The sequence below is a fragment of the Dendrobates tinctorius genome, unplaced genomic scaffold, assembly GCF_039654945.1.
Source record: "Dendrobates tinctorius isolate UK_male_01 unplaced genomic scaffold, ASM3965494v1 ptg000209l, whole genome shotgun sequence".
Taxonomy (NCBI): domain Eukaryota; kingdom Metazoa; phylum Chordata; class Amphibia; order Anura; family Dendrobatidae; genus Dendrobates; species Dendrobates tinctorius.
In genome coordinates this window covers 10,553,783-10,697,961 of record NW_027361876.1, presented here as the reverse complement: position 1 = coordinate 10,697,961, position 144,179 = coordinate 10,553,783, and the positions used below count along the sequence as shown (strand labels likewise).

General features: G+C 45.8%; 1 long non-coding RNA gene across 1 annotated transcript; it reads left to right on the top strand.

Moving 5' to 3' along the window:
• Positions 1-21,108: 21,108 nt before the first annotated feature.
• Positions 21,109-22,144, top strand: LOC141058077 (uncharacterized). Its single transcript, XR_012222092.1, has 2 exons — positions 21,109-21,321; positions 21,484-22,144. It is a non-coding gene; the product is annotated as an uncharacterized lncRNA (long non-coding RNA).
• Positions 22,145-144,179: the final 122,035 nt, after the last annotated feature.

Here is a 144,179-nt window from a genome sequence, read left to right as displayed (position 1 = left end):
CTGGGCCTAACACCGTCTGAGCCTGCCTCATGCTGTATAGACATATATTTTGAATGTGTACGCTATCCATACATGTTATCCAGGGATATGGTACCCTTTCTAACCTTTGTGCAATCACGTGCAATCCATACTGGGCCTAACACCGTCTGAGCCTGCCTCATGCTGTATAGACATATATTTTGAATGTGTACGCTATCCATACATGTTATCCAGGGATACGGTACCCTTTCTAACCTTTGTGCAATCACGTGCAATCCATACTGGGCCTAACACCGTCTGAGCCTGCCTCCTGAGACATATATTTTGAATGTGTACGCTATCCATACATGTTATCCGGGGATACGGTACCCTTTCTAACCTTTGTGCAATCACGTGCAATCCATACTGTGCCTGACACCGTCTGAGCCTGCCTCCTGAGACATATATTTTGAATGTGTACGCTATCCATACATGTTATCCAGGGATACGGTACCCTTTCTAACCTTTGTGCAATCACGTGCAATCCATACTGGGCGTGAGAACGGCTGGCGAGCTGTTAAGCAAGCTACAGCACCTGTCCAAACAAGTACAGGGATTCCCTAGCGAGGAGACTTATTTGATTGTTTTCAATGTTGGGACAGCAATTTTTGGGGAGCGCTATACTCTGGAGAATGATAGATGGGGCCCACCATACACTGGAACATTCCAAAGGTGGACATCAGACACTGGAGCAGCATTTACAGGGCCCATTATACACTAGAGCATTAGAAATGGGGCCCATTATGTTTGGAGCATTATTTGGGCCCATAAGACAGTGGAGCTTCATCCATGTGGACCAACATATACTGTAGCATTATGTGGAGCTCATCATATACTGTTTCAAACATTATATGGGACCAATGATTCTGTATGGAGAAATAGATGGGCCTCGTCATGAGATGTAAAAAGTGAGGTATTTTTCATTGTACTATACCGCTATTTATCTGCCGTATCGGAGCATGATGAGTTGTGGTATGTGTTAAAGGGGCGCTCTTTCGCCCAGGGCACATGAAAACCTGCAGCCAGCCCTCCCCCCCACAACTTTAGCCAAATAACCCCCATTTTTCAGTGCGTAACTTGTATTATGAAGTTAATTAAGGTTGACAAGCTTAAGTAAGAAGAATTGATGCTTTTGGCATTCAAATGGGCACTGTAGGTGTGTTTCCTGTCCTCCTCTCACTGCCGACTTTTATTCCCCATTGACTTACATTGGGTTTCGTGTTTCGGGACGACCCCGACTTTTCCCTATAATCGGACGATCTTGCTCGACCCGACTTTTGGAAAAGTCGGGTTTCACGAAACGAAACGCGACCCTAAAAAAACAAAAGTCGCTCAACTCTACTTATAACTTTTATAGATAAGTACTACAGGAATGCCTGTCACCATAAGAAAATGAAGAAAAAGAAGAATAGGAAGAAGATGAAGAAATAGCATATGAAAATTAATAATAGCTGTATAAGAAGAATATGAAGAATGGAAAAAAAAAATAATAGGAAGAAGGTGAAGAAGAAGAAGATGAATAAGGTGAAGAAAAAGTTGATAAAAAAAATGCTACTGCTGCGGATCATGAAGGAGAAAGTGTGGGAGAAGTACAAAAGAAGGTGAAGAGCATGGAAGTTGTGAAACATACATATCTGACAAAATATAAAAAAGTTAACATAGTCAATATATTTTTAACTCCGAACGTCTTGAAAAAAAAATTGTAATTAATGCTATGTCATGTGATTTGAATAAACCACTATGCCTTTAATGTCTCCTCCACCTCCCACAATACATTCTACATGATCCTTATTTGTTTTCAATTATGTAGAATTAGCCAACAAGGAAATAAAGGGCTTTTTTTAATTCCGATACCGGAAGTCCCATTGACTTGAATGGGACTTCCGGTATCGGAATCGGCGATACCCGATATTTTTTTCGTATCGGGCGATACCATCCGATACGATATTTTTGGGTATCGAACGGTATCGCTCAACACTATTAATAAATATGTTGAAGAGAATAGGTCCCAACACCGACCCCTGCGGTACCCCACTGGTCACAGCGACCCAGTTAGAGAATATACCATTTATAACTACCCTCTGCTTTCCATCACTAAGCCAGTTACTTACCCATTTACACACATTTTCCCCCAGACCCAGCATTCTCATTTTGTGTACCAACCTCTTGTGTGGCACGGTATCAAACGCTTTGGAAAAATCAAGATATACCACATCCAATGACTCACCTTGGTCCAGTCTATAGCTTACCTCTTCATAAAAACTGATTAGATTGGTTTGACAGGAGCGATTCCTCATAAACCCATGCTGATATGGCGTTAAACAGTTATTCTCATTGAGATAATCCAGAATAACATCCCTTAGAAACCCTTCAAATATTTTACCAACAATAGAGGTTAGACTTACTGGCCTATAATTTCCAGGTTGACTTTTAGAGCCTTTTTTGAATATTGGTACCACACTTGCTATGCGCCAGTCCTGTGGAACAGACCCCGTTGCTATAGAGTCTCTAAATATAAGAAATAATGGTTTGTCTATTACATTACTTAGTTCTCTTAGTACTCGTGGGTGTATGCCATCCGGACCCGGAGATTTATCTATTTTAATATTATTTAGCTTTATTTGCACCTGTTCTTGGGTTAGATTGGTGACCCTTAATATAGGGTTTTCTTTGTCTCTCGGCATTTCACCTAGCATTTCATTTTCCACTGTGAATATCGTGGAGAAGAAGGTGTTTAAAATATTAGCTTTTTCCTCATCATCTACAACCATACTTTCCTCACAATTTTTTAATTGGCCTACACTTTCACTTTTGATTCTTTTACTATTGTTATAGTTGAACAGCTTGGGATTAGTTTTACTCTCCTTAGCAATGTGCTTCTCTGTTTCCTTTTTGGCAGCTTTAATTACTTTTTTAGATAAATAATTTTTCTCCTCATAGATTTTTAGAGCTTCAACGGTGCCATCCTGCTTTAGTAGTTTAAATGTTTTCTTTTTACTGTTAATTGCCCCTCTTACTTTTTTGTTTAGCCACATTGGGTTTTTCCTATTTCTTGTCCTTTTATTCCCACAAGGTATAAACCGCTTACAGTGCCTATTAAGGATGTTCTTAAACATTTCCCATTTATTTTCTGTATTCTTATTTCTGAGGACATTGTCCCAGTCAATCAGATTAAGGGCATCTCTAAGCTGGTCAAACTTTGCCTTCCTAAAGTTCAGTGTTTTTGTGACTCCCTGACAAGTCCCCCTCGCGAAAGACAAGTGAAACTGTACAATTTTGTGGTCGCTATTTCCTAGATGCCCAACAACCTGCAGATTTGTTATTCTGTCAGGTCTGTTAGATAGTATTAGGTCTAAAAGTGCTGCTCCTTGTGTCTTATACAATTTTTGACACCATTTTCCTGACAAAAAATATTTAGCTACAGGGCATATATTTTACACTGGGTTTTGTCCGCCAAACAGATCGCATATCATTGCGCTCAAAATTTTGCCATTTCAGACCTCCATATAATTTTTTTTTGTGTCTTAGCCTACATATTAACACAATTTTGCTGACCCCCCCCCCCAAAAAAAAAAATACAGGGCAGATATTTAAAAGCGGGGTATCTCCATCAGATGCCTCATCTATTTGTGGGCTACAAATTGTGGTATTTCATGCCTACATTCACCTTTCTTCCTGTGTCTTACCCTAGTTCTTTAGACTATTTTGGGGTAAAAAATAAAAAAATACAGGCCACATATTGAACAATGTGGCATCTCTGTCAGAAGCCTGATCTATCTGTGGCCTACAAATTGTGGCATTTCAGGCCTCTATTCCACTGAATTTGCTGTCTGTTATCCTAGTTCTAAACACTATTTTAGTGTAAAAAATAAAAAAATACAGGCCACATATTGAACAGTGTGATATCTCCGTCAGACACCTGATCTATCTGTGGGCTTCAAATTATGGCATTTCAGGCATTTCAGGCCTATATTCACCTTTTTTGCTGTATCTTTCCCTAGTTCTATAGACTATTTTGGGGTAAAAAATAAAAAAATACAAGCCACATACACTGTGTTAAAAAGGTTTTGTCCCTCAGACAATTTTGAGTGTTCCTGATAGATTTTTTTCATGCTGATTTCAGAAATGACTTCTGATTTTTCCTATCACATAAGGTTTTTGAGAAATGATACAAAACATTATAATATTCTGTTATAATTCTAAAAACTGCCCATCTATGTACAAGAATGTAACTACTATAATACTGCCCCTATGTACAAGAATATAACTACTATTATAATACTACTCCTCTGTACAAGAATATAACTACTATAATACTGTCCCCTATGTACAAGAATATGACTACCATAATCCTCTCCTATATGTACAAGAACATAACTACTATAAAACTGTCCCATAAGTTCTAGAATATAGCTCCTATAATACTACCTCCTATGTACAAGAATATACTTCTTATAATACTGCACCTAAGTATAAGAATATAACTACTATTATACCACCTCCTATGTACAAGAATATAACTAATATAATACTGCACCCTATATACAAGAATATAACAATTATAATACTACTCCCTATGTAGAATAACATAACTATTATAATACTGTCCTCATGTACAATAATACAACTAATATAATACTGTCCCTATGTAGAATAATATAGCTAGTATAATACTGCCCAAAAGTACAAAAATATTACTCCTCAAATTCTGCCTCCTATACAGTATGTGAGAATATAACTACCATAATACTGCCTCCAATTTGCGATAATATAGCTACTATAATACTGACTCTATGTACAATAATATAACTACTATAAATGATTAAAATAAAATAAATAAATACTATAACACTGACCATATATACATGAATATAACTGCTATAATATGGCCTCTGTCATGCCCGCCATGTCTGTTATGCCGCATGAACCCTGGAGCAGTGTGAACGCGAGCTGAACTATCATGCCCGCCATGTCTGTTATGTCGCATGACCACTGGAGCAGTGTGCACGTGCACCGAACTATTATGCCCGCCATGTCTGGTCTGCCGCATGACTCCTGGAGCAGTGTGCACGTGCACTGAACTATCATGCCCGTTATGTCTTATGCTGCAAGATCCCTGGAAGCAGTGTGCACACGCACCTCATGACTGTTGTGCTGCAAGATGCCTGGAGCAGTGTGCACGCGCGCCTCATCTCATGGCTGCCTGCCATTGCCAGTGCGCATGTGTGTTTACCTCTTTGCTACACGCCATTGCTGTGTGACCTCCCATCTCTGCTCTGCCTGCAGCGATCCTCTCTATGATCCTGGAGACCCTGATCATGTGATCTTTCCTATGTTCCAGCACTGTCTGATCCAGCTATCCTATCTGTGATCCTGGAGACCCTGATCATGTGATCTTTCCTATGCTCCAACGCAGTCTGATCCAGCAATCCTCTCTATGGTCTTGGAGGACTCAACCATGTGACCCTCTCTATGATCCTGGAGGATTTGAACCAGAAGTCCTCTCCTGGTCCTGACCCGGAAGTGAAGGTGCTAATGCCCTATATCAGACCGCCCCTTCCTATGGTCGGGGCCTGAGTATCGTGTTGCTTCCCTGCATGGCTGCTTGGTCTGCTCAGTCGCTCCCTGTATTCTGTGCCCATGCACTCTGCCCTGTAGTGCTTCTCTGCACACGCTCTGTGCTTGTATTCTGCCTCTCGTCTCGTGCCTTGTCTTGTGTTGTCTCTCGTGCTGTGTTTGTCCTTGTTATTCTTAGACTTGTAGTCCTTCCTATGTTCTTTGCCTTTGCCTCTTTTCGCCATGTCTTGTCCTTGCCATGCTTTGCCTTGTAGTACTTCCTACATTCTCTCCCTTTGCTTGTTTTAGCCATGTTGTGTCCTTGCTATGCTTTGCCTTGTAGTACTTCCTATGTTCTCTGCCTTGCCTGTTTCGCCATGTCTGGTCTTTGCTCTTCTGAGCCTTGTAGTACTTCTCATGTTCCCTGTCTTTGCCTGGTTCTCCTTACTCTGTGTTCTGATGCTCGCTAGCACATTCCATGTTTAGTCTCAAGGTTCTGCCTTGACCCGGCTCTGGGCTTCGGCCTACGCTCCGCTGCTAGACTCTGTCCTGTGGTGCTCTCTAGCACATTTCCTGGCTAGTCTCAAGGTTCTCCCTTGACCCGGCTCTGGGCTTCGACCTACGCTCCGCTGCTAGCCCTATTCTCTTTCTGACCCGGCTCTGTGCTTCTGCTTATGTTCCGCTCCTTGTTCTGTACTTTGCCTAGCCTTGCCTTGCCTTGTTTCTTGCCTTGCCTTATTTCTTCATGTGCCCTTTGCATGCGCCTAGCCTTCCCTAGCCTCCTGTTTGTGCCTCTGCCGTGCTCGTCGGCCAGTGACAGCTGTGTCGCTTGTTATGTCTCAACCGGGTTCACCTCAGTCTTGCCTATCTGTTTGTGCCTCAGCCCGACCAGCTAGCCAGTGCCTCAGCTGTGCTCTCTGTGCTTCCTTGCACCCACGCTGTCTCTGCACTGTACATTGCCATAGCCTGCTCTTTGGCATACTTCCCCGTGCTTCTGTAAAAGTACGCGCAGGTCTTGCCATGTACCCTGTCATGCCCTCTAACACGCACAGGCCCTAGTCTATACCCTGTCATGCCCTCTTGCACCCACAGGCCCTAGTCTGTACCCTGTCGTGCCCTCTTGTACGCGCAGGCCCTTGCCTTAGCCTGAACCCTGGCGTGTCTCCTAGTATGCGCAGGCCCCTGACTTGAACCTGACCCTGGCGTGCCCCTCTGCATGCGCAGGACAATGCCTTGTACCCTGACCCTGGCATGTCCCTCGGCACGTGCAGGATCTTGCCTTGGATCTTCAACCCTGGCGTGTCCCTACACACGCACCATGTCTCGTACATTGAACTTTGAACCCTGGCGTGTCTCCTACACACGCACCGTGTCTCGTACTTTGAACCCTGGCGTGTCCCCTACACACGCACCTTGCGTTGCACCTTGCCCCGGACCCTGGTGTGCCCCTAGCACGCACCCTGCCTGGAACTTTGCCTTGGACCTTGGCATGTTCCCTAACACGCACCATGTCTGGAGTTCTGTCGTGCCTCCTTGCCTGAACCCTGGTTTGTCTGCCGGATGCCTGGAACCTGCCGATCGCTGCCAGAGATCGTAAGCCTGACGACTGCGGCCTGATGTCCAGAGCTGATGTCCGCAGCCTGATGCCCTGATCATGTCAATCGTTGCCAGCTGTCTGGAGTCCGATGCCATTGAGCCCTTGCCTGTACCCAGGCGTGCCACCTGGCACGCACCATGCTATGGACCTTAGCTTGCCATGCACGCACCTTGCTGTGTTTTCCTGTTATCACGTTTTGCACCTGTTGTTACCCTGAGTTCGCCTTAATGAAGATACCTTGAACCTACGCCTTGTCTTGTCTTGTTTCCTGCATGTCCCTTGTCATCAGACACTCGTGTCTTCCTTGAGCCAGCCGTCTGGTTCCAGCAGTCATGGTGGCTCACCCCCTTGGTCTTGCCCCTGACACTCCCTGTTTAGGGGGTGGTTCCTCACAAAGTCAGCTCGCCCTCGGTAGGTGGGTGCCACGACCCAGAGGGTCCACTCTAGAAGATGACTTAGCGATAGCTGACTCCGTCACAGAATACTCAGGCCATGGACTCCGCTGGTACCTCGGCCACTGTTCTGATGAAGAATCAGACCCGGCCCATGTCCTCTGAACTCGCTTGGAAAATTGTGGCAGCCAGAGAAAGAAGACTTCCTTGTCTACTCGCAGTCCTCCCCACTGGATCCCCGCGTCTTTGTCTGCGGCATCTGTATCTTGAACGATGCAGGTATCTGTTTCAAGATGGCGGATCAACGTTGTTAAGAGTGGCTTGTACTAAAACTCTGGATTCTGCCAAAGAATTTTTTTTCCAGCTGTATTGCCAAGTTTTTAGCACTAAAGTTCGGATACGGCTTTAATGAAGGCTACTACTTGCGATATAACGCAATTTTATTTGAAGGTACAAAATTAAAGGAATGGTATGATTAGATAGTATGATTGCGTACACAAAGGTTAATCCTTTCCAGTAATCAAGATTAAACATACTGTTTCAACAAGCATTGTCTTTTAGTATACTCAACACTAAGGCTGCATTTCAATAGCCATTGCGGGTCTGACCACATGAACCCTGGTTTCCAAGAACTGGATATGGGGCCTTCAAATGCTGACATTACAGTTTAATTTCAATATGGAATAATCAATATATTACAATATGTAGGCTATAAGATATCCATATTTTTATTAGCACCACAATCCACCCTTGGATATCTTAAAGCCACACATTATTTATCCAACAACAAACCAATGCATGAATAATACAAATTACTCCTTAAAGCTATCCTAGAGCTAACACCTGACCCACTAGTTATATTAGTTGGAATATAACGAAAAGTGATATTTCCCAAGGAAAACATCCCACCTCTAGGCAATCTTACATGTTCTGTAAATGATGGAGAGATCACTATTGCCCACCCTCATAACTGGAGAGACATATGATAGCCCTTTCCCCATGCCCAGTCTGATTCATCATATATTTAAATGTTTATCACAAGTCCACCGACAGCATGGATCAGCTGGCATAATTCTTGGAATCCTTCTGTTAATCATTTCTCCCATTAGACATTTTCTTCAGTACAGTTCACACTTTGGGTCATATCTTCTTGGTCTTTGCCCTTCAAAAATGGCTAGTGTTCATCACTGAGCCAAGTAAATCCATAGATCCTGTTTGGTTTTCAGAAATCCACATTTTCCATAGTTGGCATCTGTCTGAAGATTGCTTGGCTCTTGAAAGCAGTCGCACAAGATGAAAGCAATAATACAACACTTACAGATCAGATTTTGATCTAAAGGGAAAACAAAAACATTATTATCTGAGATCACATTGACTGCTACTTGAGAAATGACTTGAGCAGATTCAGGACACCAAATTGATTCAACCAAATTTTAGAAATCCACTGACTGAGCTATTCTAGCTTCTCTCTGTATTATTGACATGTCACTTTACTCAATATTCATATATTTCTGCTGGAAAATCTGATCTATCACATTACCGCCATTCATTGAAATATCAAACATCACTGTTCCAAGATGCAACTTACAAACCTATTATGTTCCTAATTGAAAATAAAGATTAAAAACATACATAAAACTAAACCACAACTTTTAGCTAAATACAGTCCAATTCATCACAATGGGATGATTACTTATTTAATTGTTTGCAAACAATTATTTTAACCTTTACCTTTGAGCTCATTAGTCTACCCCCTTGTCTTATATATAGCTAAATACATTGAGTCTGATTCCTCTAAAAACATGTTTGTCCAGTCTGAAAATAACACATAAGAAAAGGTTATAATATGTACAAGTCAAATACTGCACTTTGTCTTTATCCTATCTGGACAAAAACAAACAAACAACCTCACTGGATTGTCTTAAAAAATAACACAGGAATGATGACTGGTGACCCAGGTAAAATGATCCAGTCCCATAGACAGAACACAGGAATAGTAGCACTGTCTTTTTGGGGTCTACAATATGACATATTCTGCGATTTCCCAGTCTTACTCTTATCCACCGTTGGGATCTGCATTTCTTGCGACTTTTGTGCAGTTGTAGCAAAGTTGGCTTTTTTACATGAGTCTGTAAATTTAGTATCTTACATGGCAAGTTCTTCCTTATTCTCAATACTATCAATATTCTGGTGCAATGAATGGCTCTCTGGTTTGGTATTACAATAACGTTTAATGTGGCCCATCTTCCTACATTTAAAGCAATACCTAGACCTGTAAACAGCAGACACATTCTCTGATACTTCATCCTGCTCTTTGGACTCAAGACACCACTCATTTAATAGTTTTACAAATCTTTCATATGATCTGGTATTTCTTAGAGACACTCATGTGGCATAATCTACTTTACAATGATTTGCCATTGAAAATAGAAAACTAGGATCATTCTGAGACATATCTGGATGATTGCAAACATTTCTGTACAATGCCAAATAATTACTACAGAACAACATGGGATCATCAGATCGCCTGAATCTGAACATTGCCAGGGTCTTGCCACCCCTAGTATTTCTTCGACTTAAGGTAGATTGCAACTCAGATCTATTAGACACACTGCAATCTTCTACCTCATTCTGGTTTGGCTTCCCTGTAGCTGTCTCTACAACCTGGGTCTGGCAAATACGATGAGCTTTTAATGGGTTAAGAAGAGGATCCATTTCCATCTCCCCATTAAAATGATCATCCCCCTGTTCTGGGTTGGTGACAGTTTCGGAGTCAGTTGACTGCTGTGCATCACCATCCCACTGATCTGGGTTCCTCATCTCTGCTCTGGCCATGGCCAAAGTTTTCTTCTTGTTCACCTTCCCCCTCTTCTTTCTGCACTTATACTGTTTTACACATGCAGCAGCCTGTTCTGCATCATGCGGAGTTCCAACACATTTGTCCATTACTAACTTATTCTGACCCTGTGCTACCACCAATGCATGCATTCTGGGCCTCACATGGCTGTATTTCCAATTCCTGCACTTTAGTTAACATTCTTTGCAGGATCCAGCCACACTTACCTAGAGCACAAAATTCTTTCCGTTTTTCTACTTTTACTTTCTGCAAGCATTCTGCTATCTCAGCAGGCTCTGCATCTTGCCCATATTTGTCCCAATGTTCACTTGAACCAACACTGTGCGACCACATAGTCGCCAACATATCATATGGGGTTTGGGTTTCCTCCCACCCTGGAGTCTCAATAGACTCACTTACAACCTCTTTTTGTTACATTTCTGTCAACTTTTTTTGCATATGGGTGTTTTGCTCATGCATATCTCGGTATGCACTGAGTGAAATCCACATACCCCGTCCTAAAGACACTACATCACCTGCCTTAGCAGGGACACTCCTGAGTACATCAACAACATCAGTGGGTGCTGACCCTTTGAGCACATTCTCCCAGGGTTCGGCCAATCCACAACAACGCATTTCCTACGCTATAATATTGTATGGAGCTCTGGTCCAGCCAGGGATCTCCAGACAGCCATCCTCTTTCTTTTTCCCTTTCTTAAACATTTTGTTTTTCTGACTTTGTGCCAAAAACCCAAACATTTTGGCCTAGTGCCAACAAATTATTCTCTTACTCTAAATAAAATAAGTTAGGACATGAGGATTATTTCTTATCCCAACAAAGAAAAAAAACTTCTGAGCCTTCTGCGTATCCTGCCGACTACGCCAATTATGTATTGCCAAGTTTTTAGCGCTAAGGTTTGGATACGGCTTTAAAGAAGGCTACTGCTTGCGATATAACGCAATTTTATTTGAAGGTACAAAATTAAAGGAATGGTATGATTAGATAGTATGATTGCTTACACAAAGGTTAATCCTTTCCAGTAATTAAGATTAAACATACTGTTTCAACAAGCATTGTCTTTTAGCATACTCAACACTAAGGCTACTTTCACACATCCGTTTTTTTTAATCCGGCACGATGCGGCGAAAATTGTGAAAACCGGATCCGGAATTGGATCCGTTTTTTTCACATAGAATATAATGATCACCGCATCGTGCCGGATGGACATGCGGCGCCTCCGGGTTTTGCCGGATACGGCAAACATGCGCCATCCGGCCTCTGCAGAAAACCTTCTCGTCTACGTTTTTTTGCAGTGCCGGAACGGCTTTTCAAACAGTGCTTGCCCGGGCACTGTGAGTTTTAACCCCACAAGTACCCGGCGCGCATCTCTCTCTCTCTCTCCCCCTCCCCTCTCTCTCTCCCCCTCTCTCTCGTTCTCCCCCTCTCTCTCTCTCCATACGCTCCATACATTTCTTTGGCTGGCTCTGTCATCCCCTGCTCAGTCTGGCTGCTCTCTCGTCCCCCGCTCTCTCTCTGGCTGCTCTCTCGTCCCCCGCTCTCTCTCCGGCTGCTCTCTCGTCCCCCACTCTCTCTCCGGCTGCTCTCTTGTCCTCCGCTCTCTCTCCGGCTGCTCTGAACAATGCTGTTACTGGGAAAGTCCACCTAACCACAGATAAGTGCTTGTGGGCAGGGACGCTACGTCTTGCTGACAGCACACTGAATAACATGGAAGCCGAGACCCAGTCGGACCTTGGGATGGAACACGTCCTCCCGACGCTGAGGATTAAGGGCCCTACATCAATCAGTGTTGCCCCCATAGTCTAAAGCTCCTGCACCTCATCCTTCTCCTCCTCTTGAGCCTCTATCTCCAAAATGAGCACATCAGTCACAAGTTGGAAGCACTGCAGCACTGCCTCAGCCAAGCATCAACATGCTGTACTGAAGCTAATATGCTTAGGTGACAAACCGCACAATGCTGAAGAGTTATGAACAGCTGTGAAATAGCAGGCAGATGTGTGGCTGACACCGCTGAACCTACAGCCAGGCATGGTCAGGTGTGACAATGGCCAGAATCTCGTGGTGGCTCTGAGGCGAGGTCACACACGTATCATGCCTGGCCCATGTGCTTAACCTCGTAGTTCAAAGGTTTCTCAAAAGCTACCCGGATCTGCTTGTCAAAGTACGCTGCCTGTGTGGCCATTTTAGAAACTTTCATAAGCTATAGACAGTTCTCCAAGCACAACTGTCATGCCGTCTGTTCAGTGTGGATGGCCTGAAGACAAGGAGGAGGAGGATGAGGTGGAGGACTAGAGCTTGGTCAGTCATCCTTTTGGTGAGGACACGGAAGTCTTGCCTGTTAGCAGTCTGCCACAAATGATTGACTTTATGTTGCGCTGCCTTTCCCGTGACCCTCGCATTGTCAAAATTGTGGCTGACAGTCATTACTGGTTTGTGACATTTCTAGACCCACGCCAAAAGGAGAGCTTTCAATCTCTTCTTCCAGAGGCAGGCAGGTGTACTAAAATGTTGCAGTACCAGAAGGCCTTTGTTGCGGAATTATTAAAAAAATTCCCATCTGAAAACGCTGGCGGAAGAAGTCACAGATCGTTGGACAACCAAGGAGTCCAGGTGAAAGAGACACAACTCCAATCTAGCAGAGGCAGGGGAACACTGTCAAAGTTCTGGGAGAGTTTTATCAGACCCTCCAATCGCAGTCGACCTGAGGCACGACGTACTCTCACAAGGAGTGCAAAGTTTTAGAAGATGGTGTGGGAGTATCTTGCTGATCGTACCAACATTCTCCAAGATTCCTCTGTGCCTTTTAATTATTGGGTCTCAAAGCTGGATACTGGCTCTCTATGCCATGGAGATCCTGTCCTGTCCTGCAGCTAGCATTTTGTCAGAGCCTGTCTTTAGTGTCGCTGGTGGAATTATAACTGATAAGCGCATCTGACTGTCAACTGAAAATGCTAAAAGGCTGACTGTTATAAAGATGAACTTCTGTACACCACCGCATGATAACAGTTAAACCTAACCTCAAATCCAGTGTCTTTTTTGGGAGGTATATTCCCAGGCACCTCTTCACACCCACACATGGGTATATGCTTCCTGATTTTGTCTATTTGTTGTCACCCTCCTCCTTCTCCTCAATGTGTACCAAATGAATAATGTGAAGTGGGTTTTCCTGTGGCCATCCAGTACATGGGTTTAAAGCCTTATTGGGGTGCATGTAACTTTGGTGCAGGGCAGGCCTTGCATTCAATGCATAGGCAAACAGTATGCCAGTACCAAATAAATAAGAATTGGAACTTTGGCTAAATGTGGCTGTCCAGTACATTGCTTCAAAGGCTTATTGGAGTGTATGTAACTTTGGTGCAGGGTAGGCCTTGCATTCAATGCATAAGCAAACAGTATCAGAGTACCAAATGAATAATGTGAACTTGGTTTTCATGTAGCCATCTAGTACGTGGGTTCAAAGGCTTATTAGTGTGTGTGTATTCACTTCATGGGCAAACTGTATGGGAGTAAAAAAAATTAAGCATAATGGGAACTTTGGTTTCATGTGGCCATCCAGGATGTCTGTGTTTTTGGATTATTGTGTTGCGTCCAAATTTGGAGCAGGCCTTGCATACACTTCATGGGAGTACCAAATTCATAGTAATGGGAACTTTGATTTCATGTAGACATCCAGTATGTCGGTTCAAAGGGTAAGTGGGGTGTGTGTAACTTTGTGGCAGGGCAGGCCTTGCATGCAATGCATAAGCTAACAGTATGGCAGTGCCAAATAAAAAAAATGGCCACTTTGGTTTCATGTTTCCATCCAGGACATCTGTTACAAGTGTTATTGGGGTGCGTATAACTTTGGAGAAAGTCAGGCCTTGCATTCACTTCATGGGCAAACTTTATGGGAGTACAAAAATAATAATAATGGAAACGTTGGTTTCATGTGACCATCCAATACGTCAGTTCAAAGGGTTATTGGGGTGCGTGTAACTTTAGGGCAAGGCAGGCCTTGCATTCAATTCATAGTCTAACAGTATGGCAGTACCAAATGGAAAAAAATGGCAACTTTGGTTTCATGTGGCCATCCAGGACGTCTGTTCCAAGTGTTATTGGGGTGCGTGTAACTTTGGGGCAAGGCAGGCCTTGCATTTAATGCATAGGCAAACACTATAAGAGACCCATTTTCTTAGAGTAGGAACATTTTTTCATGAGCTCCTCCTGTACGTCTCGTCAAAGAGGTATTAGGGTGCGTCCTAATTTGTGGCAGCCCAGCCACTCACTGCATAGGCAATAACAGTGTAGAAGACCCACTGTTTAATAATGGAACAACAAAGCATAGCCGGCTGATGGCCCTTTAAGAATATTAATGCGGCCTGATACCCCTATAAAAACAGGCTTTGTGAATTGCAGAGTCCTTCCTTCATAAATGATTCAGAATGTGTCTGATGATGTTACACACCACATGGCCAGCTTAGGTTGTTAAATGTTAAAATGCACTTGTATTGGTTGAAAGCAATGGTAAAGTTGAAAAACGCATCAAAAATGCTACTTGTGAACATAGCCCAAGTGGTGGAGGTACATTCTTTTGGGGGGTTATTTCTTTTGCCTTACATACAAATTATTACCCTGAAAAGGATGTTCCTTAAGATATTTCCCAGGAAAATCCATTTTGGTTTCGTTTTTATATGTTTTATTGTGCGCCTGTAAAAGTGGCGTAACACTCTGACAACATTGTTCACAGTAGTGACCTAGGAGTCAGAAAGGCTGTATTCCCCATGATGTTCCCGTGTCATTTGAGCACTGTTCCCATCGATTTCAGATGTTTTTGGATCCTAAAAGGACCCCCGGGGGGATCACAGCAAAAATGCTCCATTTTTCCATAGACATACATTGGGCTCGTTGCTTGGGTTGTGCACCCGAGCATTCCAGTTTGCTCGACCCGAGCATTTTAATGCTCACTCATCACTACTAATAAACCATGCAACCAATAAGGCGTGCTGCACAGACTATGTAAATGCACCCCACAGAGACAGCCATCATAGGTGTTAGGAATCTGTGTCCTGCCATACATATGCAGAGATTCAGATCCTCACATTTGTCTCCAGAGGCTAAGTCCTTTTGGCCAGCTTCTGAGAATGCTCGTGGAATGAGTTCCTATTGGAGTTCAGGAGTCAGGTGCTCAGGTCCTGCTCCTGATTCCATTGGTTCAGCTCAGGGCTCTGGAGATTTCCGGCAGGTCCCGTACGCTATAAAAAGTGCGCATGGCCGTTCCGCCATGCGCTAGTATTCTCATTCTTGCTGCTGTGTGTTTGGTATGAATGCTTGGACTGGTGGATGAGTTATTATGAAACCCCTTCCCTTTGATATGATTGTGTGAGTGATTGGGCAGCCGCCAGTAGCAGCGCTAGCGCCAGCGAGCTCCAGCTATACCTTTTCAGCAGCTTAGCGTCTGCATTGCGCCAGCAGTTTGCAGCGTCTTGCCTGCGACCCTCGCAGCGCTGCAGTTGCAGCCTATACTCACGTCCACAGTTGCGACGCCTCGTGTCTTAACTAACGGTAGGTCTAGAGGGAGTAGTCCTGCTGCCGAAGGCTACTTCTGTGATTGTAAATACCGTGACACTTTCGCTGAGACTCTGTGAGTCTAAAAACAGACTCAGCGTTATTACACATGTATGTATGCTTGCAGCTCTGTGAGTAAAACGGAGCTCGCTCCAGCATTACTTTATATGTCTTTATGCTTGCAGCTCTGTGTGTTCAACAGAGCTTGCTTTCTGCATCTGGGTCTCGTCCAAACCCTGTGCACTTCACCGCCTGATAGCTCTGCAACCTTCTAGCAGCGGTTTTACCAACTACCGCACGGTAAACGCACTTTATTTATAATTTTACTTAGTGCGTTCCACCGCTCATAACAATAGGTTGCAAGGCCACCATTGTTGGATTTGACTGCATCCTGCATAAAAATGTGCATTAAATTATTAATAATATGCATGAGGTTTTGGTCAATATTTTGGCCAAAAAAATACAACCTTGCAACCCAATCAAAAGCAAAAACAGCAAAAGAATATAACAAATTCCAAAAACATCAGAGAAAAAAGGCAGCTGAATTTACCAACACAGCTTAGAAAAGTAATTCACTTACAGGGTGCAGCAGTCATCCCATCGTGGATTGCTAGCTTGCATATTTTGGCCAAAATATCAACCAATACCTCATGCATATTAATTATATTTTACTGCATATTTTACATTTGAATCTAGGAAGCAGCCATGACCATCAATGGTGGCCTTGTAAACTAGGGTGCCTATCACTGTTGAATGCACTTACAGGTGCTTCTCATAAAATTACATATCATCAAAAAGTTAATTTATTTCAGTTCTTCAATACAAAAAATGAAACTCATACTGTATATTATACTAGATGGAGGCCCGATGCTACCGCATCGGGAGGGCGGTAATGTAAAGATGGGGGCAGGCTTTGCAGGGTTGAGAATCTCTCCCCCCATTGTGCTCAATCACCTATCCACTCTCTCTTTCCCCATGTGATGACTTTTCCCATCTGTGCTCTCTTCTTTGACCTGTCTACCCCATGTGCTATCCCCCTTGTCTGCTGTCTCTCTCCTTCCTGTGCTGTGTTCTCCCCTCATGTGCTGTCCCGTTTAAGCTGTCTTCCCCTTGTGCTCTGTTTCTCTCACCCCTGTGTCTGACCATGTACAGCTCCTGGGCAGGGGAGGAAGCAAAAGACAATACTGACATCACAGCAGGAGATCGCAGAGAATACATTTTGTGAGGTAAAATATTGTTTAAAAACAGTCAGTGAAATATTTTACCTCACAAAATGAATCCTCTGTGATCCCCTGCTGTAATGTCAGTATTGTCTTTGGCTTCCTCCTCTGCCCAGGAGATGTGGTATGCTCTGTACACAGTCAGACGCAGACAATTTTTAAAATGAACTTTCATTCGTGGGAAAACCCCTTTAATGTGACCGGCTTCCTCTGCCTGTAGACACGTTACACATCTGCCGCCCGGATCAGCTGAATGATTCACTGCGCAGGCGCAGTGCGACGTTGTTCCACTGGTGGTACCCTGCAAGAGGCTGCGTGAGTGTGAGTATGTCATTGTGTGAGTGTGTGTGGTGTGTACGGCATATAGAGTGTGTGTGGTGCGACGATGTTCTGCTGGTGGTACCGCGCAATAGGTTGGTACCAGCAGCAGTTTCCATATTGAGACACCCATCATTTGGGTGTCCCAATATGGCGGTCAGTGAACTTCCTCCGCTTGGAATTCTGGGATATGGTGACATCTGGACAGAACAGGAAATGAAAACATTACAAGGCAATTATATAAATAGATAGAGTCATTACAAACAGAGTGCTCTATTGCAACTGTTTATTTCTGTTAATTTTGATGATTATTGCTTACAGACAATGAAAACCCAAAATTCATTATCTCAATAAATTAGAATACTTAATAACACTAGCTTGAAAAAAGATTTTAAAATCCGAAATATTTGCCTACTGAAATATATGTTCAGTAGTGATGAGCGAGCATACTCAGTATTGCTCGGTGCTCACCCGAGCATCGCGGTACTCACAGTACTCGGCGAGCAGTGAGCATTTCCGGGATTGTTCAGTGGAGCTCGGGTCCCCACCCTGCATGTTTGGCGCTCTTTAGCGTGCCAATCAACATGCATGGATTGTCTGCCATGCACTGTAATGCCGCAGCCATGTTGTTTGTGGCACTACAGTGATTGGATTGAAATCCGGACTATTTGCAGACCATGACATTGACCTTATGTGTCTTTTTTCAAGGAATGTTTGCACAGATTTTGCTCTATGGCAGGATGCATTATCATCTTGAAAAATGATTCCATCATCCCCAAACATCCTTTCAATTGATGACAGCAATCTCCCCAGTGCCTTTACCTGACATGCAGTACCATATAATCAATGACTGTGGAAATTTGCATGTTCTCTTCAGGCAGTCATCTTTATAAATCTCATTGGAATGGCACGAAAACAAAAGTTCCAGCATCATCACCTTTCATCCAGTCATCCACAGTGCACAATTGCTTTTCTTTAGCCCATTGTAACCTTGTTTTCTTTCTGTTTAGGTGTTAATGATGGCTTTCGTTAAGCTTTTCTGTATGTAAATCCCATTTCCTTTTGGCGGTTTCTTACAGTTCGGTCACAGACGTTGATTCCAGTTTCCTACCATTCGTTCCTCATTTGTTTGTTGTGCATTTTCTGTTTTGGAGACATATTGCTTTAAGTTTCCAGTATTGATGCTTTGATGTCTTCCTTGGTCTACCAGTATGTCTGCCTTTAACTATCTTCCCATGTTGTTTGTATTTGATCCAAACACAGCTGACTGTGAACAACCAACATCTTTTGCAACATTGTGTGATGATTTACCCTCTTTTAAGAGTTTGATAATCCTCTTTGTTTCAATTGACATGTCTCGTGTTGGAGCCATGATCCATGTGAGTCCACTTGGTGCAACAGCTCTCCAAGGTGTGCTCACTCCTTTTTAGATGCAGACTAACGAGCAGATCTAATTTTATGCAGGTGTTAGTTTTGGGAATGAAAATTTACCAGGTGATTCCATAATTTTTTCCCTCAGAATTGAGTGATTCCATAATTTTTCCCTTATGTTTGGTTTAAAAAAGTAACCATTACTGACTACCACATTTTTTGTTCTTGATTTCTTTTAGTGTTTCTTAAAGCCAGAAAGTTGCCATTTGAATTGATTTTAGTTTTGTGCCATGTCTGTGATCTGCTTTTTTCTACAAAAAAAACCTTCCCGACATTTGATGCCATGTAGGTGTCATGAAAAATCGTGCCAATATGACCAATGACGCCTATGTGGCCTCCTGAATAGATTGCCCCCCCGTGGGTCAGGTGACCGGGGTCACTGAAAAGTCACCCGTCCCACACACAGAGGACCCATTATAGTTAACCCCAGGGGGTGTGGCTTAGCCCCCACATGCCTACTATCTCTCTGATTGGCTGTTAAAAGTAAAACAGCCAATCAAAGCGATTTGTAATATTTCACCAATGAAATTTGGTGAAATATTACATTCCAGCCATGGCCGATGCTGCAATAGCATCTGCCATGGCTGGAGACTGAGACCCGACCCCCCCACACTGACTGACGGGCGTCATCGGCCCCCAACACCGAGAGACCGTGGCTATCTGCCACTGCCATTAACATCAGCTCCCCTCCCCTTCCCTCTGCTCCTCCCCACCTTCCGATCCCTCCTCACCCCCCACGGTACCTACAAAGTTCCTCTGGCCGTTCTGGTGCCCCGCCATCTCGGATCATGGGCGCCGCCATCTTGGAAAATGGCGGGCGCATGCACAGTGCGCCTGCCGGAATTTGCCAGCTGCAGATTCATTTTTTCATTTTGATAACTGTGATAAACTCTCACAGTGATAAAAATAAAAAAGTAAATACACCCACCCTTTATCACCCCCATAGGTAGGCACAAATAAGAAAATAAAAAAATATTTTTATTTTTCCATTAGGGTTAGGTTTAGGGTTAGGGTTGGAATTAGGGTTAGAGATACGGTTAGGGTTAGAGATAGGGTTAGGGTTGGAATTAGGGTTAGGGTTGGAATTTTAGGGTTAGGGTTGGAATTAGGTTTAGTGGTGGAATTAGGGTTAGGGGTGGAATTAGGTTTAGTGGTGGAATTAGGGTTAGGGGTGGAATTAGGGTTAGGGTTGGGATTAGCGTTAGGGTGGAGATTAGGGTTAGGGTTGTAATTAGGGTTAAGATTAGGGTTAGGAGTGTGTTGGGCTTAGGGTTGTGGTTAGGGTTATGATTAGGGTTGGGATTAGGGTTAGGGGTGTGTTGGGGTTAGAGTTGGAGTTAGAATTGAGGGGTTTCCACTGTTTAGGCATATCACAGGGTCTCCAAACGCGACATGGCCCCACCAATAATTCCAGCCAATTTTGCGTTCAAAAAGTCAAACAGTGCTCCCTCCCTTCCAAGCCCCGACATGTGCCCAAACAGTGGTTTACCCCCACATATGGGGTATCAGCGTACTCAGGAAAAATTGCACAACAATTTTGGGGGTCTAACTTCTCCTGTTACCCTTGGGAAAATAAAAAATTGGGGGCTAAAAAAATTATTTTTGTGGAAAAAAAATTATTTTTTATTTTCACGGCTCTGCGTTATAAACTTCTGTGAAGCACTTGGGGGTTCAAAGTGCTCACCACACATCTAGATATGTTCCTTGGGTGGTCTAGTTTCCAAAATGAGGTCACTTGTGGGGGATTTCCACTGTTTAGGCACATCAGAGGCTCTGCAAATGAAACATGACGCCCGCAGAACATTGCATCAAGATGGTATTTCAAAACGTCACTACTTCCCTTCCGAGCCCAATGTGTACTATTTTGGCCAAAGCAGATAGGCTCGCAATCCAGCGTCAAGGGTCCCCAAATTTTGCGAGTCCCTAACACTAAATCTGAACAGCCCACATAAGGAAAAAATTCCCAAAACGTTGACATTGGGTTGCGAGCCTATCTGCTTTGGCCAAAATACTAACTAATACCCCACATCTTTTTATCTTTTTGCACTTTTTATCATTTTTGCAGGATGCAGCTAGACCTCTTTATGATGGCTTGTTTTTTTCTGTGTGATGCATATATATATATATAGTGTTGAGCAGCCTGCCTGCTAATACTATGGGCGTCATTAACCCTCCGTCAGGCGCAATAGATCTGACAGGCACACAGTAATTAGTTTCACTTCTCTCTCCTTGCCCACTTATCAGAAAACCCCACCCCTCCTAGTTATCTCCTGACTCTACAGGCTCTGTGAAACCTGATATCACAGTGACTCAGCAGACCTTCTAGTGAGCAGATATCAACACTTTGGCTTCTCAGGCACATTGCGCCTGATTTCAACACAAATTGAAAGGTTAGTATTTTCTTTTTTTATTCATCACGATTGTGTATTTAGCTTGTTTTATGAAGGATTAATGCTAAGTTAGTGTACATAAGTACTGTTTTCTTAGACAAAAGGAGGGTGGCTTCTAAGGCACATTGCGCCCTAACACATACTCTTTCTCTCTTGCTTCAGATTTTCTGCTGCAATGGCCAGAAAACAGTATGATTCATCTAAACCCCTTCATTTAGAAGAAATGAAGATTTTTTTGTTAGAAGATGATGACGAAGAGCCAGCAGTAACTGAGGATTTAGAGGAATCTAGTGACATTTCATCTGAAGATGAGGTAGCAGAATGTAACACTGATTCTGGAACAGAGCAGGATGGTGATGACACTGATACAGAGGAAACAGACACAGATCTAGCTTATTATTTGGGCAAAGATAAAAATACAAAGGACGTCCCAAGGACGTTCCAGAACAAACACCGACTCTACCACCTTCTAAAAGACGCAGTTGTACTACCTGCTCATTTGTATCTGGTTTCAGAAGGCTTTCTAAATATGACTGCAAAATATGTAAAGAATCAATCTGCCTTTCCCATGCAACTTTCGTCTGCCAGCCTTGCTTTTCTAAGTGCACCTGTGCTGCTTCTGCTGCAATTGAAACCACTGAAGATGAGTAGAAAATAATTAAGTAACATCTAAGTGCAATATCCTTTAAGTTTTTTTCCATAATTTTATATTTAAGCAATAGTTAAGTAAAGATAACTGGAACCTATTTGGCGGTACTACCGAAAAGTGGTACTTTTAGTTTTAATAAGTTTATGGTTAATAAATGTTTTTTTTTGCATCTGATTTGGTGTAATCTTTTAATACATTCCTATGAAGGTCACTGACTACTTCTATAGTCCTGAAATTGAAATATGTAGCTACTATAGGTGGTTTTCTGACCTGTGCTTGTCAGGCACATTGCGCATGAACTGAGGAGAATCTATATTGCGCCTGACGGAGGGTTAATAGGCTGTTCAGACACTTTGCACCACACCTATCTGTGTGACTGATGTCCTATGCAAGCCCTATTTGTGTGCATTTTTTCCACTAGGCAGCTAGACCCTCTTGGTTTACTGGCTGTTTTCATCAGTGGTTTGCACCTGTGTTGCCCCAGCCTTTATCAATGGAGGTCTGCTGCATCCTACTAGTGCATTAGTCAGGGTTTTGGTGAGTCAACCTTTCAAATGTGTTTTTTTTAATTTTTGGGAATTTTTTTCCTTATGTGCGCTCTCCCATGCGGGCTAAAAAAATCATTTTTTGAGGAAAAAAAATATTCTTTATTTTCACTGCTCTGCGTATAAACTTCTGTGAAGCACTTGGGGGTTCAAAGTGTTCACCACACATCTAAATAAGTTCCATGGGGGGTCTAGTTTCCAGAATGGGGTCACTTGTGGGGGAGCTCCACTGTTTAGGTACACAGGGTCTCTCCAAACGTGACATGGTGTCCGCTAACGATTGGAGCTAATTTTCCATTCAAAAAGTCAAATGGTGCTCCCTTCCTTCCGGGCCCTGCCATGCGCCCAAACAGTGGTTTATGACCACATATGAGGTATCGGTGTACTCACGAGAAATTACCCAACAAATTTTAGGATCCATTTTATCCTGTTGCCCATGTGAAAATGAAAAAACTGAGGCTAAAAGAAAATTTTTGTGAAAAAAAAGTCCTTTTTTTTACCGATCAATTTGTGAAGCACCTGGGGGTTCAAAGTGCTCACTATGCATCTAGATAAGTTCCTTGGAGGGTCCAGTTTCCAAAATGGGGTCACTTGTGGGGGAGCTCCAATGCTTAGGCACACAGAGACTCTCCAAACGCAACATGGCAACCGCTAAATATATCAGCATGTTCTCCATTCAAAAAGTCAAATGGCGCTCCTTCTGAGCACTGTCGTGTGCCCAAACAGTGGTTTATGATCACATCTGAGGTATCGGTGTACTCAGGAGAAATTGCCCAACAAATTTTAGGATCCACTTTATCCTTTTACCCATGGGAAAATGAAAAAATTGATGCTAAAAGAAAATTTTTGTTGGAAAAATTAAAATGTCCATTTTTTCCTTCCACGTTGCTTTAGTTTCTGTGAAGCACCTGAAGGGTTAATAATCTTCTTGAGTGTAGTTTTGAGTAGCTTGAGGGGTGCAGTTTTTAGAAAGGTGTCACTTTTGGGTATTTTCTGCCATATAGACCCCTCAAAGTGACTTCAAATGGGAGGTGGTCCCTAAAAAAATGGTCTTGTAAATTTTGTTTTAAAAATGAGAAATCGCTGGTCAACTTTTAACCGTTATAACTTCCTAACAAAAAAAAATGTTATTTCCAAAATTGTGCTGATGTAAAGTAGACATGTGGGAAATGTTATTTAATATCTATTTTGTGTCACATAACTCTCTGGTTTAACAGAGTAAAAATTCAAAATTTGAAAACTGCTAAATTTTCTAAATTTTTGCCAAATTTTCATTTTTTTCACAAATAAATGCAAAAATTAACGACCTAAATTTACCACTAACATGAAGCCCAATATGTCTTGAAAAAGCAATCTCAGAATCGCTAGGATGCATTGAAGCATTCCTGAGTTATCTAATATATAAAGCTCAAGTGAGTGTATGTATGTATGTATGTGTGTATGTCCGAGATTGGCATCCGCACCGTCGCAGTTACAGCCACAAAATTTGGCACAGTCAAACGTCTGGACCCCGAGAGTGTCCTAGGCTATTTTGTGAGGTGAAATTTTAACCCCGTACATTCCAATTCACCAAACAATTTTGCCCCTATCTACATAATGGGGAAAAAGTGTGTGTGTATCAAGCCCCGCCCCTCATTATGATGTCATAATGGTTGCCATGGCGACACTGATGTCATCATAGGTTGCAAGCCCCGCCGCTCATTATGATGTCATAATGGGTGACTATGGGATGGATGATGTGTGATGGGTATATGGGCACTGGACTATGGGATGGAGGATATGTATGACGGGTATATGGGCACGGGACTATGGGATGGAGGATGTGTGATGGGTATATGGGCACTGGACTATGGGATGGAGGATATGTATGACGGGTATATGGGCATGGGACTATGGGATGGCGGATATGTATGATGGGTATATGGGCACGGGACTATGGGATTGAGGATATGTATGATGGGTATATGGGCATGGGACTATGAGATGAAGGATGTGTGATGGGTACATGGGCACTCAACTATGGGATGGCAAATATGTATGATGGGTATATGGGCATGGGACTATGGGATGGAGAATATGTATGATGGGTATATGAGCATGGGACTATGGGATGGAGGATGTGTGATGGATATATGGGCACTCGACTATGGAATGGAGGATATGTATGATGGGTACCTGGGCACGGGCCTATGGGATCGTGGATATGTATGATGGGTATATGGGCACGGGACTATGGGATGGAGGATATTTATAATTTGTTATAACTAACCACAGTTAGTTACTATGCCCGGGCAGCGCCGGGCTCTTCAGCTAGTTACCTCATAAAGGGACTCTGGTCAGAATTGCAAATAATGGCCAGGTCATTAAGGTCAAAATAGGCTGGGTCATGAAGGGGTTAAACAACTGATTGAACATCCTCTAAGGCCAGTGATTCCATCATTTTTGCCAGGGGTTGTACATATCAGTGCTAGTCAGGCAGGCATTGTATGTGGTATACTTCATTTCATGCATCAAGAGGGGCCATTCTACTACTGTCTGCTGCTGCCTATTACATATATTGACCATATATACATAGCCCCGGGTATCAGTGGCTAGGAATATTTGTTTTTGCATCTTAATCCTGATTATTTTGTTCAAAAGCAATCCAGAGCACACTTTTTTTTTCTCCAATTGCTTGTTGACACTGCAGAATACATCCATATCCTTTTCATAGTACAGAGTGAAAATCCAACTGTTTTAAATGGGTTTACATCTGAGTGCGCAGAAAATTCTGCCATTTTTTTGGCACTGTAAAATTTTTTGGCGTGTCTTATGCAATTTCTTGACACCATTTTGCTGCCAAAAAATATTTAGCTGCCAAAAAAAAATATTTAGCTGCAGGGCAGATATTTTCCACGGGGTTTTGTCCGCCACACGGATGGCATATCATTGCGGTCAAAATTTTGCCATTTCAGGCCTCCACAGAATTGTTTTGTTGTGTCTTAGGGCACCGTCACACATAGCGACTCACCAGTGATCCCAACAACGATATCAACTTGTCAGGATCGCTGGTGTATCGCTACATGATCGCTGGTGAGCTGTCAAACAGGCAGGTTCACCATCGATCAGCACCAGAGACGCCGAGCGCGCGGCATCGCTGTGTACGTTAGTTACCAGCGCGCTGATGCAGGGAGCTGGTAACTAAGGTACACATCGGGTTTCTAAGCGTCACGCATCACTTAGAAACCCTATGTGTACCTTGGTTACCAGCTCCCTGCATCAGCGCGCTGTAACTAAGGTACACATTGGGTTTCTAAGCACCGCGCGCTGCTTAAAACCCTGTGTTTACCTTAGTAACCAGCGTGCTGATCGCTGATCCCGCCTGTCACACGCAGTGATGCCTGCTGGCCAATGGGAGACCGGCGATCAAAATAATGTCCTGGCTATTCCAGGACGATCAGCGATACTCGGCAGGGGGGCCTGTTGCTCGTCAGTGTCACACACAGCGATCTCACTGGTGAGATCGCTGTTGCGTCACAAAACTTGTGACTCAGCAGCGACCTCGCTAGCGAGATCGCTATGTGTGATGGGGGCTTTAGCCTACTTATTGACACAATATTACTGGCCAAAAAATAATGGCATTTGAGGCCTCCATTCAACTGTTTTTGCTGTGTGTTACTCCAATTATTAACACTATTTTGCTGTAAAAAAAGAAAATACAGGCCACATATTTTACAGTGTGATATCTCTGTCACATGCCTCATCTATCTGTGGGCTACAAATTGTGGCATTTGAGGCCTCCATTTAACTGTTTTTGCTGTGTAATACCAAAGTTCTTGACACTATTTTCCTGTAAAAAAATAAAAATACAGGCCACATATTTTACAGTTTCGTTTCTCAGTCACACGCCTCATCAACCTATGAGCTAAAAATTGTGGCATTTCAGGCCTTCATTCAACTGTTTTTCAGGTGACTTAGCCTAGGTATTGAAACCAGTTTGCTGAAAAAAAATTATTAGCTAAAGGCCAGATATTTTAAACTGTTTAAAAGGTTTTCCTGCACATGGATCACATATAAGTTCGCTCCAAATTCAGCCATTTGTAGTGAAGGTGGAAAATATTGTAGTTTATTTAAAATGGGCAAGGTGCAAGGCAAGGGACAGGGAAGTGGACGTGTTGGTGTTGGTGCATGCAGAGGCGGAGGCCAATTCTGTGGGCAATCTGAAAATGTACCACAACAAACACACACATCTTCTCGCCCGACCATCCTGTTGGAATTACTAGGTGATCCCAGAATACCACTATTGAACACAGAGCAGTGTCAAAAGGTTGTTGGTTGGATAGCCGGTAATCAGTCACTTTGCAACCACCACCACCCTGTCTTCCACATGGTCAAGTCTGAGTAGCCGTGAGTCTGGACCGCATATTCCTCACCCTGATCCTGTTCTCTCCCACCAGGCCACTCTGAAGAGCTGTTCACTTTTCCATTTATAGATTCAGGCCTCTCGCCCAGTCCACTTGAAGTGGGGCAAGATAAGATCACACGTACCCAAATATAAGAGCAGCCAAGGTCACACGAAGGCAACGGTGGGAACATGTCACAAGAGGTGGACGATGATGAAAATTACCAGAAAGTCATGAGGAGGACTGGGGTGCGGAAGTGGAAGATGAGGTGGTGGATGATATAGTAATTGACCCAACATGGCAGAAGGACATGCAGAGCGGGAACAGCAGTACACAAGGGGAGGGAGGCGTAGCACCCCAACAGGCAGGAAGAATCAGTGTGGTGGCCGCAGTCAGAAGGTGGGCAACTGTTCCTCGCATCACTAACACGATGGAAGTTGGCAGTACAACTGCTAAGTCTTCCCGAGACTGGTTGTTTTTTAAAGACTCTGCCGATAACCCCAAACAGGCCATTTACACCACCTGCTTTGCGCACAGCAGCAGGGGTAGCAAATCTACCAGCCTGACCACCACCAGCATGATCAGGCACATGGCAGCAAAGCACCTGACTTTGTTGGCCGAACCCCAGGCTCCAGGAACAGTGTCTGCAGGGGACACCACTGCTTGTTCCACTGTTGTGCGTGCAAGCCAATCCCCTGTCAAAGGTGCATGCAAAAGATGCCTCCTGCCCTGCACCTGTCATTGCCCACACTCAACTAGCACTATCATCAAAAACATCCACATCTTTTTCCCTGCGCAGCCTTCATTTGTCCATACCCCAGTCATTTGAACGTAAGCATAAATACCCAGCCAACGCCCCACAGACCACAGTACTAAATTCACACATTTCTCATCTGCTTGCGCTCGAAATGTTGCCTTTTAGGCTCGAGGAGACGAAAGCTTTCTGTAACCTGATGGTGGCGGTCAAACCAAGGTACTCGGTTTTCAGCCGCCACTATTTCTCCCGGTGTGTCGTCCCGGAATTACACAAGTACATGTCCCACAACATTGCCCATGCCCTGAACAATGCTGTTACTGGGAAAGTCCCCCTAATCACGGACATAATAAACAAAAGAAAACTGCGATCAAAAATTCCAATGCTGCATAAATTATGCAAAAATCAAATATTTTATTGAATACAAAGGTAATAGGAGGGGAAGGGGTCCAACAAAAAGAACATGTTGAAAAAAGGAAGTTCACATGGACATCATGATAATCATCCTATTAATATATGCATACATGTATCAATTCTCAAAGGAACACAAGTGGGATTGAATCTCAAACAATATTCATCAAATAAAAAAATATTACACATCTCCCACATGGCCTAAAAGGAAATAAGAGCGCATATAATGCCCGCATAGATAATTAATCACCCTGATATAACATTACCAGATTCGTGAGTGGGAGCATGTCCAGGAGCGTCCACCCCCTAATCACGGACATGTGGACAAGTGCTTGTGGGCAGGGACGGTACATCTCGCTGACATAGAGGAAGCCAGGACCCAGTCGGACCTTGGGATGGAACATGTCGTCCCAACGCCAAGGATTGTGGGCCCTACGTCAATCAGAGTTGCCCCCCAAACCTACAGCTCCTGCACCTCCTCCTCCTCCTCTTCAGCCTCCATCTCTGAAATGACCACATCAGTCACAAGCTGAAAGCACTGCAGCACTGCCTCAGCCAAGCAACAACAGGCTGTGCTGAAGCTAATATGCTTAGGTGACAAACTGCACAATGCTGAAGAGTTGTGGACAGCTCTGAAAGAGCAGGCAGATCTGTGACTGACACCACTGAACCTACAGCCAAACATGGTCATGTGTGATAATGGCTGGAACCTGGTGGAGGTTCTGAGCTCACACACGTACCATGCCTTGCCCATGTGCTTAATCTCGTTATTCAACGGTTTCTCAAAAGCTACCGGGAGCCGCTGGATCTGCATGTGAAAGTACGCCGCCTGTGTGCCCATTTTAGAAAGTCAGCTACAGCTTCCGCCTCCCTTGCTGTGCTTCAGCAGTATTTGCAGCTTCCGGATTACTGACTTGTGTATGATGTCTCCATGCATTGGAACTCTACACTGCATATGTTGGAAAGGATTTGTGAGCAGAAGAGGGCAATTTTTGACTACCAGCATCAACAAGGCCATCAGTATTCAGTTAAGACTCCACACGTAAGACCTCAGGAGTGGACATGGATGTCAGACATATGTACCATCCTACAAAACTTTGAGGAGTCCACCAAGATGGTGAACTGAGACCCCCCCTTCACTGTATTCTGAAAAGCCCTCTGCTCACAATGAAAGAGGATGCATTGCAAGTTTTGTTAGAAGCTGAGGGAGTACCTTGCTGACCATACCAACGTCCTCTGTGACTCCACTGTGCCTTTGAATTATTGGGTATCCAAGCTGGACACGTGGCATGAATTGGCTCTCTATGCCTTGGAGGCCCTGGCCTGCCCTGCCGCTAGTGTTTTATCAGAGCGTATTTTTAGTGCCGTTGGTGGAATTATAACTGATAAGCAGATCCGCCTGTCAACTGAAAATGCTAACAGGCTGATTCTTATAAAAATGAACAAGGGCTGGATTGGGCCAGACTTCCCTACACCACTGAATGATAAGAGCGAAACATAACCTCAAATCCAGTGTCATTTTTTGGGATTTATATTCCCTTGCACCTCTTCACACCCACACATGGTTATACGCTTCATGATTTTGCCTATTTGCTGTTATCCTTCTCCTCATCAGCAAGCACCACTAGATCCCCATGGTGACAGTGGTCTGTGATGCAACAGCCACGTTGTTGCGTTAAAGGGTGTTTTTGATGAACGTAAAAAATTTTTTTACACATTATGTTGAGGGGTACCCCTCCAGGGGGAAATGTTTGTCAACAACTTAGAGTATGGGCATTACATTTTTCGGAGCACATCCTCCACATTTATTCCAAGGGGGATTGAGGTGACTGCAAATTTAGGGCAGGCCTTGCATTCACTTCAAGGGCAAACTTTATGGGAGTACCAAAAGACTAATAATGGGAACTTTGGTTTCATTTTTCCATCCAGTACGTCAGTTCAAAGGCTTATTGGGGTGCGTGTAACTTTGGGGCAGGGCAGGCATTGCATTCTGTATTAATAAGGACATGATTGCTGCGGCGTATTTGAACCTCTATAAGGCAAGTCTAATGGACAATTTGCGCGCTATTTTTCATACTGCAGGATAGATTTCATAATTCTCCTGATGAGTCAATTCACGATGAAACGCGTTGGGAGACACTATTCGAGATAGAGGCCACTCAGCAAGGCAAAGGCGCCATGGATCATTCTGAGGTTGGGACCCGCCTATAAGAAATTGACTGCAGGCATCGATGTTCAGATTCACGATCCTCTAGATGGGTATAACATTTCTATTTTGAACTCACCATGAGAGCTATGTTAATGTTGGCCCTTGTTTATAAAATACTAACAACCAGGACCTAAAGTCTCCATAGGTGAGGTATTTGCTAGACATTAATGATCAGGACTAGAGTCGAGCGACTTTTGGTTTTTTTAGGGTCGCGTTTCGTTTCGTGAAACCCAACTTTTCCAAAAGTCGGGTCGAGCAAGATCGTCCGATTATAGGGAAAAGTCGGGGTCGTCCCGAAACACGAAACCCAATGTAAGTCAATGGGGAATAAAAGTCGGCAGTGAGAGGAGGACAGGAAACACACCTACAGTGCCCATTTGAATGCCAAAAGCATCAATTCTTCTTACTTAAGCTTGTCAACCTTAATTAACTTCATAATACAAGTTACGCACTGAAAAATGGGGTTATTTGGCTAAAGTTGTGGGGGGGAGGGCTGGCTGCAGGTTTTCATGTGCCCTGGGCGAAAGAGCGCCCCTTTAACACATACCACAACTCATCATGCTCCGATACGGCAGAGAAATAGCGGTATAGTACAATGAAAAATACCTCACTTTTTACATCTCATGACGAGGCCCATCTATTTCTCCATACAAAATCATTGGTCCCATATAATGTTTGAAACAGTATATGATGAGCTCCACATAATGCTACAGTATATGTTGGTCCCCATGGATGAAGCTCCACTGTCTTATGCGCCCAAATAATGCTCCAAACATAATGGGCCCCATTTCTAATGCTCTAGTGTATAATGGGCCCTGCAAATGCTGCTCCAGTGTCTGATGTCCACCTTTGGAATGTTCCAGTGTATGGTGGGCCCCATCTATCATTCTCCAGAGTATAGTGCTCCCCAAAAATTGCTGTCCCAACATTGAAAACAATCAAATAAGTCTCCTCGCTAGGGAATCCCTGTACTTGTCTGGACTCCTCGTCGTCCCCATCTTCCATCTCACTGCACAGTATTTCAACTTTGCAAGTGCTGTGATCTTGAGCAAGCAGGGGGGGCCCACTCGTTGGCGACGGCACTGGCACAGGGCCCCTGATAGTACGGTGGTGTGTCTGATGGCGGGTGGGCCGAACCTGCACTTTCATCTGCAGCTTCCTCTTTGTCACCGTGTAAGATGGAACTGTATATGGGAAGGGTAACCTGAGTTTCATCAGGGTCAGATTCAGGTCGTGTAGCGTGCGAGGGGAATGTAGTGGTCTGGGTCAATGTACCAGCAGATTCATCGAGCAGTGGCTGGGCATCAGTGCACTTGTGTCGCCCCCAGGAGTACGGTCGCCACAGTGGCATTACCTTCTTCCTAGGGAGTGTGATGTCATGCTTGGGAGCAACGAACGATCTCTCTAGCAGGTTAACTGATTGGGCGGCGTTATTCCCACGAGTCATGACCCTCCAAACAGCATTCATGAAGGCAAAGTGTTTGTTTTACGTGGGCAGTATGGTTGCAAAGCTGAACCTTAAAGGAATGTCCAGAAGGGCACCACCAGGAGTGGAGCCTACGGTTAAATTCGACTCCACCTGGGAAACCTCAACCATGCCAGCTACAGAACAGATACACACATTGCAAGCTTAATTCCGTTAACGAACGAGACTCCGTCATGCCCCGCGGTCCGAGTCCGGCTTACTAGAGGGACACGTGAGGCTCAGGCACATGAGATTGGCCAATAACTGGTGTGTCATGCCCTTACATGTCCGTGGCTGCATGTGCGCTACACTGAAAAGGCCAGCGTTTGTCGCTTACAGGTGCAGATAACCCGCTGAACAACGTTAGTGATGGGGATCACTGATTACAATTATTACCCACGAACAATGATTTCCCAGTAAGTGCAGGTCAACCGCAGTTCCGGAATTAGGCCTAACCGTCATTCCTGAAAAAATGAAAAACTTACGTGTGCAAACCACAGGTGCTGTAGCTTGCTTAACAGCTCGCCAGCCGTTCTCATGCCCAGTATGGATTACACGTGATTGCACAAAGGTGAGAAAGGGTACCGTATCCCCAGATGACATGTATGGATAGCGTACACATTCAAAATATATGTCTATACATCAGGAGGCAGGCTCAGACGGTGTTAGGCCCAGTATGGATTGCATGTGATTGCACAAAGGTTAGAAAGGGTACCGTATCCCCGGATAACATGTATGGATAGCGTACACATTCAAAATATATGTCTATACATCAGGAGGAAGGCTCAGACGGTGTAAGGCACAGTATTGCTTGCAAGTGATTGCACAAAGGTTAGAAAGGGTACCGTATCCCCAGATAACATGTATGGATAGCGTACACATTCAAAATATATGTCTATACATCAGGAGGCAGTCTCAGACGGTGTTAGGCCCAGTATGGATTGCACGTGATTGCACAAAGGTTAGAAAGGGTACCGTTTCCCCGGATAACATGTATGGATAGCGTACACATTCAAAATATATGTCTATACATCAGGAGGCAGGCTCAGACGGTGTTAGGCCCAGTATGGATTGCACGTGATTGCACAAAGGTTAGAAAGGGTACCGTTTCCCCGGATAACATGTATGGATAGCGTACACATTCAAAATATATGTCTATACATCAGGAGGCAGGCTCAGACGGTGTTAGGCCCAGTATGGATTGCACGTGATTGCACAAAGGTTAGAAAGGGTACCGTATCCCCAGATAACATGTATGGATAGCGTACACATTCAAAATATATGTCTATACATCAGGAGGCAGGCCCAGACGGTGTCAGGCACAGTATGGATTTGACGGCCCAGACTACACAGCGGAGGAGAAGGGGGAGGTAAAGATTGCAAATGCTGGGGCCCTGCCCAAGCAAGGGGGGCCCACTCGTGGGCGTCGGTACTGGCACTGGGCCCCTCATAGTACGGCGGTGTGTCTGACGGCGGGTGTGCAGCACCACCGTCAGAGACACTTGATTGCACTATGAAGGACCCTGTGCCAGTGCCCGCGCCCAAGAGTCGGCCTACCCACCTGTCCAGGGCAACGGCACTCGCACGGTGTCGTGCGCTAGGTGGTGACCCCGGCCATGGGGGGGGAGGCAGCACAGTTAGGGAGTTTTAGAACGTGGCATATGTTGATGTTGGACATTCAGCTGATGCAAAAGGTGAAATAGGTCAAGTCCCAGGAAGAGGTGGACCAAAGCAAGCCATTTTTCTGTCACCCTATGTGTCATCAGGGGAAGGTGGGACAAAATCCTTGGAAACCCATGCGTGGTTCATTTTAATGAAGGTTAGATCATCCACATTTTGGGTTGACAGACGGGTCCTTTTTTCTGTCAGGATTGATCCAGCTGCACTGAAGACTCTTTCCGATAGCACACTTGCAGCTGGGCAAGCGAGCTCCTGTAAGGCATATTGTGCCAATTCAGGCCAGGTGTCCAGTTTAGCGGCCCAATAGTCAAAGGGGAATGACCTGTGTGGGAGAACATCGATATGGGAGGAAAAGTAGTTTGTAACCATAGTTGACAACTGCTGTCTCCTGTCACTTTCCATCGATGCAGTATTACCAGTTGTGTGAGCGGTACTTGAAAAATCAGTCCACAACATTGTCATGAAACCCCTGTCTCCAACGCCACTTCTGCTGTGTGCACCACGAACACCTCTGCCAAGCTGCCCCCGGCCCGTACGGCTCGTGTGAGAACCATCACCGCTGCTGTGTGCTGGGAATGCCTCAAGCAACCGATTTACCAGAGTTGCTTGTTTATTAGCCAATATTAGGTCAAGGTTCTCCTGTGGCATGATGTTTTGTAATTTGCCTTTATAGCGTGGATCCAGGATGCTGGCCAACCAGTAGTCGTCATCGTTCATCATTTTGGCAATGCGTGGGTCCCTTTTTAGGATCTGCAAGGCATAATCTGACATGTGGGCCAATGTTCCCGGTGTCAATGATGCACTGCGAGTGCTGGTTGGAGGAGCACTTTCTGGCAAATCCACATCCCTCCAGTCACGCACAAACCCTATACCAGACCTTGCCACGCCAACATTTTTACTTGCCCCACGAGATGCATCCTCCTCCCCTAAGTAATCATCCCCATCATCCTCCTCCTCCTCCTCCTCTTCTTCCTCCACCTCGTCCAGGAGAGGTCCCTGAGCAGACAATGGCTGAATGTCATCAAGGATTCCCTCCTCCTCTTCCTCCTCATCAACATTGGCTGCAGACGCCTGCTCCTTAAGGTGCGTCAAAGTTTGCATGAGCAGACGCATAAGTGGGATGCTCATGCTTAGGATGGCGTCGTCTGCGCTTACCAGCTGTGTGCATTCCTCAAAACACTGAAGGACTTTACAGAGGTCTTTCAGCTTCGACCACTGCACACCTGTCAACTCCATGTCTGCTCTCAAAGTGCCTGGCCGTGTATCCTCCCACAAATGCATTATGGCCTGCCTCTGCTCGCACAGCCGCTCCACCATGTGCAGGGTGGAGTTCCACCTTGTTGCAATGTCGATAATGAGGCGGTGGTTGGGAAGGTGGAGCAATCGCTGCAGCTTCTGCATACGAACGGAGTGTACAGGCGACCGGCGGATGTGCGCGCACAGTCTTCGCACCTTCTGGAGCAGGGCTGTTAACTCCGGATAATTTTTGAGGAATCACTGCACCACCAGGTTCAAGGTGTGAGCCAAGCAAGGTATATGGCTGAGTTTTGAAAGGGCTATGGCTGCCACAAAATTACGGCCGTTATCACTAACTACCTTGCCTGCCTCAAGATGTACACTGTCCAGCCATGACTCAGTTTGTCGCTTCAAGTACTCGGCCAGCACCTCGGCGGTGTGTCTGTTGACCAAACACATCATCTGCAACACAGCCTGCTGACGCTTTCCACTAGCTGCTCGATAGGGGGACACATCGTGTGCAACAGTGGCAGCTGCAGATGGAGTGCTCGTACAACTGCGCTCTGTGGACGAGCTTTCGCTTCTGGAGGAGGAGGAGGAGGAGGGTCGAACGCCTACAGCCAACTGTTTCCTATACCGTGGGCTAGGCAGCACTGTCCCACCACCGCTGTCCCCTGTGGACCCTGCATCCACCACATTAACCTAGTGCGCAGTGATGGACACGTAACGGCCCTGGCCATGCCGACTGGACCATGCATCAGTTGTGAGGTGCACCTTTCCGCTCACTGACTGCTTGAGTGCATGGACAATGCGGTCTTTCACATGATGGTGGAGGGCTGGGATGGCTTTGCGAGAGAAGAAGTGGCGACTGGGTAGGTCATAGCGTGGTACTGCATAGGCCATGAGTTCGCGGAAAGCTGTGCTTTCCACCAACCGAAAGGGCATCATCTCAAACGAGATTAGTTTGGCAATGTGGGCGTTCAAACCCAGTGTACGCGGATGAGAGACCGAGTACTTTCTTGACCTACTCATAGTGTCTGGGAGGGTGAGCTGGACTTGAGAGCTGCATATGGTGGAAATAGCGGTGGACAGGGCGGACTGAGAGAGGGTTGATGATGGTGATGGAGTTGGTGTTCTTTCTGATGGCCTAGAATCAGTCTTTCGTTGATATAACAGTGGGATTCCCTGACTGCTGTGGCCTTGCAACGACACCTCAACATTTGCTGCTGTGCTAACCGGTGGGCTTACAGTGGGGGAAACAATGTAGCGTTGCTGACTACCTTCGTTGTGATCAGTTGCACATGTGGCACTTGAGGTTTGGTGTTGTGTCCACGCTTGCAAGTGCATGCTGGTTAAATGTCTAAGCATGCAACTGGTATTCAAATTTTTCAGATTTTTCCCTCGGCTAAAGGTCTTTGCACACTTCTTACAGATAACCTTGGCCTGATCATGAGGATTTTGTTCAAAAAAGTGCCACACTGCACTCTTCCTATTTTGGCAGACATTTTGCGGCCTAGCACGCTGTGATCTTTTGACCCTCTGGACAAGCTGTCCAGCAACTCTTTTGATGTTTGGAACCTGTCTTTTGAGTGCTCCGGGCCTGCCAGATAACAGCTGTTGCGATGTCGATGTCTGCTGTGGATGCTCCTCATCTGAGCTATTGGAAGCAGCACCCTCTTCCCCCAATGGATGCCAATCTGGGTCAACAACTGGGTCATCCATCACCTCCTCTTCTATGTCATGTGCACCTTCCTCTGTGTCACCGTGTATGGTGGTATAGTGTGCGGGAAGGGGCACCTGAGTCTCATCAGGGTCAGAATCTGGCTCTGTACACTGCGAGGACAATGTAGTGCTCTGAGTGAATGTACCAGCAGAATCATCCATCAGCGGCTGTGCATCAGTGCACTCCATGTCAGATTCATCTTGGCCTGGGTAATTCACCATTTGACTTGATAATCCAGGCATGGTATGTGAAAACAGCTCCATGGAGTAATCAGTAGTATGGCCTGCGTCATCCTTCAATCTTGGTTGGGGTGAAGGACACAAGGAAAGGTGTGGTTCATGAACATGAGCCTCCAATGACGACTCAGTGCTTTTACTTTTTACAACTGAAGAAGAGGAGGCGATAGAGCTGGAGGCTGAGTCAGCAATGTAAGACAAAACTTTTTCCTGATGCTCTGGCTTTAAAAGCGGTTTGCCAACTCCTAGAAAACTAAGCGTTCGAGGCCTTATGTAGCCAGACGATGACGCAGGCTCAACACCTCCTGCATTCGGTCCTATTTTGCTCTTGCCACTACCATCAGATCCACCACCAACACCATCATTACCAGCTGCCAACCTACGCCCAATTCCACGGCCTCTTCCACCAGCCTTCCTCATTTTTGGTAGAAATGTAGACAAAATCCAACAAACTATATAGTAATGTAAAACAAGGTACAAGGTGTCTATAGGACAGGGGAGATTTTGAATTTCTGCAGACACTTGTGGACACTGGACACTTTTGGATTGTGTGAGGCCCACTGATATCTGAGCGCTATGTCACAGGCTCGATGGCACAGCTGTGACAAAAGTGACGAGAGGATAAGGGAGATTTTGAATTTCTGCAGACACTTGTGGACACTGGACACTTTTGGATTGTGTGAGGCCCACTGATATCTGAGCGCTATGTCACAGGCTCGATGGCACAGCTGTGACAAAAGTGACGAGAGGATAAGGGAGATTTTGAATTTCTGCAGACACTTGTGGACACTGGACACTTTTGGATTGTGTGAGGGCCACTGATATCTGAGCGCTATGTCACAGGCTCGATGGCACAGCTGTGACAAAAGTGACGAGAGGATAAGGGAGATTTTGAATTTCTGCAGACACTTGTGGACACTGGACACTTTTGGATTGTGTGAGGCCCACTGATATCTGAGCGCTATGTCACAGGCGCGATGGCACAGCTGTGACAAAAGTGACGAGAGGATAAGGGAGATTTTGAATTTCTGCAGACACTTGTGGACACTGGACACTTTTGGATTGTGTGAGGCCCACTGATATCTGAGCGCTATGTCACAGGCTCGATGGCACAGCTGTGACAAAAGTGACGAGAGGATAAGGGAGATTTTTGAATTTCTGCAGACACTTGTGGACACTGGACACTTTTGGATTGTGTGAGGCCCACTGATATCTGAGCGCTATGTCACAGGCTCGATGGCACAGCTGTGACAAAAGTGACGAGAGGATAAGGGAGATTTTGAATTTCTGCAGACACTTGTGGACACTGGACACTTTTGGATTGTGTGAGGGCCACTGATATCTGAGCGCTATGTCACAGGCTCAATGGCACAGCTGTGACAAAAGTGACGAGAGGATAAGGGAGATTTTGAATTTCTGCAGACACTTGTGGACACTGGACACTTTTGGATTGTGTGAGGCCCACTGATATCTGAGCGCTATGTCACAGGCGCGATGGCACAGCTGTGACAAAAGTGACGAGAGGATAAGGGAGATTTTGAATTTCTGCAGACACTTGTGGACACTGGACACTTTTGGATTGTGTGAGGCCCACTGATATCTGAGCGCTATATCACAGGCTCGATGGCACAGCTGTGACAAAAGTGACGAGAGGATAAGGGAGATTTTGAATTTCTGCAGACACTTGTGGACACTGGACACTTTTGGATTGTGTGAGGGCCACTGATATCTGAGCGCTATGTCACAGGCTTGATGGCACAGCTGTGACAAAAGTGACGAGAGGATAAGGGAGATTTTGAATTTCTGCAGACACTTGTGGACACTGGACACTTTTGGATTGTGTGAGGCTGTAAAATAAGGCTTATCCTGTAAAATACTCAGGACTAGTTACCAGATAAAAATATAGTGGTTTATTTGGATTCTTCCATCAAAGAAAGGTTATTACAGAAAAACAGGTGAATAAAAATAGGTGAAAGATTGTCCATCAGTTCATAGCAAAGCAACGTGTATTCTTCTTTCTCTCCGGGATCTCACATGGCAAATGGCGTCTGTCTCTCAGTTCGGCTTCTTCGTAGTAAAGTAACATACCAGCTGTTATGTCATGTCATGGCCCAGAACAGATGACATCTTCGTGTCTGTCTCTCATGATGGTGAGGGAAGAAGAGCGACCTCTACAGTTAGCCATGAATTATATACGTCTCCTAAAGCACGTGGTCTCTACATATATGGAGCTGTCTTTCTACCATGAGCCAAGCTTAAAAATAGCCTATGTCGTGTAAGCTAAAGCAATGTACAGAACTGAGTCTTATAAGAAATTAACGGATTATTAATATTTAACAATTCCCCCTTTTGAGGGAGACAGACCTTAATTGGAACCCTCAAAATATAACAAGATCTTCTTTCTTCTTTTCTTCTTCTTTGACAAAATAATTTAATATCAATAATAATAATAATAATAATAATAATAATAATATCAGATTACCGTTATAAGTACTCAATGACATAATTGATGTGAATTCATGTTATGGTAAGCCGTGAACAATATTCATATAAAATATGTATAATTATACTTCCCTAAGTCTAAATTGAAGCATCTCAGGTCCAGTCATCATCATCTGATGTCATCTGGTCTTCATTTTGATGTCTTCTGTCTTCTTCTTGGTTCTTTTAAAACCACAGTTTTTCTCAAGCATATAGATGTTGTAGAAATTGTGTTGTGTGTCAAATCAAAGTCCATAATTTCAAATGTTAATACGAAAACAAAGTTTATAGATGCAGCTTTAATATCTGTGCAGTGTCACCTTTAAAAAACCTGGGCTTACATTGGCTCGCCTTGGATATTCTGGAATCCTCCATCGGCACTGGTCTTTGAACAGGTGTGACGTCTTTGGTCAGCAAAGCAAGGGTTAAAATGACTCTTCCTTGCTAAACATAGCACCATAACCAGTCCTTGTCCTAATGCACAGGACATATGTCAGGGTTAATTACCTTCATTGTTCACCAGCTTTCATCGAAGCTTTTCAGGTGATTGAAAACCTCTGGAACTTGATAAGAACGTGATAACACAGTTCATCTCAGCATCATAGGATCATCGTCCTCTGGTTGTCAGGTTAGACACTTTAATTGTGACTGACAGTGGTGGATACTGCACTTGTGACTGTCAGTGGTGAATACTGCATTTATAATTAACACAGTCTATACTCAGAAATCATAGTTTTGTTACCTTCTGGGACTTCTGGATCGCGGCATTCTTCTTCTTGCAACTGATAAGAATCAATGAAGTTTAGAAATGTGAAAAGTCTTTATTAACATAATTTCAGTATCTTGCTTGAAGTCTTCATTCCCTAGTCTATACCAAATCTGGTAATTTTCCTATCCTATAATGTCACAGCGTACCATAGCAATCAGTAATATCCATATAATTATTATCAGAATTTGTACCATATATAGATTTCAATATTTGAAATAATAAACCAATAATAAGTGATAATACATTATTATCCATATTTTTTCATGTGATAGAACATTTTTATGTCATAGGTGTAATTACCTTTTTCAACCCATAGGTGTCACTGTGTTTTATGTAACCAGTGTTGTCATCTTTATTAATAAGGAATATATTTATTATACTAATAATATGTAGGAATGTAAAGCCATGAACCAAAATAAGAATATGAGTGAGCGAATGAATGAATAAAAGAATTGTTGCATATAACTCAGAAGTGAAACATTTTCCTTAGTAATAGAACCATATAATTGCTATATTTAATGAAGCAATATTCTCAGTAGACATTACCCCACTAAATATTGATGAAAGAATTAAAAATAATGAAAAATAAGAATAAAAATAAAAATAAGAATAAGGCCTTTATGTTGATGCAGAGTAGTTATGTCTTCAGTAACATATACCCTTAATATTTCCATGATCTGGATTATTTCATAATTGTCATAAACTTGTGTTATCAAAATATTCAAATCATGCAACTTTGCATATAATATTCCTCTTACTGTAAAGAAATGACTCTTTATAATACTTGTTATTATACCCAATACTTATACCATTGTACCTTATTAATATTTTTTCCTATTAAAATGTGTGAAGAAGAGGTATTAATCAAATGTGATGATGTAGTCAAGATAAAAAACATATTTTCCCCCTTAATACCAAAAAATATTGTTCTATGAAATAATTCATTTATCAAAACCAAAATTAAAAATAATTAATGTATAAATTATGTGAATTTATACTTGCTTATACCATTATTTGTCTGAAGATGTGTAACCATCAAAATTAATTTGAATATCATAAAATTATCCTTTGGAAAAATTAATTTAAATGTAGTTTAAGATTAACACACTTGGACAGAGAAGGAAGGTCCACTATTCCCAGATGCAGCTGGTGAATACCAGGCTCTGTGCTGGTGCCTGTTTAAAAGAGCTAAAGCTGATAAGGAAAGAATAGATTTTCTTCATAAACTATTTTCTATTTTGTTGTGCGATTGCACTTATCCACAATTAACTAAATCAAGAAATAATTACTATAGAAATACAGAAATATATGTTGTATAGATAATATTTCATTATATATCCTAATATTCTAATAATTTAACTGATCTGCATATTTCTCCTAAAGATAAAAGCTTTGGGGTTTTTTTTTTTTTTTTTTCCTCATTCAGAATCCTGAGGCCTCCTACAAACGTATCACATCACTCGCTCAGCAGCTGCTCATACACTCAGTCACTGTCACTCAGACTGTGTCACATATTAAGTTTAAACCAAATACCTCACATACGAAGGTGTGATGAATAGTGTTGAGCATTCCGATACCGCAAGTATCGGGTATCGGCCGATATCAGCGGTATCGGAATTCCGATACTTAATTCCGATACTTTTTTCATATCGGATTCCGGGATCGGAATCGGAATAGGAAGTTCCCATCATGCTATGAGCCTGCTTGCTTTGATTAAGCCAATGGGAATCCTCCGAAGTGTGGGCACATCCTGTTAGGCATGTAGGCATGTTAACTATTGGCATGGCTGTGATTGGCTGCCGAAATGATGTCATGATGCACTATAAAAGCCACCGCAGCCGCCATTTCTGGTCACTCTGCTGTGAATTCAGTTAGGGACAGGCTGCTGTAGAAGACTGTGAGGGACAGTTAGAAATAGCGATTCTAAAAACAATATTGTGCTTTATCCAGGCTACATAAACCACCACTGTAGCTTGCTTTTCCCTAGCAGCGCTGTTTTCACAGCTGTCTGCAAGGGCTGTGTGAGTGCAGCTCACGCTGTGGAGTGGGTCCTGCAGCCACGTCAGGCTGTAGGCCACCCAGTGTGATCACTGCTGCCTCATACATCTTTTATTTTTTGAGCTGCATTTTTTAAATAATTTCAATCTAGTGTGCTTCCATCCGTATCCATATACGTTGGTTGCAAACACTAGTAGTAGACAGCGGAGCCTTTCTGCAGCCTTTCAGTGCTAGTGTCCACTTTGCTGCACTGTTCACGGCTGTCTGAGAGGTCTCTGACTGTGTGTGAGTGCAGCTCACGCTGAGTAGTGTGTCCTGCAGCTACGTCTGGCTGTAGGACGCTCAGCGTGCGTCACTGCCTCACACATATTTTTATTTGAGTGCAGCTCATTTTTTCTTCTATTAGTGTGCATCCATCCGTCTCCATCTACGGTGGTTGCAAACACTATATAGGAGTACACAGCGGAGCCTTTCTGCAGCCTGTCAGTGCCAGTGCCCACTTAGCTGCACTGTTGACGGCTGTCTGAGAGGTCTCTGACTGTGTGTGAGTGCAGCTCACGCTGAGTAGAGTGTCCTGCAGCTACGTCTGGTTGTAGGACGCTCAACGTGCGTCACTGCCTCACACATATTTGTCTCTGAGTGCAGCTCATTTTTTCTTCTCCTATTAGTGTGCATCCATCCGTATCCATCAACATTGGTTGGTTGCAAACACTATATAGGAGTAGATAGAGGAGCCTTTTTTCTGGCTTGTGCCCTGCCGGCGCAGCCAGATTAGTATTACCCAATTTTTTTGGAGCCTCATCTTTTGCATTGTAGGTTACCTGCCTGCATTGTAATAGCTCCAAAAAGTTGGTGATACTATCAGTTTCAATTCTTTGTTCTCATACTTTGAGTTTGTTTCAAACAAAGAAACCACATAAAAAGTTCACCAAACACTACATTTTGAACTTGTGTAGGCCACATCAGCTCCTATTAAAGTCTAGTCCACACACACACACTTCATAAAATTAGTGTTTCTTGTACCTGTAACCAGCTGTTCAGGAATAAGCACACTAAGGCCCCCCTTTGTCCTTTTTTGCCTATCTTAAGCAGTCTTGCAAGATGAAGAAGGCAGGGAGTAAGGCGCGGGGGCGTGGGCGTGGGCGTGGAGTTTCAGCAGGGAGAGGACGTGGGGATTCTGCAGGGAGAGGACGTGGGGATTCTACAGGTAGAGGACGTGGGGATTCTGGGCCTGCTGCGGGCACCAGTGGATCAGCATCCCCCAGTTTTAGCAGGCAACAGTCCTTTATGCGCAGCTTTGTAGGACCTCAACGTACCCCACTGCTGCGGGAGGAACAAATTGAAGCCGTTGTCGGATGGATGGCAGCTAACGCATCGACTTCAATTACTTCCGCATCCTCTCAGGGTCAGAGCACCGAAGAGCAACCATCTGTCTCTTCACCACCTGCCAAAGTGCCCAGGCAGTCAGAGAGACATGGACAGGAGCCATCACAATCTCTACTTCTGTTCTCGGAATCTGTTGGCTTGGAAAGAGGGGGCCAGCCAAGCAGCATTCCTGAATGTGAAGAAGAGGGAGTATGCAGTGATGCGCAACTTCTTTGTCCCTCTGAATCTGAAGAGGCGAGTGGGCCAGTGCCTATGGTCAGCACACCTCAGTACGCATCAGATGATGACGAGACTCAGTTGCCACTTTCTGGTGCGTACGGTGCTGGCGAGACAACCCCGGAGAAGCAGCTGTTTGAAGAGGGGAGGGAAGATGATGAGGTCCTTGACCCATCATGGCGTGAGCAACAGGAAGGTGGTGGGAGCAGCTCGGAGGAAGAGATTCCCCTACCGGCCAAAACAGGAGGCAGAGGGAGGGGGAAGACTTGGTTGCCTGTACCCTCCACTTCGGCACCCGTTAGGAGCATTCCTCCTTCCAAAGGCAAACCGGGCGCTCACAAGAGTTGCAGTGCGTGGTCCTTTTTTGACACAGTTGCAGATGACATTTGCTTTGTCAAATGCAAGCTGTGTCATCAGAGAGTCAAAAGAGGGAGAAATGTCAGCAACCTCAATACCACAAATATGTGGAAACATGTGCGCACCAAGCACGAGTTGGAGTTGCAGAGACACCCTCAAGACGTAGGCCAACGTACAGCACCACCTACCACCTCTTCAGTTCGTGTTGGGCCCTCTTCCTCCAGCTCACACACTGCTGGTTCGGCTTCCTCACAGGATCGCCAAGGAAGAACCTCTGCCACTGTTGTCCGGAGACCCTGTCAGATTCCACCCATAACAGCACGTTCCCATCCATCACAGCCATCGGTAGCACAGGCATGGGATAAAAGGCGCCCTTACTCGGCAAACCATCCCCGAGCACAGTCTCTGAATGCTGGCATTGCCAAACTTCTGGCAGTTGAAATGCTGTCATTCAGGCTGGTGGACACTGACACCTTCCGGGACTTAATGGCATTGGCAGTCCCCCAATACAACGTGCCCAGCCGCTTTTATTTCAGCAGGCGAGCCGTCCCTGCCCTGCAGAAACATGTTGAGGGCAAAATAAAACATGCGCTACTAAACGCCGTTAGTAGCAAGGTCCACCTGACCACCGATGCGTGGACCAGTAACCATGGACAGGGACGATACCTTTCCCTCACTGCCCACTGGGTCAATGTTGTGGAGCCGGGTACGGATCTGGAGAGTGGCGCTGTACGTGTTCTTCCAACGCCACGGATTGCAGGACTCCAGTCTGTACACATAGACTCCTCCTCCTACTCAAGTTCCTCAGAAACAGCAGAGCAGGAGCCTGTTACGACCGATATGAGCACAGCCGTGGCCAAACGTCAACAGGCTGTACTCAAATTAATTTCTTTGGGGAATCGAAGCCACACAGCGCAGGAGCTCTGGAATGCTATCAAGCTGGAGAGCGATGTGTGGTTTGGGCCAGCGAATCTCCAGCCGGGCTTGGTAGTGTGTGACAATGGCCGAAATCTGGTGGCAGCTCTTGGCCTAGGCAACCTCACACACATCCCATGTCTGGCACATGTTCTTAACTTGGTCGTGCAGAGCTTTCTGAGGGACTATCCGGATCTTGATGCACTGTTGCACAAGGTCCGCATAGAGTGCGCTCACTTGCGACGTTCCAGCACGGCAAGATCGCGCCTCGCTGCTCTGCAGCGACGATTTGGCCTTCCAGAACATCGCATCATATGTGACCTACCCACCCGGTGGAATTCAACGTTACATATGTTGGAGCGGTTGTGTGAGCAGCAGGCAGCAGTCATGGAGTACCAGCTGCATCAGGCGCAAACAAGTCGCACTGTGCGCCGTTCACACTTCAGCACCATTGAGTGGGCCTCTATGAAGGACATCTGCCTCGTTTTGCGTGCCTTCGATGAATCCACGCGGATGGCGAGTGCAGATGATGCACTAGTCAGCATGACTGTCCCCCTTATCTGCCTGCTTCAACAAACACTGCAAGCACTAAGGGATGAGGTTTCAGAAGAGGTGGAGGATGAGGAGTCCCAAATGCCATCTGCTTCTGGACAGTCTGCGCTACGTGTTTCCTCACAAAGGCCTAGGCAGGGGACACTTTGTGAGGAGGATGAGGAGGAGTCGATGGAGGAGGAAGACATCTCTCCAGAGGAGGGAGGTACACAAACCTCTACTCAGTATGTACAGCGAGGGTGGGGTGATGCAGAGCAGGTCGAGGTCACGCCTCAAACAGGGGACAGCGGTTCTTTGGCAGTTGGGAGTCTGCAGCACATGGTTGATTTCATGCTGCAGTGCCTGAGAAACGACCGCCGCATCGCCCACATTCTCGTCTCGGCTGATTATTGGGTGTACACCCTCCTAGATCCTCGCTACCGGGACAGCGTACAAAGGCTCATACCAACGTTGAACCGGGAGCGTAAAATGCGGGAGTACGAAGAGTCACTGGTGCAGTCCATAATGTTTTCCATTCCACCCGACAGCATTGTTGCAAGTGCTTTACAAAGCAGCTCTGTGCGTCGAGGCAGTGGAGGAAACTCTACACAAAGAGGGAGCAGAGGCAGTGCCGCAGCACAAGGCAAGACCACTATGGCCCAAATGTGGCAAAGTTTTGTGTGTCCACCACAATTGTCTACACCATCAGCGACGCCTCGAGTCAGCAGGAGGCAACGCTTCCGTCAGATGGTGTCAGACTACATGTCTTGCCCTGTCGCTGTACTCCCAGATGGCTCTTCCCCCTTCAAGTTTTGGGTCTCTAAGCTGGATACATGGCCAGAGCTTAGCCAGTATGCATTGGAGGTGCTGGCTTGCCCTGCTGCCAGTGTATTATCGGAACGTGTCTTTAGTGCCGCAGGTGGTGTACTAACAGACCGTCGCACGCGACTATCTTCCGATAATGTTGACCGGCTGACTTTTCTGAAAATGAACAAGGCCTGGATCTCCAAAGACTTTGCCATTCCTCTTACAGACTAAATTAGTGGTTGGCAACTGTATCCAGGTCTGCTGGTGTGTTCATTTTTCTACCACCTGAACTATAATCCCTGTGCTTCAACACAGCCAGTTGTCGCTCAGATGTGTCGTCTGCACAGAGAAACACACTAGCTCCTGTGTTACTGGGGTTCAGTAATGCCAGCTGATCCCCTGCTGTGTGGACGGCAGAGTCACCAGCTCCATCAACATTCAAACCACTACTGATTTTTAACCGTGCCCAACTTAGGTCTCTGGCTCCACTGTCTCTACTATTTCCCCTGACCTCCAACCCCGCCATCTACATCTCTGAAGTGGCGTCAGCACAATCTACACTTGTTCCTGTGTTCCTGTGGCTCAGTCCCATCAGTTTATCCCCTGATGTGTGTCCGGCAAGGTCTCCTGCTCTGTCCACATTCCCATAACCAGTAGTGGGAATGAGGACAGAGCTGGCGAACTTGCCGGACAAACATCAGGGGATCAACTGATGGGACTGAGCACCAGTAACACAGGAACAAGTGTAGATTGTGCTGACGCCACTTCAGAGATGTAGCTGGCGGGGTTGGAGGCCAGGGTAAATAGTAGAGACAGTGGAGCCAGAGGCCTAAGTGGAGCATGGTTAGAATCAGTAGTAGTCCACAACCTCCATAAAAACCGCTGCCCATTGGCCTCTGCATGCGGCATGCGTAATCCTGGGCACCAACAGCGTCAGATGGTGTTCAGAAGTGTCGTCTCCACAGAGCCAAACACGTTCGTTCAAGTGTTAGTGGGGTTCAGCACTGCCAGCTGTTCCCCTGCTGTGGAGATGGCAAGTCTCCTGCTGCCTTCACCTGCCAAAATCCAGTAGGCCCCAGCCTGCTCCTCGCCTAATCCTGGGCTCCAACAGCGTCAGTTGGTGTTCAGAAGTGTCGTCTCCACAGAACCAAACACGTTCGTTCAAGTGTTAGTGGGGTTCAGCACTGCCAGCTGTTCCCCTGCTGTGGAGATGGCAAGTCTCCTGCTGCATTCACCTGCCAAAATCCAGTAGGCCCCAGCCTGCTCCTCGCCTAATCCTGGGCTCCAACAGCGTCAGTTGGTGTTCAGAAGTGTCGTCTCCACAGAACCAAACACGTTCGTTCAAGTGTTAGTGGGGTTCAGCACTGCCAGCTGTTCCCCTGCTGTGGAGATGGCAAGTCTCCTGCTGCCTTCACCTGCCAAAATCCAGTAGGCCCCAGCCTGCTCCTCGCCTAATCCTGGGCTCCAACAGCGTCAGTTGGTGTTCAGAAGTGTCGTCTCCACAGAGCCAAACACGTTCGTTCAAGTGTTAGTGGGGTTCAGCACTGCCAGCTGTTCCCCTGCTGTGGAGATGGCAAGTCTCCTGCTGCATTCACCTGCCAAAATCCAGTAGGCCCCAGCCTGCTCCTCGCCTAATCCTGGGCTCCAACAGCGTCAGTTGGTGTTCAGAAGTGTCGTCTCCACAGAACCAAACACGTTCGTTCAAGTGTTAGTGGGGTTCAGCACTGCCAGCTGTTCCCCTGCTGTGGAGATGGCAAGTCTCCTGCTGCCTTCACCTGCCAAAATCCAGTAGGCCCCAGCCTGCTCCTCGCCTAATCCTGGGCTCCAACAGCGTCAGTTGGTGTTCAGAAGTGTCGTCTCCACAGAGCCAAACACGTTCGTTCAAGTGTTAGTGGGGTTCAGCACTGCCAGCTGTTCCCCTGCTGTGGAGATGGCAAGTCTCCTGCTGCATTCACCTGCCAAAATCCAGTAGGCCCCAGCCTGCTCCTCGCCTAATCCTGGGCTCCAACAGCGTCAGTTGGTGTTCAGAAGTGTCGTCTCCACAGAACCAAACACATTCGTTCAAGTGTTAGTGGGGTTCAGCACTGCCAGCTGTTCCCCTGCTGTGGAGATGGCAAGTCTCCTGCTGCCTTCACCTGCCAAAATCCAGTAGGCCCCAGCCTGCTCCTCGCCTAATCCTGGGCTCCAACAGCGTCAGTTGGTGTTCAGAAGTGTCGTCTCCACAGAACCAAACACATTCGTTCAAGTGTTAGTGGGGTTCAGCACTGCCAGCTGTTCCCCTGCTGTGGAGATGGCAAGTCTCCTGCTGCATTCACCTGCCAAAATCCAGTAGGCCCCAGCCTGCTCCTCGCCTAATCCTGGGCTCCAACAGCGTCAGTTGGTGTTCAGAAGTGTCGTCTCCACAGAACCAAACACGTTCGTTCAAGTGTTAGTGGGGTTCAGCACTGCCAGCTGTTCCCCTGCTGTGGAGATGGCAAGTCTCCTGCTGCCTTCACCTGCCAAAATCCAGTAGGCCCCAGCCTGCTCCTCGCCTAATCCTGGGCTCCAACAGCGTCAGTTGGTGTTCAGAAGTGTCGTCTCCACAGAACCAAACACATTCGTTCAAGTGTTAGTGGGGTTCAGCACTGCCAGCTGTTCCCCTGCTGTGGAGATGGCAAGTCTCCTGCTGCCTTCACCTGCCAAAATCCAGTAGGCCCCAGCCTGCTCCTCGCCTAATCCTGGGCTCCAACAGCGTCAGTTGGTGTTCAGAAGTGTCGTCTCCACAGAACCAAACACGTTCGTTCAAGTGTTAGTGGGGTTCAGCACTGCCAGCTGTTCCCCTGCTGTGGAGATGGCAAGTCTCCTGCTGCATTCACCTGCCAAAATCCAGTAGGCCCCAGCCTGCTCCTCGCCTAATCCTGGGCTCCAACAGCGTCAGTTGGTGTTCAGAAGTGTCGTCTCCACAGAACCAAACACGTTCGTTCAAGTGTTAGTGGGGTTCAGCACTGCCAGCTGTTCCCCTGCTGTGGAGATGGCAAGTCTCCTGCTGCATTCACCTGCCAAAATCCAGTAGGCCCCAGCCTGCTCCTCGCCTAATCCTGGGCTCCAACAGCGTCAGTTGGTGTTCAGAAGTGTCGTCTCCACAGAGCCAAACACATTCGTTCAAGTGTTAGTGGGGTTCAGCACTGCCAGCTGTTCCCCTGCTGTGGAGATGGCAGTCTCTCCTGCTGTCTCCGCATTACAAAGACAGTAGGCCTCTGCCTACACCCTCCTATTTCCTGGGCTTCAACACAGCCAGTTGTAGTTCGGAAGTGCCGTCCACACGGAAAGAGACACTTGCTCCCGTGTCTCAGTGGGGTTCAGTAACGTCAGCTGATCCCCTGCTGTGTGGATGGCAGTCTCTCCTGCTGTAAACTCATTCAAAATACAGTAGGCCTCTGCCTACACCCTCCTATTTCCTGGGCTTCAACACAGCCAGTTGTAGTTCGGAAGTGCCGTCCACACGGAAAGAGATACTTGCTCCCGTGTCTCAGTGGGGTTCAGTAACGTCAGCTGATCCCCTGCTGTGTGGATGGCAGTCTCTCCTGCTGTAAACTCATTCAAAATACAGTAGGCCTCTGCCTACACCCTCCTATTTCCTGGGCTTCAACACAGCCAGTTGTAGTTCGGAAGTGCCGTCCACACGGAAAGAGACACTTGCTCCCGTGTCTCAGTGGGGTTCAGTAACGTCAGCTGATCCCCTGCTGTGTGGATGGCAGTCTCTCCTGCTGTCACCTCATTCAAAATTCAGTAGGCCTCTGCCTACACCCTCCTATTTCCTGGGCTTCAACACAGCCAGTTGTAGTTCGGAAGTGCCGTCCACACGGAAAGAGATACTTGCTCCCGTGTCTCAGTGGGGTTCAGTAACGTCAGCTGATCCCCTGCTGTGTGGATGGCAGTCTCTCCTGCTGTCACCTCATTCAAAATTCAGTAGGCCTCTGCCTACACCCTCCTATTTCCTGGGCTTCAACACAGCCAGTTGTAGTTCGGAAGTGCCGTCCACACGGAAAGAGATACTTGCTCCCGTGTCTCAGTGGGGTTCAGTAACGTCAGCTGATCCCCTGCTGTGTGGATGGCAGTCTCTCCTGCTGTAAACTCATTCAAAATACAGTAGGCCTCTGCCTACACCCTCCTATTTCCTGGGCTTCAACACAGCCAGTTGTAGTTCGGAAGTGCCGTCCACACGGAAAGAGACACTTGCTCCCGTGTCTCAGTGGGGTTCAGTAACGTCAGCTGATCCCCTGCTGTGTGGATGGCAGTCTCTCCTGCTGTCACCTCATTCAAAATTCAGTAGGCCTCTGCCTACACCCTCCTATTTCCTGGGCTTCAACACAGCCAGTTGTAGTTCGGAAGTGCCGTCCACACGGAAAGAGATACTTGCTCCCGTGTCTCAGTGGGGTTCAGTAACGTCAGCTGATCCCCTGCTGTGTGGATGGCAGTCTCTCCTGCTGTCTCCGCATTACAAAGACAGTAGGCCTCTGCCTACACCCTCCTATTTCCTGGGCTTCAACACAGCCAGTTGTAGTTCGGAAGTGCCGTCCACACGGAAAGAGACACTTGCTCCCGTGTCTCAGTGGGGTTCAGTAACGTCAGCTGATCCCCTGCTGTGTGGATGGCAGTCTCTCCTGCTGTAAACTCATTCAAAATACAGTAGGCCTCTGCCTACACCCTCCTATTTCCTGGGCTTCAACACAGCCAGTTGTAGTTCGGAAGTGCCGTCCACACGGAAAGAGACACTTGCTCCCGTGTCTCAGTGGGGTTCAGTAACGTCAGCTGATCCCCTGCTGTGTGGATGGCAGTCTCTCCTGCTGTCACCTCATTCAAAATTCAGTAGGCCTCTGCCTACACCCTCCTATTTCCTGGGCTTCAACACAGCCAGTTGTAGTTCGGAAGTGCCGTCCACACGGAAAGAGATACTTGCTCCCGTGTCTCAGTGGGGTTCAGTAACGTCAGCTGATCCCCTGCTGTGTGGATGGCAGTCTCTCCTGCTGTCTCCGCATTACAAAGACAGTAGGCCTCTGCCTACACCCTCCTATTTCCTGGGCTTCAACACAGCCAGTTGTAGTTCGGAAGTGCCGTCCACACGGAAAGAGACACTTGCTCCCGTGTCTCAGTGGGGTTCAGTAACGTCAGCTGATCCCCTGCTGTGTGGATGGCAGTCTCTCCTGCTGTAAACTCATTCAAAATACAGTAGGCCTCTGCCTACACCCTCCTATTTCCTGGGCTTCAACACAGCCAGTTGTAGTTCGGAAGTGCCGTCCACACGGAAAGAGACACTTGCTCCCGTGTCTCAGTGGGGTTCAGTAACGTCAGCTGATCCCCTGCTGTGTGGATGGCAGTCTCTCCTGCTGTCACCTCATTCAAAATTCAGTAGGCCTCTGCCTACACCCTCCTATTTCCTGGGCTTCAACACAGCCAGTTGTAGTTCGGAAGTGCCGTCCACACGGAAAGAGATACTTGCTCCCGTGTCTCAGTGGGGTTCAGTAACGTCAGCTGATCCCCTGCTGTGTGGATGGCAGTCTCTCCTGCTGTAAACTCATTCAAAATACAGTAGGCCTCTGCCTACACCCTCCTATTTCCTGGGCTTCAACACAGCCAGTTGTAGTTCGGAAGTGCCGTCCACACGGAAAGAGATACTTGCTCCCGTGTCTCAGTGGGGTTCAGTAACGTCAGCTGATCCCCTGCTGTGTGGATGGCAGTCTCTCCTGCTGTCACCTCATTCAAAATTCAGTAGGCCTCTGCCTACACCCTCCTATTTCCTGGGCTTCAACACAGCCAGTTGTAGTTCGGAAGTGCCGTCCACACGGAAAGAGATACTTGCTCCCGTGTCTCAGTGGGGTTCAGTAACGTCAGCTGATCCCCTGCTGTGTGGATGGCAGTCTCTCCTGCTGTAAACTCATTCAAAATACAGTAGGCCTCTGCCTACACCCTCCTATTTCCTGGGCTTCAACACAGCCAGTTGTAGTTCGGAAGTGCCGTCCACACGGAAAGAGATACTTGCTCCCGTGTCTCAGTGGGGTTCAGTAATGTCAGCTGATCCCCTGCTGTGTGGATGGCAAAGTCTCCTGCTGCCTACACAGTCGTACCACTACTGATTTTTAACCGTGCTCCAATTAGGCCTGTGGCTCCACTGTCTCTCGTATTTCCCCTGTCCTCCAACCCTGCCAGTTACAGCTCCGAAGTGGCGTCTGCACAATCCACACTTGTTCCTGTGTTACAGGTGTTCAGTCCGATCAGTTAATCCCCTGATGTGTGTCCGGCAATGTCGCCTGCTCTGTCCACATTCCCATTATCGGAATGTGGACAGAGCAGGCGACATTGCCGGACACACATCAGGGGATTAACTGACCGGACTGAACACCTGTAACACAGGAACAAGTGTGGATTGTGCAGACGCCACTTCGGAGCTGTAACTGGCGGGGTTGGAGGACAGGGGAAATACGAAAATCAGTGAATCCACAGGCCTAAGTGGAGCTTGGTTCAAATTAGTAGTCTACAACCGATCTTAAAATTTCTTCAATGCAGCCTAAGCCTGCTCCGTGCTTGTCCCTGGGCTTCAACACAGCCAGTTGTTGCTCGGAAGTGCCGTCTTCACAGAGTAAAACACTAGCTCCTGTGTTTGTGGGGTTCAGTAACGTCAGCTGTTCCCCTGCTGTTTTGATGGCAATCTGTCCTGCTGCCTCCCAATTGACAGCACATCAGGCCTCAGCCTGCTAAGTGCTTGTCCTGGGCTCCAACATCGCCAGTTGCTGCTCATAACTGACTTTGGCACGGGTACTCCCTCCTGCCCAGCTTGGTTCCAGCCCTGCCTGCTGTTTCCGGGAAGTGTCAATGTCAGTTTGCCACCCCAAGTTGCCATGTCGTGTTGCGGTTGGGTTAGCCGAGGCTAGGGTGCCAGCAGTTTAGGTGCTTCCTATGTGGACTGCGGGTTCTGGTAAGAAAGGTTTGTTCCATAGTGCCAGTAGGACAAGCACCCCCTGTAGGACTGTGTGATTCGGTAACTGCGGCCAGCTTGCGGCATGCCAACTTTGCTTTTCAGGGGTAACTTCTGATACCCCTCCGGGTTCCAGCACCGTCAGCTGGTTCTCATCAGAGCCTTTGGCCTAGGTGCCTCCATCTCGGTATCCGAGTTCCAGCAACGTCTGCTGGTCCTTGGTAGTGCTTTGTAGCACAGGTACCTCCTGCTTAGTAACCGGGTTCCAGCACCGTCAGCTGGTCCTCGGTTGTGCCATTGGCTCTTATTCCTTCTGCTGCCCCTCCGGGTGCCAGCACTGTCAGCTGGTCCTCGCTATTTCCATTTGCTCTTGCAGCTTATGCTACCCCTCCGGGTTCCAGCACCGTCAGCTGGTTCTCGTCAGAGCCTTTGGCCTAGGTGCCTCCATCTCGGTATCCGAGTTCCGGCAACGTCTGCTGGTCCTTGGTAGTGCTTTGTAGCACAGGTACCTCCTGCTTAGTAACCGGGTTCCAGCACCGTCAGCTGGTCCTCGGTTGTGCCATTGGCTCTTATTCCTTCTGCTGCCCCTCCGGGTGCCAGCACTGTCAGCTGGTCCTCGCTATTTCCATTTGCTCTTGCAGCTTATGCTACCCCTCCGGGTTCCAGCACCGTCAGCTGGTTCTCGTCAGAGCGTTTGGCCTAGGTGCCTCCATCTCGGTATCCGAGTTCCGGCAACGTCTGCTGGTCCTTGGTAGTGCTTTGTAGCACAGGTACCTCCTGCTTAGTAACCGGGTTCCAGCACCGTCAGCTGGTCCTCGGTAGTGCCATTGGCTCTTGTTCCTTCTGCTGCCCCTCCGGGTGCCAGTACCGTCAGCTGGTTCAAGAGGACAAAGAACAGGAAGACAACCACCAAGATGCAGAACAACAAGAGAGAGAAGACAAAGAAGCATAAAAAAAACAAAGCAGAAGAACATTAAGCATAAGACTAATACTCTGAGCAAATGATATTATCTTATTTATAAGCAGAAGAAGACTAAGCAGTGTATGGGGGTGAGTCCGTTCCTCCTCGTGGTGCCCCTGGAAAAGGCCTGCTTCTGCAGGCCAAACTGAACGCGGACAAATCCTGTTGTAAATCTTTTGTGACAGGCAGAACGGAAGGTGTAAACTTCTAACTTTTCTAGATAACAACTACAGGAATGCCTGACACAAACAAGAATATGATGAAGAAGAATAGGAAGAAGATGAAGAAGCTGAATATGTAGAATAATAATTGTTGAATAAGAAGAATATGAAGAATGTAAGAAAAGGAAGAAGAAGAAGAAGAAGAATGTAAAAAAAGGAAGTAGAAGAAGAAGAAGAAGAAGAAGAATGTAAAAAAAGGAATAAGAAGAAGAATGTAAAAAAAGGAAGTAGAAGAAGAAGAAGAAGAATGTAAAAAAAGGAAGTAGAAGAAGAAGAAGAAGAATGTAAAAAAAGGAAGTAGAAGAAGAAGACATACATGTCTGGCAAAATATAAATGAGGCTAACATAGTCAATATCTTTGTAACTCCTAACATCTTTAAAAAAAAAAGTTTAATTCCTGCTATTCCATTTGATTGGGCTAAACCTCTATGGCTTTAATGTCTCCTCCACCTCCCACAATACATTCTACATTATTCTTAGTTGTTTTTCTTCATGTAGAATTAACCTACAAGGAAAGAAAGGGTTTTTTTTAATTCCGATATTTTGGCCCCATTGACTTGCATTGGTTCCCGGTATCGGAATCGGCGATACCGATACTTTTTTTTAAGATCGGCCGATCCATTCCGATCCGATATTTTCAAGTATCGGCTGGTATCGCTCAACTCTAGTGATGAATACACGTATTTTAACCCAAATTATCCTAATTATCAATTCATTGTAAACTATTTAAATTTAGTCTCTTAATATTTCTTTGAATATTCCCCAAATACACATGACATAAATATATGTATAGCTATACTTGACATTTAGGCCTGGAAAAAAAATTCCATTGCTTTGCAAAAGCTGAGACCCCTTTAAAAATTCTTTCCCTAAGGAACAGGGACATAGTATACTGGTCTGGTATACTTATTATTAGAACAAGGTTCAAATTCCACCTGCTGTGGTTGTCATTCGAACCATGCAGTGAAGGCACACATACAGAACATATTTTAAAATGCAATTAGTTATTTCCTTTTAAGGGTTAGATATATGAAATCATGCAATTATTGCAACTTCCTGTGTAAACAAAGGCATAAATCCTTGGAAGAGAATTTTTCCCGATTAAGTCCTGCTTTGAAATGAAAATTCTAAGGAAACATAAAAAATAAGGTTAATATCATATTCATATTCTAAATATTATTACTGATGTAGATTTTAATTTTCATTAAAAAATACAGTTCTACTATTTCTACTTCTACAAACACTCTATATATATACTGTATGACTATATATATATATCCACAAACCATAAAACTACAGGATTATACTCTATAAAATAATTACATATAACTCACTAATTGTATAACACTGTTACACAAAATATACACTCACTGGCCACTTTATTAGGTACACCTGTCCAACTGTGTGTTAAGACTTAATTTCTAATCAGCCAATCACATGGCGGCAACTCAGTGCATTTAGGCATGTAGACATGGTCAAGACAATCTCCTGCAGTTCAAACCGAGCATCAGTATGGGGAAGAAAGGTGATTTGAGTGCCTTTGAACGTGGCATGATTGTTGGTGCCAGAAGGGCTGGTCTGAGTATTTCAGAAACTGCTGATCTACTGGGATTTTCACGCACAACCATCTCTAGGGTTTACAGAGAATGGTCCGAAAAAGAAAAAAAATCCAGTGAGCGGCAGTTCTGTGGCCGGAAATGCCTTGTTGATGCCAGAGGTCAGAGGAGAATGGGCATACTGGTTCGAGCTGATAGAAAGGCAACAGTGACTCAAATTGCCACCCGTTACAACCAAGGTAGGCAGAAGAGCATCTCTGAACGCACAGTGCGTCGAACTTTGAGGCAGATGGGCTACAGCAGCAGAAGACCACACTGGGTACCACTCCTCTCAGCTAAGAACAGGCATCTGATGGCTACTTTCAGCAGGATAATGCGCCATGTCATAAAGCTCGATTCATCTCAGATTGGTTTCTTGAACATGACAATGAGTTCACTGTACTCAAATGGCCTCCTCAGTCACCAGATCTCAATCCAATAGAGCATCTTTGGGATGTGGTGGAACGGGAGATTCGCATCAGGGATGTGCAGCCGACAAATCTGCGCCAACTGTGTGATGCCATCATGTCAATATGGTCCAAAATCTCTGAGGAATGCTTCCAGCACCTTGTTGAATCTCTGCCACGAAGAATTGAGGCAGTTCTGAAGGCAAAAGGGGGTCCAACCCGTTACTAGCATGGTGTACCTAATAAAGTGGCCAGTGAGTGTATATATATAATTACTTTTTCTAGCCAATTCCTAAACCCATACTTATTTCTCTGCAAAAAATATCCTGAAAGGTTCTTGCCATTTTAAAGCTGATAGATTCTTGGAGCAGAGTATTCAGTTTACAGGCCATGATGTCACTCACCACCTGTTTCTGTCTGTCATATTCGGCCATCTTGGTTACAGAAAGAAGATCAAAACTCATCATTTTTCTTAATTCAATTTGTGTCTTTTCGGTGTTCTTTTGCATCATTCCATATGGCTTATAACAAACATGTGATCTCCTTTGTTCTTCATAAATTTGATTTTGGGGAAAACTCATTTTAGAAGGCTTTGCTAATACAGGCTTCTGATAAGATTTTACTCTGCCTGTCTTTACAAAATTAGCACAATTTACTTTCCTTTCACGATTCTCATGTTTTCTGGCAAAATCAAGGGATTGCGCACATTCAAACAAAGAATCTTTTTGTGACGCAATAACACGAGATGCAGGATTTAGAAACCAAAATTTGCTTACAAAACTCCTTATGAGGGACGGTGTTTTGACATTCTCACTCAGCATTCTATACAAACGTTCATATATGGACATGAACGTAAAAATACATTCCTTCCGACTAGTGTTGAGCATTCCGATACCGCAAGTATCGGGTATCGGCCGATACTTGCTGTATCGGAATTCCGATACCGACTTCCGATATTTTTTCAATATCGGAGGTCGGCATCGGAATCGGAAGTTCAAAGTTGATTGACAGCCTGACGTCATCATGATGCGCGGTGTGTGCGCATCATGATGCGCCGTCATTTCGGGCCTTCCGGGGGTCTCTGCCGGCCTGCCGGGGGGCTGTGTGGACTGCCCGGGGTCTGTACCGGCCTGCCGGGGGGCTGTGCCGGCCTGCCGGTGGTCTGTGCACCCTGTGGGGGTCTGTACCGGCCTGCCGGGGGGCTGTGCCGGCCTGCCGGTGGTCTGTGCACCCTGTGGGGGTCTGTACCGGCCTGCCGGGGGGCTGTGCCGGCCTGCCGGGGGGCTGTTCTGATGTCCGGGGGTCTGTGCAAGCATCGTCCGATGGGACTACAAGTCCCATCTGGCGATGCCTGCTACCATGACAGTGATTGACACATTAGCCAATGATGGGACAGTAGTAGTCCCATCATCCGGCTAATGTGTTAAATGTTAAAAAAAAAAAAAAAATACTACATACATACTACATGCATGCTACATACATACTACATACATACCACATACATACTACATACATACTACATGCTACATACATACTACATATATACTACATGCATGCTACATACATACTACATGCTACATACATACTACATATACACTACATGCATGCTACATACATACTACATGCTACATACATACTACATACATACTACATACATACTACATGCATGCTACATACATACTACATGCTACATACATACCACATACATACTACATACATACTACATACATACTACATACATACTACATACATACTACATGCTACATACATACTACATATATACTACATGCATGCTACATACATACTACATGCTACATACATACCACATACATACTACATGCATGCTACATACATACTACATACATACTACATACATACTACATACATACTACATGCTACATACATACTACATATATACTACATGCATGCTACATACATACTACATGCTACATACATACTACATATACACTACATGCATGCTACATACATACTACATGCTACATACATACTACATACATACTACATACATACTACATACATACTACATGCATGCTACATACATACTACATGCTACATACATACCACATACATACTACATACATACTACATACATACTACATACATACTACATGCTACATACATACTACATATATACTACATGCATGCTACATACATACTACATGCTACATACATACTACATATATACTACATGCATGCTACATACATACTACATGCTACATACATACTACATACATACTACATACATACTACATGCATGCTACATACATAGTACATGCTACATACATACCACATACATACTACATACATACTACATGCATGCTACATACATACTACATGCTACATACATACTACATATATACTACATGCATGCTACATACATACTACATGCTACATACATACTACATATATACTACATGCATGCTACATACATACTACATGCTACATACATACTACATATATACTACATGCATGCTACATACATACTACATGCTACATACATACTACATATATACTACATACATACTACATACATACTACATGCATGCTACATACATACCACATACATACTACATACATACTACATGCTACATACATACTACATATATACTACATGCATGCTACATACATACTGCATGCTACATGCATGCTACATACATACTACATACATACTACATGCTACATACATACCACATATATACTACATACATACTACATACAATACATTCATACAATACATACATAGACATACAGTACATATAACATAGAGTAACATACTTACCAATACTTGTCACATTGTTCCCCGAAGCCATTGTCTTTTACGGAATAAATATTAACATAACAAACCACAAAAATACTCACCCACGATCCGAAGCAGTCCACGAGTGTGTCCCACGACTTTTTTTTTTTAAGTGGCGGAGGAATACAGTGCGGAAGGATACCTACCTTCTGTCATTGGATTCCTACAGCCCGTAGAGAACGGCAGCAACAGCTGATGCTGCAGTTCTCTACCCAAGATCGTCGTGGGACACACTCGTGGACTGCTTCGGATCGTGGGTGAGTATTTTTGTGGTTTGTTATGTTAATATTTATTCCGTAAAAGACAATGGCTTCGGGGAACAATGTGACAAGTATTGGTAAGTATGTTACTCTATGTTATATGTACTGTATGTCTATGTATGTATTGTATGAATGTATTGTATGTAGTATGTATGTAGTATATATGTGGTATGTATGTAGTATGTATGTAGTATGTATGTGGTATGTATGTAGCATGCAGTATGTATGTAGCATGCATGTAGTATATATGTAGTATATATGTAGCATGTAGTATGTATGTAGTATGTATGTGGTATGTATGTAGTATGTATGTAGTATGTATGTAGTATGTAGCATGTAGTATGTATGTAGTATGTATGTAGCATATATATAGTATGTATGTAGCATGTAGTATATATGTAGCATGTAGTATGTATGTAGTATGTATGTGGTATGTATGTAGCATGCAGTATGTATGTAGCATGCATGTAGTATATATGTAGTATATATGTAGCATGTAGTATGTATGTAGTATGTATGTGGTATGTATGTAGTATGTATGTAGTATGTATGTAGTATGTAGCATGTAGTATGTATGTAGTATGTATGTAGCATATATGTAGTATGTATGTAGCATGTAGTATATATGTAGCATGTAGTATGTATGTAGTATGTATGTGGTATGTATGTAGCATGTAGTATGTATGTAGCATGCAGTATGTATGTAGTATATATGTAGTATGTATGTAGCATGTAGTATATATGTAGTATGCATGTTGCATGCATGTAGTATATATGTAGTATGTATGTAGCATGTAGTATATATGTAGTATGCATGTTGCATGCATGTAGTATATATGTAGTATGTATGTTGCATGCAGTATATATGTAGTATGTATGTTGCATGTAGTATATATGTAGTATGCATGTTGCATGCATGTAGTATATATGTAGTATGTATGTTGTATGTATGTAGCATGTATGTAGCATGTACTTTTTTTTTATTTTTTTTTTTACATTCAACACATTAGCCGGATGATGGGACTACTACTGTCCCATCATTGGCTAATGTGTCAATCACTGTCATGGTAGCAGGCATCGCCCGATTGGACTTGTAGTCCCATCGGACGATGCCTGCACAGACCCCCGAAGCCGGCACAGCCCCCCGGAGCCTGCACAGCCCCCCGGCAGGCCGGCACAGCCCCCCGAGCCTGCACAGCCCCCCGGCAGGCCGGCACAGCCCCCCGGCAGGCCGGCACAGCCCACCGGAGCCTGCACAGACCCCCGGCAGGCCGGCACAGACCACCGGAGCCTGCACAGACCCCCTGGCAGGCCGGCACAGCCCCCCGAAAGGCCCGTACAGACCCCAGAGAGGCTGTACAAGGGAAAAACAGGATTTTTCTTATTCCGATACCGGAAGTCCCATAGACTTGAATGGGACTTCCGGTATCGGAATCGGCGATACCGATACTTTTTTTTAAGATCGGCCGATCCATTCCGATCCGATACTTTGAAGTATCGGACGGTATCGCTCAACTCTACTTCCGACCAATCCTTAATTTTTGAAGAATATCAATATCTGGATGATTTTCATTTGATGAACAAAAAATGAGAATTTTTAATCTGTCTTTATCAGTTAAATTCTCATGTATTTCACCAGATAACTTTAAAGATAACCTCCTGGAAAAGGTTACAGGGATCCACATTTTGAACAACTGATTCTTCTCCTCGTTAGATAAATCAAATTTATCAACACAACTTTCAAAAACCTCAGAGTTTCTACAAACATGCATTTTGTTGTCATATGCAGGTATTATTTCGCATATCGTTAGCAAAGTTTTTCTTACTTGCCTTCGAATTTGGGCCTGTGAGTCGTCTATTTTTAGTGGTACGTCTTTCCCTTGTACGTCCTCTACGTCAGTTCTGAAGTCTCCTCCTACTTCTCCATCTTGTTCCACGTCTGCAAGGTCACCTTCAATAACTGCTGCTACTTGTAACTGTTTCTCCACATTACAGTGAATCTCGGGAATATCACTATCCTCTACACAATCATTTTTAGATTTCTCTGACACAGATCTATGAAATATATCTACCATCTGTAGAATATTTTTTAATCTCTCTCTTTCTCTATTGAAAAACTTAGAATCTAACCTTTGATTCTCGAGTTCACACTCGGCATATAAACTTAACCATAAAACTTCTGAATTAGAATTGTCTACAGACTTAAATTTCAATTTACTCTGCTTAGCAAGACAATTAATGACATCCATTTTATCTTACCTTGAAATGTCTCAGCTTGTTCCTTTGATGGACAACGCTGGGCTCTTGTCTTCACACGTCTTGGCTTCAGCACGTCTGGCACTTTGGCACTTGTAGTACTTCTCAATCTATCTGGCAATTCTTACTTCTAGGTTCTGTGTGATTCTTGTAAGTAGTGGAATTTCCGATAACTTGCACATATGATTTGACATTAGCAAAGTCCAATCCCCCTTGTGGGCAAGTTGAGGGAAATCCGCAAAAAAGTACAAAAATCCAGATCTGGCTGGCTCTCCAATGTAAAATAATGCTTATCCTGTAAAATACTCAGGACTAGTTACCAGATAAAAATATAGTGGTTTATTTGGATTCTTCCATCAAAGAAAGGTTATTACAGAAAAACAGGTGAATAAAAATAGGTGAAAGATTGTCCATCAGTTCATAGCAAAGCAACGTGTATTCTTCTTTCTCTCCGGGATCTCACATGGCAAATGGCGTCTGTCTCTCAGTTCGGCTTCTTCGTAGTAAAGTAACATACCAGCTGTTATGTCATGTCATGGCCCAGAACAGATGACATCTTTGTGTCTGTCTCTCATGATGGTGAGGGAAGAAGAGCGACCTCTACAGTTAGCCATGAATTATATACGTCTCCTAAAGCACGTGGTCTCTACATATATGGAGCTGTCTTTCTACCATGAGCAAAGCTTAAAAATAGCCTATGTCGTGTAAGCTAAAGCAATGTACAGAACTGAGTCTTATAAGAAATTAACGGATTATTAATATTTAACAGAGGCCCACTGATATCTGAGCGCTATGTCACAGGCTCGATGGCACAGCTGTGACAAAAGTGACGAGAGGATAAGGGAGATTTTGAATTTCTGCAGACACTTGTGGACACTGGACACTTTTGGATTGTGTGAGGGCCACTGATATCTGAGCGCTATGTCACAGGCTCGATGGCACAGCTGTGACAAAAGTGACGAGAGGATAAGGGAGATTTTGAATTTCTGCACACACTTGTGGACACTGGACACTTTTGGATTGTGTGAGACCCAATGAATATCTGAGCGCTATGTGACAGGCTCGATGGCACAGCTGTGACCAAAGTGACTAGAGGATAAGGGAGATTTTGAATTTCTGCACACACTTGTGGACACTGGACACTTTTGGATTGTGTGAGGCCCAATGAATATCTGAGAGCTATGTGACAGGCTCGATGGCACAGCTGTGACCAAAGTGACTAGAGGATAAGGGAGATTTTGAATTTCTGCACACACTTGTGGACACTGGACACTTTTGGATTGTGTGAGGCCCAATGAATATCTGAGCGCTATGTGACAGGCTCGATGGCACAGCTGTGACCAAAGTGACTAGAGGATAAGGGAGATTTTGAATTTCTGCAGACACTTGTGGACACTGGACACTTTTGGATTGTGTGAGGCCCACTGATATCTGAGCGCTATGTCACAGGCTCGATGGCACAGCTGTGACAAAAGTGACGAGAGGATAAGGGAGATTTTGAATTTCTGCACACACTTGTGGACACTGGACACTTTTGGATTGTGTGAGACCCAATGAATATCTGAGCGCTATGCGACAGGCTCGATGGCACAGCTGTGACCAAAGTGACTAGAGGATAAGGGAGATTTTGAATTTCTGCACACACTTGTGGACACTGGACACTTTTGGATTGTGTGAGGCCCAATGAATATCTGAGCGCTATGTGACAGGCTCGATGGCACAGCTGTGACCAAAGTGACTAGAGGATAAGGGAGATTTTGAATTTCTGCACACACTTGTGGACACTGGACACTTTTGGATTGTGTGAGGCCCAATGAATATCTGAGCGCTATGTGACAGGCTCGATGGCACAGCTGTGACCAAAGTGACTAGAGGATAAGGGAGATTTTGAATTTCTGCAGACACTTGTGGACACTGGACACTTTTGGATTGTGTGAGGGCCACTGATATCTGAGCGCTATGTCACAGGCTCGATGGCACAGCTGTGACAAAAGTGACGAGAGGATAAGGGAGATTTTGAATTTCTGCAGACACTTGTGGACACTGGACACTTTTGGATTGTGTGAGGCCCACTGATATCTGAGCGCTATGTCACAGGCTTGATGGCACAGCTGTGACAAAAGTGACTAGAGGATAAGGGAGATTGGATTGCTTTTAAAAATGCAGTTTGCAGAGCAGTGGGTAAATAGCAATTCCAGCCTGTCAGGAAGCCTTAAAAGGCAGCCCAACAACCAACACCACTGATACACCACAATATAGCCTCCCCTTGCACTGCACACACAGTGACTGGTGTGTTGTGCAGGCCAAATCGCTAGCAGCAGAAGCAGTTTTTTTTTCTTCTCAGCAGGACAAAAAAAAAATTGGGATTGCTTTTAAAAAAGCAGTTTGCGGAGCAGTGGGTAAACAGCAATGCAGGAATGTCAGGAAGCCTTAGAAGGCAGCCCAACAACCAACACCACTGATACACCACTATATAGCCTCCCCTTGCACTGCACACACTGTGACTGGTGTGTTGTACAGGCCAAATCGCTAGCAGCAGAAGCAGTTTTTTTTTCTTCTCAGCAGGACAAAAAAAAAAAAATTGGGATTGCTTTTAAAAAAGCAGTTTGCGGAGCAGTGGGTAAACAGCAATGCAGGAATGTCAGGAAGCCTTAGAAGGCAGCCAAACAACCAACACCACTGATACACCACTATATAGCCTCCCCTTGCACTGCACACACAGTGACTGGTGTGTTGTGCAGGCCAAATCGCTAGCAGCAGAAGCAGTTTTTTTGTCTTCTTCCCTGCCTAACGCTCTCCCTACAGAATCAGCAGCAACCTCTCCCTATACTGAGATCGGCAGAAGTAAGATGGCGGTCGGCGTGCACGCCCTTTTATACCCCCTGTGACGCCCACCAAAGCAAGCCAATCACTTGCATGCCCTTCTGAAAGATGGTGGTGACCCCTGCCTATGTCATCACAATGCCCACAGTGTCCGTGGATCCTGATTGGCTGAAAAAGAGCGCAAAACAAACTTTTGAAACGCGACTTTGGCGCGTAAGTCGCCGACCTCGTGGCCGACCTCATCCTAGGGTCGGGTTTCGTTTCATGAAACCTGACTTTGCCAAAAGTCGGCGACTTTTGAAATTTTTCGACCCGTTTCGCTCAACTCTAATCAGGACAACAACTGATATGTCTCATGACTATATGATTTGTGAATATTGAATACCGCCGTTTATTTAATAATAAGGACATTTATTAAGATTTGGTCTTTAAGTGGATATATGTGAGGCTATTATGCCCTTTCAGTTGATAAAAAATCATGCTAATATAGACCTGTTTGTAAATGTATAATTCATGAGATTAATATCTTGCAATAAAAAGCGGGATATACTGTGTATAAATCTTCTGGTAGCAGGATATATCTTGTCTAACAACCTGATAAAATATACAAGGTCGATTGGTCCTTTTAATAGAATAGGCGGTATAGCACAGGTTGCTATTTTACTTTCACTTTTTCTGGGCACAAGCACTTTTTTGCACTATTTGGCACCTTAATGATATTTTAAATATAATGATAAATGTTAAGTTTTAATTTTCCAATTTCATGTGGACATCCAGGACGTCGGTTCAAAGGCTTATTGGAATGCGTGTAACTTTGGGACAGGCCAGGCCTTGCATTCAATGCATAAGAAACATTATGGGAGTACCAAATGAATAATGGGAACTTTGTTTTCATGTGGACATCCAGGACTTTGTTTCAAAGGGTTATTGGGGTGCCTATAACTTTGGGTAGGCCAGACCTTACATTCAAAACATAAGCAAACAGTATGGGAGTACCAAATGAATAATGGGAACTTTGTTTTCATGTGGACATCCAGGACTTTGTTTCAAAGGGTTATTGGGGTGCCTATAACTTTGGGTAGGCCAGACCTTACATTCAAAACATAAGCAAACAGTATGGGAGTACCAAATGAATAATGGGAACTTTGGTTTCATGTGGACATCCAGAATGTGTGTTTCAAGGCTTATTGTGGTGCGTGTAAGTTTTGTGCAGAGCAGTCCTTGCATTCAATGCATAAGCAAACAGTATGGGAGTACAAAATTAATAATGGGAACTTTGCTTGCATGTGGCCATCCAGGACATCAGTTCGAAGGCTTATTGGGGTGCGTGTAACCTTGGTGTAGGGCAGGCCTTGCATTCAATGCATAAGCAAACAGTATGGGAGTACCAAATGAATAATGGGAACTTTGGTTTCATGTGGACATCAAGGACGTTGGTTCAAAGGGTTATTGGGGTGCATGTAACTTTGGGTATGGCAGGCCTTGCATTCAATGCATAAGCAAACAGTATGGGAGTACCAAATGAATAATGAGAACTTTGTTTTCATGTGGCCATCCAGTACCTCAGTTCAAAGGCTTATTGGGGTACATGTAACTTTGGTGCAGGGCAGGCCTTGCATTCAATGCATAAGCAAACAGTATGGGAGTACCAAATGAATAATGGGAACTTTGGTTTCATGTGGACATCAAGGACGTTGGTTCAAAGGCTTATTGGGTTACGTGTAACTTTGGTGCAGGGTAGGCCTTGCATTCAATGCATAAGCAAACAGTATGGGATTACAAAATTAATAATGGGAACTCTGGTTGCATGTGGCCATCCAGGATGCCGGTTCAAAGGGTTATAGGGGTGCGTGTTACTTTGGGGCAGGGCAGGCCTTGCATTCAATGCATAGGCAAACAGTATGGGAGTAAAAAATGAATAATGGGAATTTTGGTTGCATGTGACCATCCAGGACGTCAGTTCAATGGGTTATTGAGGTGCATCCAAAATTTGGAACGCCCTGCCACTCACTACATACACAATAACAGTATGAGACCCACTGCTTTATAATGGGAACAACAAAGCATAGCTGGTCAATGGCTGTCTAAGAATGCTGAGGGTTGACTGCTGGCCCTATAAAAATAGGCTATGTGACTTTCAGAGTCCCTTTTTCATAAATGAAACAGGATGTGTCTGATTATGTATCACACACCACATGGCCAGATAAGGTTGTAAAATGTTCAAATGACATTTCCCAGTGAATGCATTTCTCTTGGTTGAAAGCAATGCTACAGTTGAAAAATGTATCAAAACTGCTACATGTGAACACAGCCAAGTGGTGGAGGAACATTTTTGTTATGGGTTATTTATTTTACTTTACATACAAATCATTACCCTGGAAAGGATGTTCCTTAACATATTTCCCAGGAAAACCCATTTTGTTTTTGTTTTTGTATGTTTTAGTGTGCTCTTGTAAAACACTCTGACAACATCGTTCACAGCAGTGACCTAGGAGTCAGATATGCTTCCAGGGGTCTTCCCCATGATGTTCCCATATTATTTGAACACTGTTTTCATCAATTTCTGATGTTTTTGTACCCTAAAAAGACCCCAAGGGGGGGTCGCGGCAAAAAGCTCAGGTTTCCCATAGACTTACATTGGGCTCGTTGCTCGGGTCGAGCACCCGAGCATTCCAATTTGCTCGACCCGAGCAATGAGCACCCAAGCATTTTAGGGCTCGCTCATCACTAATGTTCAGTAAATGCACTCATTGCTTGGTCGGGGCTCCTTTTGCATCAATACGGTGTGGTAAGGAGGCGATCAGAACTGCTGAGGTGTTGTGGAAGCCCAGGTTGCTGTGATAGCAGCCTTCAGCTCGAATGTATTTTTGGGTCTAGTGCCTCTCATCTACTTCTTGACAATACCCAGCAGATTCTCTATGGAATTAAGGTCAGGCGAGTTTGCTGGCCAATCAAGCACAGTGATACTGTTGTTTCCAAATCAGGTATTGGCACATTTGGCAGTTCTGAACAGGTGCCAAGTCCTGCTGGAGAATGAATTTTCTATCTCCTAAAAGCTTGCTGTCAGAGGGAAGCATGAAATGCTCTAACATTTCCTGGTAGATGGCTGCGCTGGCTTCGGTCTTGATAAAACACAGTGAACCTACACCAGCAGATGACATGACTCCCCAAACCATCACTGATTGTGGAAACTTCACACCAGACCTCAAGCAGCTTGGATTGTATGCCTCTCCAGTCTTACTGCAGACTCTGGGAACATGATTTTCAAATGAAATGCAACATTTACTTTCATCTGAAAGCAACACCTTGGACCACTGAGCAACAGTCCAGTTCTTTTTCTCCGAGGCCCAGGTAAGATGCTTCTGGCATTGTCTATTGGTCACGAGTGGCTTGACTCAAGGAATGTTACACTTGTAGCCCGTGTCCTGGACATGTTTGTGTGTGGTGGTTCTTGAAGCATTGACTGCAGCAGCAGTCCACCACTTGTGAATCTCCCCCAAAATTTTGAATGACCTTTTCTTAACAATCCTTTCATGGCAGCAGTTATCTGTGTTGCTTGTACACCTTTTTCTACTACCTTTTTTCCTTTTAACTTTCCATTAATATGCTTGGATACAGCGCTCTGTGAACAGCCAGCTTCTTTAGCAGTAGTCTCCAAGGTTTCTGACCTTGAGAGCCACATTCAGCTTAGAGAGAGGGTCGATAACCACATTCAGCTCCCACTCCCTTCAAAGTAGTGCCAACCAAAGCCCCCATTACAGGTATAATGATAACCAAAAGTTTTCCACAGAAATCACTCCAAAGCAGTACACTGAGATCCATGTGTTCCTGCAGTACCCCCATTCAGTATTCTCCCATCAAGGACTCCCAACACACTGTCGCATCCAGCTTTGAGCACCTCCTCTAACAGGTAGTACCATCCTCCAGCGTACCATACCTAAAACCTCTCTAAACCCCTAAGACCAGTATATGTGCATCCAGATCTGCTCTACTGTGCAAGGCCACTCACAAAATTCACCATTTTGAGATGTACTCTTCATACATGTTTGTTAGACCAGGAGCTAATGCACCAAGTTGGCAGACAGCCGCGAGCCACAATTCATGGGACCGTGAGCCACATGTGGCTCTCGAGCTACAGGTTGGGGATCCCTGTTCTATAGCAATGACCTTTTGTGGCTTACCCTCCTCGTGGAGTGTGTCAATGACTGCCATCTGGACATATGTCCAGTCAGCTTTCTTCTCCATGAATGTGCGGCTACTGAAACAGACTAAGGGACCTTTTTAAATTCTCTTAGGAAGCATTTGCAGGTGTTTTTTGCTAATTATTCTAATTTACCGAGATAATGATTTTTGGGTTTTCATTGGCTACTCATCAACATTAAGAGAAATGAACACTTGAAATAGACCACTGTTTGTAATTACTGTATATAATATGAGTTTCACTTTTTGCACTGAAGAACTGAAATAAATTAATGTTTTGATGATATTCTAATTATGTGAGACGCACCTGTACATATATCTAAGATGATTTTACAGGTATGCCTTTAAAAATTATATACCGTATATACTCGTGTATAAGCCAACCCCCCTAATTTTGCCACAAAAAACTGGGAAAACTTATTGACTCGCGTATAAGCCTAGGGTGGAAAATGCAGCAGCTACTGGTAAACTTCAAAAGTAAAAATAGATACCAATTAAAAGTAAAATTAATTGAGACATCAGTAGGTTAAATGTTTTTGAATATCCATATTGAATCAGGAGTGCCATATAATGCTCCATACAGTTCATGATGGCCCCATAAGATGCTCCATACAAAATACACCCCATATAATGCTGCTCAAAGGTTAATAATGACCCCATAAGATGCTCCATACACAATACACCCCATATAATGCTGCACAAAGGTTAATAATGGCCCCATAAGATGTTCTATAGAATAATATACCCCATACGCTGCTTCATAATGGTTATGGCCCCATAAAATGCTCCATAAATTATGCCCCATAATATGCTCTATAGATTATGCCCCCATAAGATGCTCCATAGATTATGCCCACATAAGATGCTCCATAGATTATGCCCCATAAGATGCTCCATAGATTATGCCCCCATATGCCGCTGCTGCTGCAAATAAAAAAAATGACATACTCACCTCTCGCCACTGGGGGCCAGGTTCCGGTGTCCTGAGCAGGTGGCTCAGGGCCCTAGCACCTGTGATATTCACCTGTCCCCAGTCCATTGCTGCACCCACTCTGTCTTCTGGGTCCTCTGTCAGTGATGTCCAGGCAGCAGAGGACGCAGCGCGCACTAACTACGTCACTGTGCCCTCTGCTGCCTGAACGTCACTGACAGAGGACGTGGAGGACAGAGCTGTGTGCAGCGATGGACTGGGGACAGGCGAATATTGCATATACTTACTCCCTCCTGGCACGGTCTCTTCAGCCCCTGCATCTCCGGCAGCTCTTCCTTCCTTCAACGGTCACATGGTACCGCTCATTAAATTCATGAATATGCGCATATTAATGATTTTAATGAGTGGTACCTTGTGACCGCTGGAGGAAGGCGTGGGAGAAGCAGGGGGCTGCAGAGACGTGCCGGGGGGTAAGTATGATCTCTGACACCCCCGCTACCCCTCCCCCGCCAACCCCTGGTATATGACTCTCGTATAAGCCAAGAGGGGGACTTTCAGCCCAAAAAAATGGGCTGAAAATCTAGGCTTATACGCGAGTATATATGATAATAGGGCATCAGACTCACCATTGAAAAATTAGTAGCGAGTGTCATGATACCTCTGCTCAGTGTGTCTGGGATTCTTTGATGCACAGCTCTGTCATCCTATCCTGTGCTGGGGCATGCTCAGCTGTTGGTGTTTTGATTGACAGCTCGGTTGGCCTACCTGACTGGAAGGTGCAGATATTTCCACAGGTGCTCCATGTTCTTGGTAATTGCCCTGCTATTTAGGTGAGCTGTCTGGCTCAGATCCTTGCTAGTCAAAACCTTGTTCTAAGCTTATGCTCTCTGGTGTATTTGCCTGTACCCTATGCTGTAAGTTCTGATCTTCCTCTGCTGCTGACCTTTGGACCATGCTCAGACTACCCGTTTGTTATTGCCTCTTTGCATCTGATATTCTGTTGCTGACTTTTAGACCATGTTCAGACTACCCATTTGTTATTGCCCCTTTGCATCTGGTATTCTGTTGCTGATCTTTGGTCCGTGTTCAGACTACCCATTTGTAATTGCCCATTTGCATCTGATATTCTATCTCTGACCTTTGGACTGTGTTCAGTCTAACCGTTTGTTATTGCCTCTTTGCTTATCCGCTATTTCTCTGGCATTCTGGCCCTGGCATGTGATCTGACTTGAGACTTCATTTTCTCCCTTCGTTTACTACGTGATCTTTTGGTATTGACCCCGGAACATCTAACTGTGCTGATTCATGGCCTAGCTGTGGGTTGTGACTAGCATCACAGTGAGATTCCGATCATAACCCTGTCGATATGGCCGAGGACAGGCTCGGACTAGTCCATAGGGGAAAAAGGGAATCCCTCAGTGGGCCCTTGTGAAGATATGGGCCCCCAACCCATTTATATGGGCAGTATTTGGTATAATTCACTTGATTTACTCTATATATAAAAAAGCATCATATCATCCATCACTCATTAACCAAACTACCCAGTTATCTATCATATAGAAGTGTGGCGCCCTACGTTTTTACCGCCACAAAAGAGTTAAATATGTACTGTTTTGCATGTGCTTTGTGAGCAATGTGAGTTATGCTTTCTCTGCTAGAGACCACAACACACACACAATTAACCTCACTCCCTTACTTGTCTGAAGCTTAGAGCTTTGCAGACATACCCTAACTGGGAAGGGGAGGAGTCGTGAGTTGTTCTTTCAGTGGAGAGATGGAGAACGCTCTTGGAAGCCATGCCATGTGCTCCTCCCAGGACTAAAGCTAAGAAGCATCAAGGAATCAGCCCTTAGGCCATCCATGCTTTCAGAGCAGGGTGGTAAGCTGAGAGACTGTGTGAGTTTATACAACCAACCGTGGAGTGTTTTCCCCAGGAAGACAGCAGCAAACTAAGATGAGTGAGGATTGTGCAAGAAAGAACGTGAGCTTCACACAGGATCCAAGCTGCAAATTGCCAAAGGAGGAAAACACAGTGAGTAGTGGCTATACTGGAAAGCTTTAGACTCTGGGAAGCCTTGGTCCCAGAAGGGATTAGAATAGCAGGAAGCTTACACCAAGTCACAGCAGAGTGAAGGATAACTCCCATTCTGCAGAGCAGACTGTAACCAGGTGAGAGTTGTAATAACTCCTCTGAACTGCATCTGAACTACAGTAAATGGTAAAGTGACTTCCCTTGTCTCCTGCCTTATTACTCCATGCCTTCTACTTCCATCACAACCTCTGGGGGCCAGCCCTGGTTGGAGAGGGTTAAACATCTGCACTGCCATCACCATCTACTCCCCCAGGGATCATCTGCAGTGCTGGCTATACTACAGTCGAACATTCCAACTGGTGTCACGAATCACTCCATAAACTTTATCCCTAATCAATACTCCCCTTTTACATGACCGCCTGGGGCCATGGACCGGGTCACTGCCACTGTGACACATCCCTTTAAGACGACCGGCCCAGTACCGAGTATCCCACGGCCTCTGGGACGCATCATTTTGGCATCACGAGCAGGATTTCATGCGTGCCTAAATTCCTACAGGAGCAATGACCTGCAGCAACTGAAGCGGTGAGTCGCACCCCTGCAAGGGTTAACTAGGGGGGAAGATGTCTAATCGCAGCGACGCTCAGGGTGCAGCAGCTGCAGATCCCATATTGCCTCTCACCATGCCTTATATACCTGGTGCGACATGGCTGCCACAGTACAATGGTGAATCGCACACCTTAAGTGACTTCAAAGGGAAGCTGCACAGCATGTTTGAAATTTACCCTATGTCAGAGGAGCAGAAAGTCAGTATACTTATATGTCAGCTCAGTGGTGCTGCCCAGAGAGAAGTTAAATCTTTGCCAGCAACAGATAAAAAGACTGTAAAAGACATTTTTGCTAAGCTAAAGGATATTTTTGATACCCGTACTGCTTCAGAAATAAAGATGCAATTCTTCAGCTGCAGACAGAAATCGCAGGACACTATTAGAGACTATGCCTTAAACCTGCAGTAGGTGCTGCGGGCTATTAAACAAATTGATCCAGACAGTGTAAGAGATGAGAACAAAATGCTGAAAGAGCAGTTCATTGAGGGTCTTTTGTCTGATTCCAGTAAGGCACAACTGCACATGATGTCATTGCAGAACCCTGACATGGACTTTGTTCAGTTTAAGGACAGATCCATCCGTATTTTAAGAGAATCTACCTATGTCTGCACTGAACCAGTTAAACTTCCATCAGTTACATACCATCAGGGGGCAGTATCCTCACCCAAGATGCCTGCAGTACAGCATGTTCAGATTCCAGTTGATGATTCTACAGCAGATTTACGACTGCAAGTACAGGAACTGACTAAAAATATGGCTGCTCTTTGTAAAACTGTTCAGACTCTCCAGACTTGTTCCACCACGGAGAGGATCCAACTAGCATCAAGCCCGGATGATCTCCCATGGCGATGGCCAAAGAGGATGCCACAACATCAGCGACGACTGACTCAAACCGGCAGGAGAACAACGGACCGATTTGACTCTTCTGGAAGACCCATCTGCAGACGGTGCCATAAGGTTGATCATATTGAAAGGGAATGTTCTTTAAATTGGTGACCCCTGGGGTCGAAGACCAACCCCCAGGAGTAAGACAATCTGGTCCAACTAACTGGAGAAACAGGTATGTTGGAGGATGTCCACTTATCCCCGTGGTAGTGGACACTGGATCACAGGTAACCACAATGCCTCACACACTGTACCAGAGATATTGGACTGATGCTGATTTCACCCAACTTCCTGATTGTGACTTGTCACTAATAGCAAGTAATGGTCAACCTCTGACACAGGTGGGGTACAAGGAGCTGAAACTCCTAAACCCTTCATTCAATTTTAATGTGGACACCCTCAAATGAAAGCTGAAAGTCTGATCTTCAACTGCATCTGAATTGTTTTGTTTAAAATTCATTGTGGTCATATCTAGAACCAAAATTAGAAAAGTGTTGTCTCTGTACAAATATATATGGAGCACTATTTGGCCTCATCTAAATTTACCATGAACACGGACAACAATCCGTTATCCCATCTGGAGACCGCCAGGCTCGGCGCCTTGGAACAAAGATGAATGGCTCGGTTGTCCAATTATGAGTTCGTCATTAAATACCGAGCTGGCACTAAAAAATGCAGATGCCTTGTCCCGTATGCCAAATGCTCCTGATCCAGCAGAAGGTCTAGAAGACCTGGAAGAAATAGAGATGCTAGCATTCCACCACCACGGTGTCTCCCAAGACTCTAACCACGTGACAGGGAGAAGTCTTGCCATTCATGAAGTTTCCCTTAATCCATTACCTCACCATGGTTGGGCAGAGACGCAGAGCAGTGACCCGGCTATATGTATAGTCAAAGAACTCCTTGGAGAAGCAGATTCTTCTCCAGCTCCTCATGCGCCTGCAGATGTCCAGCAGTTGTGGAAAGAGAGAAAGAAGCTGTTCCTTTATGAAGGCAAGTTGATCCGAAGAGCTATTAACCCACGTACACATGAACTGATATGGCAGATCGTGGTCCCCAAAAAAGATGTGCCTATGGTTTTGGAAGCTTACCACAATCAAGCGGGACACTCTGGTTGGAAAAAGTTGGAAGTAGTCATCCGTGACGGCTTCTTCCGGACAGGTATGAGACGGTCCATTGAACAGTGGTGTAGGGAATGCGGCCCATGTAATCTTAGAAGAAAGAATTCTGCCAATCAAAGGGCCCCCTTGAAGCCCATCATCAATGGGAGTCCTAACTCTAGAAACCATATCCAGCCAATTGGACACAGATTGGAATACAGAAAGACAATTGCAGTATCAAAAAGTTCAGCAATGTGTAGAAGAAAGTCTTTCTCAAGCTAGGCAAAAACAGGAAAGGAACTTTTATAGACATGCTGTAGCAACCCCCTTACCAACAGGTGAACAAGTGCAGAAGAAAAAAAGAAGAAACCACAAGTTAGATGACCAATGGGATGCTCAGCCTTACACTTTTCAACCATCTAGCTATGACAACAGTAAAGTGTGTACCATCTCCAAAGACGGCGGAAAAACGTGTTCCACCGTATCCAGAAACAATCTGAAAGTATGTCCAGCACAATTGCGTGAAAGAGTTGAGACTAAGGAGATAAGACTGATACCAAGATTCGCACTGTTCTAGGTGAATTCCTTAGTTCTTGGCTACAAGTTAACAACGCAGTAATTGTTCCAGTGATGGTGTTCCCACAAAGGTCTTTACCAGAGTGACCAAATTGTTCCGGAAGCGATGAGTCATTAATGCCAACCAGTAACGCTTTGCATGTGGAAGAATCAGAAAATTTGCTCACAGTCAGTAGTGAACCTATTGTACCCATGGTACGTTCAAAGATTTGTAGGAAGCTGCCTAGTATTCCTATCTTGTGCAGATCACAGCTTAGCACACAGGGCCAAACCCCTTCTCGCTATAGAAATGATTAGTAAAATAGTCTAAGATTAATAAGTTAGTTTTCAGTTGTACTTATATTGAACTTTGCTTTAGGTAATGTTACTAAAAATGTTAAAGAAATTGTGTCCACATGGACTAATGTGAGATTTCAGTAGTTAATATGCCTTTTTATACTACAAGAACTCTTGTAAAGACTCATAAACTTGAGAAGAAAAACTCATTCATCGTGTCTTGGCAGGAACCCATCTAAAACAGCCAGTGCAGTGAATTTCATATTATGGTCTGTGTGCCCTGCAGCTGCAATCAGGGACGATCCAACCAATCAGAAGTGGTTTTGGGCTGTAATCCACGACTCAACTCAGGTTAAGTGTTGTTATTTTGTTATATGCTTATGTTTCTTGTGTAGCCCGAGGACATGCTATCTTTAACTAGGGGGGAATGTGGTGCCCTACATCTTTACCGCCACAAAAGGGTTAAATATGTACTGTTTTGCATGTGTTTTGTGAGCAATGGGAGTTATGCTTTCTCTGCTAGAGACCACAGCACACACACACACAATTAACCTCACTCCTGTTGTGAGCTCATTTTCTCGTTCACCTTTGATGTCCGATGAACTCCCTCTGCTGGTGAAAGAAGGTGGTCAAACTGATTTGGATGGGAGAGACCTGTCACCTGAACAGGTGGATTGCGATTGGACATCAGGAATCTCTGAGTGGATATAAGGCAGCCGACCCCCTGTAGGGTTGCTGGTGATTTCTCTGCTCTGAGCTCTGGCCTCCACTTCAGTTCCTGTCTTCTAAAGCTAAGTTTTTGCTCTGTTATTGTTCCATGAGATTTTGTCTGATTTACTAAGGCTAGTTTCACACTTGCTTTTTTTTGCAGCGCGTTTTTCCCGCAAAAAAACGCATTGAAAAAACGCATACAAAAGCATACAACTGCTGCGTTTTTTTCAAGCATTTTTATGAGCATGCATGAAAAAAACGCAGCGTTTTTATGCGTTTGTATGCGTTTTTAGTGCGTTTTTACCGCGTTTGCGTTTTTTTCCAACATTAGGTGGCCCCTCACACTAACCCAAACCATGACTTTACTAACCCTAACCCTGACCCTAACCCTAACCCTAACCCTGACCCTAACCCTAACCCTAACCCTGACCCTAACCCTTAACCAAACCATACTTAACCCTAACCCAAACCCTAACTAACCCTAACCCTGACCTTAACCCTGACCCTAACCCTAACCCTAACCCTGACCCTAACCCTAACCCTAACCCTGACCCTAACCCTAACCCTAACCCTAACCCTGACCCTAACCCTAACCCTGACCCTAACCCTAACCCTAACCCTGACCCTAACCCTAACCCTGACCCTAACCCTTAACCAAACCATACTTAACCCTAACCCAAACCCTAAACCCTAACTAACCCTAACCCTGACCTTAACCCTGACCCTAACCCTAACCCTAACCCTGACCCTAACCCTAACCCTAACCCTGACCCTAACCCTTAACCAAACCATACTTAACCCTAACCCTGACCCTAACCCTAACCCTGACCCTAACCCTTAACCAAACCATACTTAACCCTAACCCTGACCCTAACCCTAACCCTGACCCTAACCCTTAACCAAACCATACTTAACCCTAACCCTGACCCTAACCCCAACCCTAACCCTGACCCTGACCCTAACCCTAACCCTAAACCCCCTTAACTAACCCTAACTCTAACCCAAACCCCTAAATTCCATGGTTAACAAAAAAAAACGCATGTGCAAAAAAACGCATACATGAGCATGCCAGTGCGCATGTATGCGCATCCATAGGCTATAATGGCCATTTTTAGCGCAAAACGTGCGCATGCGCTTTTTTGCAGGGCCAAAAAATGCAACATGCTGCGTCTGGAAAATACAAACGCACACCCCAAAAAAACGCAGCGCATGAAAATCGCATACGTGTGCTTACCAGCGCGCAGGTATGCGCACCCATGTTAAATATAGGGGAAAAAACGCATGCGCACATATGCGTTTTTTTCCAGCGCAAAAAAACGCAAATGTGAAACCAGCCTTAGTCTTGTGTTCAGCTGCCCCGGCCGGGGCTTTACTGAATTTCCATTTTGTCCCTGATCGGTTTAATCTCTTTTGCTCTGTCTTCAGAATATATCGGAGTCCTGATATAGGGATTTTGAAGTCTAGTGACTTCAGGGCCGTTTTTCCTATCAGACGTGTTGGAACATTTTTGGTAGGGTTTTTGCGAATTGCAGCCAGCATCTTTTCTGTCCTGTCCTATCTAGTTAGTTTGGCCCCATCATTTGCTCTGCCTGTCTTTCTGTCTGTGTTTGTGTTTTCATCTGTTTTCACCGACAATACATGTTGGGGGCTGTCTATTGCTTTGGGGTCTGCTCTGGGGCAGTTTAGATTTCCCCTTTCTTTAGGCTTATGTAGCTCACCGGCTGTGACGAGGCATCTAGGACCACCGTAGGAACGCTCCACGGCTACTGTTAGCTGTTGTGAATAGGATCAGGGGTCTGCAATCCGCTAGCTACCAACCTCTCCGGTTTTCTGGACTTAGCTTGTATTTTTGTTTTTTCCTCCTCCGGTGACTCATTGATAACACACTCCCTTACTTGTCTGAAGCTTAGAGCTTTGCAGACATTCCCTAACTGGGAGGGGGAGGAGTTGTGAGTTTTTGCTTCAGTGGAGAAGGAAAGATGGAGAACGCTCTTGGAAGTCATGCCATGTGCTCCTCCCAGGAGTAAAGCTAAGAAGCATCAGGGAATTAGCCCCTAGGCCATCCATGCATTCAGAGCAGGTTGGAAAGCTGAGAGACTGTGTGAGTTTATACAACCAACCAAGGAGTGTTTTCCCCAGAGGATAGCAGCGAACTAGGATCAGTGAGGATTGTACAAGAAGGAACGTGAGCTTCACACAGGATCCAAGCTGCAAGTTGCCAAAGGAGGAAAACACATTGAGTAGTGGCTATACTGGAAAGTTTTAGACTCCGGGAAGCCTTGGTCCCAGAAGGGATTAGAATAGCAGGAAGCTTACACCAAGTCACAGCAGAGTGAAGGATAACTCCCATTCTGCAGAGTAGACTGTAACCAGGTAAGAGTTGTAATATCTCCTCTGAACTGCACCTGAACTATGGTAAATGGTAAAGTGACTTCCCTTGTCTCCTGCCTTATTACTCCGTGCCTTCTACTTCCATCACAATCTCTGGGGGCCAGCCCTGGTTGGAGAGGGTTAAACACCTGCATTGCCATCACCATCTACTCCCCCAGGGATCATCTGCAGTGCCGGCTATACTACAGTCGAACACTCCAACTGGCGTCACAAATCACTACATAAACTTTATCCCTAATCAATACTCCCCTTTTACATGACCGCCTGGGCCACGGACCGGGTCACTGCCACTGTGACACATCCCTTTATGACGACCGGTCCGGTACCAAGTATTCCACAGTCTCTGGGGCGCGTCAGAAGCATAGGTACATTTGTGAACGAGGGAAGTGTAAAATTTGCATGCAGGTGAAAAATAGGCCCCCAAAGTCCATTTTACTGGTGAGCCCTTGGCATACAGTCTGACACTGGCTGAGGAGGACACTGAAAATTATAAAACAAGAAAGGTATATCCTTGTTTGGGTGGGAAGGAGTGCATGGAAATACAGCAGTAAAAGTGAACATGTTATTTGACTTTATGTATTGCTGCTCTCATCCGATGGGGTTTCATAGTCTTGGCCAATCCAAGCTTTGTTCATTTAGATGAGAGTCAACCTCAATTAATTATTATTCCCCCGGCAGCAATGAAAACCTGCTCTGACAAAACACAAGTGTCAGGGTAGGTCATATCCTTCAAGACATAGAGGGACAGTTTATGCTATGTGTCCAGCTTGGACACCCAATAGTTGTACGGCACATAGGAATCACAGAGGATGCTGGTACAGTCTGTTAGGCACTACTTCACCATCTTTATAGTAACGGATGTGGTTTGTGGAGCCGCTATGCCACGAACCGTGGAGAGCCTGGAGGGGCATGACTAAGTGAGCACCTGACTGTTCACTCTGATGGTGAGGTTAGACTTGGCTCCCGATGAACGCCAGGTGCCACTCCAGAAACACAGAGCCACTCTAGGAGAGAAAAGTGCCAATCAAGTCTTATCCGATGGTATTTCCAAATTAATATTTAGTTTGCACTCACCCGATATTCCACAATTTTAAAGCATCAAGAATTCATCAGAGTTGACAGCTGCCACAGATCCACCGGTCAACCTACTGACCGATCAATAGCATCAAATTGGAAAAACCGTGGACATTTTCTGCGCTGCTGTGACAGTAACGATCCAGGCATATATGTTGAGAGCTCTCTTTATCTGACTTCTGAGTCGGGGCTCCCTCTGGTGGCCGCTGCGGGTAGTAGAGCTGGCCGTGTTGATAGAAGTCTATCACCTGAAGACGATGATTGGAAGTCAGGGGTTACAGACTGGGAGGATTTAAGTGAGCAAGCTTCCTTCAGTTGCTGCTGGTGATTTGGTTTCTCTTCCTGTGCATTGTGAAGTCTGCATTTTACCCCCATTGGTCTTGCATCATTCAGATAAGTTATTTGTTTGCTGGAATCTTTTGCATTTGATATAGTTTTTGCCATTCTCTGCTTTCTGCTTTGCTGTGTTGGTTCAGCATTATTCCCTGCTGGGATTTGTGCTGGACCCCTCTCATATGTCACAGCTTATGTCATTCTGTTCAGTATTGCAAATTCCCTGTTATATTAGTATCTTTTGCTTTGCTTCCAGTTCACACCAGAATGCTGATCTAGTGGGGGAGAGGTCGTGTGGCCTCAGTGTTTATGTATATCAGATGTGTTGGATTTTTTTAGGGTTTTTGCATGATTGCAGACAGTATCTTTTCTGTCCTGTCCTATCTAGATAGTTTGGGCCCATCATTTGCTCACTCTATTTTCTGTCTGCATTTGTGCCTCATCTTGTCTCACCGATAACATATGTTTGGGGGCTATCTATTCCTTTGGGGTTCTACTCCGGGGCAGTTTAGCTTTCCCCTTTCTTGCCTTAGGCTTAGTTAACTCTTTGGCTGTGCCGAGGCATCTAGGGCATCGTAGGCACGCCCCATGGCTAATGCTAGTTGTGTTGTTAGGTTTAGGGGTCTGCAATCCGCTCAGTTACCAATCTTTCTGGTTTCCTGGTTGCTTAGCTAATTCCCCAGTAATCCTCCTCGGTGACCAAATCATAACACATATAAATAATAAAAGATGGTGTTTTATTCTCGCTTTTCTCATCTTTAAAAGAGAGAATAAAACACCATCTTTTATTATCTATACGCCTGGATCGTTACTGTCACAGCAGCGCGGAAAATGTCCATGTTTTTTCCAATTTGGTGCCACTCCAGGACAGACCTACGGACATGCAGTAGCTGGGCCCAGAGGACAGACTGGAGAAAGCAGCTGGCAGGCACGATTTGCACCAGAGTGCAGCAGACAGGATTTTCACCAAAGTGCAGCAGGCAGGATTTGCATCAGATTACAGCAGGCAGGATTTGCATCAGAATGCAGCAGGCAGGGTTTGCACCAGAGTGCAGCTGAGACTGGTATGCAGTCATATACAACATAGACTGCAAAACAGAAAGGTTGCTCAGGCATCTCCCCAGTGGAGAGGAAGCAATATACACTCACTGGCCACTTTATTAGGTACACCTGTCCAACTGTGTGTTAAGACTTAATTTCTAATCAGCCAATCACATGGCGGCAACTCAGTGCATTTAGGCATGTAGACATGGTCAAGACAATCTCCTGCAGTTCAAACCGAGCATCAGTATGGGGAAGAAAGGTGATTTGAGTGCCTTTGAACGTGGCATGATTGTTGGTGCCAGAAGGGCTGGTCTGAGTATTTCAGAAACTGCTGATCTACTGGGATTTTCACGCACAACCATCTCTAGGGTTTACAGAGAATGGTCCGAAAAAGAAAAAAAATCCAGTGAGCGGCAGTTCTGTGGCCGGAAATGCCTTGTTGATGCCAGAGGTCAGAGGAGAATGGGCATACTGGTTCGAGCTGATAGAAAGGCAACAGTGACTCAAATTGCCACCCGTTACAACCAAGGTAGGCAGAAGAGCATCTCTGAATGCACAGTGCGTCGAACTTTGAGCAGCAGAAGACCACACTGGGTACCACTCCTCTCAGCTAAGAACAGGCATCTGATGGCTACTTTCAGCAGGATAATGCGCCATGTCATAAAGCTCGATTCATCTCAGATTGGTTTCTTGAACATGACAATGAGTTCACTGTACTCAAATGGCCTCCTCAGTCACCAGATCTCAATCCAATAGAGCATCTTTGGGATGTGGTGGAACGGGAGATTCGCATCAGGGATGTGCAGCCGACAAATCTGCGCCAACTGTGTGATGCCATCATGTCAATATGGTCCAAAATCTCTGAGGAATACTTCCAGCACCTTGTTGAATCTCTGCCACGAAGAATTGAGGCAGTTCTGAAGGCAAAAGGGGGTCCAACCCGTTACTAGCATGGTGTACCTAATAAAGTGGCCAGTGAGTGTATATATAATGCCTCTCAACCATTGGCTGGAGAGGAAATAGCAAGTGCACGCACTGGTCCTTTATGAGTGTGGGAGCACGCGCATGTGCCCTAAAGACACAGCTGGAAGTGCTGCTGGGAGCATGCAGAGCATGAGGAAGAGAGGAACCGACCGGAGCATGGGTGAGTGAACCGGAGACCCTGCCTGTCAGAGCAGGGATCTGTCATGATGCTAACATTCATTAACTTTTCCCTCCTTGTCTGAGTACCCCACGCATCAGTGCATAGATGCTAGGAGGGTTTAATTAAACTGTCTCAGACCTTTGGTAGTGTTCACCTGTCTCTGTTGGTCCTACTGTGTGTCTCACTCCTCTCTACTTCTTGGTTGTCCAAAGAACTCTGATCTCTGCCGCCAGCGTTGTCAGATCGGAATATTTTTAACAGTTCTTTATGGTATTGCATCAATTTATTAGCGCTCTGCGCTGCAGGAAGGAGAGATGGATAGTTTTTTTGTAGCTGAGATAGAGAAGGGTAAACAGGTGGTGCCCAAAATGAGTGTGATGCAAGGGTCACGTGAAAGGAAGCAGGACATAAAGTTTGTTATGTGTGCCAGACTCCCAATAGTCAAGAGCCCACTGTCCCCAACAAGAGCAAGACTAATCATCTTCTCCTTCTGCTTCCTCTTTTCCTCTTCAGGCCTTCCACTCTGAATAGGAGAGAATCTGTTGTTGGTAGTACCCTCTGTAGCACAGGTAACCATCTCCTGTTCCTCTTCCTCATCATGCCTCCTCCTGATTATCACCTAATCTGTGATGAGAAGATGAGACAGGGCTGGGTAGTATCACCCTGTCTACTTTCTTCCTCCATCGTCATCTAGTCTGCATGCAAACCTTCATCTTTCATTGTGAGCATTGTCCGTTTCAGTAGACATAGAAGTAGGATGGTCAATCTAATTATGTCATTATCGCCGCTCACCATATCGGTTGATTTCTTGAAGCTTTGTAGAATAGTACAGATGTCACACATCCATGGCCAGTCGTCAGTTGTTATGTGCCAAACTGAGAAAAATACCGACTGGCATGTTGGAGCTGGAATTCAACTAAAGCCCTCTGATGTTCACAAAGTCTTGCCAATATATGCAATATTGAGTTTCAGCATGTGGGCAGATCATAAACCAGTTGGTGAGGTGGCAGTTGCAAGCACTGCCGCAGCACTGCCAGACCGGTAGAGGTCAAGCCCCTGCTGATCTTAGTAAGTCATAGGTTGCAAATGACTGTTTTCTAATCTTCCGCATTTTCTGTAAAAAGGCACCATAATGCCTATAATATGGCCACATGAGGGTGCTCTGAGAAACAGTTCACCGTCATCTCCCTCTGTTAGCCCCATTGCTTCTTCCAGCCTGTTTGTGCACTGCTGATACCTCTAATTTCCTGCTGTGCTCATTCTGCATGCCACATTGCCAGGTTGGGTCAGTGACTTCATCATCCATCACCTCATCTTCCACTCACTCTCGCAAGCACTGCTGCAGCACTGCCAGACCGGTAGTGGTCAAGCCCCTGCTGATCTTGGTAAGGCATAGTTTGCAAATGACTGTTTTCTAATCTTCCACATTTTCTGTAAAAAAGCACCATAATGCCTATAATATGGCCACATGAGGGTGCTCTGAGAAACAGTTCACCGTCATCTCCCTCTGTTAGCCCCATTGCTTCTTCCTGCCTGTTTCTGCACTGCTGATACCTCTAATTTCCTGCTGTGCTCATTCTGCATGCCACATTGCCAGGTTGGGTCAGTGACTTCATCATCCATCACCTCATCTTCCACTATCTCACTCTGGTCCTCCTCCAGACTTGCTCTCTTAACTTGACTTGTTGGCAACTGTTTCTCATCATTACCCTCCCCTTGAGACCGTAATTGTTGTTCATCAGCATTGGTGTATTCTGACTATGGCTGTTCAAAAATGTGGATATCAGTGCACGCAATCTCACTATGTTCCTCTTGAAACTTTCATGGTGACAGGCCAGAAGAAGCCATAAATGGAAGGGTAAAGAGCTCCTTGGAGTGTCCAAGTGTGGGGTTACTTGTTTTCTGTGACTCGTCATGGTGTTAGCAAGGAGAATAAGGGTGAGGATTATGTGGTCTAGAACCTTGGTTAATGAGACTAGATTGTGTGAAAGACAGGGTGTTGCTGGGATACAGACTGGAAGCATTATCTGCTATACAACCCACAACCTGCTCGTACTATTCTGGCTTCATGACTTATGGATATGGGACGGACCCCCCATTCCATCTTAAAACCACCATAACTGCAGTAAACCTAGGCACTAGAATAAATACACAACACATTATTTTGGTTGTCAAAATGTCCACAGCTCTATTTAAATCACAGGATTAAAACAATCACAGTAGGAGTCAGGTGAAGTGCTAGTAGATTGGGATTCACAAGTACTGTGATATCCCAGCTGTCTGACATACAGAACCAGGCCAGACAATCATAAAGGGGCGGCACGCACTGACTTGCCATTCAAGCAGAGCCAGTAAACTTTCAGGGCACCAATGACCCTATTATCCTCACTCCTGTGCTTAACCACTGTGCCCGCCCCTGATTGACGTTACCATTACAACGTCCTTGAGGCTGGCCACCAAAGCCGAGCCTGTTCACCACCATGAGGTTTTACATCCTCTATTAGTTAAAATGAGTCCACCTCAACTTGTCTGTAACTTCCACCTGACTCCTAAACCGCAAAGCTGTGACGGGTTATAAATTCACATTTGACACCTTTCTTTTTTTTTTAAATAAATCACTTTAGTAAACTTATAAACTAGAATTCCCTGCAAAAGCATTAAGGGGACTAACTTGGCAAACCTCCGACTCACAAAGAGTCATCCTACAGCGCTCAGGAGAGGAAAAAACCCCTATGGAGGAAACCTCTAGGGAACCATGGCTGAAGGATGGCCCTTCCCTTGGGCATAGAAGGTTAATGCTGTTAACTCTTTATAGCCATGATAAAATTGAACCTGGAACAAAATATACAATGGTAATTTCAAAAATACAATAAAGCATTCATCATTAGAGTTGAGCGATACCGTCCGATACTTCAAAGTATCGGATCGGAATGGATCGGCCGATCTTTAAAAAAAGTATCGGTATCGCCGATTCCGATACCGGAAGTCCCATTCAAGTCTATGGGACTTCCGGTATCGGAATAAGAAAAACCCTGTTTTTGCCTTGTACAGCCTCTCTTGGGTCTGTACGGGCCTTTCGGGGGGCTGTGCCGGCCTGCCAGGGGGTCTGTGCAGGCTCCGGTGGTCTGTGCCGGCCTGCCGGGGGGCTGTGCCGGCCTGCCCGTGGTCTGTGCAGGCTCTGGTGGGCTGTGCCGGCCTGCCGGGGGGCTGTGCCGGCCTGCCGGGGGGCTGTGCAGGCTCCGGGGGGCTGTGCCGGCCTGCCGGGGGGCTGTGCCGGCCTGCCGGTGGTCTGTGCAGGCTCCGGGGGGCTGTGCCGGCCTGCCGGTGGTCTGTGCAGGCTTCGGGGGTCTGTGCAGGCATCGTCCGATGGGACTACAAGTCCCATCGGGCGATGCCTGCTACCATGACAGTGATTGACACATTAGCCAATGATGGGACAGTAGTAGTCCCATCATCCGGCTAATGTGTTGAATGTAAAAAAAAAAAAAAAATTACATGCTACATACATGCTACATACATACAACATGCATACTACATACATGCTACATTCATACTACATACTACATACATGCTACATTCATACTACATAAATACTACATGCAACATACATACTACATATATACTACATACATACTACATGCATGCTACATACATACTGCATGCTACATACATACTACATGCTACATACATACCACATATATACTACATACATACTACATGCATGCTACATACATACCACATACATACTACATACATACTACATACATACTACATGCATGCTACATGCTACATACATACTACATGCTACATACATACCACATACATACTACATGCATGCTACATACATACTACATGCATGCTACATACATACTACATGCTACATACTACATATATACTACATGCATGCTACATACATACTACATGCTACATACATACTACATATATACTACATGCATGCTACATACATACTACATGCTACATACATACTACATATATACTGCATGCTACATACTACATGCTACATACATACTACATATATACTACATGCATGCTACATACATACTACATACATATTACATGCATGCTACATACATACTACATGCTACATACATACCACATACATACTACATATATACTACATGCATGCTACATACATACTGCATGCTACATGCATGCTACATACATACTACATACATACTACATGCTACATACATACCACATATATACTACATACATACAATACATTCATACAATACATACATAGACATACAGTACATATAACATAGAGTAACATACTTACCAATACTTGTCACATTGTTCCCCGAAGCCATTGTCTTTTAAAGGAATAAATATTAACATAACGAACCACAAAAATACTCACCCACGATCCGAAGCAGTCCACGAGTGTGTCCCACGACGATCTTGGGTAGAGAACTGCAGCATCAGCTGATGCTGCCGTTCTCTACGGGCTGTAGGAATCCAATGACGGAAGGTAGGTATCCTTCCGCACTGTATTCCTCCGCCACTTAAAAAAAAAAAAAGTCCCTAGTCTCACTTTATGCCATTGCTGTGTGGGAATTTCCCACGCAGCAATGGCATAAAGTGAGACTAGGGACTTTTTTTTTTTTTAAGTGGCGGAGGAATACAGTGCGGAAGGATACCTACCTTCCGTCATTGGATTCCTGCAGCCCATAGAGAACGGCAGCATCATCTGATGCTGCAGTTCTCTACCCAAGATCGTCGTGGGACACACTCGTGGACTGCTTCGGATCGTGGGTGAGTATTTTTGTGGTTTGTTATGTTAATATTTATTCCGGAAAAGACAATGGCTTCGGGGAACAATGTGACAAGTATTGGTAAGTATGTTACTCTATGTTATATGTACTGTATGTCTATGTATGTATTGTATGAATGTATTGTATGTATGTAGTATATATGTGGTATGTATGTGGCATGTAGTATGTATGTAGTATGTATGTGGCATGCATGTAGCATGCAGTATGTATGTAGCATGCATGTAGTATATATGTAGTATGTATGTAGCATGCATGTAGTATATATGTAGTATGTATGTAGCATGTAGCATGTATGTAGTATGTATGTAGTATGTATGTAGCATGTAGCATGTATGTAGTATATATGTGGTATGTATGTAGCATGTAGTATGTATGTAGTATGTATGTAGTATGCATGTAGCATGCAGTATGTATGTAGCATGCATGTAGTATATATGTAGTATGTATGTAGCATGCATGTAGTATATATGTAGTATGTATGTAGCATGCATGTAGTATATATGTAGTATGTATGTAGCATGTATGTAGTATATATGTAGTATGTATGTAGCATGTAGTATGTATGTAGCATGTATGTAGTATGTATGTAGTATGTATGTAGCATGCATGTAGCATGCATGTAGTATGTATGTAGTATGTATGTAGTATGTATGTAGCATGCAGTATGTAGCATGTATGTAGCATGTAGTATGTATGTAGTATGTATGTAGTATATACACTCACTGGCCACTTTATTAGGTACACCATGCTAGTAACGGGTTGGACCCCCTTTTGCCTTCAGAACTGCCTCAATTCTTCGTGGCAGAGATTCAACAAGGTGCTGGAAGCATTCCTCAGAGATTTTGGACCATATTGACATGATGGCATCACACAGTTGGCGCAGATTTGTCGGCTGCACATCCCTGATGCGAATCTCCCGTTCCACCACATCCCAAAGATGCTCTATTGGATTGAGATCTGGTGACTGAGGAGGCCATTTGAGTACAGTGAACTCATTGTCATGTTCAAGAAACCAATCTGAGATGATTCGAGCTTTATGACATGGCGCATTATCCTGCTGAAAGTAGCCATCAGATGCCTGTTCTTAGCTGAGAGGAGTGGTACCCAGTGTGGTCTTCTGCTGCTGTAGCCCATCTGCCTCAAAGTTCGACGCACTGTGCGTTCAGAGATGCTCTTCTGCCTACCTTGGTTGTAACGGGTGGCAATTTGAGTCACTGTTGCCTTTCTATCAGCTCGAACCAGTATGCCCATTCTCCTCTGACCTCTGGCATCAACAAGGCATTTCCGGCCACAGAACTGCCGCTCACTGGATTTTTTTTCTTTTTCGGACCATTCTCTGTAAACCCTAGAGATGGTTGCGCGTGAAAATCCCAGTAGATCAGCAGTTTCTGAAATACTCAGACCAGCCCTTCTGGCACCAACAATCATGCCACGTTCAAAGGCACTCAAATCACCTTTCTTCCCCATACTGATGCTCGGTTTGAACTGCAGGAGATTGTCTTGACCATGTCTACATGCCTAAATGCACTGAGTTGCCGCCATGTGATTGGCTGATTAGAAATTAAGTCTTAACACACAGTTGGACAGGTGTACCTAATAAAGTGGCCAGTGAGTGTATGTAGTATGTATGTAGCATGTAGTATGTATGTAGCATGTAGTATGTATGTAGCATGTAGTATGTATGTAGCATGCATGTAGTATATATGTAGTATGTATGTAGCATGTAGTATATATGTAGTATGTATGTAGCATGTAGTATGTATGTAGCATGCATGTAGTATGTATGTAGTATGTATGTAGTATTTTTTTTTTTTTTTTTTAACATTTAACACATTAGCCGGATGATGGGACTACTACTGTCCCATCATTGGCTAATGTGTCAATCACTGTCATGGTAGCAGGCATCACCAGATGGGACTTGTAGTCCCATCGGACGATGCTTGCACAGACCCCCGGATATCAGCACAGCCCCCCCGGAAGGCCGGCACAGCCCCCCGGCAGGCCGGTACAGACCCCCACAGGGTGCACAGACCACCGGCAGGCCGGCACAGCCCCCCGGCAGGCCGGTACAGACGCCCACAGGGTGCACAGACCACCGGCAGGCCGGCACAGCCCCCCGGCAGGCCGGTACAGACCCCCACAGGGTGCACAGACCACCGGCAGGCCGGCACAGCCCCCCGGCAGGCCGGTACAGACCCCGGGCAGTCCACACAGCCCCCCGGCAGGCCGGCACAGCCCCCCGGCAGGCCGGCAGAGACCCCCGGAAGGCCCGAAATGACGGCGCATCATGATGCGCACACACCGCGCATCATGATGACGTCAGGCTGTCAATCAACTTTGAACTTCCGATTCCGATGCCGAATTCCGATATTGAAAAAATATCGGAAGTCGGTATCGGAATTCCGATACAGCAAGTATCGGCCGATACCCGATACTTGCGGTATCGGAATGCTCAACACTATTCATCATACAAGCAATAATTAAAACGTTTTAGAACAATGATTATAAACAGGGGCGGGAGGGCAGGAAATGCTTCCTCCTGTTCATCCTGTGCATGAAAGAGGGAGAGAGACAGATTTCCTGTTCTATATAAGCCCCACCCTCCTCACAGTAACCCACCAGGCACAGACATACTGTGCATCTTCCACTGAAAGCAACATCACTCTTGCTTAAAATCTATACCACTATACCAAAAAGGCTGCAGGAGTAAAGGTCCACCCATCCCCAAGTCATGTCCTCCTCTGCCTATGGCTCCAGTGTTTTCTTGACTTATGGATATGGGACGGACGCCCACTCCATCTTAAAACCACCATAACTACAGTAAACCTAGGCACTAGAATAAATACACAACACATTATTTTGGTTGCCAAAATGGCCACAGCTTTATTTAAATCACAGGATTAAAACAATCAAAGTAGAAGTCAGGTGAAGTGCTTGTACATTGGGATTCACAAGTACTGTGATATCCCCAGCTGTCTGACATACAGAACCAGGCCAGACAGCCATAAAGGGGCGGCACGTACTGGCTTGCCATTCAAGCAGAGCCAGTAAACTTTCAGGGCACAAATGACCCTATTATCCTCACTCCTGTGCTTAACCACTGTGCCCGTCCCTGATTGACGTTACCATTTCAACGTCCTTGAGGCTGGCCACCAAAGCTGAGCCTGTTCACCACCATGAGGTTTTACATCCTTTACTAGTTAAAATGAGTCCACCTTAACTTGTCAGCAACTTCCACCTGACTCCTAAACCGCCACCAGAGAGGCCATTTGACACCTTAAATGGACTCGACCCCCATCAACCATGCCTAATAAAGCCATCAACCATTTCTACATGCTATGGAAAGACTGTGCACACAAGTAATAAAAAATAAAATTAATCTGTCGGAGCTCTGGAATTTTATCAATGCCATGCTACCAGTTATGATCGATAATACGGTAACTACAGCAAAATAACAGTTGCTAAACATCCTGCAATGAGGATCCTATAATGGGGAATGTGGAAAGTAAACCATAATTAAGGTCATAGCTACAATCTGAATACCTGTATAACAACATCTGTCATGCCTCAAAAAACTATTATACTGCATGTATTGTAGCCAGCTCTAATAATTCACCAATTCACAGATTTTAATTCTAGAAACCACCATTATTTACAGTAGCCGTGCAGTAAAATTTCTTAAACCCACTTACTATCACTACCCGAAAAGTGATGAACTTATCAATAGAAAGAAATTATAAATAGGGAGTAATTAAAAACTATACACAATATAACATCAACATTATAAGTAGTAATTTAAATAAACCTAAAGCAGAAAAAGTCTACAAAGGCATTCTTAATAACCCTGCCATGCCATTGTTGTTTTTCATGCACTGGATAACATTTACTGTTGACCTCTCCAACTGGGTCAAAGGCATTGGGAATAGGCATATTGCCCTTCGTGCTAATGCACTTGATTACTTTACCCTTAGCAGCTCCCCCTGGCTCAAGGGCACCGGGAGTAGGCATACTGCCCTTTGTGTCAATGCACTTGATTATACACTTAGCCGCTCCCACCAGCTCAAGGGCATCAGGAATGGGCATACTGCCCTTTGTGTTAATGCACTAGATTATACCCTTAGCCGCTCCCACCAGCTCAAGGGCATCGGGAATAGGCATATTGCCTTTCATGTTAATGCACTTGAATACTTTACCCTTAGTCACTCCCACTGACTCAAGGGCACACAGATTAGGTACATTGCTCTTCAGTTTCATGCACTAGATAACTGCATTGTCCAGACGACAACCTTGAAAGAAACATGGAAAGAAACATTTGGTCAATATAAACAGTCAAAACCGCGCCTCGGCATTCTCAAGTTACATGAAAAAAGAGAGAGGGTCCTTGAAGCTATAGATTGTATTGAAAAGCATGCCTACTTTGTTCTCTTCTCCCCTCCAGCCACTGTTCCTGGCTCAGAGGAGCCAATTTATTCTGTAACATAGTAACATAGTTATTAAGGTTGAAGGGAGACTTTAAGTCCATCTAGTTCAACCCATATCCTATCCTAACTTGCCCTAACATGTTGATCCAGAGGAAGGCAAAAAAAAAACCCATGTGGCAAACAGTAAGCTTCACATTTGGGAAAAAAATTCCTTCCCAACTCCACATATGGCAATCAGACTAGTTCCCTGGATCAACACAATATTAAGGAAACTAGTGTATATACCCTGTAATATACTTTTCAAGAAAGGCATCCAGTCCCTGCTTAAATTTTATTAGGGAATCACTCATTACAACATCATATGGCAGAGAGTTCCATAGTCTCACTGCTCTTACAGTAAAGAATCTGCGTCTGTGAGTATGCTTAAACCTTCTTTCCTCCAGACGTAGAGGATGCCCCCTTGTCCCCGTCACAGGTCTAAGAGTAAAAAGATCAATAGAAAGGTCTTTGTATTGTCCCTGCATATATTTATACATTGTAATAAGATCACCCATAAGCCTTCGTTTTTCCAAACAAAATAACCCCAGGTGTAATAACCTGTCTTGGTATTGCAGATCCCCTAGATCCCTAATAACCTTGGTCGCTCTTCTCTCCACCTGCTCCAGTTCAGCTATGTCTCTCTTATACACCGGAGACCAGAACTGTTCACAGTATTCTAAGTGTGGTCACACTAGTGACTTATATAGAGGTAAAATTATGTTCTCCTCATGAGCATCTATGCCTCTTTTAATGCATCCCATTATTTTATTTGCCTTTGCAGCAGCTGCCTGACACTGGCCACTAAATGTGAGTTTGTCATCCACCCATACACCCAGGTCTTTTTCAGTGACAGTTTTGCCCAGTGTTTTACAATTAAGCACATCATTATACATCTTCTTTGTTCTACCCATGTGTATGACCTTACATTTATCCCCATTAAAGCTCATTTGCCATTTATCAGCCCAAGCTTCTAGTTTACATAAATCCTCCTGTAATATAAAATTGTCCTCCTCTGTACTGATTACCCTGCAGAGTTTAGTGTCATCTGCAAATATTGAAATTCTACTCTCTATGCCCCCTACAAGGTCATTAATAAATATGTTAAAAAGAAGCGAGCCCAAAACTGACCCCTGTGGTACCCCACTGCTAACCGTGACCCAGTCCGAGTGTGCTCCATTAATAACCACCCTTTGTTTCCAATCCCTGAGCCATCTCTTAACCCACCTACACATATTTTCCCTTATCCTCATTGTTATCATTTTATGTATCAACCTTTTGTGTGGCACCGTGTAGGCATGCAAAATATGATTGCCATGAACCCAGGGACTTTACCCTAACAGGGTCCTATAAAATATAAATGCTTCTGGAAACCAGGGGGCCATACCGTCATGGTCACCCCTCCATACCAGGGGGCCATACCGTGATGGTCACCCCTCCATACCAGGGGGCCATACCCAAGATGGTTACCCCCTCCACACCAGGGGGCCATACACGAGATGGTTACCCTCCACACCAGGGGGCCATACCTGAGATGATTAGACCTCAAAACCAGGGTGCCATACCTGAAATGGTTACCCTTCCAAACCCAGGGGGGTCAGCGGCCAGTTTATTAACCAATAACATAAACATTTACAATAAGTATTAAATACACAATCTTATATGACCTGAGGGGGGGGGGTTCTTGGAGCTCCAAAAATTCTGGCTACATAATTGGCAAAAACACAAGAACTTAAAACTCCACGATACCCTCAGCCGTAAACCCCAGCTCAAGGGCACCAAACAACCCATTCCGGGAAGTACAACCACCAAAAGCTCCCGGGTAAAACCCCGTCCAGAGCCGTAACCAAAAAGCCAGATCCACCGAAACAATTTTTAACTGTCAGGAATTTTTACTTCCAATTCCTTTTCGCTGATTCAGCATCAACTCCAAGAACCCCACCCCAGAGGTCCATACTTAATATGGTTACCCCTACTGACCAATTTATAAATAACTTCAAGGACCACTAAAAGGAAAACAAATAACTTTTTTTCCTTTGTTTTTCTTTTTTTTTAAATTTTTAATTCATGTTCTTATTAAAATAAACATAAAATAAACATCAAAGCAATCAATAATATTAACACGCTGGGGGGAGTCCTTGAAGCTCCCAAATCTGTTGATTACCAAACATAAAATGTACCAACAATTACTCCCAGCCGTTACCCCATTAGCTCGGGAGCACCATAGCCACAAGGGTTCCAATGTTCACTTGAAAACAGAGGCTGGACAGACATCTGACTGGGATGATTTAGCGAATCCTGCTTTGAGCAGGGGGTTGGACCAGATGGCCCAGGAGGTCCCTTCCAACTCTACGATTCTATGATTCTATGATTCTATGATTAAATTCCTGGTGATCCGACAAACCCTTGCCGAAACTCCCCTCCACCTTTCACCAGATCCAGAACCATATTAAATTACAAAAGGAGGAAACCATATCCCATTGTATCCCCCAGACCATATTTAACCAACTTCAAGGACCCCTCCAACCGCAAAAGATGTGGGATAAGTGAGGGTGAAAACCATGCAGGTTTACATCCAAGGTATACAACAGGTTAATAATGGAAAATATCCCATCGTAAGGTCCAGAAATAGACAGAGATGGGCAATGCTGTGTTATATGCTGTAACAATAAATGAGAAGCCGCCTGCTCTTCTACAGCAGTTACAGACAGACTCTAATCACCAGCTGCGCATAAATGGTAAGAAATATGTAGGTCTAATATAAGCTTCCTGCAGCCATAGGTGTGTGAGCAGAAAACTGCAAGTTCTGTATCCCAGTCAGTCACTCTACTACATACAATTGCAATAGACGAGAGACAGGGCTGAAAACTGGGCCCATGATGTGTTTTCCTCAGCAATGTGCAGCATCACACTAGGAGTGCCCACTCACTGCCCGCCATGTGCTGAGTTATTAGTGCCCACTCACTGCCCGCCATGTGCTGAGTTATTAGTGCCCACTCAAATGTGCCGAGTTACTCACCGATTATTTATTTTATACATGATAAAACATAAACCATTCAGGCCTGTGCTATCCACCATCTTAGGTAATATAAAATAAGCTCTTGGTGGGTATACTCTGATCATGCAACATACGAGGGAGAGGACTAAAGGCAGCAATAGCTACAGAAATTAAGCACTAAGCTGGAAGTCATGTCCAGATTATATGTACAGCCAGGAAAATAACCTGGAGACACAGGATGTCTATACCCAGCATGATCCGTATATAGCAGAGTGAGGAGTGATATCATGTATACAGACCTGTGGTACAGGTTAAGTATACTGCACAGGAATAGAGCCTTTACACATATACCACATATAGCGAATAACCTGGTTACACTGGATCTGCACACCCAGCCTCACAGTATGTAACAGAGATGAGGTCACATACAGATCATCAGACTCCATAACTGGGAAGGGGGGATAATCAGCACACAGCAGGGTCAGTATACAGTGCACTAACATGAAGTGCAGCCTCTCATCATACATATACCATCCCCCGACTGCTCCTCTCACCAGTGTCTCTAATACATGTGACTGCCCAGCTCCACCATAGTAATGGCAGACACTGTATGTGTCCCTGCTCTGTCCTATCATACATATACCCAGAACTCGTGAAGACTCTGTATAATACAGCAGTAATGTGGTATATCAGAAATGTCTGCAGGGAGCAAACACAAAAGCTGCCTCTGCAATAAGTGTAAGGTACTCCTGGGGTGGACCCACTAGACCGTGGCAACGAACCTCCCGAGGGCGAGCTGACCAGGTGGACCACCCCCTATACAGGGAGTGTATGGGGCAAGCCCACGGGTAACTATCACCACGGTAGCCGGTACCCGGGAAAGTATGAGCAGACAGACGGGTAGAACCAAATAGCAGGCACTGGACAGACGACACGGCTCAGAGACACAGGAGAGACGGCACGTCTTGGCGGGACAGGAGGGAAGGCTCGGCTAGAAGACACAGGAGGAACGGCACAGCTTGGCGAGACAGGAGGGATGGCACAGCTTGAAGACACAGGAGGGAAACGGACGAGGACTGAAGCCACAGAACCTAGGAGAGAGAGCACAAGAGGAACTGGGTAAATGCACGGGAGAAAGCTAGGGAGCACTAGGAGGGCGGCCAGAGTCACTAGCAAGTTCTAGTGATAGTCAGGCATCGCCTCCAGAAGGAGGCGGCCTGATATAGGGAGAGAGAAGGGCTTCCCGGTCATGACCTCCAGCTGGAGGAGGAGACGCGCGTCCTCATGGGGCCATAGCGAGGAAACGGAGCCGAGGAGGAGGAGCGGGAGCGCGCACCAGGGGGCTGGACCGAGGCGGCCGTGGGCCGTGGACGGGAGACCGGGAGAGACCGCGCCGAGGCCTGCAGTGGCCGGCGCGGCAGCGAGGAGAACCCCGGAGAGCGGGTGAGCTGGGGCCGGAGGGAGGTAAGAGGAGAAGTCCGCGGCAGCCGCCGCATGACAGTACCCCCCCCTTACGCGCGCCCTCCCCCGCAGACCGGACAAAAATTTAGCCAGGATTCGAGGAGCTTGGATATTCTCCTGGGGCTCCCAGGATCTCTCCTCAGGACCAAAGCCCTTCCAATCAACCAAAAAAAGGTTTTCCCTTTTTGCTTTCTCATGGCCAAAATATCTCTCACCTCAAATACATCGTCTGCGGCGGCAGGCGGAGGTGAATGAGGAGCTTCAGAAAGGAAACGATTGAAAATAACTGGCTTAAGCAAAGACACATGGAAAGCATTAGGGATGCGGAGAGAGGCGGGAAGACGCAATTTATAGGAGACATCATTAATACGGGACAAGACCTCAAAAGGTCCAATATAGCGGGGACCCAGTTTGTGGGACGGGACTTTGAGGCGAATAAACTTGGAGGCTAGCCAAACTTTATCACCTGGGTGATATGGTGGAACATCCAGGCGCCTCTTGTCTGCGTATCCTTTCACCCTGTTACGCACCAACTCGAGAGCGGTCTTGGTCTCCTGCCAAATCCTGGAGAATTCGCCGGACAGAAGATCAGCCGCCGGTACACCCGAGGCGGGGGGAACTGGTAGAGGTACACCAGGATGTAGACCGTAGACGACAAAGAACGGGGATTTGCCAGAAGATTCACTGATGTGGTTATTATAGGAAAACTCAGCCCACGGGAGTAATTCAGACCAGTCGTTCTGGTGGATATTAGAAAAGTGCCGGAGGTAGTTCACCAAACTCTGATTCGTCCATTCTGCCTGACCGTTGGACTGTGGATGATAAGATGAGGAGAAGTCGAGAGTGACATCCATCGATTTGCATAGAGCTCTCCAGAAGCGAGAGGTGAATTGGACTCCTCTGTCCGAAACAATATGTTGGGGCAGTCCATGGAGACGAAAGATGTGCTGGACGAAAATCTTCGCCAAGGCGGAAGCCGATGGCAAGCCAGGCAAAGGGATGAAGTGTGCCATTTTAGAGAATCTATCTACTACCACTAAGACGACAGTACACTTGGCAGAGGAGGGTAGGTCCGTAATAAAGTCCATGGCGATGTGTTGCCAAGGTGACGAGGGTACTGGAAGCGGATGTAGAAGACCAGAAGGCAGCTGCCGAGGCACCTTGATCTTGGCACACGAGAGACAGGAGGCGACGAAATCCCGGACATCTTGGGAAAGGGTCGGCCACCAGTAATAGCGGGACACCAGAAGAAGTGTCTTTTTATGGCCGAGATGACCCGCCAGCTTACAAGCATGGCCCCAGTGGAGGATTCGTCTTCGGTCCCTCTCAGAAACAAAAGTCTTGCCAGGTGGGGTAGCGAGGAGAGAAAGTGGTGCCACGGTGATGAACCTGGATGGGTCCAAGATATGTGCAGGTTCCTCCTCGACATCCGTGGAAAGAGAGGACCTGGACAAGGCGTCGGCTTTGAGGTTCTTGTTGCCTGGACGAAAATGCAGGTCAAAATCGAATCGACCGAAGAACAGAGACCACCTGGCCTGCCGAGGGTTGAGTCTTTGTGCAGACCGCAGGTACGCTAGATTCTTATGGTCTGTGTAGATTGTGAAGGGATGTGCGGCGCCCTCCAACAAGTACCTCCACTCCTCTAGAGCTAACTTGATGGCAAGCAGTTCTCGGTCTCCGATGGAATAATTCCGCTCTGGGGTGGAGAATGATTTTGAAAAGAAACCGCACGTAACGAGCCTGCCGGAGGAGGACTTCTGAGACAAAACAGCTCCGGCTCCAGTTGCGGATGCATCCACCTCAAGGACGAATGGTTTGTTGACCTCAGGGCGATGGAGTACGGGAGCCGTGGCAAAGGCACGTTTCAGAGATAGAAAGGTTCCTTCTGCTTCAGGGGTCCAGACGTGTGGGTTGGCTCCCTTACGGATCAAAGACGAGATAGCGCCAGTCAAAGAGGAGAAATGGGAGATGAACTGCCGGTAGTAGTTTGCGAAGCCGAGAAAGCGCTGAATGGCTTTCACCCCTTGAGGACGTGGCCAGTTAAGCACGGCCGAAACCTTCTCAGGATCCATACGCAGACCAGAGTCGGAGATGATATAGCCCAGAAATGGAAGAGAGGACTGTTCAAAGGCACACTTCTCCAACTTGGCGTACAGACGATTCTCCCTCAAACGGAACAGTACGCGGCGGACATCTCTTCTATGGGTGGACAGATCAGGAGAGAAGACCAGGATATCGTCGAGGTACACCACCACACAGGAATACAGAAGGTCTCGGAAGACGTCGTTCACAAATTCCTGAAAGACTGCGGGAGCGTTGCATAACCCAAAGGGCATGACGAGATACTCATAGTGTCCATCTCTGGTGTTGAAGGCGGTCTTCCACTCATCTCCGGAGCGAATACGGATGAGATTGTAGGCTCCACGGAGATCCAATTTAGAAAAGATTCGTGCCCCACGTAGCCGGTCGAACAACTCGGGGATGAGAGGTAGTGGATATCTATTCTTAACATAATCTCGTTGAGACCACCATAGTCAATACAGGGGCGCAGGGACCCATCTTTCTTCTTGACAAAAAAGAAGCCAGCTCCAGCAGGGGAAGAAGACTTTCGGATGAAGCCCCTGGCCAAATTCTCCTGTACATATTCGGTCATGGCCTGGGACTCGAGTGGACTCAACGGATAGATCCGCCCTCGGGGCGGAGTCGAGCCAGGAACAAGCTCGATAGGACAATCATATTTCCGGTGCGGAGGGAGGACCTCCGCTTCCTTTTTATCGAAGACGTCCGCGAAGGCCCAGTAAGCCGAAGGCAACTCCGCAGGGCCCGAGACAGGAGACGAGCATTTGAGGGGTCGTACTGGGCGGAGACATCTGGTTTGGCAGAAGCGGCCCCAGCGAAGAATGTCTCCGGACCGCCAATCCAGAACAGGTTCATGCATTCGCAACCACGGAAGACCCAGGAGCACGGTGTGGGACAAAGACGGCAGCATGAAGAAGGTTATCTTTTCACGGTGCAAGACCCCGATCTGTAACTCCAGCTCTTCAGTGACCAGTGTAACATCTTCGCGCAAGGGAGCACCGTCGACAGAGGCTAACTGCCGGGGAACCTCCAAGGACCTGACAGGTATCCCTAATCTCTTCACCGCCTCGAGTTGGATGAAGTTTCCCGCAGCCCCAGAATCAATATAGGCTAACTCTGAAAAACGTTTGGAGCCCAAGAAAAACACAACAGAAAGGGTCAAGGGTAGAGAGGTGTCGGTGACACCTAGGGAGGTCTCTCTTACCTGTCCTAGGCGGAGGAGTTTCCCGGCCTCACAGGACAGGAACGCAGGAGATGGGAGGCGCTGCCACAATAGAGACAAAGGCCATGAGCGAGTCTGTCCTGGCGGCGAAGCTCCGCGGGCCTGAGTCGGTCCACTTGCATGGGTTCGGGAACTGCGGCCGCGGCGGAGGACCGCGAGCGTGGTGGGCTGTGTGTCGGAGGAGAAAAACGATTGGGCCTTTTCTCCCTGGCGATCTCGCGGGAACGCTCCCGGAAACATAGATCCACTCGTGTTGCCAGCGAGATGAGGTCCTCCAAAGACGTGGGTGTATCCCGGCCTGCCAGCTCGTCCTTGATTCGGGACGATAAGCCTCGCCAAAAAGCCCCAACCAGGGCCTCATTGTTCCACCCTAGCTCCGAGGATAACGTACGGAACTGGATGGCGTACTGTCCTACCGAGAGAGTACCCTGGCGAAGGCAAAATAAAGACTCGGTAGCAGAGACCAGGCGACCGGGCTCATCGAAGACCTTACGAAAGGTCTCCAAGAAGGCCGCGAGCTGGGAGACTATCGGGTCATCGCGTTCCCACAAGGGATTCACCCAGGCCAGTGCCTCACCCTCAAAGTGGGAAATCATAAAAGCCACTTTGGCCCGGTCGGAGGGATACTGTAGGGGAGCCAACTCGAAATGCAACTGGCACTGGTTGATGAACCCCCGACAGAGTTTGGGATCTCCGCTATAATGTGGGGGTTTGGCCAACCGGGGAGAGGAGTGTGGGACTGCCACAGGTGCCGGGACTGCGGCTGCCGTCTGTAGGGCTAGTAAGCGGTTATCTACAGAGGCAATGTAGTTCAAAATATGGGCCTGGGTGTCGCGCTGCTGGGCCAGTTCCTGCTGCAGGCCGGAGATCTGGGAGGCATTTCCCGGATCGGAGGTCTGCAAAGAGGAGAGTCGGGACTCCATCGATTTGAGGAACGACATGATCCTCGCCTGGTTCTCACGAAGGAACAAAAGTTCCTTTTGTGTCGGGGTCGAGGTACCAGTGGGATCCATGGCCTGACTATCCTGTAAGGTACTCCTGGGGTGGACCCACTAGACCGTGGCAACGAACCTCCCGAGGGCGAGCTGACCAGGTGGACCACCCCCTATACAGGGAGTGTATGGGGCAAGCCCACGGGTAACTATCACCACGGTAGCCGGTACCCGGGAAAGTATGAGCAGACAGACGGGTAGAACCAAATAGCAGGCACTGGACAGACAACACGGCTCGGAGACACAGGAGAGACGGCACGTCTTGGCGGGACAGGAGGGAAGGCTCGGCTAGAAGACACAGGAGGAACGGCACAGCTTGGCGAGACAGGAGGGATGGCACAGCTTGAAGACACAGGAGGGAAACGGACGAGGACTGAAGCCACAGAACCTAGGAGAGAGAGCACAAGAGGAACTGGGTAAATGCACGGGAGAAAGCTAGGGAGCACTAGGAGGGCGGCCAGAGTCACTAGCAAGTTCTAGTGATAGTCAGGCATCGCCTCCAGAAGGAGGCGGCCTGATATAGGGAGAGAGAAGGGCTTCCCGGTCATGACCTCCAGCTGGAGGAGGAGACGCGCGTCCTCAGGTGGGGGAGGGCGCGCGCCCGGCCATAGCGAGGAAACGCGCCCGCCGAGGAGGAGGAGCGGGAGCGCGCACCAGGGGGCTGAACCGAGGCGGCCGTGGGCCGTGGACTGGAGACCGGGAGAGACCGCGCCGAGGCCTGCAGCGGCCGGCGCGGCAGCGAGGAGAACCCCGGAGAGCGGGTGAGCCGGGGCCGGAGGGAGGTAAGAGGAGAAGTCCGCGGCAGCCGCCGCGTGACAATAAGTGAGGGAACATGGCAGCTAAATGAATTTCTGAGGTTATCTTGATCCCATATATGATGTAGGAGCTGATACTACCCTAGTACACACTACACAATGTCTGAGGTGAATGCAGAGTAGTATATCAAACATGTCTGCAGGGAGGTCACACAGAAGACTTCTCACAGTCTGTGAGGAAAATGCAGCATCCACATGAGGGACATGGCAACTACATGAATTGCTGAGGTAATATTGATCCCATACATAATGTAGGAGCTGATACTACACTAGTACAAGATGTCTGAGGTGAATGTGCTCCTATCATCTGTCATGTGAGGTGATAGCCCCAGTATTATACTCCCTGACACTGCAGACATGCTTCCTCCTGTTCATTCTATGTATGAAAGAGGGAGAGAGACAGATTTCCTGTTCTATATAAGCCCCACCCTCCTCACAGACATACTGTGCTTCTTCCTCTGAAAGCAACATCACTCTTGCTTAAAATCTATACCACTATACCAAAAAAGCTGCAGGAGTAAAGGTCCACCCATCCCCAAGTCATGACCTCCTCCGCCTATGGCTCCCGTGGTTTCTAGAGTGGTGTCCTGTGCCTCCTGAAAATTGGGACAGGAATCTAGGTTTTGTAGATGAGCATGTTTGTTGTACTCCAATAGCAGACCCAGTTTCACCTGGACCACAGCCACAGCCTCTGCATGCATCATCAGCTACACGTCCACTTCCCCATCATTTACTGCACGTAACCCCTTCCCGACCTGTGACACAGCGTATGCGTCATGATAGTCAGTGCCAATCCGACCTGTGACGCATACCCTGTGTCACAGAATGATCGCTCTCCTGCAGCCCGGGTGACCGGGGTGAATGAAAGGTCACCTGGCATGCAGGTACAGGGGGACCTATACTTGACCACAGGTGGGGTGGCTTAGCCCCCCCAGGTCTACGATCACTCCTGGTGACTTTTTTGTCACCCCCCTCAGATCTGCTTGGAGCTAACGTCCTTGTGACGCTAGACCTCCAATCAGATGTGGAGGGGTGGAGGAAAACAATGTCTGCCTCGCTCCTCAGCTTCATCCCATTTGTGGAAGCCGAGGAGCGAGGTGCCTGACTGCTGACCTGCCCAACAGAGCCCACGATCGCCGCCGCTGCCACCGCCGCCTGCCGCTGCTAGCACCACCGCTGCTATGTGCTGAGGACAGGTACTCCCCCTTCTTTCCTTCACTCCCCCTGACCTCCGCTCCCTCCCCCTGCCCCCCTTGATCACCACCTGAACAGGTGATCACCCCCTGCCCCCCTAATCACCTGCTGCATTTGCTCACCTCCTCCTGCAGGCTCTATTTGCTCCCCTCCTCCCTCCTGCCCCCCCTGCACCTGACAGCTCCATTTTCTCTCCTCCTCCCCTTGTGATCACTGCCTGATTACCCCCTAATCACCCTCTGCCCCCCCAATCACCTGCTGCTGCCATCTGCATCTTTTGCTGGTCCTCTGCTCCCCTCGTGCCCCCAACCGCACCTGACAGCCCCATCCTCCCCTGGTGATCACTCCAATCACCCCCTGATCACCCCATGCCCCCCTGATCACCCCATGCCCCCCTGATCACCTTGTACCCCCCTGGTCACCCCCTGGTCACCCCCTGCCCCCCTGATCACCCCCTGATCACCTGCTGCTGGCTTCATCTACAGCTGGTCCTCTGCTACCCTTCTGTCCCCCCGCACCTGACAGCCCCATCCTCCTCTGGTGATCACCCTCTCAGTGATCACCCCAATCACCCCATGCCCCCCTGATCACTCCATGCCCCGCTGATCACCCCGTGCCCCCCCTGATCACTCCCTGATCATCCCCTGATCACCTACTGCTGCTGCAGGCTCCATAAACAGCTCGTCCTCTGCTCCCCTCCTGCCCCCCCCAGCGCCTGACAGCTCCATCTTCCCCTGGTGATCACCCCCCCAGTGATCACCCCAATCACCCCATGCCCCCCTGATCACCCCGTGCCCCCCTGATCACCCCCTGATTACCTGCTGCTGCCGGCTCCATCTGTAGCTGGTCCTCGGCTCCCCTTCTGCCCCCTCCGGGACTGATAGCCCCATCCTCCCCTGGTGATCACCTCCCTAGTGATCACCCCAATCACCCCGTGCCCCCCTGATCACCTTGTGCCCCCCTGATCACCCCATGCCCCCCTGATCACCTGCTGCCGGCTCCATCTGAAGCTGGTCCTCTACTCCGCTTCTGCCCCCCCGTGACAGCCCCATCCTCCCCTGGTGATCACCCCCCCAGTGATCACCCCAATCACCCCATGCCCCCCTGATCACCCCGTGCCCCCCTGATCACCCCCTGATTACCTGCTGCTGCCGGCTCCATCTGTAGCTGGTCCTCGGCTCCCCTTCTGCCCCCTCCGGGACTGATAGCCCCATCCTCCCCTGGTGATCACCTCCCTAGTGATCACCCCAATCACCCCGTGCCCCCCTGATCACCCTGTGCCCCCCTGATCACCCCGTGCCCCCCTGATCACCCCGTGCCCCCCTGATCACCTGCTGCCGGCTCCATCTGAAGCTGGTCCTCTACTCCGCTTCTGCCCCCCCGCGACAGCCCCATCCTCCCCTGGTGATCACCCCCCCAGTGATCACCCCAATCACCCCCTTCCCCCCTGATCACCCCCTGCCCTGCTGATCACCCCCTGATCACCTGCTGCTACTGCCGGCTCCATCTCCATCTGCTGCTGTATCTCCTCAGCCCCTTCCTGCCTCACCCGCACATGACTGCCCTCGCCCGCGCCTGACTGTCCTCGCCTGACTGCCCTCACCCGCGCCTGACTGCCCTCGGCCGCACCTGACTGCCCACGCCTGACTGCCCTCGCCCACGCCCGACTGCCCTTGCCCGCGCCTGACTGCCCTCGCCCGCGCCTGACTGCCCGTGCCTGACTGCCCTCACCCACGCCTGACTGCCCCCGCCCATGCCAGACTGCCCCCGCCCATGCCTGACTGCCCCTGCCCACGCATGACAGCCCCATCCTGCAGTAGAAAGTTTTTCACCAAACACTCGCACATACACACGCCCATGCACACTATAATAAAGCCTTTTTACACACGCACACACCACACACACAATGTCCCGATCATCCCAGTCATCCCAGTCACAAAGGGTCTACTCAGTTGAGGAGGCATATGAAATTATTGCCTCCGAAACTAATAGTGAGGAGGACCCCACCTTTCTCTATACCTCCCACTCTTCCTCTTCCAGCGACACAGACTTGCCACCACCAAGATGTCGCAGGACAAGAAATCGTCCAGAGCCCAGGGAGGAAGAGTCAGAGGTCTTAGAGGAAGAGACCGGTACCTTGGAGGAAGTCCCACAGTCAAGTGTGAGTTTCCCCCAACTTAGTGCTAGTCACGCCCAACCTAGCACTAGTGCTCCCTCCTGGACCCCCATCCCTGAAAATTTTGCTCCACGGATTTCTGATTTCGTTCCCCAATCAGGAATCCAGTTTGAGACTGCCAACTTCAGGGAAATAGACTTTTTCAAAGTCTTTTTCTCTGAGTCAATCATCAGTCTCATGGTGGAGCAAACAAACTTGTATGCCCAGCAATTTTTGGCGGAACAACCCAATTTCTTCATTCTCTACTTGGAGTCTCATGGACTCTGTAGAAATGAGTAAATATTGGGGACTGGTCATTCACATGGGGATTGTGAAGAAACCAGAAATTCGCCAATACTGGAGTGCCGATATTTTATATCAAACTCCAGTATTTGGCATGGTTATGTTTCGCAAACGTTTTGAGGCGATTCATAAATTTCTCCATTTCAGGGACAACACTGAAAGCCTTCCCCGCGATGACTCGAATTTTGATAAACTGTTCAAAATTCGGCCACTCATCGAACACTTCAGCAACAAGTTTGCTGAAGTGTACATTCCCGAAAGGGAAATTTGTGTGGATGAATCCCTCATCTACTTCAAAGGGAGGCTTCATTTCCGTCAGTACCTGCCCAGCAAAAGGGGGAGGTACGGGATAAAACTCTACAAGCTGTGTGAGAGTACCTCAGGGTACACTCTCAGCTTTAGAGTTTACCATGGAAAGGACAGTAGGATCCAGCCCCCAGAATGTCCACTTGCTTTGGGGGTGAGTGGAAAATAGTGTGGGATTTGGTCCACCCAATGCTTGATAAAGGTTACCACCTGTACGTTGATAACTTTTATACAAGCATCACACTATTTCAATCCCTTTCTGCCAGAGCTACCGTCGCTTGCGGTACCGTGCGCAGAAACCAGAGGGGTCTCCCTTTGCCGCTAATTGAGCGACCTCTCCGAAAGGGTGAGAACAGAGCCCAATGTAGCGGCAACATGCTTGTGGTCAAGTTCAAAGACAAAAGAGACGTCTTTGTCTTGACCACAATTCATGGTCCCGACACCACGGCCACCACCGTTCGAGGTACCCCAGCACCGGTCCACAAACCGGACTGTGTCCTAGTGTACAGCCATCACATGGGGGGAGTTGATCTTTCTGATCAAGTCCTCCAGCCCTATAGTGCCATGCGGAAGGCAAAGGTGTGGTACAAAAAACTGGCTGTGCACCTCGTACAAATGGCACTGTATAACGCATGCCTGCTATCACATTGTGCAGGCTAGAACCACTCCTTCCTTGAGTTCCAGGAGGCGGTGATAAAGGCCATGATTTTTGGAGAGGAGGACGGAGCGTGCCCCAGCACCCTGGAACTCAAGTTTCCCGTATGGTACCATGGCAACATTTTCCCAGTGAGAGGATAACAAGAAAAAGGTGCCGGGTGTGTTATAAAAGGGGGACAAGAAAAACAACTCGTTTCCAATGTGAAACGTGTCCTGACAAACCTGGACTGTGTTTGAATGAATGCTTCAGAATTCATCATTCGTCCACGGACTAAACACATCCAGACATTCCACGACAGAACTCACCCACACTAGGCTGACATACACAACACCACACACACCAACCTGACGTACACTACACCACACACCAACCTGACGTATACTACACCACACACAATAACCTGACACTATGTCAGGTTGGTGTGTGTGGTGTAGCGTATGTCACGTTGGTGTGTGTGTGTTGTAGTGTATGTCAGGTTGTTGTGTATGGTGTATACTACACCACACACACCAACCTGACGAACACTACAATACACCACACGCCAACCTGACATACACTACACCACACACACCAACCTGACACACTAAGTCAGGTTGGTGTGTGTGTGGTGTAGTGTACATCAGGTTGGTGTGTGTGGTGTAGTGTAAGTCAGGTTGGTGTGTGTATGTGTGGTGTAGTGTACATCAGGTTGGTGTGTGTGGCCTAGTGTACGTCAGGTTGGTGTGTTGTGTAATATAGTGTACATTATGTTGTTGTCGCGTGTGTGGGTGGTGTATACTACACCACACACCAACCTGACATACACTACATACTTTCCATAAGCGACATGGTGTCCGCTAACGGTTGGAGCTAATTTTCCATTCAAAAAGTCAAATGGCGCGCCTTCCCTTCTGAGCCCTGCCATGCGCCCAAACAGTGGTTTCCCCCCCACATATGAGATATCGGTGAACTCAGGAGAAATTTCCCAACAAACCTTAGGATCCATTTTATCCTATTGCTCATGTGAAAATGAAAAAATTGAGGCTGAAAGAAAATTTTTGTGAAAAATAAGTACTTTTCATATTTACGGCTCAATTTGTGAAGCACCTGGGGGTTCAGAGTGCTCACTCTGCATCTAGATAAGTTCCTTGGGGGGTCTAGTTTCCAAAATGGGGTAACTTGTGGGGGTGCTCCAATGTTTCGGCACACAGGGACTCTCCAAATGCGACATGGCAACCGCTAAATATTCCAGCATATTTTCCATTCAAAAAGTCAAATGGCGCTCCTTCCCTTCTCAGCCCTGCTGTGCACCCAAACAGTGGTTTATGACCACATATGAGGTATCGGTGTTCTCAGGAGAAATTTGCCAACAAATTTTAGGATCCATTTTATCCTGTTGCCCATGTAAAAACGAAAAAATTGAGGCTAAAAGAAAATTTTTGTGAAAAATAAGTACTTTTTCATATTTATGGCTCAATTTGTGAAGCACCTGGGGGTTCGGAGTGCTCACTATGCATCTAGATAAGTTCCTTGGGGGGGGTCTAGTTTCCAAAATGGGGTCACTTGTGAGGGTGCTCCAATGTTTAGGCACACAGGGACTCTCCAAACGCAACATGGTGTACGCTGACGATTGGAGCTAATTTTCCATTCAAAAAGTCAAATGGCGCTCCTTCCCTTCTGAGCCCTGCCGTGCGCCCAAACAGTGGTTTATGACCACATATGAGGTATCGGTGTACTCAGAAGAAATTTCCAAACAAATTTTAGGATCCATTTTATCCTGTTGCCCATGTAAAAATGAAAACATTGAGGCTAAAAGAAAATTTTTGTGAAAAAAAAAAGTACTTTTTCATAATTACGGCTCAATTTGTGAAGCACCTGGGGGTTCAGAGTGCTCACTATTCATCTAGATAAGTTTCTTGGGGGGTCTAGTTTCCAAAATGGGGTAACTTGTGGGGGTGCTCCAATGTTTCGGCACACAGGGACTCTCCAAACGCGACATGGCAACCGCTAAATATTCCGGCATATTTTCCATTCAAAAAGTCAAATGGCGCTCCTTCCCTTCTCAGCCCTGTTGTGCACACAAACAGTGGTTTATGACAACATATGAGGTATTGTTGTACTCAGGAAAAATTCCCCAACAAATATTAGGATCCATTTTATCCTGTTACCCATGTGAAAATGAAAATATTGATGATAAAACAAAATTTTTGCTGGAAAAATTAAACTGTCCATTTTGTTCTTCCATGTTACTTTAGTTCCTGTGAAGCACCTGAAGGGTTGATAATCTTCTTGAATGTGGTTTTGAGTACCTTGAGGGGTGCAGTTTTTAGAATGGTGTCACTTTTGGGTATTTTCTGCCATATAGACCCCTCAAAATGACTTCAAATGTGAGGTGGTTCCTAAAAAAATGATTTTGTTGTAAAAGTGAGAAATCGCTGGTCAAATTTTAACCCTTATAACTTCCTAACAAAAAAAAATTTTGATTCCAAAATTGTGCTGATGTAAAGTAGACATGTGGGAAATGTTATTTTTTTAACTATTTTGTGTCAAATAACTGTCTGGTTTAACAGAATAAAAATTCAAATTTTGAAAATTGTGAAATTTTCAACATTTTCACTAAATTTCCATTTTTTTCACAAATAAACACAAAAATTATCGGCCTAAATTTACCACTAACATGAAGCCCAATATGTCACGAAAAAAGAAACTCAGAATCGCTAGGATCCATTGAAGCGTTCCTGAGTTATTACCTCATAAAGGGACACTGGTCAGAATTGCAAAAAATGGCCAGGTCATTAAGGTCAAAATAGGCTGGGTCATGAAGGGGTTAAATAATCTATGCATCTAAGAGCAGTATTATTACAGAACAGAATCTATTTGAATTGTCCCTGAAATAATCTTTTCTTGTATATGCCAGCAACAGTCTGTAATGCAAACAAAGAAGAATGTCTTTAACAAGCTAATGTCTACTCCGCCACTAAGCCTTAAATTATTTTAAGATATGAGATCTATTAGGAGAGAACAGAACATATTTCAATTGTCAGTGAAATGATTATTTTTTTAAGCGTGGCAACAACACACTCTGGAACACAATCAAACCTACTGAAATGTCTCTGAATCGAGCATGGCGAGCCAGTACCCGGATACTCAAATGAGTGCTGAACTCATCGAGCAACCAGATGCTTGAACAAGCCTTGAGCAGTGCCTAGCATGCTTGCCCATTGCTATTTGCAATACAAAATGGACATTTTCTTGGTGAGATTACAGAAAGGACGAGAAAATAAAAATATTATCCAAGTAAATCAAAACATATCTTCCAATGCAATCAGAGAAAATATAATTAACTCTGCTGTACAGTTCGGGTCAATATGTCACGAAATGAAATTTGAGACCCTTAAGATTATTTATTATGCAGATCAGAAACTTGTGATTAATTGACTTTTCTTCATTTGAGGGGTTCTTACTATGAGTGTTGTTTTTTTTATTTTTTGCTACACGCTGATTGTTACACTTGTACTTACTGTTCAGGTCAATATGACCCTTTAAAATTTTATACTGTTCAACAGGTCACTAATTATTTCTGCCTGCAAAATGTATTTGTTTTCCTGTGTACTGTGTAAAAAAGAAAAACTGAAGTTTTCATTATTTTTCATTTGTTGTTTTATAAAATATGTTAACACAAAGTTATATTTAGTTACATTTCATGTTATATTAATAGAAATCTAAAACATGTTTGTTATTTGTGTACAGAATGCTATAAAGCGAACATAATTGCAAACAGCTGGTGTAACCTTTTTCAAACCCACCATAAAGGTATCAAGATCTTCAATTGAACCTTGCCAAATAATTAAAACATCGTCTATATAAAAAAACCATCCAAGGATCTGGGGGCAGCTTCTGCGCCATCCAACAGCAACCCCCTCTCCCAATATCCAAGAAAGAGGTGTTAGGGCTGGCGGAATGCACCAAATTATAAAATAATAGCAGGTGCGTTCGCAGCCCGGGGTCCACCGTTGTCACGTGGACCCGTCCTGTGTGACGCGACCAGCAGGCCGGTAACTAAAGCAACAAGACACGGCACGTGATACTGTCCTGTGTGACTTGGCTCGCAGGCCGGTAACTAAACAAGACAAGAGAAAGGGAACAACAGTCACAACGGTGGGCCCTGCGATAGGGCAAGGGGAAGTGGAGACCTCCTGCACTCCCCTGAGTCAGTGTCCCTAACGCTCCTAACGTTCCCTATGCCGGTTCCGCACCGGGCGCCGATCAGGAACCTGTCGCCCTAGCACACCCTACACCTATCCCTTGCTAGGGAGCTGGGTGGCGCAGGGACTGGCCCCACCACTGTACTAATACACACTAAGGAAAAACACAAGCGGGGAAACACACCTTATCTTTACTCTGTTGCACTTGCTCCTGGCAACAGAGTCCACCACCAGAATGCAGCTCTTCTCCTAAATCGCTGCCATCAAGCTCTGTCAGAGCTACAAGGAAATCCCCTATGACTCCTTCCACACCAGGGCTAAGACAGTGCTGCAAGGAACGCCCTCCAGCCGCGTCCTCCACCAAGGATGGTTGAAATGAACACTATTGCAACACCTGTGACTCTTTTATAGCAGAGCCAGCAATCACATCTGCATATAATCATGTGCACTTAACTAAAGAAACTAGAGTGCAATGATGCTCACCACCACCGGGGGCAAACTTAGAACAAATGACACCACAGTGCAATAATCCTAAGGCCACCGGGGGGCAAAAACCAAACCTAAGCACAGCTTAGGGAAAAAAAAGGTTACCTCTGCTTTTTATCAGTCCTGGTCCAGCATGGATCATGACAACCGTGCAGAGGTGGTACACTGCTGCTAGGGAATGGCGGGAGTATAAAGCGGTGTGGAAAGGTCACATGTGGGTTAACGTCACCCAGTGTGAACAGAAGTGAACTCTGTTAACTCACAGAGCCACAGTACCGCTGAACATAAATGCTGGAGCCTGTTTGACTCACAGAGCCCGGCCAAGGAGCACACAGAAAGCGGTCACAGAACTCTACCCCAAGGACATGGGGTCAGAGTCCCTCTAGACCTTCTGAGCACGTGGCGTCGCAACTGCGGACGCCAATATAGCCGCTGACTACGGAGTGTAGAGCATGTGCACAGAGGCATGCCGAGCCACTGGTGGAGATGGATGCCTGTTATGAATCGGTCACCGAGGAGAAAAAAGCAAAACAGCTAAGCCACAGAAAACCAGAGTGGTTGGTAACTATGCAGATTGCAGATCCCTGATCTTACCACACAACTAGCAGTAGCCGTGGAGCGTGCCTACGATGAACCTAGATGCCTTGTCACGGCCAGAGGACTACATAAGCCTAAAGCAAGAAAAGGGAAAACTAACTGCCCCAAAGCAGACCCCAAAGGAATAGATAGCTCCCACACATGTATTGACGGTGAAACAAGATGAAGGCACAAACACAGGCAGGAAAATAGGCTGAGCAAATGATGGGGCCCAAACTAGCTAGACAGGAAAGGAAAGTGAAGACACTGCCTGCAACCTACAAAAAAACCCTACAAAAATAATGTCCAACACTTCTGATAGCAAAATTAACCCTGAAGTCACTAGACTTCTCCCACTATATCAGCACTCTGAAATATTCTGAGACAGAGCAAAAAGACACCGAACTAGTAAGGGACAAAAAGCCAATTGGCAAAATACTGAAAAATAAAAGTGGAAATTCAGCTCAGCCCCCAGCCAGGGCTGCCAAACCACACAAAAAACTGAATAGACCAACAAAATCAAGTGTGAACATTAGCAGAAAAACTTAGCTTAAGATGACTGGAACAGAGCTGAAAACCAAGAGCTGACAAGCCAGAAGGAATCACCAGTAACTGAATAGGGCGGCGGCTGTCTTAAATCCAATCTGAGAATCCTGAGATCCAATCGTCATCCTCATTTTCAGGTGGCAGATCTCCACTGATCAAACCAGCCGCACCACCTCCCGTCACCACCAGAGGGAGTCCAGAAGGGGAACTCACAACTGGTGAACCGAGAATGAACTCACAACAGATGCCTGTCTCAGACTCTATCCTACCTACACCTAAGCCTGGGCGCTTAACAGGCTAGGCTGCACAACACATGCATACCAATTGTAGGGGTTTCTTAATGAGTCATTCACCAGAGACATTCATACATGCATACAACACTCACTCCTCATAGTCTGATAATGCAGTCTATACTAGCCCATGGCCGAGCAGCCATGCAAACCTTTTATAGCCGTGTGCTTCTGGGACCTTCCTTGCCTTTCGGATGGACCAATCCGAGCTGGAGAAGGACCTGAGCACATGACCTTCGATCTCCAATGGGCATGCTCAGTGGACTGACAGGAGGACTTAGTCCCTGGAGAGACTTGCTGCTGGCCAGCCTGCGTTGCTATAGGTGGACCAGAGGTGGCAGCAGCAAGCAAGCCCACAGTGCTGGTCGGAGCAGAGTGCCGGGAACCACGAGTTTGCTGAGCAGGCTCCTCTGCGGCCGAAGGAGAATGGAAGACCGCCGAGTGTAAGGCTCTGGATTCCTCCTGTGCAGTGGCAGGAACCCGACGCCTATCAAGAGGTTAGCATAGGAGGGCGCAGAAGCCGCTCCCATTGCTGTACCATGCTTCTGTAAGAAAAAACGATTCTTGAATGTGAAAAAATAATGCGTGAGAATGAAACACAACAGGTCCAACACCAGCTCACGAATATCTGGATCTAGTTTGCTGGCCTCCAGATAAAATTGTGAGGCTTCCAGCCCATCTTTATGATGAATACTGGTGTACAACGACTACACGTCAGCCAAGACTAGAAATGTATCGGGATCAAGGGACAGGCCATCGAGATGCGGCAGGACGTCAGTAGTGTTCCTGACAAAGGAGGGCAGCGTCTCCACATGAGGTTTCAGATAATGTTCAAAAAATTTGCAGATTGTATCGCACAGCCCTCTAATGCCAGAGACAATAGGATGCCCTGGGGGAGAAATAGAGTCCTTGTGGTCCTTGGGCAGAAGATGGAAAGTCGGGACAACAGGAAATTTGACCTCTAGACCATCCAGAACTTTTTTTGAGATAATACCCCTTTCAAATGCCATTTCAAGAATAGATATAAGTTCACTTTTAAAAGAAGTTAATGGGTTATTCGTCAGGTGGGTATATGTTTCCCTACCCTTCAACTGTCTAAGAGCCTCCTATTCATACTTCTCCACTGGCCAAATAATTATATTCCCCCCTTATCAGCTGGTTTTATGACAATGTCATCAAGCTTATTTTAAATCTTCTAATGCCTTATGTTGTAAAACTGTAAGGTTATCTTTGTTTCTTCAATTTTTTATATCTTTGAAGTCCTCTGTCACTAATCTAGTAACGATATCTACCTGTGGAAAAATAGACAAGGGGGAGGAAGTAGTAGATTTGGAAAAGATGGGCGATGGAGGAGTGCCTTTAAGTCCTGGATTGGATTCACGTTCCAGTTCCTCCAATGCAATAATAGCCTCCTGTTCAGTGTCAACCTCAATATCCTGTCCAGGATAAGATTTTGAATGAAGTTCATGTAGAGCCAATTTCCCGGAGAAAAGATGGAGGTCCTTTAATTCTAGAAAGAAATTAAAGTTATTAGATGGAGAGAATGTTAAACCCAAACGTAATACTTCTTTCTGTACATCAGATAAAGAATGAGTAGATAAATTAATCACCTCTAATGTATTGGTCCTGGGTTTGTTATCAAGCGGTGAGGAGGTGGTTATTTTACGTTTATGATTTTTCTTTCCTTCCCATTTGGGTTTGATAATCCTGACATGATCTCTTCTTTCCCATAGTGTTTTATAGCTATCAGGACCTTGATTTTTTTCCCCCAGAGATGACATTGATGAAATCGATGTGCACTGTGCCTGAAAAAAAAGAAGACCTTTGACCTGGTTTGTTATGTTTCCATTTATATACCTGATCATTATGGAGATCTGACTGATCACGTTGATATTTTCGTGTCTTTATTTCCACAATCTCCTTCTCCCATTTGAGCTGTTCCACCTCAATCTCATGTTCAAAATTTTCCACCTTTTCAGGAGTAAATGGTTTGATATTATCTTCAACAATTTTCAATTCATTATCAATTTCTATCAGGGAAGTTTCATTAGATTTAATCAAAAGTTTCAAAAATGTTTTGTAAGGCTAGTTTCACACTAGCGTTTTAGAGCGCAGCGACGGCCTGTGCATGGCCGCCGCTAAGCCCCGCCCCCTGCCACGCCCCGCCGGTAGCTCCGCCCACCGGCGCATGACGCTGCATGCGCCCTGCGTCCCCTATCTTTATCACAGGGGGCGCAGGCCATGCGCAGTATGCGTTTGGCGGCGCATGCGCCTTTTTGATGGTGCGCCGACGCAACCAAAATGCAGCAGGTTGCGTTTGGCGCAGGTCGGCGCACCGTCAAAAGGACGCATGCGCCGCCAAACGCATACTGCGCACGGCCTGCGCCCCCTGTGATAAAGATAGGGGACGCAGGGCGCATGCAGTGTCATGCGCCGGTGGGTGGAGCTACCGGCGGGGCGCGGCAGGGGGCGGGGCTTAGTGGCGGCCGTGCGCAGGCCGTCGCTGCGCTCCAAAACGCTAGTGTGAAACTAGCCTAACACTGCAATGCGGCCCCCCCATTCTTTAATAAAGTTATCATTGTCAATTCAGAAGTTGGGAAAGACTTGAACCCTTAACCCATGTGGAATTAAACCACCCATGACATATTTCTCGAGGAACGCTTTGTTCCACCAAAGGCGGGTACGTCTATTGTCCAGCTCTTTATATTTCTTAATTAATTCAGCATCATCGCTGGACCTCTGATTACCAAGGGCACCCAGACCCCCATCAAATAGTTTATATATAATTAGGGGTAATTGTGAGGTATTATAACATTTTATATATATGATCCTGTTCATGTATCATATCTACGATGCACACTTTTTTGATACTGGTGCATCTTCACCCTAGTCAGATATCTCTGCTTTTTTGACTCACAAAATTTGTAATTATTGTCTGTTTTGAACTAATTGTGTCATTAAATTTATATTTTTACAGAATGCTGTAGATGGGCCCCCGATGTAACCTGAAAGACAAGAAAAACAAGTTATACTCACCAGGAGCGTGGTCCGGTGCGTTGGGTGTCGCGGTCCCATCCGGCATCTCCCATCTTCTAGCTATGACGTCCTCCTTCTTAGTTCTGCCGCAGCTCCTGCGCAGGCGTACTTTATCTGCCCTGTTGAGGGGAAAGTAAAGTACTGCAGTGTGCAGGCACCGGACCTCTCTGACCTTTCCCGGCACCTGCACACTGCAGTACTCTGCTCTGCCCTCAATAGGGCAGATAAAGTACGCCTGCGCAGGAGCCGTGGCAGAAGTAAAGAGGAGGACGTCATCGCTTGAAGATGGGAGCGCGAAACCCATCGGACCGGACCGGACCCCCGAGAGAGTATAATCTAACTCATTTTTCTTATCTTTCAGGTTACATCGGGGGCTTATGTGACACCCCAGAGTCAGGTTGTCACAGTGACATTGCCTCCCTCTAAGGGGTAAAGGCATGCCTGGAGGCAGGAGGGGGTCCCCCATGCCAGGTAACACTGATTACATAACAATTCCTGCTGCAGGTCAGAAAGGGGAGCTTCCTTATAAATTCTGGCCAGCAGATGGGGTTAGTGAGTCAGCTAGAAGTCAGCTGAGAGAGTGAGCAAGAGAGTTGTCATGGAAACGGGAGCAGCTGAGCTCATGACAAGACAGTTAGTCAGTGGACGACGGGGAGTTGATCTGTGAAGAGGGAAAGGGCAGGAGCGGAGACAAGAGGCTCTGGGGAAGTTAAAATTGTGTACAGCTGACCACAGAGCGAAGAGCTGATATAAAAAGAGGACGCCAGAGTCCTAGGCTGAACAGGAGCTGTATGCCCTGACCGCCGAATCTGGAAGTACAGGGGGCTGCAAGTTCCTTGGGGACATTGAACACCTGAAGGCACGGCAGCAGATCAAGAGCCCGGGGCTGATGGTGAAAAGGACAGTACCTGTGATATAGGCTCATGCTGTCAGCCATACAGCTTAGAAACCATCACGCAAGAGAGGGTCGCAGCTTAGTTACAAACAGCAGGGACCCGAAAACAAAGCGCAGAAGGAAGGTCCCAAACCCCACCTGGCAGGGTGGATCCCATGAATGCCTCCAGGCGAGCCGGACTCAAACCATCACCTGTATGTGGTACCCTGGATTACAACCGGTTGCAAGTAAAAGGTGAAGAAAACTGCACTTCTCTGTGTCCTTTGCTTATTTCTCTGCACCCCAATGTTCACCGTCATCTGAAAAATTAAACAAATATCTTTGGCCTGGGGCCCCTGCTCTACCCGTGGGGAGCCGAACCATCTTTGCTGCGTCACCATTAGCCCCAGAGGATCAAAACCGCAGCATCCGCCACTCATTGCCGAACACCACGGGTGGTGTCTCACTTAAACATCACACATCTTTCCTCTATTTTATTACTGGACGCCCAGGGCCACGGACCGGGTCACAGCCACTGTGACATCCCCCATTGAAGTTAACGGGCATGGTATTGAGTAACCTAAGGCCCTGCGGGGTGCTCCAACTGGCGCCATGAACAGGATTTATCGAGCCTAGCAAAACTGGGTACAAGGAGCCTGGCAAAGCTGGGTACTGCGCGACATAGACGTTATTAAATTGAGTGCTAGAGACTTTAATGAGCTTTCAAATAACTGCCATAACTGCATCACACAGTGCATGCGAGTAGAGAGTGCTGTGCCATTGTGGGCGGAGCCATAAATAAAGCACGACGTGAAGCCCTGCCCGCGCTCTGACGTCAGTGGTCAAAGTGAAGCTGGAGCTGCGCTTTATTGTGAGCAAGTGAAAAGCAGGAAGATCTGATTTGGAGACCAGGAGGAGCTCAATCCAGCCCGTTAGAGAGCAGCTGTTGACAACAGTAAAGGTACACTGAGGGAGGAAGAAAATGCCCAACTCGGGTGAAGATTCAGCTGCAGTCGCAGCCGCAGCCTCCATAATGCCGCTATCAATGCCATATATACCAGGAGCAGCCTGGTTACCACAGTACTCAGGGGAGTCATACACCCTGAGTGATTTTAAGGAAAGACTATGTAGTTTGTTCAAAGTGTACACTCTGAGAGTCAAAAAGTCAGTATCCTCATTGGCCAGTTAACTGGTGAGGCCCAGAGGGAAGTAAAGTCCTGGCTGGACACAGATAAAGGAACTGTCAAACAAATCTTGGCCAGACTGAAAGACACTATTGATACCCGCACTGCAACAGAGATAAAAATGAGATTCTTTGGGTGCAAACAGAGGGTGCAGGACAGTATACGGGACTATGCTCTTAACCTTCAGGAGGCGCTACGGGCCGTAAAGCAAGTTGACCCTGAGAGCGTGCAAGATGAAGATAGATTACTGTTGGAGCAGTTTATAGAGGGACTTCAGTCTAACAATCAAAGGACACAGCTGCATAATGGCCCTACAAAATCCTGAATTGGACTTTGCACACTTTAAGGATAGAGCAGTCCGGGTGCTGCGTGAACAAATCCTAGCGGCACAGAGCCCTCTAAGCATCCAGCAATTACATACCAGCAGGAGGCAGCATCCTTTCCAAAGACCCCTATTGAGACTGACACGCCCTCCCAAGATGATGACTCCGCTGCAGACTTACGTCTCCAAGTCAAGGAACTAACCAAAAGTGTGGCTGCACTCACAAAAACTGTGCAGTCCCTACAAGTGGCTCCAAAGAAGAAGATCCAGCTGGCCTCCAGTTCAGATGATGTCCCGTGGCGACAGCAGAGGAGAATCCCACCGACCAGAGGGAGAGATAGCGATTGTTACGACGAGGAAGGACAGCCTATCTGTCGGCCCTGCAACAAGGCGGGACACCTAGCAAGATTCTGTCACTTAAACAAGCAACCCCTGGGGCAAAGGGCCAACCCTCAGGAGTAAGATGACCAGGCCCACCAAATTGGCGAGACAAGTACGTAGGAGGACTGCCGGTCCTGCCCGTCGTGATTGACGGCTTTCCGATGAACGCTTTACTGGACACCGGCTCCCAGGTGACGATGCCATATGTTCTCTTTAAGCAGTACTGGGCTGATTCAGACATTACTCACAGCCCAGATAAAGACCTTGCCATATTTGCCAGCAATGGTCAGCCCTTGCCTCAGATGGGATATAAAGAGGTGACCATCAAGGTTGGCTGAGTAGAATTGCAATCGCAAGGTTTGATTATAGTTGATATTGACAAACAAGAATGCCATCCTATGATCACTTTAGGCACTAATGTAATTGAAAATTGTCTTGGAGAAATTATTGTTTTGTTACAACAGGTAGCCGAGACCGCCAGCTCCAGTCAGCAGCAGGTCCTGCAAAAGATCAGAGCCCTGATGCAGAGACAACAGGTAGAGCTGTCTGGTGGAGAAGTCGGCAGTGTCAGAGAAAGTGATCCTTTCCCCATTATAGTACCTCCCAGAAGTGAAATGTTAATTTGGCGTCGGGCAGCAATAGGCCTCAGGGGTCAAGATTACCAAGCCCTGGTAGAACCCATGTACTCTGATAGTAGGCCCACTATCCTGACAGCCAGAGGGATAGTTGATGTCTGCAAGGGGAGAGTACCAATATGCATCTTAAATTTTGGGGAGAGAGAAGTCCATTTACTCCGGCATGCCACCCTTGCTAAGCTGTTCACTGTCAGTAACAATGCAATAGAGGCACTAGAACCCTTGCTTCCATCTGACAAGGTGGAAGAGAATGGCTCTGAAGGGCAGCAGGAGGATTGGTGTCAGCAAGAAGAAGAGAAAAAAGTGATCCAGCTGGAGACGGAGGCAGCTGCAATTTACAAAGCTTTATTGGACAACTTAAAAATATGTTGGTTCTGTAAAAATTTCTAATAGCAAACACCAAGCACACCAGTGAGGAGGATCAACGCGTTTCAACTAAAAAATAGTCTTAGTCATGATCTGATGACTAAGTTGTCCAATAAAGCTTTGTAAATTGCAGCCGCCTCCGTCTCCAGCTGGATTACTTTTTTCTCTTCTTCTTGCTCCTAATTCATGTGGATGCTCACCACAGTCCGTGCTGGGCGTTGGCAGGCTTGGGGATTGCTTTGCAGACGGGTAAGCTGACTACTACTTTTTTTTTCAACTTATTGATTGGTGTCAGCAGCTACACGTAGGCACTGACTCCACCCCTTCGCACCAAAAACATGGGGCTTACTGGGTGGCTCGAGAATTTGAACGGGTCTTCAGCAAACATCCTCTAAACTTTGGGCAGGCAAAAGGGGTCCAACACCATATCCCCACCGGAGATCATCCACTCATTAAAGAGAGGTACCGGCCTGTACCCCCCAGCACACTATCAATGTGCCAAGGGTATGTTATGGGAGATGAAGGAGGTTGGAGTAATCAGTTATAGTTGTAGCCCCTGGGCAGCTCTATTAGTCCTCGTTAAAAAGAAAGATGGTACTATGAGAATGTGTGTAGACTACAGGCGGATCAACAACATTACACATAAGGACGCTTACCCATTACCTAGAATTGAGGAATCACTAGCTGCACTGAGAACCGCTAACTATTTCTCTACCTTAGATCTCACCAGTGGGTATTGGCAGGTTCCTGTGGCAGAGGCAGACAAAGAGAAGACAGCGTTTACAACACCAATGGGCCTCTGCGAGTTTAACTACATGCCGTTCGGGCTCAGCAAAGAGCCAGGAACATTTCAGCGGTTAATGGAATTCTGCCTTGGACATAAAAACTTTGAAACTGTTCTGCTGTACCTGGATGACATCATCATCTTCTCCAAAACTTATGAAGGCCATTTAAAGCACCTAGCCGAGGTATTCGAAGCCCTGTCCAACTTTGGCTTGAAAGTAAAGCTGTCCAAATGTCACCTTTTAAAACCCAAGGTGCAGTACCTAGGCCATGTGGTGAGCGCGGAAGGTGTGGCACCCGACCCTGACAAAGTCACTATTATCCGGGACTGGCAAAGACCCAGCACTATTCATGAAGTATGGCAGTTTCTTGGGTTAGTAGGCTACTAGCAAAGATTTATCAAGGACTTCACCAAAATAGCTGCAGCCCTGCAAGATCTTCTAGTGAGCCAATCCAAGAAAGCAAAGAGCAAGAGTCTTCCGTTCGAGTGGAACAAAAGGATAGAAGAGTCCTTCATCAGGTTGAAATTGGCCCTCATGGGAGATGAGGTCCTGGCCTACCCTGACTATGACTAACCATTTGTACTTTACATTGACGCCAGCAATGTGGGATTGGGAGCAGTGCTGTCACAAGTGCAGAAAGGCAGAGAGAGAGTGATTGCCTATGCCAGCAGGAAGCTTCATCCCACTGAGAGGAACCCCGACAACTACAGTTTCTTTAAACTGGAGTTCCTTGCCATAGTCTTGGCGGTAACAGAGCGCTTCAAGCACTACTTGGCTTCAGTGAAGTTCACCATCTACACGGACAATAATCCATTAACCCACCTTGAAATGGAAAAGCTAGGGGCACTTGAGCATCGATGGATGGCCCGGCTGTCCAACTACGAGTTTACCATCAAGTACCGAGCAGGACATAAGAACGCTAATGCAGATGCACTGTCCAGGATGCCCAATGCACCCGACGGGGGAGAAGATCCAGAGGAATTCAAAGAAATCGAGTTACCAGCCTTCCAACATTCAGTTGCAGCCCAGCGCTCCCAAGGGGTGAGGAATAAGCACTTTATCGTACGAGAGGTAACGTTGAATCCATTACCCCATCATGAGTGGGCAGAGATACAAGATAGTGACCCAGCTGTTCGACTAGTAAAGGAGTGGTTGGCACAAGCTGATTCACACCCTGGTCCAGATGACCCACAGAAAGCACAGCAGTTATGGAAGGAGAGAGGCAAGCTGTTCATCTACGAGGGTAAACTGTGTCGGAGGTACATCATCTCGCGCACACACGAACTGGTCTGGCAGGTAGTAGTCCCGAAACGGGATGTGCCAATGGTCTTGGAGGCGTACCACAATGGAGCAGGACACTTCGGGTGGAAGAAGTTGGAGGTCCTACTTCGTGAAAGATTCTACTGGGTTGGCATGAGGAGAGCCATTGAGAAGTGATGCCGAGAATGTGGCCCATGCAACCTGCGCAGGAAAGACCGTAATAGCCAGCGAGCTCCATTACAGCCGATCATCACACAACAGCCACTTGAACTGGTAGCCTTGGATCACGTGAAGTTAACTCCGAGTAGGAATGGCTACACCTATGCTTTGACCATCGCTGACCATTACTCAAGGTTCTTGGTAGTCATGCCTGTTAAAGACCAAACAGTGAAGACAGCAGCCAAGGCATTTCAGCAACACTTTTGTCGACCGCATGGATACCCTGAACAAGTGCTCACCGACCAAGGTCCAGCCTTTGAGGCAGTAGTGTTCCAGGAGTTCTGTAACATGTACGGTTGCAAGAAAATCAGGATGACGCCATACCATCCACAGACAAATGGCATGTGTGAGAAGATGAACCTGGTGGTCATTGACATATTGAAGACCTTACCTCTGGAAGAACGAAACCAGTGGCCAGAGAAGTTGCCAGATCTGGTAGATCTATATAATCATACACCGGTAAACGCCACCAATTGCACTCCGGCCTACCTGATGAGGGTAAGACCTGGCAAGTTACCCATTGATTTAGACATGGGAGTCTTAACACCTGGGACGACATCACCAGATACAGACTGGGATACAGAGCGGCAGTAACAATACCGCAAAGTGCAAGAATGTGTGGAGAAAAGTTTGTCCCAGGCAAGACAGAGGCAGGAAAAGAATTACAATCAACACTCCTCTGCAGTTCCCTTGACACCAGGAGAACAAGTACTCAAAAGAAAGAGACGAGTTCACAAACTAGATGACCAGTAGGAGAAAGAGCCATTCACCATTATACCTTCAGACTTTAAGGTTTGCCTCATCAGCAAGGATGGAGGAGAAACCTCAGAGGCAGTCTCAAGAGATCATCTAAAGGTGTGCCCTGATCAATTGAAAGACAAAGAAGAAGTCCAAGACACTCCATGGCCCACAGTAGAGGTGGAAGAGAAGATCCATACTATCCTTGGAGAATTTCCTCGGACGTGGACACAAGTGAATCAGGCTATCGTAGTACCAGTCCTAACCTTTCACCAGCCTACTGCACTGGATAAAGCAGAGACTCTTAATGAAATGGCTCCAGTAACAGATGCCACATCTGCAGTGGAATTAGGAAATCTCTCCCCTGCTAGCAGCGAATCTGTCAATCTCATGGTGAGTCTAAGAGTCAGGAGAAGGTAGTTCAGAATACCAATATTACACAAGTCCACTTATAGTGTAGTGACTAGTGCACCAGCAGTAGACATTAGAGAACAGGTCAGGTCATCGGAGATACCTATACTGCGTATATCCAATCGTAGTACCAGAGGTCAGATCCCTGTCCATTATAGAGAATACATAATGTGAATAAATTAATAAGAATGTATAGTTGTAACCGTTAAGCATGAGAGCCTACAGAGACTTACTGTATGAACTTTTTAAGTATTCGTAATAACCAGTTGAAGGACAAGACTATGTGTGGTCAGAACTTTAGTTACCCCAACTTAGCCTTGAAAATAAGCCACTGGCGTGGCCAAAAAACAGGCCCATCTACAGAGTGCCCTGTAGCCACGCCCAGGGATGACACACAAAGTGGGCTAAGGTGGTTCCCACCAACCAAACCCCAGGTACAGGGACCAAGACAATTCCTGGATGGCAGCGCAAGGACTGGTCGCTGCAGTAACTGTATTATTGTTTCCTTTTCTTTTCTGGTTTTGATATTTTTTACATTTTTTAAGACTTTGTAGATTTTCATTAATTGTTGTAAACAATTCTTGTTATGTTTCCCCAGTCCGGGAGTACTGAACTTCACTGGGGGGGATTGTGACACTCCAGAGTCCGGTTGTCACAGTGACATTGCCTCCCTCTAAGGGGTAAAGTCATGTCTGGAGGCAGGAGGGGGGCCCCCATGCCAGGTAACACAGATTACATGACGATTCCTGCTGCAGACCAGAAAGGGGAGCTTCCTTATAAATTCTGGCCAGCAGATGGGGTTAGTGAGTCAGCTAGAAGTCAGCTGAGAGAGTGAGCAAGAGAGCTGTCATGGAAACGGGAGCAGCTGAGCTCATGACAAGACAGTCAGTGGACGATGGGGAGTTGATCTGTGAAGAGGGAACGGACAGGAGCGGAGACAAGAGGCTCTGGGGAAGCAAAAATTGCGTATAGCTGACCACAGAGCGAAGCGTTGATATAAAAAGAGGACGCCAGAGCCCTAGGCTGAACAGGAGCTGTATGCCCTGACCGCCAAATCTGGAAGTACAGGGGGCTGCAAGTTCCTTGGGGACATTGAACACCTGAAGGCACGGCAGCAGATCAAGAGCCCGGGGCTGATGGTGAAAAGGACAGTACCTGTGATACAGGCTCACGCTGTCAGCCATACAGTTTAGAAACCATCACGCAAGAGAGGGTCGCAGCTTAGTTACAAACAGCAGGGACCCGAAAACAAAGCACAGAAGGAAGGTCCCAAACCCCAACTGGCAGGGTGGATCCCCTGAATGCCTCCAGGTGAGCCGGACTCAAACCATCACCTGTATGTGGTCCCCCGATTGCAACCGCTTGCAATTAAAACAGGGGTGGGGAACCTCAGGCCCCAGGGTCATTTACGGCCCTCGATGACCTTTTATCATGCCCCCGAGCAGATTCTCAGGGACTGCATTCTTGGGCAGGGAGCTGTATTTTGATTGCCACAAGCTCATTAATTTCTTCTTGCTCTGTTAGCACACACACACGCAGTGTTCACTACTGAACATTGAAGGGCATGCAATGAAAGATTAAGTCATGAACCCAGTGCCAGAGTCAGGTTGTAATTTGTGGGCGGAGTTTGTACGGCCCCCGAAGGATGGTATAAATATCCCAATGGCCCTTGGCAGAAAAAAAGATTCCCCACCCCTGAAGTAAAAGGTAAAGAAAACTGCACCTCTCTGTGTCCATTCCTTATTTCTCTGCACCCCAATGTTCACCACCATCTGAACAATTAATCAAATATTTTTGCCCTGGGGCCCCCGCTCTATCCATGGGGAGCTGAACCATCTTTGCTGCGTCACCATCAGCCCCAGAGGTTCAAAACTGCGTGTCGGCCATTCATTGCCGAACACCATGGGTGGCGTCACACTTAAACATTACACAGCTTTCCTCTATTTTATTACTGGACGCCCAGGGCCACGGACTGGGTCACAGCCACTGTGACATCCCCCATTAAAGTTAACGGGCCCGGTACCGAGTAACCTAAGGCCCTGTGGGGCACTCCACTTATCTACAGCATTACAGAATGCTGTAGATAAGCCCCTGATGGCTGTGGCCGCATCTCATAGCCCAAAAATGAGGTGACAGATTCCCTTTAAAGTAAAACATAATATTAGCGTGCTATGGTATGATAATATCATTTGTTCTCATTATACCGTTCTCATATACACTTTGCTTTGTCAAACATATGTAGTGCATTTCCCACAATCCTATGTTGTGACTAAATAAGGAATATTTTCTAATGTTTTCATGGTCAGCAAAATTGTTTAAATCACTTGGGATTTCAAGCTTGTTTCTAATAATACATTTTTATTAGATAGATACTTCAATGTCAACACATAGCCATATATCATCTACCAATGTAAGGAAATATATGCTTGGATAAAAAGATAAATTATAAGTTATATATAGCACACATCAATCACTTCATCCATAGACAAATGAATGCATACACAAAGGAGATGAAATGTCATTGATGTTATAAGATTTCACATAACTTACCAACCTATTTACCTTATTTTAATAAATACACATTCACCCTATGAATGCCCTATGCACCCTACAAAAAGCAAAGGAAATGGTTTCTTTTATGTAAGAGTGACTAAAGATTTTGGGACATAAAGTAGGACAAAACATTTGCTGCAAAGTAAGGAAAGCAGGACATATGTTGTAGTAATTTTTCATATCACAGATCTTTTGGATGATGAAAGGGAGATTCCTAGACAATCGATATGTTGCTTGCCCAATTTGTCAAACCTTTTCATATACTTGAATATTGATTTACACAGAAAAGTTGTTTAAATATGGAACTTTTAATAGACAAAAGTGCTTGAAATCGTGAATAGAGATGAGCGAACCTTTCAAGGTTCGGTTTGGTTCGAATTCGACGAACGGACCTCTGTTCACTGAACAGTTCGCCGAACGGTTCAAAAAATGTACCCGAACCTCATTAGATTAAATGTGAGGCAAAAAAATGCATTGACAACACCTTAAGAAGTGACAGAAAGCTTCTCAAACAGCTAAAATTAGGGGCAGACACCAGGAAAAGTGGCATCACTTTATCCACAGTAGAAATTTGCAAATGGCACAACTGCAAGTCAGCCATCGGTCATGCATGAGGTATCAGGTTCTGGCTCAGCATTTGCAGTTTAGAATTGAAGTTTTAAAGAGGACCAGATGGTTAACAGAGCTGTGTAAGCCTTCTTAACTGGGAGGCCTCACACTTCATGCAACATCTCCAATTTTTTTTTAATCCAGCCACACTAAGATGGCACAAACATCCGTTTCATACAGTAATATTGGTAGAAAAATTTAAGAATAGTAACACAGATAGTTGACTGATCAATTGATCCACAATGATCCTGTTATAATGGCACACAAGCAGTCAGCCATGGGCCATGCATGAGGTACTAGGGTGTGGCCCAGCATTTACGGCTTGGAATTGAATTCTTATAGAGGATCTGTGTCAAGATCCATTTTTGGATTTGTGGCAGTACTGGATTCTCACATATAAACTTTTTTACTTTCTGGCCATCGGGGGTTAATCTCTGTTCCTCCCACCAGTGGCCGTAGGTGTAATTACATTGCTGCTGAATTTGCTGATGCAGGTGGTGACCACTCCCACCTTCCTTTAAAAGGTCACCTGATGCATCAGCTGACTGTTGGTTGTACAGGTTCTTTTGGATACCAACCGTACTGAAGACAGGAGGTTGCTGGTGCAGTTGTTCTTCAGCTGAATGCTATTATCTGGTGCCTTACTCTGCTGTGAGGTGCATTTGAGCAGAGAAAGCTAAGTGTGGTTTTTGTTACCCTCTTCCTTTTGCTGACTGTCTATCCTTACTTTGTGTTGTATTAGTGCAGCGGTGGGACCAGTATCCTCATTTGCCAATTCCCTACTTAAGGATAGGTGCAGGGCAAGTGAGGGCTAAGGTATCCTGCTCGGTGACAGGTTGAAAGAACCTGTATAGGGACGCTAGTAAGAGCAGGGCACATCCTCAGCGGAGTACAGGAGGTGTCCATTTCCCTGTTCCCTATCGCAGGCCACACCATTGTAATTGTGTCCCCGATGTTCCCTTGTTTGTTTGCTGTTTGGTGACTGACCAATCGTTGGATCGTGTCGCACTGGTCAGTCACTCCGTGACAATCTGGTGGTTAAAGGAGCGGTGAAAGCCTTCAAAGCTGTGAAACCTCACACCTCATGCAACACCTCCAATTTTTTTTTATTCAAGCCACACTCAGATGGCACAAACATCAGTTTTATAGACTACTATTGGTAGAAAAATGTAAGGAAAGTAACACATGTAGTTGACTGAAAGTAAATGTAGGACGGCCTATCTGGGAGTCCTGTTCACAAGGACAATCTACCAGATGGAAACACAACTTTGAGTTTCCACATTTCAAAAAATAATTGTCGCACAACACTAAAGTGCCATCAATTTTTCCAGAGTAAAAGCAGTATAATAGGCCTCTGACACACTTTCCACCACAGGCATCCCATCTGATGGAGACCCAACTTGGAATCTCCACATTTCAAAAAATAATTGTCACACAGCACCAAAGTGCCATCAATTTCCACAGAATAGAAACAGTATAATAGGCCTCCGATACACCTTCCACTACAGGTAACCCACCTGATAGAAAGCCAATTTGGAGTCTCCACATTTCAAAAAATAATTGTTACACACCACTAAAGTGCCATGCATTTCCACAGAGTAGAAACAGTATAATAGGCCTCTGGCACACCTTCCACCACAGGCAAACCACCTCATGGAGACCCAACTTGGAATCTCCACATTTCAAAAAATAATTGTAACACAGCACCAAAGTGCCATCAATTTCCACAGAGTAGAAACAGTGTAATAAGCCTCTTACACACCATCCACCATAGGCAACCCACCTGATGGAGACCCAAATATGAGTCTCCATTTTTTAAGCAATAATTTTTGCACAGCACTAAAATGTAGAGATGAGCAAATATTTCAATATTCAGTTCGGCTCACGATTGTCGAATTTACAATATTCACTAAAGTAATCATCAATTTAATGTTAAGATATTGCAGAACATACACTGCACAAAAACTGATGTATCCCACTCTGTGTGACAGAGTGGGAAACATTGGTGTAGCGCTTCTAATTGGCGGCAAAATCATCCCCGCTGGTCAGGGAACTGCGGTTCCCACGCTGTCAAAAGACAACATGAGCGCTCAGTTGTATGAAGTTTACCTCCGGTCACTGGTGTGAGCTGATGGGACTACAACTCCTATCAGTTGACACCTGCTGCCACTAATAACAGTGAGAGCAGGAGTGGCAGATAGGTGTATTCATCAGCCGCTCCTGCACTGTAAATAAATAATTAAAAAAATATATATATTATAATAGGCCTCTGACACACCTTCCACCACAGGCAACCCACCAGATGGAGACCCAACTTGAAGTCTTAACGTTTCAAAAAACTGTTTGTAACATCAGCAGCAATTGCACCAGCAGGCACAGAAGACACCACAAAGATGACACAGACTGAAATAACCCAATATCAATACATAACACTAAAAACGACACTGTAGTATATGAGAAGAATGAACTTGGCACTCAAAAAGGATAATGAAAAGACAATTTAATGCAGTCCACACATAGTACAAAATACAGAAGTTTCGGTCATTTAGACTTTCCTTAGTGTACTAGAAAAGATAAAAATAAATCCAAAAAGGTTAACCAAGTTATATATGTGGCGCCCCCAGGAGTATGGTCGCCACACTGGCTTTGCGTTCCTCCAGGGGAGGGTAATGCCAGGCTTGGAAGCAGTGAAGGGTCTCTCCAGCAGTTAACCTAATGCATGCAACACAGTCCCACTCCGGGCCAGCAGGGGGAACTCTGAACCAGGATTCTGGAGAGGAGTGTTCTCTGAGGGCCAGGAGGAAGAAGGGTCGGATAGTCTGCGGAGGGTGAAGTGTGCAGATGGGAGGTGCGAAGCTGAGAGGTTGAGCTGCAGAAGGCGAGCTCCCTCAGCTTGAGAGCGCACAGAACTGGAGCCTGGTCTCCACGGTGGTACGGATACTGACGGTCCTACCACAGATACCAGAGGAGTAGGAGGCTGTAAATGCCCTGCTCCAAGCAAAGACTTGGGACACAACAGCAATTGAATAGAGAGCCAGGACTGAAGAGAGGGGTCCCCGAGAGAGGCTACAGCTGTCTGTCATACAAGTAAAGTTCTAGGAACATCTGAAGAGAAGCATTTCAGTGTAATTAAGTACTGGAGTGCTTCACACTACAAATTGCTAGGAAGGAGACTGCACAGCCCTTCTGCTGAGAGAAAATCCTGATCTGCTTCCAGGCTAACCTGCTCCAATACCATCTGTAATCAGGACTCTGGTCTACATCTACTCAGTAAAGGTACAGAAACTACAACCGCTGTGTCTTGTCTGCTACCTACGCTTTCGGCACTGCTACATCCCCGTGCCAGCTACATCTACACTGCCCTGGGACTACAGCTCCACCTGTGGGGAGCTTTACCATCTAAGCTGCACATACCATCAGTCCCAGCGGATCTGTATGCAGCATTGGCCTAACACCATATTTGCCAAACACCACGGGTGGCGTCACAAACTATTCTGCCATTAACTACATCTCCCCATTGCTTGGGTGCCCAGGGCCACGGACAGGGTCACCGTTGCTATGACACATCCCCCTGACACCGGCCCAGTACCGAGTACCCCACAGCCCTGGGAGGGCGACCCATATACATCCTAATTCAATAGTCAATTATAATGTGGAATTCTTCCACAAGTTCTCTTGCCTAATAATCCCTTCCCGTAGCTTTCCCTACTCCTAAGCCACCTGTTTGACTGCTAGACACATTTTTCTTTCTACACTCCTGCAATTTCTATTTAACCATGGTGGAACGCATAAGAATGCCTGAGGAACGCATATTCCTTCCAAGGATTTGCTCTTCTTGCCTATGGAACACACATCCTATATTGGGAACACAAACCCTCCACTTTCCAGAAGGCACTACTGCATAACATCTGGTGACGTCACACGGCTATAGGTCCACAACAATTGGTAGTGCTGTAAAACTACTGTAGAATCCCACCTCTAGCCTTTTCACCCAGCGTTAATATGCAATAACCACCTCGCTAACCAGCTGTGGACTCTGCATTGAGATCCTTCCAAGAATTCACTCTTCCTGCCTGTGGAATGCACATCCCATATCGGGAACACTTCAGGTTTCTGGAACACACTACTGCCTCACATTTGGTGTCATCATGCCTGGTCATGTGGCTATAGCGCAACAACAAATGGTAGAGCTGTGATACTAGAATCCCGCCTCTTGCCTTTTTCACCTGGCGTTTCATTTACACTGACCACCTCGCTAACGAGCGGTGGACTCTGCATTGAGATCCTGACTTACATCCTTCTTCTCTATATATATACAGCTCTGGCAAAAATTGAGAGACCACCACATCAAAACCCTGTCATGGGCAGCCCATTCTCCAGACCTGAACCCCATTGAAAACCCCTGGAATGTAATAAAGAGGATGATGGATAGTCACAAGCCATCAAACAAAGAAGAACTGCTTACATTTTTGCACCAGACGCATTGTAAAAGACTGGTGGCAAGCATGCTAAAACGCATGAAATCTGTGAGTAAAAATCATGGTTATTCCACAAAATATTGATTTCTGAACTCTTCCTGAGTTAAACATTAGCATTGTTGTTTCTAAATGATTATGAACATGTTTTCTTTGCATTATTTGAGGTCTGAAAGCACTGTTTTGTTTTTTCTAATTTTGACCATTTTTCCTTGTCAGAAAAAAATACAAAATTTATTGCTTGGATATTCGGAGACATGTCAGAAGTTTATTGACTAAAAGAGCAATTTACATTTTACTCAAAAATATTCCCATAAAGAGAAAAATCAGACAAACTGAACCTTTGAAAGTGGTCTCTTAATTTTTGTCAAAGCTGTTTGCTCTTCACATGGACAGAAAAGATAGTTTTCCACCACCAGTTCGAGTCTGCTAATCCTCTCTTTACCAGATCTTAGGCACATGAAATAATCCTTAACCAACCGTGGAGGCCGCATTGATATTTGAAGTTAGAACGCCACTAACTTCCACTGGTAGGAAGTATCTAACTAGTTTCTAGCCTAATATATAGAAATATTAATTCACTCATATTTATTCCACAGAGTATATCCTTGAGATACACTGAGTTCTATTATTACCTCCTTACTTCTCCAGCTTTTCACTGAGCAGTCGGGTAGGTCTTTTTCCTTTTTATTTTTCCTTACCTTACCTCCCCTTGAGTGTTATATAGCTACTCCTGTATCTAAGTCTCCCCACTCATATTGAAGGGGATCTCGAGTGAATGGACTGCAATGTTAGTAAATCCTCTGAACTTTTTCTGTGAAGGAGGTAGGGGGCCCCGGTGCCAGCAGTACGCCGCCCACCTCACAGCCAGCAATGTCGTCCTGGGCTACTCTGTGGCAATGCCCCAGGGCGGGGGAACTTTATATAGGAGCTGCACCACAGCGATAGTCTGGGAGCAGCAATTCAAGCACACACCCAATCCTCATAAAAGGAGGGGACGTGTTGCCATGCGCACCCTAAGCACAGCCAGAAACAAATCAGCATAGCAAAGGACACCTGTCATGATCCATGCTGGATCATGTCAGATAAGAGCAATGGTAACCTTTTTTTTTTCTCTCTTTAAGCTTTGTGCTTAGAGATAGTTTTGCCCCTGGTGGCCGGTATGGTCATTGCACTGGTGTGCTTAGAGATGTTTTGCCCCGGTGGCCAGTATGGTCATTGCACTGGTGTGCTTAGAGATAGTTTTTCCCCGGTGGCCAGTTTGGTCATTGCACTTGTGTTTTTAGAGATAGTTTTCCCCCGGTGGAGGTTAGTGTGATTGCACGGGAATCACTATCAGGTGTGTTTATTCAATAAAGGTGTGTCAGTTGTTCTGACTCATGTTGGTATTATTGTTGGGCTTTTCCAACCATGCTGGGTGAAGGAAGGAGCTGAGGAGAGTCCAGGACAGCTCGGTCAGAGTCCTGGAGTGGCAGCTATGGTGTCAGCGAGGAGTTCGTGTAAAGCATGGTGGAGTGGCAGCTTTGGTGTCAGTGAAGAATTCTTGCAAAGCTTGGTGGAGGGGCAGCTATGGTGTAGAGCTGCACTCAGTTGTTGGACTCTTTTGCTGGAAGCTGCACTCAGGTGCTGGACTCTGTTGCTGGACAGCTGCACTCAGGTGCTGGACTCCGTTGCTGGACAGCTGCACCCAGGTGTTGGACACGGCCGGAGGAAGATGCACTCAGGTGTTGGACTCTGTTGCCTGGAGCAAGTGCATCAGAGCAAAGCTAAGTGTTTCCCTGTTTGTCACTTTTCCTCATGTTGGTGTTAGTACAGCGGTGGGGCCAGTGCCTGCACCACCCAGCTCCCTAGCAAGGGATAGGTGTAGGGTGTGCTAGGGCGACAGGAGTCCTGAGTGGCGCCCGGTTCGGAACCGGCATAGGGAACGTTAGGAGCATTAGGGACACTGACTCAGGGGAGTGCAGGAGGTCTCCACGTCCCCTGTCCCTATCGCAGGGCCCACTGTTGTAAATGTTTCCCTATCCCCTGTGTCTTGTTGTATTAGTTACTGGCCTGCGGGCCGCGTCACACTGGACAATTACACGTGCCGTGTCCTGTTGTATTAGTTACCAGCCTCACACAGGACGGGGCACGTGACAACACCTGGCAAGCACCTGGCTGCAAGCCTAGATACATGTGGTAATTCATGCACAACTGCAGAGGACCTAGCAACCCGTGGGTAGCTTCCACAGTGGCAGCCAGGGACCACACATGCGGGTAGTCATGCAGCGCAGCGGAGACACTCACGTATGTACGGCTGCGCAGCGGAGCCGGGAACTGAGCAGCATCCATACAGGTAACTGACAACAGCACTCCAGCTCATTAGAGGGAAAGGAGGGAAGGGTTAAAGCAGAGATATGCAGAGTAACGCCGGGTAAAGAGAGTACAAACACAACGGCGTTACAATACTGCTGTGTGGCTTCCAAAGAAATCGAGTAGAGTAGGCCGGCCAGTAGCAGATGTTGTCAGTGGTCGTTTGATAGGAAGAAACGGTGTTTGTTCATTTGAAATTTCATTCACATTAACACCTAATCAACATACATTTCGAACACCAAGCTAATTCCCCATTACACCACATCCTCGCTCTTTCCCACTCATGTTTTAAGTAGCCTTCTTGTTCCCTGCTGTTTCACAACCTTATGCCCACAAGTGTCAGCCACTTGTCAGTAAATGAACAATCACTATTTATTTTCTTAGATAGTGTGCCTAAACAACACTGTTATGCTAATGATTTTTAGGTGGAGATATAGTGGAATGATTAGGAGTATCTAATTGGGCCTCGTGGATGCAACACTATAGTAGGCCTAATGATTTGTCCATGGAAATCTGCCCTTTTGATTTGCCACTGAAACACAGTTTTAGCACAAACGATTTGTAGTAGCTGATTGCGCCAAGTGGCTCCACAACTATGCTAGGTCTAACAATTTTTAAGTGGAAAACTGGCCTTCTGATTTACCACTGAAACACTGTTTTAGCACAAACGTTTTGGAGTAGCTAATTGCGCCTAGCAGCTGCACCACTATATTAGACCTAATGATTTTTACACGGAAATCAAGCCTTCTGGTTTGCCACTGAAACACAGTTTTAGCATAAACGATTAGGAGTAGGTAATTGGGCCTCAAGAATACAAAATTATAGTAAGCCTAATGATTTTTCCGTGGATATCTGGCCTGCTGAATTTACCACTGAAACACAGTTTTTGCACAAATGATTTGTAGTAGCTAATTGTGCCTAGTAGCTGCACAACTATATTAGGCCTAACAGTTTTTAAGTAGAAATCTGGCCTTCTTATTTGCCACGGAAAAACAGTTTTAGCACAAACGATTTGTAGTAGCTGTGCCTAGTGACTGCACCGCTATATTAGGCCTAATAATTTAAGTAGAAACCTGGCCTTCTGATTTGCCACTGAAACACAGTTTTAGCACAAACAATTCGAAGTAGCTAATTTGGCCTCATGAATGCTACACTATGGTAGGTCTATTGATTTTTACATGGCAATCTGGCCTTCTGATTTGCCACTGAAGCACAGTTTTATCACAAACGATTTGCAGAAGCTATAAGCGCCTAGTAGCTGCACCACCATATTAGGCATAATAATTTTTAAGTGGAAATCAGGCTTTCGGATTTTCTGTTAAAACACAGTTTTAGCACAATCAATTTAAAGTAACTAATTGGGCCTCATTGATGCACCACTATATAAGACCTAACAATTTTTAAGTGCAAATCTGGCTTTCTGATTTGCCACTAAAACACACTTTTAGCACAAATGAGTTGGAGTAGTTAATGGGGCTTCCACACAGTTTTTACACAATCTACTTCGATGCTGAAAGATCGATTTCATACAGGATAAGATCACTTACAGCAGCAGCACGAGCACAGGAGCCACCTCTCTGCACTATGACACTGAGCAACTGGCACTAGCAAAATAAGATGTCTAAAACCAACATAAAAATAATTTTTATTAATTTTTCATAAGGGAAGGAAGGGTGAACAAAAGGGAAAAGGGAATAATATAAAACTTAGAGAACTCTTCTTTTATAATAGATGCTTTGCAAAACATGCCATACAATGTACTTCGTAAACATTAAACATTTTACTGTTGTATTTATCTTAATAGTATTAAACTAAAGACTAAACTAACCTAACACTACTACCAATCCAGACTTAAAGCTTAACCTTAGTCGCATTCCTGTAGGAACCGTAAGCAGCTTATTGTAACTACAAAAATTTTGAGTTCCACCGAGCCCACTTTGGCTACTTTCACACATCAGGTTTTCGGCGTCAGGCGCGATCCGGCGTCGTGCCGGAACGCCGGATCCGGCAAATATTTAGTAAAACCGGATGTGACGGATCCGGTTTTCTGCCGGATCCGTCTTTTTCTTGACAGACAAAACCGGATCCGTCTCATCCGGTTCATCCGTTTTTCTATCCGTTTTTTGACGGATTACGCCGGATCCGGTTTTTAAAATTGACCCTTGTGGCCTTCCGAACGGGATTGGCTACTGGAAAACTAGATATAGCATGTTCCTACAGCCCTTCTTTGACAGGTTGTAGAGAAGAAAGTGCAGGTTGGAGAGAAGAGCAAGTTACTGGCGAAGATGGATGTTGTCATTGGAAATATTACCACTAGAAGTTCTGTGACGGTTTCAGGGACAATTTTCCACTATACTTTATGTCACCTCAAGGCAGAGTACACTGGGATGACAGAGTGTGAGAGATTTTTGCCCTAAACTTGTGTACCTTCTGGACCAACAGTATATACCTTTGCCAACCAAAGTTGGCTATCTTGTCATGGTCTTACTATTTTTACCTTTAGGCCACAGGTGTGTACCTGGTTGTGTTTTATGCAAAGTATTTCACCTTTTAACAAAAGTTGTGTACATTGGTAGGAAATCACCAACAATAAACACAACTTTTTAAGTGAAATACTTTGCTTCAAACACAACCAGGAACACAACTGTGGCAAAAAGCTAAAATTTACCCACAGTTATACCTGGTTTTGAATACCTTTTTACCTTTGAAATACCCTGTATTTAACCTTTTTTTAAAACATAGTTCGCCGCAGAAAGAAATGACAGACAACCATTGTGAAACGATAATTTAACTTTTATTTAATTTTTTTTTTTTTTGTAAAATGTTTTTAAAGTGCAAAAAAACTTTTTTAGAAAGGTTTTAAACCCAATGGGCATTTTTATTACAAAAAACACACATTACAATTCTGTGTACTGTGGGGTGGAAATACTGCTGGAGGGGCTGCGGGACACTTCGACACTGGGTGTGTGGAGAGAGGACTGGGATCTTGGTGGGGAAGGAACAGTTAGAGGTGAAGGTGTGGAAAAAACTACAGAATGGGTGGACATGTGGGAAGCAGAAGAGGTGGTGGGTGGTGGAGTGGAGGGTTGGGCAGGGACTGTAGGAGCAGATGATGTTGATGGAAAGTTGTATGGGGAAGGAGTTTGGTACGGGGAAGGAGTTTGGTACGGGGCAGGTTGCTGGAAGTGGGGAGATGACTGGTACTGGGGAGGTTGCTGGTACTGGGGAGGTTGCTGGTACTGGGCAGGTTGCTGGTATGTAGTAGGAGGGGGAGGATGAAAAGTGGCTGGAGGGGGTGCAGATGTAATAGGAGGGGGAGGATGGAAAGTGGCTGGAGGGGGTGCAGGTGGAGGAACTACAGTGGTGGGAGGTGGAGGTTGGGAGGTAACCTGCTGTAGAGCACCGTGGCACGAATGCATTACATGCATCTGCTGGGCAGGAGAGAGCGTTTCCATGCGCTCCACAACAGACCTGAAAAAGGTGTGGTTTGGCGAAGATCTTGCTTCTGAATGCATGGTTTGCAGAAGTGTCTTCACCTCCAGAATGCTGGAGTTGATCTGCTGAAAGCCTGCGGAGATTTGCTCTGACAAGACTTTGAGACAGTTCTGGAAAGATGCATTCAGATGAAATAACTCTTGCGCATAACTCTTTTCCTGACCCCTCTGCCGCTGTCGCCCAGTACCCGCAGGTGTACTAGAGGCGGCAGGGGCAGAAGGGTGGGGTAAAGGGAAAGCGATCTCCTCACCAGCAGCTTCATGTAATGTAGGCGGCCACGATGCTCCTGTGCTGGTGGATGGGACAGATGGGTCGAATGTGTGGGAAGGCAGGGAAGGTGCAGATGTACCGGGGCGGTCGAAGTGTCCCTCGGTGCCGGTCTCCTCAGGGATCGCCTCAGAAGGGTCCAATCGTGCAGGCTCCCGAGTGCTGCTCACCGTGCTGTGGAATAAAGAGAAAAAAAAACAATTAAAATACTGACATGGTATGGCCCTGGCTGAAAAAAAAAAGTTACATCTAACATTTTTTTCACATGTGGTGTGTAATATTTACCTTCTGGTGAGCATTGTTTCCCGGAGGAACGACAGGGCTTGTGCGTACTTGTACTTGCTCCTGCGTCCTCCAGATCCACTCGGGGCCCGCATCTCTTTATTGAACTCCTTCTTGAAACGATCCCTCACAGACCGCCACCGATTCACAATTCTGTTCCCTGAAACGAGAAAGGAGTGGTTAGTATACAACATCAGTGTTTCACAAACTCCAGTCCTCATGGTCCCCAGGGGTCATGTTTTCAGGATTTCAATAGTAAATAGAAATCCTGAACACATGATCCGTGGGGACCACGAGGACTGGAGTTCGGGAAACACTGGTTTACATCAAGCAACCGTTACTGTATATACTTACGCTCTTTAATCTGGTCCCGAGCTTCGAGGTCCTCCCAGCGGCCCACAAGGAGAGAACAGATTTCCTCCCAGAGTCGTCGGGTAATGATCAGGTCAGCGTGGCGGCGGTCAGCCATATTCCAGAGCGGCTCCCTTTCTCTGACGAGATCGATGAGGCGGTCCACATCAATCCCTCCATCCTCACCGTCAGAGTCGGGAGCACGCTGTGAAGGCTGTTAAAGAAAAAGACAAAAATAACATAATTAGCCTCCACAAAAGAAATGAAATAAAAAGTGCAAAAAAACAAAGCAAAAATATTTATACTTACACGCTGGTGACCGCCGCGTTGCTGTCGCCGACGACCCTGGGAGGCACTGCGAGGACCTCTTGGCCGAGCACCAGATTGGGAAGACTAGAGAAGAAAACAAAAAATGTTATGAGTTTGGATGTAGGCATTTGTTTGCTGTGTGTGGTCTGCAGAACATTGTTTTCTATGTGTTGTGTGTAGTGTGATGTTGTGTTTCTGCGTTTGATGCAAAAAACTTACGAATTGTGAGCCCACTCCAAGCGTCTGTCCACCCCTTCCTTCTTCTTCTGGGAGCTCCTCTTCATCTTGTGATTCCTGTTTTGAAATAAAAGGCAATGAATAGACATATATTACAGAGATGATGGATTTTGGAAATAAAAACTTACCGTCAAACGCTGACGATGCGAGGGAGGGCTCCCAGAAGAAGATGTGCTGTCCTGTTGATGGCCAGACTCCATGGCTGTGGGTATTGCTGCTGCCAGTGATGCCATTTCTGCTGCTGCTGCTGCTGCATCTCTTTGGCGGCTGTTGAATAAAGAGAAACAAAGGGCCAATGAATATCTTGATATTCCATGGCCCTAGTTTGGAGGAATGGGGGATTTGATAATTACCGTCTCTCATCTGCTTCTGGACTCCCCTCCCGTTCAGCATGCTGCTCCATTTGGGGTGGTGCTGATGGTGCTGCTGCTGCATCTCTTTGGTGGCTGTTGAATAAAGAGAAACAAAGGGCCAATGAATATCTTGATATTCCATGGCCCTAGTTTGGAGGAATGGGGGATTTGATAATTACCGTCTCTCATCTGCTGCTGGCCTCCCCTCCTCAGCATGTTCTATTTGCTGCTCCATTTGGGGTGGTGGTGGTGCTGATGGTGCTGCAGTGGTCTCCTGCCTTCTCCTGCTTCGCTTGGTTGCTTTCTTGGGTGGCATGTTGGGTGTGGCTGTGGGTCCCACTGTCTTGCTTTTATATATGTCTTGTGGGCAGAGCTACTGAGCATGCTCAGACCAAAAAAACGGATCCGGCGCATTGCGGCGCTCATAGGCTTTCATTGTGTGAAAAAGCCGGACGCGCCGGATCCGGCGTGTCCGGCTTTTTCGCCGGAGACAAAAAACGTTACAGTAGACGTTTTTTCCAGACGCCGGATCGCGACACATTGCGACACATTGCCGGATCCGGCAAAAACCGGATGAAACGCATGGCCATCCGGCGCGATCCGGCGCAAATGCAAGTCAATGGGGGTGAAACCGGATCCGGCATTGCATTTCGCCGGATCCGGTTTCTGTCAAAAGCGCCGGATCGCGCCTGACGGCGAAAACCTGATGTGTGAAAGAGGCCTTTGTGTGGTATTTATTCAAAGAGTTGCTATTAAAAGCAAATCTTTCTTCTGTGGAGCTATGGAAACGTAATGTGTCTAGAATATCTGAGAAGGAAGGGATATCTGATTTTTTTCCCAAAAAATGCTAATTAATTTTTTATAGTTAGAAAGATGTGAATCATTATATATTTGGTTGAAGGATTGATACTCTCCAGATCTAAACAGAGAGGTACCATCTGCGGGGTTACAGTAATTTCACTACGCTATCATGTAAAGTATTAATATGGATTTTGATTTCCTTCTAGAGGATTTTTAGTTTTGGACAGCTCCAAAAGATGTGATATAAATTGCCAGTCTAGAAATAGTAGACTTATAGGTATTCCTAATGGCGTACTCCCATTGTTCTGGTTAAACTATAATATTTAAATCAAGCTCCCATTTGTGCATATAATTGTTTTTTGAAAAGGACGTGTGATGAGCGTCAGCTTACGCTGAGTCGTTTTTCTTTGAATGAGTGGACCCTCTGGACCGTGGCACCCACCCACCTAGGGCGAACTGACCTAGTGAGGAACCACCCCCACAGGGAGTGTCAGGGGCAAGACCAAGGGGGTGAGCCACCATGGCTGCTGGACCAGACGGCTGGATCAGGAAGCAAGACAAGACGAGACAAGGCATTAGTTCAAGTAAACTTCATTCAGGAACACTTCAGGGTATAACAGGTGCAAAGGTGAACACACAAAGAACACAAAGCAAGATGCGTGCAAGGGCACGCCGAGGTCCAAGGCATGAGGAACTCTTCAAGGTAAAACAGGTGCGAAACGTGAACACACAGAATCCATATAACAAGGTGCATGCCAGGGCATGCCAAAGTCCAAGGCAGGGTGCGAGGAATCGGACTCCGGAGGGCTAGCAAGGGCTGACAGGGTCCAGGCATCAGAGTGTAGACATCTGGCTCCAGACCTCCGGCAGAAGTCAGCTGGCTTCAGGAATCCGGCAGACAAACTAGGAGACAAAACAGGGTGCGTGCAAGGAGACACGCCAGGATCAGATTCACAGAACGGAGACCTGCGCATGCCAAGGGGCATGCCAGGGACGGGTACAAGGACTGAGGCCTGCACGTGCGAGGGCACGCCAGGGACGGGTTCGATGGCATCGGAATCCGGGGTGCTGGCATCGACCGACAGGGTCCAGGAATCAGGCTACGGACATCAGCTCCGGACATCAGGCCGCAGTCATCTAGGTCCAGACCTCTGGCAGCAGTCGGCATGTTACGGAATCCAGCAGGCAAACTAGGGTTCAGAGCAGAGCAAAGAGAGCAAAAGACTGTGTGCAAGAGTAGCACGAAAAGGCACAGTGCGAGAACCAGCATGCGTGCAAGGGAGCACGGAGACCACAGCTGGGGGCACTGGCAGGTGGTACCGACGATGGCATAAGCAGGCGGGTACGACTAGAGGCGGCACCGCTGCGGCCACGCAGCCGGAAACCACTATAGCACTGGACGGGGGCACGGCTGAGGCACACAGGCGAGCACGGCTAGAGGCGTCACGGCTGAGGCACACCAGGCAGGCACAGGCGACCAGGCACGTACACGGAGGCACGGAGCCACAAGGCAGGGCTAGGCAAAGATACAGGACAGAGACGTGTGCAGACAGCACGGCAAAGCCTAGTATGAAAAGTGCAAGAGCGCACGAAGAATCAGAGACAAGGCATAGAGTAGTAGACAGAACCCTGCGCATGCAAAGGACATGAGAGAAAAGTGAGCAGAGCTCCAAAAAAGCGACTATAAGTCCAGAGTAAAGTCAAAAAAGTTTTTATTTTAATTAAGACACATCCAGATACAAATCCCCATTTGTATCTGGATGTGTCTTAATTAAAATAAAAACTTTTTTGACTTTACTCTGGACTTATAGTCGCTTTTTTGAAGCTCTGCTCAGTTTTCTCTTTAGGTAGTTTGCGATTGTCCTTATCGTCCATTTATTTTCTGTCTGCTATTGAATTATTATGCTGATTTCTTGATATTTAAAATGCAGACACTTGTCAAAGGTATTTTTATTTAATGCAAAGGACATGCCAGGGGCAAAGTACAAGGCTAGGCCTGTACGTACCGAGGGGCACGCCAGGGACAGAGCACAGAATGGAGGCCTGCACGTGTAGACAGACACGTCAGGGACAGGGACAGAGTCTAGCAGCGGAGCATAGGCCGAAGCCCAGAGTTGGGCCAAGGGAGAACCTTGGGACTAGACAGGGTACAGAGCGAAGCCTGCACGTGTAGGAGACACGCCAGGGACAGACACAGAGCGAGGCCTGCACGTGTAGAGACACGCCAGGGACAGGGTACAGAACGGAGCCTGCACATGTAGGAGACACGCCAGGGACAGGGTACAGAGCGAGGCCTGCACGTGTAAAGAGGTACGCCAGGGACAGGGTACAGAACGGAGCCTGCACGTGTAGGAGACACGCCAGGGACAGGGACTGAGCAAAACATAACAAGGAAACATAGCAAGGACAAACAGAGCACGGAGGACAACACGAGACAAAGCACAAGACAAGAGACGGAATACGAGCACGGAGCGTGTGCAGAGACGCACGACAGAGCAGAGTGCAAGGGCTCAGAGGCACAGAATAGAGGGAGCAACCCCACAGACCAAGCAGCCATGCAGAGAAGCAACACAATACTCAGGCCCTGAGCATAGGAAGGGGCGGTCGATATAGGGCATAGCACCACCACTTCCAGGTCAGGACCAGGGAAGAGCTTCCAGTTCAGGTCCTCTAGGATCACAGAATGCAGTCACATGATCACGATTTCAGACATGCAGGGATGATTGCAGAACCGGACAGTGCAGGATTCTAGGAAAGGTCACATGATCAGGGTTTCAGACATGCAGAAACGAATGCAGAACCAGCCTATGCTAGAACATAGGAAGGACACATGATCAGGGATTCTAGACATGATGAGATGATCACAGAAGGCAGAGCAGAAACGCAGGCATCCTGCAGCTCAACAGACATGAGGTGAGTGTGCACACTGCTCTAGGGAACATGCAGGATAGCAGACACGAGATGCGCATGCACACCGCTCCAGGGGTTCTTGAGGCAAAACAGACAAGGCAGACATGGCAGACATGACAGGACGTATCTTTGTTAAAATGTGAGTAGATATTTTTAATACTCCATTTAAACTTATGACTAATATTAACTATTAATGAAGAGACAATTTCCAGATTCTTAGCCCTGCTGCATAACAGCTTTTATATATTCTCTTTTTACCGTGAAAAAAGAATATATTTCTGACGAGGGCAGATGATATTTGGATTTAAGCTCACTAAAAGTACCAAACTGTTTCCCATCCCATAAGTCTCCAACTTTTTTTTGCGTACCTCATCCCAGGTATCTGGTATTGAGAAATTGTAAATCTGGGCCAAGAAGGAAAGAGGGAGTCTTCTAATCATATCCTCCTTATTCTCTTTCCTATGTAGGTTAGCCAAAATGTTCCAGGCCGAGAATATGGCCTGGAGGATTGGATGGTGGTGCTCCTTCTGCCGAGATTCCAATAAGTAACTGAAAAGAAGTTTTGGAATGGAATTATAATTTACTTGGGCTCTTTCTATATCCAGCTATGCCAGATGCGAACTCTCTTTGAACCAATCCTGACTGAGTTTGATGAGTGTCGCTTGGTAGTATGACCAGATATTGGGCAAAGCGAATCCGCCATGTCTCTTTGTTTTGTATAAAATATCTGCTGCAATCCATGCCTTTTTATTGTTCCATACAAAAAGCTGAATTCAATTCTGAATTTTTGTTATAAACAAGACATGTATGTTAGGGATAGTTCTAAATAAATAAAGAATTTTTGGTAACATGAAGACCTTTACCACTAAAATTTTTCCTAGTAGGGTCAGGTTGTGAGTTTTGAATCTATGGAAATCTTTGGAAATAGTTTTAATAAGGTTATCTTTATTGTTGGGGATAATGGATTTAAGTTTAGTGGTAATAGTGATACCCAAATAAGTAATTCCCTTTTCTTCACATACAAAATTGGATTGCTTTTGATTTTTTCAATTACCGTGTTATTTAGATTGAAGGGTAGAATTTTTTATTTCTCTGCATTGATCTTAAAGTAAGAAACTTTTGAGAATCTGTCTAGGACCTGGGTCAAAGCTTTTATTGAGTTTATTGGATCTGAGATTGAAATGATAAGGTCATCAGCAAAAAGTGTTATATTATGCTAACATTGCTGTGTTTTGATGCCAGATATAGAATTATGAGTCCTAATTTTTTCAGCCAGGGGCTCAATCATGAAGGCAAATAGTAAGGGTGATAAAGGACAGCCCTGCCTAGTGCCATTTGAGATGTGGAATTGCGTGCTGAGATGGTTGTTAATATAAATTCTTGCATTCGGTTGAGAATACAGGGAAGAGATTGAGGAGATAGATTTATTATCAAAGCCAAAATTAAATAAAGAAGTTTTTAGATACTGCCAATTCAATCTATCGAATGCTTTTTCTGCATCTAGACTTACGAGCATAGAGAGGATGTTTGATGTCTTTATCAGATTAAGCAAATTTATAATTCTTCGCGTCCCATCTGAGGCCTGCCTGCCCGAAATGAAGCCAATTTGGTCTTTTCTAACCAGGTAAGGCATGATATTTTTTAGACGCTCTGCAAGGACTTTGGCATATACCTTAATATCGCCATTTATTAGCGATATGGGTCTGAAATGTTGGACTTTTTCCATGTCTCCAGTTTCTTTTGGTATTATTATTATAGATGCTTCCAACATGTCTTCAGGGAATGCTCCTAAATTCAAGGCATGGTCAAAAAGGGTTTTCAAATGAGGTGAAATAATATCTGAGAATATTTTAAAATATTCATTTATAAACCCATCTGGGCCGAGAGACTTCAGTGATTTAAGTTTCTTTATAGTGCCTGCTATTTCTTTCACACTGAAAGGTGAATTTAATAGCTCTAAATCTGAGGGAGTAATCTGTGGAAGGTTTAGATCAGAGAAGAAAGAGTCTATGGCAGCTTGATCTGGGCTAGGCATTGCAGAGTCAGACTTTAGATTATAAAGCTTGCTAAAATATTCTGCAAATACATCTGCAGTGTCCGAAGGATGGTGTTAAAGATTCCTGAGGAAGATCTAATTTTCTCTATTCTCCTATGTATGCGTTCTTGCTTTAGTTTGTTAAGCATGTATCTAGTCGGCTTATTCGTGGACGTATAAGCATTCGATTTGGATGCCCGAATAATTGAGTCATACTCTTTTATGAGTTCCGCCCTAAGTTCATGCTTTAGCTTCAACAGTTCTAAGTGAATGACATGAGATGGATAGTCACATTTATTTTGCTGATCCTCTTTTATTTTTATTTGGGATTGCAAGTTGGACATTTTTTCCCTTCTTTTTTTTTGTGCCTAGCTGAGAGTTGCATTAAGCAATCCCAAAAGACCGCTTTGTGCGCTTTCCATAGTATAAATGGGTCAACATCTGATGGGGAGGTTTCAAGAAAGTAGTTATCAATAGTATTCCTAATTATCGCTGTATATTCTGGGATTTTTAGCAATGTCAGGTTGGTTTTCCAAAGAAATGTATTTTTTTATTGGGGGAACTAGAATAAATTCCCCCATAACTGGGGAGTGGTCAGAGAATGATTTGTTTAGTATTTCAAGCTTTTTGAATTGAGGTAATGAGAAAATATTAGTTAAGAAGTGATCAATTCTAGATGATGTTTTATGGACATCTGAATAATGTGTAAATTCTTGTGAGGTTGAATTGAGACATCTAAAGACATCGAAAAATTCATTTTGGGTGATCCAGTTATTTAGAGTTGGAGCCAAATGACGTACGGTAGACGAGGAATCCATATTTCCATTTGGCACTATATTGAAATCCCCTACTATTAGTAGCTCTCCCCTCTTGGCTTCTTCTATTTTTTTAATAAATTTAAAGAAGGGAAATTGTCTCTTACCTGGAGCATACACATTGAGCATTGTACATATTTTACAATTTAGGCTGCAAATCAGGATGTGGAATCTACCCTGAGGATCAATCTCCTCACTGATCAGTTGGAATGGGATATCTTTGCTTATAATTGTGATAACCCCTGCCCTTTTTTTGTCATTAAGTGATTTGTACATGTGGGGGTAGTTTTTGTGTTGGAAGTAAGGGTGGCCATCCCTGGCTAACTTGACCTCCTGGAGGCAAACAATATCAGCCTGTGCTTGTTTTATCTCTTTCCAAGTGGCAAAGTGTTTGTACGGGCTATTTAAGCCTCTAACCTTGTATGATAGAATTTTTACTTTCATATTTGCTGCCTACGTTCCTACAAGTTATAAATTACAGTCTGGATGTGAACAATCAAAGAAGAATATCAAAGACTTTCTTAACTAAGCCTAAATCTGCACAGTAATATTTCAAACAAAACTTTGTTCAGCTCGAGTAGAGCTCTCTTGAGGGATCACACCTCCAGTGAGACCTCTCTCTAGTTTTGGGGGAACAAACAAGAATTGTGGCAAAGAACCCACCCAGTCACCCCAACACTACGTAATAAGACTAAAGGCATGTAGACCATACCTACGAAGAGATTAAGGCATAGTGTTCATCCCTTATCTTTGTGGGCTAGTTCTTCTTCGAGGTAGTGCACAAAGTCTAAACCCTCTTCTATTGTAAAGAGAGGTATATTCTTTCCCTTGTGCCAAATCAGCAATTTAGTCAGGAATCTCCATCTATAGGGGGTTCCCAGATCTCTACGTTTGAACGTTACTTCTCCAAAAGCCTTTCTAGCCTCGATCGTGGCTT